Source organism: Dasypus novemcinctus, chromosome 14, assembly GCF_030445035.2.
Source record: "Dasypus novemcinctus isolate mDasNov1 chromosome 14, mDasNov1.1.hap2, whole genome shotgun sequence".
Classification (NCBI taxonomy): Eukaryota; Metazoa; Chordata; class Mammalia; order Cingulata; family Dasypodidae; genus Dasypus; species Dasypus novemcinctus.
Window position 1 is genome coordinate 108,322,826 of NC_080686.1, and position 119,089 is coordinate 108,441,914.

Here is a 119,089-nt window from a genome sequence, read left to right on the forward strand (position 1 = left end):
AAAAGTCTATACTGGAGTGAAATTAGACTAATCCTCTTAATGCTACATATGAGAGTCCTACATAAGAGATAAAAGTTACAGAAAGTTTAAAGTAAAAGAATAGAATAAAAATATACACAGGGAAATTCTAAACAGAAGTCTGCCATATTTGTATTAATGCTCTAAAATATATACTTAAAAAGCTGTCATTACTACGAGGGTCACTACATATTGACATGATATCTATTTCACCAGGATGTTGTGACCATTTGAAGCTGGTATGCACCTAATAAAACATTTTAAAAAGGCACAGGGTCTACACAACCTAAAGAGAACTCGTGGTTTAGGCGAGGAAGGGAGAGGAAGGAAGTGGAGAGACAAAGGGGCGCCTCACTGTCCCCTGGGTAGAACTGAGCCCGCAGCCAAGCGGCGAGGTCACCTTCCTTCCTCAGGTGCGGCACACCTGCGTGAACACAGCTCGGCTCCGGGTGAGGGCAGGTGCGCTACCACCGCGCACCAGGCGGCTCGGCCGTGGGCGGGCCTGACCAGCTCCTCCTGTTCTGCCCTCTCCCGGATGCGCGGTCTCGGGCCATCAGCGACCCTCTCGAGACCGGCTCATCCGTGGAACGGGGCCAACGACACCCTACCCGCGGGCGGCTGGGAACGCAGGGCCTGCCGAGCCTGAGCGCCGCGGCTCCTCCGCCGACTTCTCCGCCCCTCGCCCACGCTGAGGAAGCCGCGGGCTCCCTGACCTGCGTGAATTGGTCTTACAGGCGCGGTAAGCGCGTCATTACCAGCGGGTTCCAGCCACACAGTTCCAAAACCAGCAGCAAGAACAGCAGCCTCCCAAGGCACCTGCGACACCCAGAAGGCACCGCGGTCCTTGTCAAGTTCCGGTTACTTCCTCCCAGAGGACTTCGGGCTTGTAGGGGCGGAGCTAAGAGAACTGTCCATTCTCTATCTCCGCGGATTGAGGGGCGGGGAAATGACCCAATGAGCGTCTCTGCAGAGGTGCCCCAAGGCGGAAATGCGTCACTGCGCTGCACCCGTGGGCGTGGCCCCAGCAGCCTGCTTCTTCCCCCTTGCGTTTATCCCCACGTCCACCGGCCCAGTGGGCAGGCCAGGGTTTGAAAATCTCCCGTGTGTTGGAAACATTAAATGAGTCGCTCATTAAAAGCTTGTTGTTTGTATTTGTGGTATATATTTTGAGATAGTGTTACCAGATATTGTCTAGTTTCTTGGCTATGCTGCAGAAATGAATTTTAAGAGCACGTTGGGTTGGTTAAGCCAGTAATATTTTAAGGTAGGGAGGGAAGAGAAAATAATAGATTATGAGTCCCAGGTACAGAAGAGGCTGAAAAGTGATAAAGCGTGTGCATTTACAGGCTAGAACTTCCCATAGTAGATTATAAATGCCCAGGTTTTACTTGCATGGCCATCATGGCAGGGGAAAAATGGTGAGAGCAGGGCCCAGAAGGTAGGAACAGGCACACGGACCGGCACCAGGACAGGACAAAGGCTGGAGAGCACAAGAGAGAGATTTGGCTTTTGTGCTTGCTTTTTGAGCCATTAATTATTCCACCCCTTTGCTAATGGCACGGGAGGAGTGCCAGCTGTTTGCTGTGTTGATTGGTTACCCCACTCATCAATCCCCCAGGAGGGCCCAATAATAAGGCCCCTGGAGAATATCCGGGGCTTCTGCTGGCTTTCAGAGAACTCATTCTGAATTGGATTTCACAAGAGTCTTCCAGCAGCCATCTTGGGGGAACCAAATGATATGTGGACTTCTTGCCAGGTTCCAGATCCATCTATTGATTCCCTATCTAGCCTGCTTCATTCCCCCCTCAGAGAGTTTACACCTTTATTCTTAAAGGGGTGCTGAAGGACAATGGTCAGTCTCCTGTAGCTACTTCCTGCTGGTTAAGGGCAGTACGCCCTACCTGACAAGGTGTAAAACCCTCCTGCTATTCTATCACTGTTGGAGGAAGATAGATCTGGCATCCTGGGTGAAGCTGGATGAGGTCCCCATATGGCTAACGAGTTGTTAATTTTGGAAGAAATAAACTTGACTAGAATTTTGAGAATATATGATCCGACTAAGAGGGTATTGGACCACAAAAGTAGAAAAGGCCAGGTGCCTGCAAAGGCTGCATTTTTCCAAAGTTGGGGGGAAACAGTGTTTTTCCTTGAGTTATTTTATACTGTTGGTAAACTCTAGAGAGAGACTGCATTAGGCAGTGGGGTTCAGTATAAATTGCCAGTTCCAGTTCCTATGGTAGAGGAGAGAAATGGGAAGAGGCATTGCCCTTTTAGTTAAGCTACAGGAGATGAAAACAGGCAAGACTTTTTAAAGGGGTGTCTTGTTTGCCCTCCCCCTAGCAATAGGCATTTGGGCTAGAGTAAGAGGGAACAGCTGACTTTGACACAGGCACCACTTAGATGTTTCTCTTGAAGAGAGATTTCAGGCTGTCCAATGAGTGGCATTTGTACATCTTGTCAGATGCTTCTGGTGAGCTGGAACTTTCTTGGGCAGCTAGCTTCACTAGAGATAAGTGCACCAAGTTGGAAATCCCTTTAGCTTTAATAGCTGAGGGAGTGATTAAAACCACAGGATAAGATTCCTTCCATTTTGGCTCTAATTGAGAGTGAGGCTTGTTTTCTTGCCAAGTTTTGATCAGAACCTGGTTTCCAGGTCCTGGGTAAGGAAAGGTTGTCCATGAGCCATTTCAAAGGGACTAAGCTGAAGTGGGTCCTAGCCACCTCGTTTGCTGTTTCCCTTCTGGTGGGAAATGCTTAGCCCTGGTCGGATGGCATGTGGGTTTTCCAGTCCTCCCAGGGTATGAGTGGGAAAGGTTCTGGAATAAGGGCTAGGAGGGAGACCTGAGCTAAGCACATTCATGAACTACTTAGAAAATGAAGTTTGCCAGGACTTTTAACATGTTCAATGTCCCTCAGCTTATGATCTAGAATAGAAAAGATATCACCATAATCATCAGGCATATATCTAGAGTAGGAGATAAAGGTACGGTACTTAATAGTAATTAATGCATTACTCAATGCATAAGTTTTCCTTTGAGCTGCAATTGATAGATTTAAATTCCAGGTTTGCAATACCTTACATGTTATCTTTTCATGGAAGCAGCACATAATGTCAATTGTGTTTAAGTTCTACTCACAGTACTATGGTGATCATTGCTCTACATGGTATGTCCCTCACACAGTCAGCAAGTTGCAGCACCATTGACCCTAGAGAGAAGCTGGGAAGGTAGGTTCCAGTATTACACCAGCCTGGTACATAGCACCCTTCAGCATTGTGAAACAGTGCCAGTCCAGAGGCAATATCCATTGTACATTTGGCTATATCAAGCCATTGTTGGCTGCTGCAGGAGTTTGAAACTGCCACATAGTCTCCATCGACTTTAGGAGCACAACCAGAGATGTAGTAGATACCTTTATTGTTTTAGGGGTCAGTGACCAACCTAGCCAATGACTCAAATGGAGAGGCAACCTGCAGTGTATTGAAGGCCTGGTTTGAATGCACAAGAGAGTTTGATAATGTTGAAGTGTATCTCTTGATTTTTATACACTTTTTAAACATTTCCAGTGCAATGTGTAACATAATTTCAGTTATATATAAAGGCATCTATAAATCATCTTAACTCTTAGTTAAAGTAAGTTTTTACTTTAAGGCAAATTAGATATCTTTATTAACAAAGCCACAAAAATTTTATTAGTAACAACTTTATTAAGTTTTCCTGCTTTTCTAGCAGTTGAATCAATTCCACTTGTGATTTATACATTAAATCCACTAGCAAGATAGTATTGACATTTAAAGACTCATTTTTAGGTTACCTTTCACTATTGTCCAATTTGTAACAGGTAAACCCCAAATCTGATTCCCTAGGCACAAGCAAACTGACAAAGCAAACACAGATTAGAACAGAATAGAATTTTACACACTTAGCTTAGGGGAAAACTTGATTTTAGAATCACCTGGATGCAAAGCTCCCAGAGACTGTCCATGGCAGAAACTTTGTGCAGGACCCTCCAGCTCTATTCAAGAAAATCCCTTGGCAGCTGCTAGATACAGAGCTAAAGGATCTAGAGAAGCCCTGCCTCTGAAGAGTCATGAATTGAGGCTGCATTCCATTAGTTACTTCCCACAAGGGGTAAAACCCTGCAAGCCTTTTTTGCTGGAAAGATTGGGGTGTTACAAGGAAATAGGGAGCTAGGAAAGCCAGGAACTCTTTAATTGTAATTGATAGCACATGAGGAGATTCCTTATTTTCTAGGAGTGGTTTAGTAACTGGTCTGAATCTTGATTTCTATTCACACATTATATAGGCACAACTGAGTTTAAACTAATTGAAGTTTGAGGTATTTCCTTATTTCTCTAAGGAGGCATGACATGAGGTTTCTGGGCCTCAGGTCTACCTGTCCTCCCCTTTTACACTGGCTTAACTGGAATCCAGGGTCCTATACAGAGGCTGCTCTCAGCTATACTATGGCCACATGGACTAACAGTAGGCAGAATTTCCTGATCTCTGAGAAGACTCTCCTATGGAGACCATGCCCATTATTCCAGAAAGAATGAAGAAGTGATTTTTAGTCAACTGACCTGGTATCCCAAAGTCAAGTCTGGCTAAAATGTTCATCACTCCAAATAATTTGGAGCTGATGCTTTGTCCCAGTGTACTGAGAATTTAATCCAGAGCTCTGCCGACAGGCATCCCTGTGGCTGACCTAGGTCTTTGGATGTAAGAAATGAAGATTAGTTTAGCTTTCACATAAAAGAAGAAAATATTAATGTAACCTGGCAGCCTACTGCCTCAATCTCCCACTCTGGGTTAAGGAGGAACAAAGGAAACCAGCTTAAGCCAGTCCTATAGCCAGTAAAAAGGATACAAAAGAAAGAGCTAAGCCAATACCAATTCAGCACTAAATTCCATTCCTTATTTGACAAAAGGAGCAGGTAAAAGCTAAATGTGATGTGGGAGGCACTTAATCAAAAACTGGAAAACTTGCATGAGAAAGTTAGACTTCTTGGATAGGCTGTAACCTCTAAAGTATCCAATCTATGGAGAAACAGAGGAAGGGCTTGTGTGCTAGGCTTAGGGGTATAAATTGTGTAATTTTTTTTTTTTATTCAGGCCATGTTTTCTGGTTGTGTACCCTTTCTTGCAAGATTGAGAATAAATTCTTTTCTTCTCCACAATCAGGTGAGCCTTTTATTTCAGATGATTTCTTTCTTACATGGAGATGCATGAAATCCCAAAGTTCAGACCAAAGCTACCAAGCCAAACTAGTGGGAGACATTGAGAACAGTTGCCCAAACCAAATTGCCTGCCGTGAGTTTCAGGGGACATTTGTCTACCCTCTGAATTGAAGGACTCAGGAGTTTCTTGGGGGCTGTTCAGTTTACTGCTCTGGTTCTCAGCACCCCTGATATTTCAGGGTCTGAGACTGACCACACTGTTACCCAAACAGATGTCTCAGGACATTTGGCTGCTTTCTGATTCCAACCACCCCAAGAATCACAGAGCCCCTGCCACTGGGCATTTCCAGGGACATTCTGGACTTGGGAGACAGACCAAATAGATATAGGTTGAAAAGATTTCAGACAGAAGTTGCCAAGCCAAATTGCTCTTTCTTGGATATGGGGCAGAAAGCTTCTTCTTCCTGCTCTTACAAAGGTCTTAAAAGCAGCCCTAGTTTTATGAGTTTATTTTTGAGGAGTTGCCCAGTTAGACCAGCCATCAAAAGGCCGTTATGTGATTAGAGATCAACTGTTCCAGCTAATATGCCTTGGGGCCCTGAGGCAATCGCTTCCTTGCTAGCAAAGGCATTTTCAGTTTTTAAGACATAATAAAGCATTTTACACAAACCTGTAACGAGAAATTCAGTAGTAGGAAGTAGGAAGATAAAAAGTGGGCAAAAGGTTAATTATGAAGATAGCCCTGGCCTGTGACCACCCCCAAGGGGAACTCCCACGGCATCCATTTTGTCCCTGACCGATGCCACCTTCCCACTGCGCCCCAGACCAGGTGGCCGGGTGTGGTTAATGGGAAGGTGGGCCTGCAAAGGTGTGGCCCTGCGGGAGGTGGGGGGAGGCGCCCACAGCTCTGAGTCATTGCCACTGCCACCAAGAGGGCAGGAGAAGGCAATGCCGGCCAGGCCCGAGGGCAGAGCGGAGGGCAGAGCCAGTGGCTGCTAAAAGGGCTTGAAAATGCAGTTTCACAGCACCCAGAGCTTGGCCAGGGAGCCTCTGTCTGGGCAGGGCCCTACTTTGAGTCCCTGTCCTGCACCCCAGCCCTCCCAGCCTGCGTCAAATCTAACAAGCCTGGGTGTGCGGTGCAGATTCAGAGAGTTCCCTGCTGGGGCTCGTAGGTGAACCTGCTTAAAATGGATAACTAGGGAAGCAGATGTGACTCAAGTGATGGGGCTTCTGCCTACCATATGGAGGACCTGGGTTTGATCCCTGGGGCCTCCTGGTGGAAGGGAAAAAGAGAAAATCATGCCAGCCTGAATGGCGAGCCAGTGCTCATGTGGTGAGCTGAATGCCTGCATGGCAAACCAAGTGCCCATGTGAGTGCCCACAATGTAAGCCAAGTGCCCACATGTTGAGCCAAGTGCCTGTATGGTGAGCCAAGTGCCTGAGTAGCGAGCCGAGAGCCCACTTGGTGAGCCAGGCCCATGCAAGTGAGTCACGCAGCAAGATGATAATGCAACAAGAAGGGAGACGAAGGGGAGAGTCAAGGTGAGGCATTGCAGAGGCCAGGAACTGAGGTGGTACAGCCAACAAGGAACCTCTCTCCACATCAGAGGTCCCCAGGATCGAATCCTGGTGAATCTTAGAGGAGAAAGAGAAGACAAAAAGAGAAACAGATACAGAAGATCACACAGCAAATGGACACAGACAGCAAAAACAGCAGGGTGGGGGAAGGGGGGCGGGGAAGGGGGAAATAAATAGATAAAATGGAGAACCAAAGGAAGGCATTAAGTAGGCTGTAGGCCACTGTTTCACTCCCCAATAACCTCCTGGCTGGTTTGCCAAATATGTTACTGATTTTGTCTAGGTTCTTGACTATGCTGCAGAAATTAATTTCAAAAGCATGTCAGCTTAGCTAGGCCAGTAACTTATTACGATAGGGAGGAAAGATAGATCATGGGTCCCAGGTAAAGAGGAAGGGGCTGAAAAGTGATAAAGCAGGCTGATTTACAGACTACAATTCCCCACTATAGGTGATAAGTGCCCACACTTTACTTGTGTGGCCATCATGGCAGGGGAAAAACGGTAAGACCAGGGCACAGAGGGCCAGCACCAGGACAGGCACCTGGACAGGGAGAAGGCAAGAGAGAGCAAGAGAGAGGCTTGGGCTTTGCACTCGCTTTTTGAACCATTAACTATTCTGCCTCTTTGCTAATGGCATGGGAGGGGACCCAGCTGTTTGCTGTGTTGATTGATTACCCCATCCATCAATCCCCCAGGAGAGCCCAATAATAAGGCCCTTGGAGAATATCCAGGGCTCCTCCTGGCTCCTGGAGGAAATCTCATTCTGAATTGGATTTCTCATGAGAGTGTTCCAGCCGCCACCTTGAGGGTACTGAATGACACATGGACTTCTTGCCAGGTTCCAGATCCATCTGTTGATTCCTTACCTTACTACCTGCTTCAATAGAAATGGATATTTTTCTCATTTTAGCACCCTCTTCAAGCTTACATGGAGGTAGCAGCAATATAGGAAGTAGTTGTAGCCAGGGCCTTTTCCCCCCAAAGATCTAAGCCAAGGGAAATCTGGAGAGGATGGAGGGTGGAGGAGAGGCTTCAGAGAAATGTTATTGGCTTGGGATGAAAAGAGGAAGGAAGGAGCTTCCCTAAACTAAGAAAAGTGATTCACCCAAATGCAGTGGAAGAGAAGACCATCTCAAGTCCTTATGAGATTTTGACACGCAGACCCCTTACTGACATTGGCCAAGACAAATGACAATAGTTTGTCATTTAGAAAGTTCATTTAAAAAGGGGTTCCTAACATCAGGAAAACTCCCCATCTATGGCATAAGTCATCTGATGGCACAAATGCTGCAGAGATTGCTGTTGTACGAACAGGAGCGGGGTTAGCCTTCCTTCCTCCCTCCTTCTCTTGAGACCTACACAGATGGGATCCCCTCCATGTGGTATGAACCTGAGTGAATAAGAAGATAATGACTGAATGAAGCTTATCCTACCCCCAGGAGCAGGGCTCAGGCATTCCACAAGACCAGATATATGGTTATGCATATGCAAGGATAGCTTTAGAGGATAGCTCATACTGGCTGCACTTCCTTGTGCATACAGTGACAACTAGACGGAGCATTAATGAAAGGCGGTATACATCCCTGCAGAATGCCATAACAGCAAAAACCAAAAGGTAATTACCAGGGAAGTGGATGTGGCTCAAGTGATAAGGCCTCCACCTACCACATGTGAGGGCCCAGGTCCAATCCCTGGGGCCTCCTGGTGAAAAAGGAAGAAGAGAAAGTGTGCCTGCGTGGTAAACCAGTGCCCACATGGCAAGCCAAGTGCCCATGTGGGAGTCAGCATGGCGAGCTGAGTCCCCACACAAGTGCCCACGTGGAGAGCTGAGTGCCCACATGGTGAGCCAGTGCCTGCACAGGTGAGTCATCCAGGATGATGATGACACAACAAAGAGATGAAGGGGAGGGTCAAGGTGAAGTGCAGCAGTGACCAGGAACTGAGGTGGCACAATTGACAGGGAATGTATCTCCACATCACACGTTCCCAGGATCGAATCCTGGTGACTCCTAGAGGAGAAAGATGAGAAGACAAAAAGAGAAATAGATACAGAAGATCACACAGTGAATGGACACAGACAGCAAAAATAGCAATATCTATTTTTGGAATTCATAACCATATCAAACTGCTACACTCCACCCTCTGAATTCCAAAAAGACATTACAATATTTGAAAAAACCTTAAATTAGTAACAATGCAAGTACTAAATCATATCATAATTAAAAGAAATACAGCTTGTCTTAAGGAAAAGTCCTATCTGCTATAGACCTCTGAAACTTACAAAACAATTTATCTGTTTCCACTACACTAATGGATAAAGGATAAACATTTTCATTACAACAAGGAGAAATTGGGAGGAAAACATGAGTCATGGGTCCTCTACAGTTTAGTAAATCTGCAGGGCATCCTCCATTCAAATTCAGTTTGAAAGTCATTCTTAAGATAATGGTTTCTTCCTTGGTGCCTTATGGTAACCCACACTTTCCACATGCTTACTCAATGGTCATTTTCTTGATTCCACCCTCATCAAGCTTCTGGGTATCAACCAAGCTCCAGAACTCACCCTCCAAGAGTGTTAGGGTGATTGCCATACCTTACCAATCTTTGGGTAGACTCACCCCCCCCCCCCCAGTACAGTAATGTGAGGACAACATCCCCCCTAAACTTTGGCCTATAGGCTCAACCCACTCAGAGCAATGAGTTGACCACATGGTCTTCCCTAACCTTAGGCATACAGGCTCAACTCTCTCAGAGCAATGAGTTGACCAGCTCATGTTCCCTAGTCTGTTGGCAACTGTTCCACACCTCTCAGACCTGTGGGGTGCTGACCTTAACTGCCCTGATCCTTGGGGAATGTGCTCTACACTCTCTGTACCCTGGGGTGGCAAAACTCTCCCAAAACATTGAATGGGGACATCCACCCTCTTCAACTGCTGGTGCTAGCTCACCCTCTCTGTACACATGGGTGGGGTTCCTCTCTTGGCCCAAGGTGATGTCCTAATTCCAGATCTCAGCTTCCATGGTTCTCCTCTTAAAGTTGTTTCTCCTTCAATCTCTCCTTTCCCTGTCCCTTTTAGTCCAAGCTGACAGTGGTTTTGTTCATACAGCTCTCTCAAAAATCTTGTTTGAGCATGTAAGAAGTAGGGGTCCAAGCCATCAGACAGTAAGACTGTCCAGAAGTCTTTCTGAGATAACTGCATCTTCAATCCTGATTTACAATTTTCAAGTTTGGTTAAGTCCTCCAATTAGGCACTTTCATCTGGGAGCTTGATTTTGAGAGGCAGGGAATTTCCAGAATTAGTTTGTTTTCTTTGTGCCTGACAGTTCAGTCCTCAGTATATCTCTCTCATCTATCATTTTGCTATAAGCTGCAAGCAGAAGCCAAATTGCATTCTCTGGACTTACTTTGGAAATTTCTTCAGCTAAATGCCCAGCCTCGCCATTTTCAAATTCTGCCTTCCATAAAACACCAGGAGTTAATCTTGCTAAGTTCTCTGCAACTTTTTTTTAAAAAAAGATTTATTTACTAATTTATTTCTCTCCTTCCCCCCCTCCCCGGTTATCTGTTCTGTGTCTGTTTGCTGCGTATTCTTTGTCCACTTCTGTTGTTGTCAGTGGCATGGGAATCTGTGTTTCTTTTTGCTGCATCATCTTGTTGTGTCATTTCTCCGTGTGGGCGGCACCATTCCTAGGCAGGCTGCACTTTCTTTGGCGCTGGGCGGCTCTCCTTATGGAATGCACTCCTTGCGCGTGGGGCTCCCCTACACGGGGGACACCCCTGTGTGGCACGGCACTCCTTGCGTGCATCAGCACTGCACATGGGCCAGCTGCACATGGGTCAGGGAGGCCCGGGGCTTGAACCGTGGACCTCCCATGTGGTAGACAGATGCCCTAACCACTGGGCCAAGTCTGCCACCATTCTCTGCAACTTTAAAACATGGATCACCTTTCCTCCAGTTTCCAGTAACAGTTTCATCATTTACTTCTAAGGCAACATAAAAAGTCTCTTTAGTATCTATATTGCTATCAACAGTCTCCTCAAAGCGATCTAGGCCTTTTCCATCAAGCACCTCACAATTCCTCCAAAAAATACCCTTTATCCATTTATAAAACCATTCCAGCATTTTGGTAATTGCAAAAGCACTTCCCCACTCCTCAATACCAAATTCTGTATTAGTCAGCCAAAGGGGTGCTGATGCAAAATACCAGAAATTGGTTGGTTTTTATTAAGGGCATTTGTTTGGGGTAGGAGCTTACAGATACCAGGCCATAAAGCATAAGTTACTTCCCTCAACAAAGACTATTTTCACATTGGAGTAAGATGGCTGCCGATGTGTGTAAGGGTTCAGATTTCCTGGGTACCTACTTTTCAGGGTCTTGCTTCTCTCTCAGGGTTCCTCTCTTCCCAGGGCTTGCTTCTGTTTCATCTGTGAGCTTACTTCCTGGGGTTGCAGCTTAAGACTTCAGCATCAATCTTCAACATCAAAACTCCAACATCAAAAATCAACTCTGTCCTTTGCCACATCTTTTATCTGTGAATCCCCACCCCCATGCCCTAATGACATGGCCCAATCAAAGCCCTAATCATAACTTAATCATGCCCAGGTACAGACCAGATTACAAACATAATCCAATATCTATTTTTTGGAATTCAAAACCATATAAAACTGCTACAAAACTTAAGAGGTACATTCAAGAGACTTTGTGCAGAAATAATCTACAGCAGTGGTCTGTTGCCGCCTTTCTCCACCCCTCCTCCCCTTCCAGCTCCCGCCGTCCTTCCCGCCAGTCCCGCCCATATTGCCAACCCACAATCTGCCCTCTTCCCCAGTAACTGCTTACCTCAGGTCTATCCATCAGCTTCAGCCTGTCCACAGCCGCCCCTTAGCCAACCCTCCCTTCATCACGCCCCTCCCTCTACCCAACCCTACATAGCTAAGTGTACTTCCGTAATAAAGCAGACCTGTTCTTGCACTCAAGCGGTCTCCGTGGTTTTTCCTCAACCGCGCGTCCCCCACGCCTGGAGAACCGGTGCTCCATCTTGGAGCACCCCCCGCCGGCTGCCTGGCAGGAGCAAGCCCCCCCGACTCTTGGGCCTGAGCGAGGACGAAACCCTCACACTCAGCTACAGTGGTCCTTGAGCCTTCTGGTATCAGGACCCCTTAAAATGCCCTTAAAAATTATTGTGAAACCAAGAATCCTTTTTTTTTTTAAGATTTATTTATTTCTCTCCCCTTCCCCCCTTCTCACTCCGGTTGTCTGTTCTCTGTGTCTTTTTGCTGCATCTTCTTTGTCTGATTCTGTTGTTGTCAGCAGCACAGAAATCTGTGCTTCTTTTTGTTGCATCATCTTGTTGTGTCAGCTCTCCATGTGTGCGGTGCCATTCCTGGGCAGGCTGCACTTTCTTTCATGCTTGGCAGCTCTCCTTATGGGGTGCACTCCTTGTACGTGGGACTCCCCTATGCGGGGACACCCATGTGGCACAACACTCCTTGCGCGCATCAGCACTGCGCATGGGCCAGCTCCACATGGGTCAAGGAGGCCCAGGGTTTGAACCATGGACCTCCCATGTGGTACATGGACGCCCTAACCACTGGGCCAAGTCCATCGCCAAGAGTCCTATTTTAATTATAAATTTTTATCATGTTAAAAATTAAACCTGAAATTTAAAAAAAATCTTGTAGCTATCATCATTAAGTCTGATGAAAAATTAGAGATGTCTTTGCAGTTTGTCAGTTAGGACCATGGAGAGAGCAATGTGGAAATATGTAACTCCTGTATATTGAGGATTGCATGCTCAGGCAGAAACGAAGGCAGCAGCCTGGCATGTGTTCTTGAGCCTCAGTTAGTGGATGCTGACAGTCTAATGAAACCTCTTCAGATTACTGCTACCCTCTGGGGTCTTCAGACCCCTAATTACCATGATGTCACTCAATTCATGTGTGTGGTACATGAGCTGGGATGGGACTAAATATCTCATAGTCAAAGTGTGCATGGCAGGATGAAATTTTAAAATACAATTATTCTCAATCCTGTCCTGCAAGAATCAGCTGTGATGACTGGAGAGACCAAAAGATGTAGAAGTGAGAGAAAGGTGCCATGGAAGAGGGGCAGAAGATTATGAATGAGAGAAAAGAAATAGTAATTCAGGAGGAGGTTACCAGATAGAATAGGCTGAAAAGCTCCTATAAAGAAAAAACAAGAAAAGCAAACATTCCTTCACGGCATTGCTGGAATTTTCCCTAGGTTCTTGGCTAAGCTACATAAAATGAAATTCAAGAACAAGCCAGGTTAGTTAGGCCAATAATTTCTTAAGGAAGGGAAGAGAAACAGGAGTAAATAATAGATTAAGGGTCCCAGGTAGAGAGGAATGGGCTGAAAAGAGATAAAGAGGGCTGATTTACAGACTGTAATTCCCCATTACAGATTACAAATGCCCAGGTTTACCTGTGTGCTACCCCAGGTAGGGGGAAGAAAGCAAGAACACGGGTCGTTTGGCCTTTGCACTTATTCTTGTTGTTGCATCATCTTGCTGCATCAGCTCTCCATGTGGGTAGGCTGCATTCCTGCTCGGGCTGCACTCCTTAAGCAGGGGGCACCCCTGCTCAGGCTGACACTCCTGTGTATGGCAGCACTCCATGTGGGCCAGCTTCCCACACAGGCCAGGAGGCCCTCAGTTTTGAATACTGGACCTCCCATATGGTAGGAAGAAGTTCCATCAATTGAGCCACATCCAGTTCCTATGCACTTGCTTTTTGAACCATTAATTATTCTACCCCTTTGCTAATGGCAGGGGAGGAGTCCTAGCTGTTTGCAGTTTTGATTACCCCACCCACCTATTCCTTGGGAGGGCCTGATGATAAGGTCCCTAGAGAATATCCGGGGCTTCTCCTGACTTCTGGAGGAAATCTCGTCCTGAAAAGATCTCCCAAGTTCTTCCAGGAGCCATCTTGTGGGGTATTGATGCCACATGTTCAGTGGTGACTGTTTCTGCCACAGCTATTGATTCCTAATTCAGCCTGCCTCAATGGTAAAAGTGATGTTTTAACAAGTGAAAAAAAATGCTTTCCAAATGAACACATGCTTGCATCTCCAAGGAGAAAAGTGAAACTCAGCTCATTATCTGAGGTACAACTGTAGTGATAAGAAATATATGTGTGTTGGTATGCATATGGCATATATACATAAATAGATCTTATAAACACCATATATATCTACATGCCATTACTGCTGAGATCTGCTCAGTGATAGGTTGGCTCAAAGGGAATGCAATGCAGAACTTTATGAAATAAAAGGACAGAAAGAGAGACACAAGAGAGGAGATAAAGATGGGACCAGGAGGGAAACGGACTTTGGCCCAGTGGTTAGGGCGTCCGTCTACCACATGGGAGGTCCGCGGTTCAAGCCCCGGGCCTCCTTGACCCGTGTGGAGCTGGCCCATGTGCAGTGCTGATGCGCGCAAGGAGTGCCCTGTGGGAAACAAAGGCATGTTGTTTCCATGGAAGCAAGTTACTTCCTTGACCACTGAGTCAAGCTGTCCCTCATGATTATCGGTGCGGAGCACAATCTTGGCTGGGTCAGCACACCTGCAGGCAGAACAATACATATAGAACAGAACAATCTGGGCAACAGGATTTATGAGTATAGTTACTGATTCTTACAATAATAGTTCCAGTAAAGTTTGTTGGGTGTTCATCAATCATTAGTTAATATGGCATGAGGTAAGGGTAATAGGTAACTCGATTTTGTGCTGAATATCACGTAGGTTAGGGGTATATATACTAGCCCCCAAACTCAATAAACTTGTCTGATGAGCTTGAGAAATCAATGCTCTCAGATCCCCTGAACCCAATCTTTCTTTGTCTTTCATTCCCGATACCTCGGGTCGCCGAACAAGACTCCGACAGTGCCCTGCCACGCAAGGGTGTCCCCCGCGTAGGGGAGCCCCACGCGCAAGGAGTGCACCCGTAAGGAGAGCCACCCAGCATGAAAGAAAGTGCAGCCTGCCCAGGAATGGCGCCACCCACACTTCCCGTGCCGCTGACGACAACAGAAGCGGACAAAGAAACAAGATGCAGCAAATAGACACAGAGAACAGACAACCGGGGGGGGGGGGGGGGAATTAAATAAATAAATAAATCTTTAAAAAAAAAAAAAAATGGGACCAGGGGACTCACAGCTCCTGGAACTGAGAGCCTCAACCCTAGTTTCCACATTGTATTTATTGGCAACTACTAAGCAGCTGTTTGCTATCAGAACTGCAACATCATCTACAATAATAGGGAACAACTGCAACATCTACAATAAGAAACATGTCATACAAAGTTCAAATACAATTTAAACTTTTTCTCACATTTCCCCTTTTGTTTTTGCTAAGTCTATGCAAATGACATTTTACTGATTAACAAACTTCCCTGCATGATATTTTCACTTTTAGGTTTGAACAATACTTATTAAATTTTTTCTCAATACATTCAATCCCAGGATTGTTCAAACTTAAAACAAGAGATTTATATATACATTCAACAAGGTACATTTATATATCACAATTCAGCAAATCACTTAAATACACAATATGCTAAAGTCCTGATTAGTATTCAAGCATTTTATACATAATCCATAACTGCCATAGATCATACAACAACAAACAATAAGACTTCCAAGCAGGAGACATTCAATGAATGGACTTTCACTTGTCATGGGCTTAATGCTCCCAGCCAGCAAGGCTGTACAGGCCGGTACTCATAAAGAACCGTCTCACTTTCTCCAGTTTGCATAGTGCTCCCAGCATCTTCACTGGGCCTGGGCCACATCCGACTCACAGGCTAAGTCAATAGTCACCTTCTCCCTCTTTTTTTTTTTTTAATTTTTTTTTTAAAGCTGCCTGCTGGAGGCCCTCCTACTCCCATGAAGGACCTTTCCTAGTTAATACATCTCAGTGAGGGTTAAAGATTTTTAGCATTCCAACAATATTACACATTCTATTAACATGAGAAAACATTGAACTTCATCAGTTACAGCAGAGTATAGTTTTGTCTTACCCAACCAAACAATATTTAATAATTTGATAGAGTAGCAGGGACCTTACAGCTTGTCCCAATTGTTGGCCTATTCCAGGCCCTTAAAATACCATTGTCTCTGATGTTTCTTAGTAGGGTCACTGCCACAGGTTTCTTCTCTGCAGCCAGATTCATTGCCATCAGGCCAGGGCAGAAAAGTCTTGGGTAAAAACTGCAAAAGTCCATTGTTGACCTTTTCACAGTTTTTGCACTTTTTGTATTATTCATTCAGGTTTGTTTCACTTTAACAAAACACATTATCTCACTGAATGCTACCAAAATACTTTTACTTTTTTTAAAGATTTACTTTTAAAAATTTATTTCTCTCCCCTTCCCCCCACCCCAGTTGTCTGTTCTCTGTGTCCACTTGCTGCATGTTATTCTTTTTCTCTACTTCTGTTGTTGTCAGTGGCATGGGAATCTGTGTTTCTTTTTGTTGCGTCATCTTGCTGCATCAGCTCTCCATGTGTGTGGCGCGACTCCTGGGCAGGCTGCACTTTCTTTCACACTGGGCGGCTCTCCTTATGGAGTGCACTCCTTGCGTGTGGGGCTCCCCTACGTGGGGGACACCCCTGCGTGGCAGGGCACTCCTTGCACGCATCAGCACTTGCATGGGCCAGCTGCACACGGGTCAAGGAGGCCTGGGGTTTGAACCGTGGACCTCCCATGTGGTAAACAGATGCCCTATCCACTGGGCCAAGTCTGCTTCCCCACAATACTTTTACAACTTGCTATATGCATACTAATTCTGTCCCACATATCTCTACATTAAACATTTTATTTTAGGACAAAATACACCTTATAACATTTCATTAGCATTCCCATAAACTTTTTACCTTTTTCAATATTTGCTTAACTTTTACATCTTTCATTTTATCCCATGAAGAAAAACAAATTAATTTCAATTTAAGGAAGAACTATTTTTTATAAAGAGACATATTAATTCTGATTATTTTAATTTTTTTAAAGATTTATTTCTCTCCCCTTCTCCCCCCACCCCGGTTGTCTGTTCTCTGTATTTGCTGTGTCTTCTTTGTCTGCTTCTGTTGTCAGCGGCACGGGTATCTGTGTTTCTTTTTGTTGTGTCATCTTGTGCGTTAGCTCTCCGTGTGTGCAGTGCCATTCCTGGGCAGGCTGCACTTTCTTTCATGCTGGTCGGCTCTCCTTACGGGGCGCATTCCTTGCACGTGGGGCTCCCCTATGTGGGGAAAACCCCTGCGTGGCAGGGCACTCCTTGCACGCATCAGCACTGCGCATGGGCCAGCTGCACACGGGTCAAGGAGGCCCGGGGTTTGAACCGCAGACCTCCCATGTGGTAGACAGATGCCCTAACCACTGGGCCGAGTCTGCCACCTCTGATTAATATTTTAAACGTAGGTAATAATATAAGTGCTTATTTAATTTTTTGGCCATTTGAATAGAGCACTTTCAGAACCTTTTATCAAAGTATATCACCATCCGGAGGTATCAAAATATACATTGACAATTCTTTCTCTTTTTCTTTCCTTTTTCTCTTTCCTTCTTCCTTTTTCTTTTTTCCTTCCTTTTTCTTTTTTTCATTTTTCTCTTTTTCCCTTTCTTTCTTCCATTTTCCTTTCTCTTTCTTGAACAATCACACACACTGAAACAATTACAACACACACTGACATTAAACAAACACAAAAGCAGTTCCAAATCTATTAATCTAGAATTTCTTCATTGCTTCCTTTTATAATTCGACATTTCTTTTCCAGTTTTCCCCCTCTCAATTTCCTTCTTAATCTCTTTCTGTCCCCAAGCCACACTTGCTTTATGATGCCATTCTTGAACAAGTTCTGTAGTTTAGATACTTTGATGTAAAGCCATTCTAGTCTTCGGAATGAGACCCAGCCGTGTGGTTCCCAGCGTCTGTCTCTCCACCTGCACAACCGGAGGTTCTGGGTTCCACAGGAACTTTCGTCGTCTCTTGGCGTTCATGGTATGGCTTTATCCCTGGGCTGGTACCCACACAGGACGTTCTCTGTCTCCTGGGGAAATACAAGCAAACTCTCAAGGACTGTGAAGGCTTTCTGAACCACTCGTGGCTCTGCGCCGTCACAACCACTTCAGTTTCACTCAATGCAATCCTTCTTCCCTTCAAGTCCCTGCTCGCGTGCCAGTTGCTGAGCTTCCCTTCATGCCCCACGTTGGGTGCCAGTTGCTGAGATCAGCTCAGCAACAGGTTGACTCGAAGGGAATGCAATGCAGAACTTTATGAAATAAAAGGACAGAGAGACACAAGATAGGAGATAAAGATGGGACCAGAGGACTCACCGATTCTGGACTGAGAGCCTCAAGCCTAGTTTTCCACATCATATTTATTGGAAACTACTGAGCAGCTGTTTGCTATCAGAACTGCAACATCATTTACAATAATAGGGAACAACTGCAACATCTACAATAAGGAACACATCATACAAAATTCAAATACAATTCAAGCACTTTTTCTCATAATTTATAAAATAAACCAAGTAGTAGTGGAAATGTAGGAAGGCCCAGCAAAGGGTGCAGGGATCCAGAGGGGTGGGGTGGGGGTGTCCTTGGCTCCTCCTCCTTCCCTGTCCCCTCCCCCAAACTCTGGAAACCCAGAGTGGCAAGAATACTTTTCTGAGTATTTATGACAGTGTCTCCCTTGCTAAAGAAGGAAGTGAGCACAAAAGCGCTCATCTCTATTAGGTGCATTAGCATGGAAGGACCCAGGTTTGGAAAAGTCCCTGGGATGTGGGGGAATGGTTTGGTGATGAAAATGACAGAGCATACCATTACGAAGTTGCACTTCAGGTACAGCCATGATAGGCTCATCACAAATAGCATCTCAGCATTCTGCAGAACAGTCTGTATCCCACCCTCTGACCTCAACACCCAGCCCTTCCCACTTAGGTCCTCCACTGGCCAGTTAGTCCTGGCGTCCAGTTCTGTGGGCCGTGCACTCTCCTTGTCCACCAGCCACCTCCGCTGCTCACGTCTTCCTTCTCCATGGCACACTTCCTGATCTGTCTCTCAACCAACTTTACAAATGTCACAGCTTGTACTCCTTTCCCCATTTTTGCCTGGCAAAATCCCACTTTCTGTCTCTTCAAGACCAGCTTTCTTGCCTGTCTTATTGGCTAAATCACACAATCTTGGGATATTTCTCCACCATAAACCGATGGTCAACTCCAAACCTGCAGGGACTCAGTCCCTCATGAATTAATTCCATGTAAATTCTTAAGTGTCTTTTTGGTAGTTACAACACATCAGTGTAGAGGACGGGCTAGAAGTTGAATTTCATATAATTTTCGCAGGTCATGGAATTTATGCTTCTTTGTACTTTTTTTCAGCCGCTCAACAATGTAAAAACTCCTCTAAGGCTGGGTGCTGTGGAGACGCAGGCAGAAAGGACCGGCCGGCGGGCTGTAGCCAGACCCCGCGGCCGCACGCGGCTTCCAGGGCCCGCCCGCACCCTTGACACACGTGGTCCAGGTTCCCGCCGCCTCCTCACCCCAGGCGCGGGATCCCACGACCCGGGACCCCCAGCAGGCCCCGGGACCCCGGGCCCTCCCCGCTCCGGGGCTGTCAGCCAGCAGGCGCCCCCGTCCGGCTTCCTCGGCCCGCTGGGCACGCGGCCTCTGCGGCCGCTCCACCTTTCACCCAGCGGCCACCCGGCTCGACCCTCCTCCTCGGGCCCCGCCCGGCCTCCTCACGGGGCACGGGACGTCTCCCGCCGCGCCAGCGCCACAGCCCGGGGCTCGAAGCTACGCGCGGCCCCAGGCTCACCTGCGAATCCCCGGATGCCCTCTCGGCCAAGGGGGCCGGGCGAGCCGGACGCGCGGACTTCCCGGAAGGCCCGCCCTGACTTCCGGCTTGCGGGCCCGCCCCGCCAGGGCCAGCGCAGCCACTCTAGGCGGCAGGTGGTTGGGGCAACTCGGTGGTTCCACGCAGGTGCCTGTGGCTCTGGCCTGCGGTCAGAGTGGCTCCATGTGTCAAACAAGGAGACAAGGAAATGGTAATAACTGGCAGGGGAAGCATAGAGAGGTTGAGAGGTGATGAGTGTTTTGTTGATTTTTAAAATTATTATTGGAAAAATGAAAATGCTCTAATAACAATTGAAGCGATTGTGCAACTAGGATTATACCAATACCATTGATTGTACACTTTGGATGCATTTATGCTTTATTAATATGTATCACTAAAACTGATTTGTTTAAAGTATATATATAGGAATAGAAGGAAGCTTTCTCAAGTAGTGAGGTGCATTTGCGAAAAACCCACAGCTAGCACTGCACTCAATGGTGAAAGACTAAGAGCTTTCCTGCTGAGCTCGGGGACAGGACGAAGATGCCCACTCTCTCCACAGTTATTTAAAAATGTGCTTGAAGTTCTAACTAGAGCATTTAGGCAAGAAAAAAAAAGGCACCAAAACAGAAAGGAAGAAGCGCAGCCCCTGGCTGCCCTGTGGAGGACAGGTGTCCGGGCCAGGTGCTCCCGGCGGTGCGCAGTGGTCGCTTCTCTAGCCTGGCAGCCAGTGCTCTCCCGGTGCCTGGAGCGGGAGCTGAGTGCTACTGAGGATGGAACATACACGAAGATTGCTCTCCCAAACCTGGCAATAATGATCTTGCCCCAGCTCTGCCTTCCCTTTGGTCTCATCCCATCCCTGCCTACGGAACCACAGGCAGCCCTGCCTTCCCTGCTGCCCCAGAGTGCTGCGATCAGCTCAGCGACAGGTGGGCTCGAAGGGGAGGCGACACAGAACTGACAGAAATAAAAGGACAGAGAGAGACACACACAAGAGGGGAGATAAAAATGGGACCAGGGGACTCACAGCTTCTGGAACTAAGAGCCTCGACCCTAGTTTCCACATCGTATTTATTAGGAAACTACCAAGCAGCTGTTTGCTATTAGAACTGCAACATCATCTACAATAATAGGGAACAACTGCAACATCTACAATAGAACAGGTGTAACATTTACAATAAGGAACAGGTAAGCCGGTCTCCCACGACACCAGAGCCTGGCGCACAGGGAGCGGGAAGGGAGCAGGCGGTCGCCTGCCTCTCTCCACTAAGGATGAGCCGGGGGTGGGGGGCAGTGCTCATCGCCCCAGCCTCCACTGGGAATGGAAGGGAGCCTGGGGGCAGGCAGAGGCTGTGCTCCACCCAAGTGTCCAGGGCCACTGCTTGTTATCCTTCAGAACTCAGGGCCCGGAGACTCCCATTGTTAGAGTATGTCAAATCTCTTGTGTCTTCTTGTTCCCGGGGCCGAGAGGGGAGTGTCTGAAGGGATGCCTGTGTAACCCCCGCACTCCACGCCACGGCTGGGCGCGTTCAGTATCACGGAGCTGGAGGAAGGCCTGGTAGGTCCACTCCTGAGGCATGTTCTTTAGTGGGTTTTCAGATTTTTTTTTTTTGAGGAGGTACCAGTCATTGAACCCAGGACCTCTACATGTGGCACGTCTGCTCCCCAGATTCTTGGACTTTTCAGAAGCCCCTGGCTGCTTGTCGTGCTTCTTGTGTTTGTATTTACAGGGTGGCTTTCAGGCAGACAGACGGGGGAAACTGACATGACGGCGCTTGCTGCGCCCAGCCCCGCCCAGGCCTCCGTGGCAGCTGGAAGCCAGAGCAGCCTTCAGGAGGAGCTCAAGGGGCGCGCGTGGCTGAGCGCCTGCTTCCCCTGGGGTCCTGGGGTCGATCCCCCGCACTGAAGTGACTGTGGTAGTTTGCTATTGTTTATGAATTCCAAAAATAGATTTTGGGTTATGTTTGTGACCTGTCTATCCCTCTGGGAATATTAGATTATATTGGGTTCAGAGGTTTCACTTTCACTTGATTAAACAATGATGAGGGCTTTGATTGGGCCACGTCAGTAGGATATTCCAGCCACCTTGGTGGGTGGGAACTGGCAGAGAGCAGGGTTTGGAGTTTTAATGCTGGGGCCTGGGAAGTGAGCACACAAAGGAGCAGAGGGAAGGCCCGATGAGACACTCGGAGGCCCCAGGAAGAGAGACAGGCCGTTTGCCTGAGTGTCTACAGCTGGCCTTATGGAGGGAGCAGCGCTGCTGAGCCTGGAGAGAGACGAGTCCCGGGGAGAGAGGAGCCAGGAAGCCTGAGCCCTGGCAGATGTCGCCAGGCGGTGGCAGCAGACCTTGGTGAGGGACGTAACTTGCACTTTATGGCTTGGTAGCTCCCACCCCAAATAAATAAATAAAAGCCAACCGATCCCTGGTACTTTGCACCAGCGCCCTGCGGCTGACTAATGCACTGGCCTCTTCTTTTCTCCCTGCCCCAGTTCCTGAGAGACTCTAAACTCCCCCAAACACAGAAGAGATGGAAGAAAACCCCCTCATTATTGAAGACACAAATATACTTTCAAGACTGATTTTGCTATGATTGAGAAACAAAGCATCCTCTCCAGAGGATTTGGAGAGGGAGGAGTGTTGGAGAAAAGGGGGCGCTCACTGGGACATGGAGACTGATAATAGGCAGAAAGTTTATTGGAAAGCTCTCCCAGTGGAGGGGGTCTGAAGAAAAGACTTCAGCTCCCCTTCTGGAAAGGAGGGGTTTGAATTTATGCAGTATATTCCTAGGCGGGGAAATGATAGTCAGTGGGAGGAGGCTGAAGGTCCAAGTGAGGTGCAGGGCCAAATAGGAAACCCTAGAGGTGAAAATTTCCCTTGTGTGGCTAGAGGCTGGTGGGTTGGAGAGTTTTGTTTTCTTGGAATGCTGGAGGAGCAGGTGTTGCTTAGACCTGCAGGGAGTGAAGGTCTCTATCTCCCCCTTTTAAAAAAAAAAAAAAAAAAAAAGTAGGAATTATCTTCTTTAAAAAAGATTTATTTATTTATTTCCCCCTCTTCCCCTCCTCCTGCCTGGCTGTTTTTGCTGTCTGTGTCGTCTTCTCATTTTCTCTCCTCCAGGATTCACCGGGATTCAATCCTGGAGACCTCTGATGTGGAGAGAGGTTCCCTGTCAGTTGTGCCACCTCAGTTCCTGGTCTCTGCTGCACTTCACCTTGACTCTCCCCTTGTCTTTCTTTTGATGTGTCATCATCATGCTGCGTGACTCACTTGTGCGGGGCGCTGGCTCACCATGCGCACACTCACACGGGCACTCATGTGCGTCCTGGCTCACAACGCAGACGCTGGCTCACCACACAGGCACTTGCGCAGGCACTGGCTTGCCATGTGGGCTCGCTTTCTCTTCTTCTTTTTCACCAGGAGGCCCCAGGGATTGAACCCAGGTCCTCCCATATGGTGGGCGGAAGCTCTATCACTTGAGCCACATCTGCTTCCCTCTATCTCCCTTTACTCTGTTTACATGTGATTTCTTTGTTCAGCCTTTAGGGGAAGTGCTGTGCTTTCAGACCCGTAGACTATGGGGGTGGTTTGTCTTTCCTCAATGCTTGCAGGGGGAACTGAGTCACAGCTTGTTAATTATTGCAAACCTAGCGAGGGGGAACCTCTGACATTCCTGTGTGTGTGTGTATATATCTATATATCTATATCTATATCTATATCTATATCTGTATATATGTTGGAGTCCTGGGTATAGGGTGTATGGTACTGGGCAGGATGGAGGGTGAGGGGATTTGGGGCATCAGCTAGATCTGGCTACTTCCTGCTGTCAAGGGGCAGAGAAGAGTTCCCTTCTGTCCCGTCCGGTGGGCTCTGGTTCCAGGCCCCGCAGGGGTTGATGCTGATTGTCACGCATCAGGAAGATGCCATCCATGTATTTCTGGGTCGTTGATTGTACGATTCAGTGTATGAATCAGGAAAGGAGCTATCAGAGAGAGGAGCAAAAAGAAAAAGAGCAGTACTATCATTAATAGTGTTATAATGGGTACAAAGATCGCTTTTTTTAAAGTTTTATTTATTTATTTCTCTCCCCTTCCCCCCTTCTCACTCTGGTTGTCTGTTCTGTGTCTGTTTGCTGCGTCCTGTTTCTTTGTCCGCTTCTGTTGTCGTCAGCGGCATGGGAAGTGTGGGTGGCGCCATTCCTGGGCAGGCTGCACTTTCTTTCACGCTGGGCGGCTCTCCTTACGGGGCGCACTCCTTGCACGTGGGGCTCCCCTATGCGGGGGACACCCCTGCGTGGCACGGCACTCCTTGCGCGCATCAGCACTGCGCATGGGCCAGCTCCACACGGGTCAAGGAGGCCCGGGGTTTGAACCGCGGACCTCCCATGTGGTAGACGGACGCCCTAACCACTGGGCCAAGTCCACCGCCCAAAGATTGATTTTAAGGGTGAAGAAAAATAAGTGGGGAGTGAGGATAGCTGCGTGTGATTTCCATAGTTATTGTCAGGTTCCTTCCTGCCGTTGAGGGCGAGGGGGTTCCCTGCATCCCTGCAGTGGAGTTGAAGCGCTAGCAGCTGGCACCGAAGTTCCCGCCTTAGGAGGTCGTCGTTCATGCAGTTCGGGTGGGGTTCTGGACTGCTGTTTGAATGAACTGCGTTACATCTTGGGGAGTGTACGGTTCTGCTGATATTAAAAGAGGGTGGCTATGGGAAGTAACTCTGAGATCCAGGGCTAAGATAATGAGGAACACCAATCAGACATAGTGTCAGTAGCTAGCTTATTAATATAACTTATTTGATGGGCCATATGCTGTGAAGTTTGAGTGACATTAAAATTAGTTAGGGATGAGAAGAGTTTACATTGACCTTTAGCAGGAATAAGAAGCTTCAGATTGTTAACTGTGGTTTTGTAACAATGTTTGGGTGGGTTTTGTTTTTCATGGACTTACGGTTTTCACTCAGTAAGGCTGCATAGTATGGCTAAAATGACTTTATTTTTTTTCTCTTTGTATAGTTTGAGGCATAGGCAACAACAAATTATTAGTACTTTTCATTTTGGGCTGTAGGGTGGCTGGCATTTTATGTAGGTATTTACATTCTTAGGCAGCAGAGAGTAGTTGGCTGGTTACAGGTTTCGTTGCAGTGTCTGTAGGAGTGGAAGCACACCTTGTCTCTTCTGGGAGCGGGAGGGGCTGATGTGCAGTTGTCGGGCAAGCATGACGGATGCTTGTGGGGGATACCTGTGAGCTGCGGGCGAGCAGCAGGCAGCTGGAGGAGCTGCGGGGCTCAGTAGCCTCGACGCCCGTTCTTACTGTGCAGCCTCTGCTGCTGCTCGTTTCAGTGGTAAGACTCTGCCTCTTTGCGAGGTATTTGCTTGAACAGCCTCGAGACAGGTGTTAGAGGAGTTGGCAGGGATATGATAGACAGTTACCTGTTGCTGCTGGCAGGCATATCAGGTGTATTTCCATAGATTTCTTCACAGAGGGTGGTTTACACGAGTTTTTCTATCTTGTTTTTTTGTGTGTCTGCAATCTACATTTAGATAGAGGGGGCAGTTTTCAGAGTGATCAGACACTAATGGGTTAAGCCTTTTACTTGCAACAGGGCATGGTGCGCTGCACACAGTTGTTGTTTTTATTATTAAGGGGCTGTGATGTTCGGCTGTTGTGTCAACTCCGCCAGGTAACTGTGCCCAGCTGTTGGGTCATGCGAGCACTGGGCTAACTGTAATACAAGGGCATTGGTGGACTTTAGTCACCATTGACTTTACTGCGGTGGTGAATCATTGACAGCTGGTTAGTTACAGCAATCAGGGAGACTGCCATCAGCGGTGAGTGATCTTTATCCAGTCATTTGAATGCCTTAGAAGGGGAAGTGATTCCAGCACTGAGAGAATTTCCCAGCTCGTCTTTGGACAGCCAGCGTCTCCCAGAGCTCGTCAAGAACCTTCACTGGACTTTCATCGGGGCCCCTGGCTGCACCTGCCTGCGGAGCCTGGACCTGTGCCTCCCCACGGCTGCGTGAGAGACTCTGATAAACCCCTTACTATCGACAGATATCTCGTTTGATGCTGTTTCCCTAGAGAGCCTGACTAATACGGGGGCTATATTGCAATTTGGTTCCTTTTACAATTTGATTACAACACAGAGGGTATTTGTTTAGGGTGTCACCTCTGCCACAGGCTTTACTTAAAGCTTCTGTTGATGCCAGCTGCCTTTAATTTACAAGGTAAGTTAGAGCTCACCCCCCACTGCTTAAGCGTGTGCCAATGCCGTCTCTGCTTTTCTTTTTTTTAAAGCAGCCTGCTGGAGAGTCTCTTATCTCCATGAACAGCTTTTCCGGGTTAGCACACCATGGCTTTAATGTTCCAGCCAAATGAGGAGTGAAGGGTTTTAGTGTCCAACAATGTCACAAACTCTGTTAATGTGAGAGAACGTTGTGCTTCATCAATCACAGCAGAAAGGAATAATTTTTGTTTTACCCGACTAAACAACATTTGACAGAGCAGCTTGGACTTAACAGCTTGTCCCCAAATAACAAAACAAAGCAAAAACAAAACAAAAAACAAGCAAACAAAACAGCTCGCCCCAATTGTTTACCCATTTCAAATTTTTAAGATAAGATACTATTGTTTCTGTTACTTCTTTTAATTCTATAAAAAGAATCACTGGTCAACACAATATTATTAATATAATAAAATAGGGTTATAGCTACAGGTTTTTCACATACTCAGATTTTTGTCACCAGGCCAGGATAAACTGTTGGGTCACGCACACAGCCTTGGGAAAGCACTGCACGTCCATCACTGCCTTTTTCACATGAAGGTGAGTGCAGGCTGGCTTCGTTTGCCAAAGGAGATACTAGAGAAAGCTTTAGCAAGTTTCAAAACAAAGTGATAGCGACATAACTGGATATTAATTTTTGTAATAAACAATATTTAGGGTTGCTGCATATGGCAGTGGTGTTGCCTTAATTTATGATAGCTTACTGTAGTATATCACCCTGTGGCGGCTTTCAATGTGAGCTGGAAAAGAATGAGTTAAAGCCTCTGCTCTGTGGCAGCTTTCAGTGTAAATCAGATGAGCATGAGTTACAGCATGTGCTTTTTGATTTTTGGACAGGTTGTTTTTGTGATGCATACCATTTTTAATAATTAAAACCATGATTAACATTATATTTTTATCTAATATTGTGCCAGAACATTGTTAAATTTTCAGAAAGTTTATACAGTCTTTAAATATTTATATGAACTTTTTACTCATACAACTTTAATTAACAGAGGGTTAAAGAACCCCTTTTAATTTTATAGCACTTTCTAAACACTTTTCATTTAACTTACAGCATATCAAATGAACTCAACTATTCATATTTTAAGGTGAAATAAATCTTTTGAAATAATTTGAAATAAAAGATACTTTTCAGGATTTGATTTTGAGACAGCAAAATGTTAAAAGTTGTTAGGTTTGACATTGTTTCTTTAAAAGTGGTAAGACTTGTTTTTCTTAAACAGCCAAGGACATGATAAGGTTAAAGTATGAGAAGCTATTTTGATAAAAGAGACTTTTTAAAAGAAGATTTATTTGGGAAGCGGCTGTGGCTCAGTCTGTTGGGCTCCCATCTACCATATCGGTGGCCCTGGGTCACGTGCTGGGGCCTCCTAGTGAAGGAGAGCTGGTTCTCGCCACGCAGTGAGCTGATGACGCACACCGTGCAGCGAGCTCGCACAGCAGGATGACACAACAAAGGGAGACAAGCAGACACAGAAGAATATGCAGCAAATGGACACAGAGAGGAAATGGCAAACAAGCCAAAGGGGGGGATAAGTAAATGAAAATAAATATATAAATCTTTAAAAAAATTTTTTTTAAAGATTTATTTCTTTAAATAAAAACAGCCCTGCTGTTGTTGCTGTATGTGTCCATTCGCCATGTGATCTTCTGTATCTGTTTCTCTTTTTGTCTTCTCATTTTTTCTTTTCTAGGATTCAGAGGGATTCAATCCTGGAGACCCCTGATGTGGAGAGAGGTTCCCTGTCAGATGCGCCACCTCAGCTCCTGGTCTCTGCTGCACTTCACCTTGACTCTCCCCTTGTCTCTCTCTTGTTGCATCATCATCTTGCTGCGTGACTCACTTGCGTGGGCTCTGGCTCACTGCATAGGCGCTCACACAGGCACTGGCTCACCACACAGGCACACTGTCTCTTCTTTTTCACCAGGAGGCCCCAGGGATCAAACCCGGGTCCTCCCATATGGTAGGCTGAAGCTCTATCACCTGAGCTTCCCAAAAAAGACTTTTTTGTGCACTGTTAGTCAGGAGAAAAACTGTTTGTAAACTTTTGCTAAAACAGACCAACAATTTAAGAAACTTGGTCATTTAACAGAGAAAGAAAAAATTTTTAGCTTTGCATCGGTATACTATTTGATACTATAGCTTTTAAAACTATGGATAGCCCCAATAAATCTTATTCAACTTTAACCACAAAAATTCCTTTCCTGCACACCTTCTGCACTTTTTGTATTCATTCAGGTTTTGTCCCACATTTTATTCTTTTTTAATAATCAGTCTTTTTATCTTAGGACAAAATTACTTTCTTTTTCCTTAATTCAAAGAAAATAACACATTCTGTATACCTTCCATATTTAAGTTGCTAAAACAACTTTGGAATCTGTTTCAAAGCAAACTTCTTATAGCATACAATTACCATTAAAATTAAACAAATGTGTCAGATTAATGATTTCATTGAAACATTTGACTTATAATTCTTACTCTTTTGGTATGACTGTTTCTAAGTTTTTTATTTCACTTTTCTGATTTTACTGCTTTTAAGATTTTTCTGGAATCAGTGTTGTCTGTAATATGCAAGCTTGTTCTTGGAAATATTTTAATTAGTAATCAGCAACCAGTCAGGAATATTTAAGCAGTATAAATGCAGTTAAGCTTAATTTAGCAGTTTAGATAGACATTTAACACATATATTTTGGATTATTACTTTTTCAGAGTACACTTAGATTTAAAGTTCAGGAGTAAGCTGAAGGCTTACTTCTAAGAGGAGAGGAATTGTAGGTTTGACACTTTGCAGGGCATCCAGAGGGACAGGATATTGGGGTTTGAATGGGATGTGGGCAGGATTTTTGAGTAGAACTGTAACTGGTTTGTGATGGGCAGCAATGATAGGAATTTTAGTATTTTAGATTTTCAAATTGACATTGTGGTGGAAAAAGGGGAACAGAGGAGGGAGTGAGTGGGTGCGTGGGAGGCTTCTTAGTGGGTACAGTGAGAGAGAGCTGTGAAAGTATTTATTGACCTTCACTGTTGAGATGGAGTGAGTTAAGAGTTTAGAGACTTTGGGAAGGACAGGGTAAGTGGTTTTTGCATTAATGAGAATGAAGTGGCTTACCCGCCACCTTCAGCGTTGCCTGAGGTTCTGCTCTCGAGACGGGCATGGGCACCTGCGCGTGTTCTGGGAACCCTTAATCATCTCTTGCCAGTTCCAGGAGGTCTGGGAGGTTGAAGCTGGGGGTGGGTCTGACTCGGTAACTGATGTCCTTTTGCCTTGAGAGGCCTGGGGACAGCTGGACTTGCAGTGGATTTCTTGCCTGCACAGGGGGCACGCTCTCAGAGGAGGTTGTGGGTTTGGGCACTGCTTGGCTCAGTGCCAAGGCCTCTTGCCTCTGAAGCAGGGCCCTACTGGGCTTTTTGTACTTGCTTGGAATCGAGTGTCTGTTGGGAACTCTGGAAGGTGGAGGATTTACAGCTAGGTTTTTTTGGGGGGACTGCCATGGCTCTGACAGGGCTGTTGGCAGCATTTTGTTGATTGGGCTGCAAGCCAAAAACATTCTTTTTCTTCTGGGGATGGACAGGTGGAAAGAATGATGTAGAGCTTTTCAGAGAAAGGTCCTAGCCAGGTCTCTGCAGGCTTAAATCTGAGAGTGAGAAAGGAACGTGCCGCTGACTATTCCTTCAGCGCCTGCTGCTTCCCGGAGGGGTAAGAGGAGCTGGCGTCTGTGTGGACATCGGGGCCTGTGGCTGATGGAGGTGGAGGGCTGCGGTGCAGGAGGAGGGGGAGGCAGCGCCCCGAGCGTGTATGAGGAGGGGAGAAGGGAAGGGGAGAGGGCAGCGGTGACAAATGGGCGGAGGAGGAAGGGGTGCAGGGTGAGCTGAGCAGAAATCCCGGAGGATCGTATGGAGGAGGTGGGGGGCGTGATCTGTTCTTTACCAGCCTGCTCCTGGGGGAGCCAGCGGCTTGTCTTCAGGGCCCGCCGGTGATGGCCTGGCCTGAGCAGGGGCGCTCCGCCCCGGGCGGGGGTCTCCACTGTCCCCCTCAGCCCCTCCTGCCCGGGGTGGCCGCTGAAGGCCGCCCCCGCCTCTCGGCGTCAATGGAGAGCCCTTCCCGGCCTCGGCACCACGCGGGGCAGGGGCTCTCGGAGCCCGCGCGTGGGTTTCCCCGGCAGGCGCGGCCGCAGGGGCCTGGGAGAGCTGCGCGGGGCGCGCACGCGGGGCCAGGCGCGAGGGGCGCGCGCCGCGTGCGCCCTGGAGAGGTGGGCGCCCCCGCCTCGTGTTCTGCCCGCAGAGGGGCCAGTGCCGGAGTCTGGGGGAGACAGGGAAGGCGTGGGGGGGGCCTGGGCTGTCTTCAGGGCTCTGCCGGATCCCCCCTCCCCGCCGCGCACGCCTGTCCCCCGGGGCCCCCAAGCTGCCCGGGGCCTGGGACTCCACGGTGGGCTAGGCAGAGACGGGCTGGAGGGGGAGTGTCGCCGGCGGTCCTCTCGGTCCTCGGCTACTTGTATAAATGAATTTAGGAACGTGCCCCTTTAGTTTACAGGGAAACGAAAGGAGAGAAGCGGGAGCCCGGCAGCTCGCGGGCGCGGGCGCGTCGGCGGGGCCGGCGGGGAGGAGGAGGCCGAGGCCCCTCGGGCTCCGCTTGCTTTTAGACCGTCAGTTTCTCTCCCACCTGCTCATGACGGGGCGCGGGTCCCGCTGCGCTGTCGGTTGATTGCCCCGCCCCTCAGCGGGGGTCGTGAGGCGCCCGAGGGTCCCCGGGGCTTTCCTCCACCCTGGGCGTCGGGGAGAGCGCCCGCGGGGCTCCCGCGCCTGCCGGGGGTCTCTTTCAGAGGAGTCCAGGGGGTCCGCGGGCGCGTGGCCCACGGCGGGGGTTTCTGCCGCGTCCCGGGTTCCTCTCTTCGTCCCCCAAACCGGCCCGCCCCGGAGGAGGCCGCCTTTCCTGGGAGACCCCCCCCCCCCGGGGCTCTCAGGGGGCTCCAGGCTGGGAGCAGGAGGCGGGAGCGGGGCTGGGGCTGGGGGCTGCGGGGGTGCCCCGGGAGCAGGCCTTCCGGAAGCGGAGCCGGGACCCCAGGCCACAGGTCGGCATCGAGCAGGGCCTCCGCCGGTGCGCGCGTCGCCCCAAGGCTCATCAGAGACCCCCGCGCGGCCAGGCCGCCGGGCTCGCAGGGCCGGAAGTTAGGGGGCCAAGGACTTGTCAAGGAGGCAGGGAAGGGCGAGGGAGCCCCGGTTCTGCCCTCCTGAGTCTCCTCGCAGCAAGCCGAGACCCGGCCCTGGTCACGCCCTCGGAGCACCTAGACCTGCCCTGGGGCTCCCCGCGAGGACAGACGGGATTGAAACCCGGGCAGCTAGCCTGGCCTCGAGCTGGGCCGCTCGTTTCCTCCTGCTTCTGTGGAGGACGTTCATGGCATACGGTGTCCACACCGCCCGGTGCCCACACCATCCGGTGTCCACACCACCCGATGCCCACACCACCCGGTGTCCACACCACCCGGTGCCCACACCATCTAATGTCCACACCGCCCGATGCCCACACCATCCAGTGTCCACACCATCTGATAAGCATACCATCTAATGTCCACACCACATGATATGCACACCATCTGATGTCCACACGACCCTATGTCCACACCACCCAGTGTCCACACCACCCGATGTCCACACTGATTGGTGTCCACACCACATGATGTCCACACCGCCCTGTGTCCATACCACCTGATGGCCCCACCATCCAGTGTCCACAACACCCAGTGTCCACACCATCTGATATGCACACCACCCGGTGTCCACACCACCCAGTGTCTGCTCGACCCGAGGTCCACAGCACCCATGCCTGCACCATCCCATGTCGATGCCGTGGGCACACGCCGTAACGTGGTACCTTGGAAACCCTGTTCTCTCCCCCAGGGGAGAAGAAAGGATCTTTTTGACTGAAACTAACCTGTCTGTCCTCAGGTGCGGCGCCCCAGAGCTGCTCCCCGCGCTCCCTGTGGTAGAAACGACCCTGCCAGTCCTCTCGGGCACAGGGCTGCCAGAGGTCAGGGCGGCTCACCCACCCGGCTCAGTGTATTTCTCCTTATAACCCTCTCAGAAAAAATTTTTTTCTTTATTAGAGAAATGGGGTTAACAGAACAATCACACACAAAATACAGGATTCCCCTACACTATTTTTCTTTTATTAACACCCTGCACTGGTGTGGAACACTCATTAGAATTGATGAGAGCACATTTTTATAACTGTACTATTAAGTATAGTCCATGGTTTAATTTAGGGTTCACTGTTTGTTGTGTAGTTCATGGACTTTTAAAAAAGTTTTTATTCTGTTACCATATATACAACCCAACAATTTCCCCTTTATCACGTTCATATATATATATATATATATATATATAAAATATATTTTAGTGCAGTTAATTACGTTTAGTGTTATGCTACCTTCACCATCACCCATCACCAAAACATTTCCATGTCTCCACATAGGAACCCTGTACATTTTAAACCTTAACTACCCATACCTTGGTAACCTACAGTCTAGATTCTGACTCTGTGAGTTTGCGTATTCTAATTTTTTCAAGTCAGTGAACTCATACAATATCCTTTTGTGTCTGGAAGATTTCACTCAACGTGTCTTTAAGGTCCATCCATGTTGTCACTTGTATCAGGACTTCGTTCCTTTTTATGGCTGCATAATATTCCATTGTGGCGAATGTCTGCTCAAGCCCCTGCTTTCGGGTCTTTTGTGTATACACCTGGAAGTGGGATCACCAGGTTATGTGGAAATTCTATACTTATCTTTCGGAGGAAACACCAAACTCTCCTCCACAGTGGCTGCACCATTTTTCATTGCCACCAGCAATGACTGAGTGTTCCTATTTCTCCACCTCCTATCCAACACTTATTTTCTCTTTTTCTTTAACAACAGCCTTTCTAATGGCCATGAAATGGTATATCATTGTGGTTATGATTTGCGTTGTCCTGATGGCTAATGATGTTGAACATCTTTTCATGTGCTTTCTAGACATTTGTGTATATTCTTTGGAGAGATGTCTATTCAAGTCCTTTGCCCTGTTTTTAACTGATTTGTCTTTTTAAGTTGAAGGCCTTTTTCAGATAAGTGGTTTCCAAATATTTTCTTCTCATTTTACTTTAGATAAAATCCTTTGAGGCACAACATTTTTTTAATTTGATGAGGTCCCATATATCTATTTTTTTCTTTTACTGCTTGTGCTTTGGGTGTAAAGTCTAAGAAACTGTTGCCTAACACAAGGTCCTAAAGATGCTTTCCAATATTTTCAGAAAAAATTTTCCACGTACCCCCAGTAGGTTTATTTTTTATCTACTTTATAATATTCATATATAGAACAGTTGAAAATATTATGTAGGTTGTAAAATATGGATGAATAGTAGAATCTCTAAGGGAATAAGTAATGTGAGACAAAACATTTTAAAATTGTATTTCTTTTTATTTTAAAATGGACATAAATATTTTCCTTCACAAAATATTATGATTAAATGATACAGAGAAAAATGTCAACATTATTAATATTTGGATGAGAGGAATATGATTGAAAATAAAAATAATAAAATAAATAAAAAAGAAAAGAAACATCTTGAAATAATTTCAAAGAAATAAACAGTTGCAAAAATAAAGAGAACTCCAACGTATCCCAACCCCCAGAAACTGAGAACCACCAATTTTACCATTTTGCCAACTTTGCTGTCTGTCTTCTGAACATTTGAAAGCAGGTTACACATATCAAAATCCTTGAACACATAATACTTCTATGTATATTTCTTATGAACAAGGATATTTACTTGTATAATCGTCTTAAGTGCGGTTATAAGTTCAAGACTTCAATTTAACACTAGTATAAAGCTTATATTCTACATTCAAATTTTTCTTATGTCCCAATAATGTCTCTTTAAAATCTTTGTAAATTGATTTATATTTACATTTTATATAAATGGAATCATACAATATGTTACACAATATATTTAGTTCATAGTAATGCAATCATGCATTATTTGTTCGTGTCCAGCTTGCTTCACTCAATATAACGTCCTCCAGGTTCATCCATGTTGTCATATGTTTTACAACTTCATTTCTTCTTACAGTTGCATAATCTTCCACTGTGTGAATAGACCACACTTTATTCATTTATTGTGGGAGGAAGGGCGCCCGGCTTGCCACAGTAGCAAACAGTGCAGCAAGAGGTGACACCGCCTCTGCCCACCGGGCCTAGATAAGGTGACCACGCCTGACTAGGCCTTTGCTGCTAGCGGCTGGCCGGCACCACCCTCCCCCCTTTTTTTTTTTTTTTAATATTTATTTATTATTATTTTTAATTACATTAAAAAAATATATGAGGTCCCATTCAACCCCACCGCCCCCGCCCCCCACTCCCCCCACAGCAACACTCTCTCCCATCATCATGACACATCCATTGCACCTGGTAAGTTCATCTCTGAGCATCACTGCACCCCATAGTCAATGGTCCACATCATAGCCCAGACTCTCTCACGTTCCATCCAGTGGGCCCTGGGGGGATCTACAGTGTCCCGTAATTGTCCGTGAAGCACTATCCAGGACAACTCCACGTCCCGAAAACGCCTCCACATCTCATCTCTTCCTCCCATTCCCCACACCCAGCAGCCCCCATGGCTACCGTTCCCACACACATTCCACATTTTCTCTGTGGACATTGGATTGGTTGTGTCCATTGCACACCTATGTCAAGTGAGGGCTTAGACTGCACATGGGTACTGGATGTACTCCTCCCGCTTCTAGTTGTAGACACTCTAGGCTCCATGTTGTGGTGGTTGACCTTCTTCAACTCCATGTTAGCTGAGTGGAGTAAGTCCAATAAGTCAAAGTGTAGGAGCTGAAGTCTGTTGAGGCTCTGGGCCTGGGTGTCATATTATCAGTCCAGAGACTCAAATCCCCTACATATATCTTAAACCCAGCACCAACTACAATTCCAATAAAGTAGCATGCAAGTCTTGTGAAAAGAGATCCCCTCTGAGTCCATTTCCATCACGCAGAAACACCAGCTCCAAAGAAGGGCCATCTGTCATGGCAGTGAACCCCTTCTGCCATGACCATAGAACCCGTGGGTCTCTTTATCCCTCAAAAGAACCAATACCTGGGGTTGTATCTACCTTATCTGTCTCTTAGACTCTGTTCAGTTGTACATAGGGCTATTCCTTCTGACAACCTCCAGACTCTTTTTTAGAGACTCACAGCCTTATAATCTCATTTCTCCTTTCCATTTCCCCCTTACATTAGGTTTTTCCCGCCTAGCCCAACATCCGGCCAGCTCTCACTCCCCCTTTCCCCTCCCCTATTCCAAACCTCTCCGCCAGCCCTCTGCCTAGCAACCGCTTACAATCACCTATCAGGAAGCAGTACCCGCCCGCACCTATCAAATCCCTCCACGCAGTCCCTAACCCTATAAAGCTGTGTCCCCTTCCGCAATAAACCAGACTTGCGCACAGACCTGGTCTCCGCGGCTTTCTTCCTCCCCTTGCCGCGCGTCCTCCACGCCTGAGAGCCCCTCTGAGGCTGTCTGCCGCAGCCTCAGACGCCGCTGCGGTCTAGCCTGACCCCTCCAGACCCCCCGTCAGCGTCCGGGTTAAACAAACCCCAGCCGCAATTTATCTTTTGATGGACATCTGGGTTGTTTCCAACTTTGGGCGATTGTGAGTAATGTCACTATGAACATCTCTGTGCACATGTCTGTCCGTGTCACTGCTCTCAGTTCTGGGTATACACCCAGTAGTGGTACTGCAGGGTCACATGGCATGTCTATATATTCAACTTCTTTAGGGACTGCCAAACCATCCTCCACAGTGGCTGCACCATTCTGCATTCCCACCAACAGCGAATAAGTGTTCCTCTCTCTCCACATCCTCTCCAACACTTGTGGTTCTCTGTCTTTTTAATAGTGGCCATTCTGATAGGTATGACATGATATCTCATTGTAGTTTTGATTTGCATTTCCTAATCATGAGTGATGTTAAACATTTTTTTCATGTGTTTTTTTGCCAATCATATTTCTTCTTTGGACAAATATCTACTCATGTCTTTTGCCCATTTTTAAATTGGGTTGTTTGTCTCTTTATTGTTGAGTTGTAACATCTCTTTATATATCATGGATATTAAACCTTTATTGGATTGATTTCCAAATATTTTCTTTCAGTCAGTCAGTGAACTTTACACCCTTTTGACTAAGTCCTGTGAGATGCAAAAGTGTTTAATTTTGAGGAGGTACCATTTATCTATTTTTCCTTAGTTGCCCATGCATTGGATATAAGATCCAAGAAATCACCACCTACCACAAGGTCTTTATTTTTATTTATTTATTTTTTAAAAGATTTATTTATTTAAATCCCCCTCCCTCCCCCGGTTGTCTGTTCTCTGTGTCTATTTGCTGCGTCTTGTTTCTTTGTCTGCTTCTGTTGGCATCAGCGGCATGGGAAGTCTGGGCGGCGCTATTCCTGGGCAGGCTGCACTTTCTTTCGCGCTGGGCGGCTCTCCTTACGGGTGCACTCCTTGCGCGTGGGGCTCCCCTACGCGGGGGACACCCCTGCATGGCAGGGCAGTCCTTGCATGCATCAGCACTGTGCATGGGCCAGCTCCACACGGGTCAAGGAGGCCCGGGGTTTGAACTGGGGACCTCCCATGTGCTAGACGGACGCCCCAACCACTGGGCCAAGTCCGTTTTCCCTACCACAAGGTCTTTAAGATGTTTCCCTACATTTCTTCTAGTAGTTTTATGGTCTTGACATTTATAATTAGGTCTTTGATCCATTTTGAGGTGATTCTTGTATAGGCTTGTCAAAAAACATTTGGCTGTAGAGGTGAGGGTTTATTTATGCACTCTTGGTTCTATTCCACTGATTGATGTGTCTGTCTTTATGCCAGGACCATTCTGTTTTGACCACTGCAGCTTTGTAATATGTTTCAAGGTCAGGCAGTGAAATTCCTCCCATGTTGCTCTTCTTTTTTAGAATGCTTTTGGCTATTCGGGTGCACTTACCCTTCCAAATGAATTTGGCAATTGCCTTTTCTATTTCTGTAAAGTAAGCTGTTGGAATTTTGATTGGTATTGTACTGAATCTATAAATCAGTTTGAGTAGGACTGACATTTTCATGATATTTAGTCTTCCAGTCCATGAGCATGGAATGTCTTTCTATTTGTTTAGGTCTTCACTGATTCCTTTTAGCATTGTTTTGTAGCTTGCTGCATATAGGTCCTGTACTTCTTTGGTTAAATTGATTCCTAGGTATTTGAGTCTTTTTGTTGCTATTGTAAATGGAATTTTCCCCTGAATTCCTCCTCAGATTGTTCAATACTAGTGTACAGAAACATTATAGATTTTTGCTTGTTGATCTTGTATCCTGCCATTTTGCCAAGCTTATTTATGAGCTCAAGTAGCTTTGTCTTAGACATTTCAGAATTTCCCAAATATAGGATCGTGTCATCAGTAAATAGAGTTTTACTTCCTCTTTTCATATTTGGATCCTTTATTTGTCTAATTGCCCTAGCTAGAACTTCTGGTACAATATTGAATAACAATGGTGACAGTGGGCATCCTTGTCTTATTCTTGATCTTAGAGGGAAAGCATTCAACCTTTCCCCTATGAGTACGATGTTGGCTGTGGGTTTTTCATATAGGCCTTTTATCAGTTTGAGGAATGTTCCTTTATTCCCTTCTTTTGAAGTGCTTTTATCAAGAAAGGATGCTCGATTTTGTCAAATGCCTTTTCTGTGTCAATTGAGATTATCATGTGGATTTTTTTCCCTTCAATTTGTTAATGTGGTGTGTTATGTTGATTGATTTTCTTATGTTGAATCAGCCTTGCATACCAGGAATAAATCCCACTTGGTAGTGATGTATAAGTCTTTTGATTTGCTGTTGAATTCATTTGCAATTTTGTTCAGAATTTTTGTATCTATATTCATTAGAGAGATTGGTCTGTAATTTTCTTTTCTTATAGTATGTTTATCTGGCTTTTGTATTAGGGTGATGATGTCTTCATAAAAGTTTTGGGTTATTTTCCCTCTCTTCAATTTTTTGGAAGAGTTTAAACAGGATTGGTGTTAATTCTTTTTAAAATGCTTAGTAGCACTCACCTGTGAAGTCATCTGGTCCTGGACTTTTCCTTGCTGGGAGATTTTTGACGGTGCCTTCAATCTCTAAATGTGATTGTTTTGTTAAATTCTTGTATTTCTTGTAGCATCAGTGTAGGTTGTTTGTGCATTTCTAGGAATTTGTCCCTTTCATCTAGGTTGTCTAGTTTGTTGGTATGCAGTTTCTCATCAAAGGACCAGCTTTTGGTTTTGTTGATTTTCTGTATTATTTTTTTCTCAATTTCATTTATTTCTGCTCTAATCTTTATTATTTTCTTTTCCTCTGCTTGCTTTGGGATTGGTTTGCTGTTCTTTTTCTAGTTTCTCCTGTTCTTCAGTTAAAATTTTGAAATTGGCTCTTTCTTCTTTTTTAATATGGGCACTTAGGGGTATAAATTTCCCTCTCAAGATTGTCTTTGCTGTATCCATAAGTTTTGATAAGTTGTGTTCTCATTTTCATTTGTCTCACTATATTAACTTGCACGTTCTTCTTTGACCCACTGATTATTTAGGAGTGTGTTGTTTAGCCTCCACACATTTTTGAATTTACCTCTTACCATCACATTTCTTTTCCTGTGCCCCTCTCTCTTCTGGGCAGTGTCCAGCCTTTGACCGGTGTCCTAAACCATAAAAGATTTTTTTTTCAGGCCCTTTCAACCTGTCCTCTATTTTTCTCCCAAAAATGTCTTTTTGAGCCTCCCCCCCCCCCAATTGTTAGATCCCTATGGTATCATGTATTGCATTTAATTGTCATTATCTCCATCTTTTTAAAAAATACTGTGGAAACATACACAACATAAACCTTCCCATCCCAGACCCACCAAGCCACCCTTCCGTGGGATTCATCACATTCATGACGTCACAGCCCCCTCCCCCCCAGTCATTCTAGAACTTTCCCTTCACCCAAACAGAAACCCTTCACCCATTTTACATGAACTCCCCACTGCCCCTGCCCCCAACCCTGTCGATCTGCACCCTGCTTCCTGGCTCTGAGTGTGAATACTCTCCAGTATTTTCTCTATAGGTACCTGGGGGTTAAATTTAACATCCTAAGTCTATACAAATCTTGTTTGCTTTGATACTGTTTTCGTTTGCCAAAGGGCTGTCAGTGCAAAGTACCAAAAATCTGTTGGCTTTATAATGAGGATTTATTTGGGGTAAAATTTTATAGTTCCAAGGTCATTTAAAAACAGTTCAAAGAGTATTATATAAAGTTAAATGCATATAATCCAATCATTTTGACAAAAGCAAACACCCCTGCAGCCCCACCCCTGGCTAAGTATAACCGCCTCTTCACAGTCATCCTAGAGCATTCCCTTCCTAACGAATTCTCACTTCACCCCCTCCTTATCATACGTCCTTTTATGTTTTCATTTATTTTACCATGGATTCCATTTCCCTGCTCTAAAACTTGTTATAAACTATAACATGCAAGTCACTCTTCCTTTTTAAAAAAGATTTATGCCCTCCCCCCCACATTGTTTTGCACTCATTGTCTGCTCTGTGTCTGCTTGTCTTCTTTTAGGAAGCACCTGGAACTGAACCCCAGACCTCCTGTGTGGGAGGCAGGTGCCCAATCCCTTGAGCCATATCGCCCCCCTGCTTGTTCTCTCGTTGTGTCTCCTCATTGCATCAGCTCATTGCATCAGCTCACCATGCCAGCCTGTTACACTAGCCCATTGTCAGCTCACTGTCTCGCTCATCTTCTTTAGAAGGCACTGGGAACTGAACCCAGGACCTCCCATGTGGGAGGTAGATGCTCAACTGCTCAAGCCACACCTGCTCCCCAGTTATTTTTTTTAAGGCTGTTTTAAAAATTAATGTTTTGAGATTCATCTATGTTGTTGGGTATAAAATATGAGTAATATCTTAAATTTTGAGTAATATAATGTTTATAAATATTTCCCCACAGTTTACCCATTTTCCTTTATGGACCTCTGCTTTTCAGTTAGTGTGATCAGAGCAGCTACGTCCAGTTTCTTCTGGCTCTACCAGTCCTCTCGGGTGTGTAATGACTACTAGATTCACTGAGTCACAGATGCACTGATTCGTAGGAAAGGTGGGTGAGGTGATGGGTTTTTAACAGTTTTTGTTTTTATTTTAAGATATTGCTCACCTTTTCACAAAATGTTGTAACATTTGTCAGCAAACATTGTAAATAAAATGCATGAGAAATTAGGTTGAGCAAATGATGGTTTCTAATGCTTTAATCTTCTCCTTTCCTGGGCCATTGCTTCCTGTTTCTTTATGTTTAATAATCTTTTGTTGAAACCTGGACACTATGATAGTTTAATGTGCTGTTGCTGGAATTTAGTCTCTGAGACATCTGTTCCTTATGTTTGAATATAACTGGTGTTATGACAGAGCTTTCCTTGAATTCTGGGAGCTAACAAAAAGAAATAAAAGAAGGGAAAAAGGAAAAAACCTTTGACAGTGTTTGCAGATTTCCCCGAGTCAGTGCTTCAGGGCTTATCCATATAATGATTTTAGAGAACGGCTTCAGGCCAAAGCCATGGGCCAACCCGTCCCTTCCGCACAGGCATCTTGTCATGGCCATACACACGTGGCCCTAGGAATTCTCCCTTTTACATGGAAGTGGTTTCCCCATGGTCCACAGCCAGCGTTCCCCTGCCCGGCTGCCACCTGACTGCTCTCCCGCAGCATTTGGTGAACTGCCTCCCCCACCAGGGCAGGTCCCTCAGGCCACCACCATCAGACTGGGTCAGGCGCACCTGCACCCAGTGCGTGCTCAAGGGCTACTCTGCCCCCCAGAGCGGCACTGGCAGAGCGGGCTGACTCGGAGCTGGACTGGCGAGGGGTGGGAGAGGCTAGCCAGGGCACCAGGAAATACTACTGCCTTTGTATATAGAGTTTTGGTGAGGTATGTCATTCATGCGTGAACATACGCGGGGGACACCCGAGTGGCAGGACACTCCTTGCGCGCATCAGCACTGCACATGGGCCAGCTCCACACGGGTCAAGGAGGCCCAGGGTTTGAACCGTGGACCTCCCATGTGGTAAACGGACGCCCTAATCACTGGGCCAAGTGTGCCGCCTCATTACTTGATTTTGATGGAAGTCAAATATACATAGATCAAAATGTAGGAAGAGAAATGCTTGCTGTGTTTACTAAGTCATAGCACTATTTTTATTATCCAGATCACCAACTATGTGTTTTATTTACATGTTGCTAGGAAATTAGCAGTTTTTCTGTGGCAAACAGTTGTTCTTGTAAATTGATTTAAAGATAGTGCCTTTTATTATTTTTAAAATGTGTTCAAAGCTTATTGTAACCCTTCATTTAGCATATTTTAAAAATTTGGTTAGATGTCAAGTGCTCATGGATCTTTCTCCAGGATAGACCATATGTTGGGACACAAAGCAGATCTCAGTAAATTCAACAAAATTGAAATTATACAAAGCACTTTCTCTGATCATAATGAAGTAAAGCTGGAAATCAACAAGCGGCAAATAAAGGAAAAATTCACATATATATGGAGATTAAACAACACACTCTTAAATAATCAGTGGGTCAAAGAAGAAATTTCAAGAGAAATCAAATATCTCTAGACGAATGACAATGAGAATACAACATATCAGAACCTATAGCATGCTGCAAAGGCAGTGTTGAGAATTTATAGCCCTCAATGCTCACACTAAAAAAGAAGAAAGCTAAAATCAATGACCTAACTACACAGCTGGAGGAACTAGAAAAAGAACAGCAAACTAATCCTAAAGCAAGTAGAAGGAATGAAATAAACAAAGATCAGAGCAGAAATAAATGAAATTGAGAACAAAAAAACAATAGAGAAAATTAACAAAACCAAAAGTTGGTTCTTCAAGAAGATTTAACAAAATTGACAAACCCTTAGCTAGGCTGATTAAGAAAAGATAGAAGATGCAAATAAATGAAATAAAAAATGAAAAAGGGACCCTTACTACTGACCCCACAGAAATAAGGGAGATCATAAGAGGATACTATGAACAACTTTATGCTAAAAAACTAGACAATGTAGATGAAATGGAAAAATTCCTAGGGATGTACAAACAACCTACACTGACCCTAGAAGAAATAGAAGACCTCAACAAGCCAATCACAAGTAAAGAGATTGAAACAGTCATCACACAGCTCCCCAAAATGAAAAGGCCAGGACCAGACGGTTTCACAGGTGAGTTCTACCAAACATTCAAATAAGATTTAATACCAATCTTACTCAAGCTCTTCCAAAACATTCAACAAGAAGGAACGCTACCAAGCACTTTCTATGAAGACAATGTGACCCTAATACCAAAGCCAGATAAAGATATTACAAAAAAAATAACAGACCCATTTCTTTAATGAATAGATGCAAAAATCCTCAATAAAATACTTGCTAATCAAATCCTAGAACACATTAAAAGAATTATCCATCATAACCAAGTGGGTTTTATACCAGGCATGCAAGGCAGATTCAACACAAGAAAATCAATCAGCATAATACACCACATTAATAAATCAAAGAAGAAAAATCACATGATCTTATCAATTGATGCAGAAAAGGCATTTGACAAAATACGGCATCCTTTCTTGATAAAAAATACTACAAAAAATAGGAATTGAAGGAAACTGTCTCAACATGATAAAGGCCATATATGAAAAACCCACAGCTAACATTGTACTCAATGGTGAAAGACTAAAAGCTTTCCCTCTGAGATCAGGGACAAGACAGGGCTGCCCACTGTCACCACTGTTGTTCATATAGCGCTAGAGGCTCTAGCTGGAGCAATCAGGCAAGAAAAAGAAATAAAAGGCATCCAAATTGGAAAGGAAGATTTAAAACTTTCATTATTCACAGATATGATTGTATATCTAGAAAATCCTGAAAAATCTACAACGAAGCTGCTAGAGCTAATAACTGATTTCAGTAGAGTGTCAGGATACAAGATCAATACACAAAAATCAGTGCTGTTACTATACACTAATAATGCACAACCTGAGGAGGAAGTCAGGAAAAAAATTCCATTTACAATAGCAACTAAAATAATCAAATATTTAGGAATAAACAAAACCAAGGATGCAAAGCACTTGTATTCAGAAAACTATAATGTATTGCTAAAAGAAATTTTAAAAAGACCTAAATAATTGGAAGAATGTTCCATGCTCATAGACTGGAAGACTAAATATCATTAAGATGTCAATTCTACCCAAATTGCTGTAGAGATTCAATGCAATCCCAATAAAAATTCTACCAGTTTTTTAAGCAAATGGAAAACACAATTATCAAATTTATCTGGAAGAGTAAAAGGCCCCAAATAGCCAGAAATATCTTAAAAAGGAAAAGTGAAGTTGGAGGACTCTCACTTCCAGATTTTAAATCATATTACCTAGATACAATGATAAAAACAGCATGGTATTGGCATAAAGAAAGACACATAGACCAATGGAACTGAACTGATGGTTCAGAAGCAGACTCTCACATCTATGGCCAAGTGATTTTTGACAAGCCTCTCAAGCCCTCCAAGTTGGGGCAGAACAGTTTATTCAACAAATGGTGTTGGGAGAACTGGATATCCACAGCCAAAAGAAAGAAAGAAGACCCCTTCCTCACACCTTATGCAAAAATTAGCTCAAAATAGATCAAAGACCTAAATATAAAAGGAAGTGCAATAAAGCTCCTAGAAGAAAATGTAGGGAAACAACTTCAAGACCTGGTGGTAGGTGGTGAATTCTTAAACCTTACACCAAAAGCACGAGCAACAAAAGAAAACATGGATAAATGGGACCTCCTCAAACTTAAAGATTTCTGTGACTAAAAGGACTTCATCAAGATGGTTAAAAGGCAGCCCAGTCGATGGGAGAAAATATTAGGAAACTACTTATCCAATAAGGGTTTGATTTCCACTCTATATAAAGAGATCATCCAACCCAACAATAAAAGAGCAAGCAATCCAATTTAAAAATGGGCAAAAGATTTAAATAGACATTTCTCCAAAGAGGAAATACAAATGGCCAAAAAGCACATGAAAAAAATGTTCCATATCACTAGCTATTAGGGAAATGCAAATTAAAACAACAATGAGATATCATCTAACACCACATAGAATGGCCATTGTTTAAAAAACAGACAGCAGTAAGTGCTGGAAAGGATGTGGAGAAATAGGAACACTCCTTCACTGTTGGTGGGAGTGTAAAATGGTGCAGCCTCTGTGGAAGACAGTTTGGCAGTTCCTCAGGAAGCTAAATATAGAACTGTCATAGGATCCAGCAATTCCTCTACTAGGAATATATCCAGAAGAACTGAAAATTATGACATGAACAGACATCTGCACACTGATGTTCATAGCTGCATTGTTCACAATTGCTAAAAGATGGAAACAACCCAAGTGTCCATCCACCAATGAATGGATAAACAAAATGTGGTATACACGTACAATGGAATACTATGCTGCAATAAGAAGAAACAAAATTGGGACATGTGATAACATGGATGAGTCTCTTTTTGTTTGTCTAAAGGTTTATTTTTTTTTATTTCCCCTACCCCCCCGCCATTGTCTGCTGTGTCAACTTGCTGTGTGTTCTTCTGTGCCTTCTTGCACCCTCGGTGGCACTGGGAAACTGCATCTCCTTTTTGTTGTTGTTGTGTGGCTCTTTTTTGTTACATCATCTTGCTGTGTCAGCTCTCCACGTGTGCTGCACCACTCCTGGGTGGGCTGTGCTTTTTTTTTTTTCACACAGGGCGGCTCTCCTTGCAGGGTGCACTCCTTGTGTGAGGGGCACCCCCACACAGGGGCGCCCCTGCATGGCATTGGACTCCCTGCACGCAGCAGCTCTGTGTGTGGGTCAGCTCACCACAGGGGTCAGGAGGGCCTGGGGATCGAACACTGGACCCTCCCATATGATAGATGGAGGCTCTATCAGCTGAGCCACGTCTGCTTCCCAGGATGAGTCTTGAAGACACTGTACTAAGCTAAGCAAGCCAGACACAAAAGGACAAATATTGCATGGTCTCATTAATATGAACTAAATACAAATAATAAACAAACACAAGAAATTAAAACCTAGGGTATAGGTTATAAGGAGATAAGAGGAGGCTTGAGAAGAACTACAGATGTTTAATGTATGTAGAAGTTTTAATGAACTTGACTGTAAAAGCTTGGAGATGGATAGAGTTGATAGTAACACATTATAGTGTGTAACAACTGGTTTATAAATGGGATTGTGACTGAAAAAGGTAGTCTGGGGAGGTAAATGTCAATAGAAAGAAAGCTAGAGAATAATCTAGGGACTGAATAATACAGTGAACCCAGAGGTGATTGAGAATTGTGGTTAAGGGTGCAAATGCAAGAGTGTCCTTCTGTGAGCTAGAGCAGATGTACATCACTATTGCAGGGTGATGGGAATATGGAGAAACTACAAGTGGTGTGACCTACAGACTGTGGTTAACAGCAATACTAAATATTCTTGCAATCAATGGAGAGCTGTACTGTGTTGATAATGGAGGTGTATGGAAAAAGTGTGCCAAATGTATGCTGTGGACCATGATTGGTGGTAATCTGTAACAAATGCTCCACCAGGGTGTGGAGTTGTACAGGAAATCTACACATCTGTCTGATTGTTTTGCAAGTTCACAATATCTGTAACAAAAATACATTTAAAAAAAATAGTATGGGTTGGGGGAAAAATACACCAAATGTAAGATAAGGACTATAGTTGGTAGTAATATTTTGATGTTCTTGCATAGTTTGTAACAAATGTTTCACACCAATGCAAAGAGTTGGTGGAGGGGTGATGTATGAGACCCCTGTGTGATGCTATGTATGTTTATTTCGTAAGTTCACAATCTTTACTATACACTTATTGTTTATGTGTGTTCATGTATGAATGATATACTTCAATAAAAAAAGACTTAGTTAGATGAATTTCATTTAGTTTTTTTTTAACACGCAGAAACATGAGAGGCTTAAGGTGACACACATAGTTTCCATCAACAAAATCACATAATGATGGAAATATTCCCCAATACCCAAAAGCCCCTTCTATAGCAGAGGAATATTTTGGAATGTTAGTTCTTTATCCCTTCTTGTTAAAGCATCACTTTTACTTTGAAGGAACTCTTTGCACTTATTTTTTGTGTTTTATTTTATAGGAGTGTACCAGCCTATTACTGCCAACTATTTTCATTTCTTAAAATTGCTTCAGTTTCTTTAAGTTGGATAAGCCTTAAGTACTTTGTGATGAAAAACATAATGGAAGAAAATCCATACATTCAATTTCAAGTAATCTCCTTCATAATTTTTACTTTTTAAAAGCAAACTTCTTGACTGAACTGATTAGTTGGCTGTTGCTTCCACAGCCAAAGGAGGCTGGAAGAAGAGTTCCTCCTAACAGCTCCTGCTGTTCTCCCAGGCTGACTTCCTGCATACTTGATCATTGCATGATACACATTAACTTCGGGCAGTGTTTCCCAGCGAGAATCTTTCCAGTCACTGTTCCATTTTGTAAGGATTAAAACTAGAGAATGTAACGTGTATGTCCATCTAACTGATCACATATAAACTGCACATGGAGAGGGAGTTCTGTCAGGCTCCCTGCAGGCGAGTGTAGACCGGGAGAGCCATCCTGGGCGAGGGGGCGTCTGGCAGAGAGGCTGAGGGATGGCGCCAGGGTCAGTCTACACGCCAGATGACCAAATCTCCCCTACGCTCTGGCTTAGTTTTTAGACAACAATCAATATAAATTGGATTCCCAACGTTTTCTCAGACACCCTTGCATTTGAACATAAATATTTCTCTGCAATTGACAACTGATGAATTAAACTATGGTGCACCTGCAATATAAAATGAGGTCCATCTATATGAACCGACATGGAGAGGTTTCTAAGACCTGAATTATGTTAAAATATCAAAGTGCCAAATAATGCTTTTTGATAAAATAATGCTTACATAAAAACATAGAATAAATTACATATAAAGATAAATAAAATTTCTGAAGTGTTAGCAAAATCTTAACAGTAGTCCCCTCCTGGGAAGGGACTGGAACTGGGAAATCATCCCCTAAAGATCAAGGAGGGGCTTTTTTTGTTAATTGATTGAATTTTTAATATTTTAACATAGTTTTAAATCAGTGTCAATAAATTTATGAAGACCTTGTATAATTATAAAAACATTCTAAAAACACTCTTTACTGTTCATTCCCAAAGAAACACTCATCACGGTGTCTCCTCCCTTGCATTCTTTTCTTTCTCCAAACCCAGCACCTTCTCTCTCGTAGCCTCCTTCTGACTTCTTGCTATTTCTTTTCTCTCATTAATATTTTGCCTTTTCCCCCATGAAACCATCATTTTCCTTCTCTCTTTCTCCCATTCTGCATCTTTTGGTCTCTAGAATTCACCAGAGGGAGCAGATTCTCTTTTAGAGGATGGGATTGAAAGAATAATTATACTTTAACTTCTGTCATGCATGATTTGAATAGCAAATATTTACTCACATTCCCAGCTAGTATACCACACATGCAAAATGAGTAACACCATAACAGTTCTGCCATTCCCATTCTGAAGGCTGTCTTTTCACTTTTTTGTAATGCAGCGATGTACAATTGTTTTTCAATTTTGATGAAAACATGCACCCATAAATAAAACAATAACAAAAATAAAACAAAATGAAATAAAACATGCCCCTAGAATTTCTTCTAGGAGTTTTAAGGTTTTACCTTTTAAATTTAGGTCTTATAACCATTTTAAATTTCTTTAGGAGGTACTGGGGATTGAACTCAGGACCTTGTAGATGGGAAGTAGGTACTCAACCACTGAGTTACATCTGCTCTCCAGTGAGTTTTTTCATTTGTTTTTAAGAAGTCCTGGGGATTAAATCTGGGACCTCATACATGGGAAGCAGGTGCTCAACCACTGGGCTACATCCACTCCCCTGTTGGGAGCTTTCTCATTAATGATCTATTTGTTCTAGGACTATTCACATTTTCTATTTCTTCATGAGTCAGTTTTACTAATTTGGGTGTTTCTAGGAATGTGTGCATTTCATCTATTTCATCTAGACTATCTAATTTGTTGGATACAACAGTTGTATTCCCTTATAACCCTTTTTTGTTTCTGTAACGTCTGTAGTAATTCTGATTCTAATAACTTGAGTCTTCTCTAACACTATAGTGATGAGTCCTTAAGTATTTTTTTAAAGATTTATTTATTTCTCTCCCCTTCCACCCCCGCCCCAGTTGTCTGTTCTCTATTTGCTGTGTCTTCTTTGTCTGCTTCTGTTGTCAGTGGCATGGGAATCTGTGTTTCTTTTTGTTGCGTCATCTTGTTGTGTCAGCGCTCCATGTGTGTGGCACCATTCCTGGGCAGGCTGCATTTTCTTTCGCGCTGGGTGGCTCTCCTTATGGGGTGCACTCCTTGCGCGTGGGGCTCCCCTACGTGGGGGACACCCCTGTGTGGCATGGCACTTCTTGCATGCATCAGCACTGCGCATGTGCCAGCTCCACATGGGTCAAGGAGGCCCGGGGTTTGAACCGCGGACCTCCCATGTGGTAGACAGACGCCCTAACCACTGGGCCAAGTCTGCCACCCCATATTATATTTTATGTATTTCCATTCCTTAGTAGTATTTATTTTTGATGCTCAAATTGTTGAATTTTTAGCCAACAGGAGCTCTTCATTTCACTACCCTGCCCTTCCGACAGGACCTCCTGACAGGGCTCTGAGAGCTTCTTTGTTTTCTGGCACAACAAGACGTCCCAGACTCATTTTTATATTTCCTTCCCCAATTCTCACAAGGAGCCCTACTTCCTTTGAATGGGAATTTTTGGAGATCCAAGCTTAAAGTCTCCCAAGGGGATTTGTGCTTGTTTCTGCCAGGGGTCTAGGACCACTACCCACTCAGAACCATTTTAGACTAATCTTTCAGCTTGGGGGGGGGAGTTGTATAGGGGGAGGTGGGGGAATCAGGGCGCAGAGGCCACAAGCATGGCAGGGGGACACGGCCAGGGTCTCCACCGATTTTCTCTGTGTGGGGTGACTTTATTCCTTGTTTACCCATCTAAGGTCCTACCCTTGACAGATGGAGCTTCCCCTCCATGGGGCCACAGGACTGGGCGTGACCTGCAGCCCAGGCGCGCGCCTTCCCTGCTCATCTCCAAGGCCCCCTCACCTTCCCCCTGGGTCACCAGCCCTGTCCATGAGCGGCACCCGGGGCTTCCCAGTCGGGCCAGGTCCCTCCAGACAGGACAGGCTGACGCTCCCCGAGTGTCCTACCCGGTCCCGGTCCAGCTCCCCAGCCGCGCCCCTCACTCTCCGCGCGCCCTGAGCCCCTCCACGCCCTCCTGAGTCCCTGCAGCCAGCCCTCCGGCCTCGCGGGAACTCAGGCTGTCCTGACCGTAAGGGTCCGCGGCCGCTCCAGCCACCGAGCACCTCGCCGGGTGGCCTCACCCCCCTGCGCCCGGGCGCAGCGGCCAAAGCTCCTTCCACCTTGGAAAAGTCCTTCCCACAGCTCGCCACTGCCCATGGGATGAACCCCTACCCCCCGGGCAGGCACGCACGGTGCACGGGGCCGCAAGCCGCGCGGGGGTGGATTTTATTAGCTGGCGTGAACACTCGAGGCAGGGCGAGGCGACGGGGCACGTGGGCCTGGGGTCGGGCGCGGCCACCCGGGCCGCTATCGGGGTCTGTGACCGAACTTTAGAGAGCATTTTCTGCACGCTCGATTTCCTCTTTCGGTCACTGTAAGGTAGGAGAACGTCCTTGCTCTAGGGAAATGCACACGTAAGTATTTAGGGGTAAAGGGGCAAGTGTCGCCAACCTAACCCCAGATGGTTCTGGAAAATGCACATATAGATACACAGAAAAAGGAACGGGGCAAAACATAAACTTTTGGATAAGTCGGGGTAAATGGTATATGGGGTTCCTCGTGTTACTGGTATCTTTTCTCTAAATTGGAAATTATATCAAAATTTAAAAGAACTACAGGGGAAAAAAGATTTTAAAAACCTGTGGTGGTCCCCACGCCCTGGGAACAAAGCTCGCGCCCTTCCCCCAGACCCCACTGCGGGCTCCGCCACCAGCCCCGCGCCTCCCTCCCCGCACGTGCCGCCTGTCCGCGCCTGCGGTGCCTGTCTCTGCCACGACTGTCAGCTCCCACGGGCGGGTCCCCGTGTCGCCGGCTTCTCCTGCCGCGGCGGCACGTGGCAGGAAGCAGTAATCAGGGGTGGCGGATGCCGAACCGCGGCAGGGGAGGGGGCGTCAAGCTCCTCGCCACGTGGAAACGGGCCTGAACGCGCGGCCCCGCTGGGGGCTGGAAATGCGGGGGCCGGGGCCAGGCAGGGCGGGCTCTCACCTTTATTTCACTGCAGTCACCGCCGGCGCCCCGCGCACGCGGCCTCCCGCCCCGCCCGCGCCCCCGCCGTCCTCCCGGGAGCTTCAGGCTCTCTCGGAGGCGGCCCCTGCGCCGGCGCCGGCGTCCAGGGTCTCCTTCCGCCGCGGAGTGGCCAGAGCCCCACGCCGGGGGACACCCGAGGGGGGCTCGGGGCGGATCGCCTCCAAGTGGCCGGCGTCGTGGGAGGCCACACGCAGCGAGGACCGCGAGGCGCCCCTGTATTCGCGCGCCCGGGCCAGGGACGGGACCCGCGAGCCCGCGTGCGAATGGGCCCTCGAGCCCGCCCGCGAGGAGACGCGCGACACGACCACGGAGCCGGTGCCGGACGGGACCAGCGACGGGTCCCGGGAGCCCGCGTGGGACGGGACCAACGACGGGTCCCGGGAGCCCGCGTGGGACGCGACCAACGACGGGTCCCGGGAGCCCGCGTGGGACGCGACCAACGACGGGTCCCGGGAGCCCGCGTGGAACGGGACCAACGACGGGTCCCGGGAGCCTGCGCGGGGTGACACCAGCGACGCGGGTCGTGATCCCGCTTGGGACGGGGCCACCGACGGGGCCCGGGAGTCCGCGCGGGGCAGGACGAAAGACGGGACGCGGGAGCCGGAGCGCAGCGGGTCTGCGGAGGCCGTGGACGAGCTCGGGCGCGAGGGGGGCCGGAGGGCGGCGGGCGGCGGCTCCCACAGCGGCGGGCCCCCGGGGCCGCGGCGCAGCCAGCCGTGCACGCGGGCCAGGTCCCGCGTGTCCTCGTGCTCGCGCCGCAGCTGCTCGCGCTGCTCCAGCAGCTGGCGCCGCGTGTCGTGCAGCACCTGGGCTCGGCGCAGCAGCCGCAGCAGCTCCTGCCGCAGCCGCGCGTTGTCCGCCCTGACGGCCTGCGTGTGCGCCACGAGCGCGCGCGCCGCCTCCCGCTCCGCGCGCCGCGCCAGGGACTGCACGCGCTGGCGCGCCTCGCGCTCGAAGGCCGCCTTGTCCTCCAGGAAGCGCCGCTTGGCGCGGTGCAGCAGCTGCGTGTGCTCCACGCGCATGTGCAGGAGCTCGCGCTCCAGGGCCCGGATCCGCGCCAGCTGCTCCAGCTGCAACTCCTGCGGGGCGCGCGCGGGTCAGCGCGGGCGGGGCGGGGCGCGCGGGGCGGCGTGGGCGCGGGGCGGTGTGGACGCGGGGCGGGGCGCGCGGGGAGGCGTGGGCGCGGGTCGGTGTGGGCGCGGGGCGGGGCGGGGCGCGCGCGCACTGGCCTTGTAGGGCTGCAGCTCCTGCACCTGGCGCGTCATCTGCGCCGCGCGCGCCTCCATCTCCAGCAGCTGCGCGCGCACGCCCTCCTCGCGGCCCCGGTAGAGCGCCTCCAGCTCGGCCCGCTGCCATTGCGCCTGCGCCAGATCCACGCGGTTCTGCTCCTCCAGCCGCACGAGGGCGCTGGCGCAGCGCTGCGCGCGCGTGCTCACGTAGCTGGCGTAGAGGCGGTTCTCCTCGCGCAGGCGCAGCGCCTCGCCGTCCAGGAAGGCGTTCTCCCGCAGCACCGTGTCCACGTGCTTCTCGCAGGCGTCCAGCTGCTCCGAGAGCAGCGCGTTCTCGCGCTGCAGGTACTGCGCGCGCTCCGTCGGCAGCGGCTCCGCGCCCTCGCCCGCCGCGCCCGGCCGCCGCCCCGCGCTGGGCCCGCGCTTCTTCCTGGGCGCCATGACGCGGGGCCCGGGGCGCCTCCCGAGGGCTCTAGGCCCCTGGGCCCGGCGGGCGGCGCGTTCTCGGAGCCCCGAGGTTTGGGAGAAGCAGAACCAGCGTCAGAGGGTGGCGGGGGTCGGGGCAGCGTCTCCCACCTGTGCCTCTCGGCTCCTCGCAGACCTTGGCCTGCCTTCGGGGCGCGCCCACCACTAACGTTGACTCAGCGGGCACAGTCTCTATGGAGACAGAACTCGGCCGCCCGCCCCCTTCCCCATCCCGTCGCTCGGGCAACGGCCGGACCCCGCTCCACTCCCGCGCGCACCCCCGGAGTCGGGGCCTGGGTTTGCGCCCCGCACAGCTAGGCCCCGAGACCCGCCCGACTTCGGATTCCAGAGGACAAAGCCGGACTTGCTCCTGACTAACCCAAACCCTAACTGCTCCCCACCTGTCCGAGGGCCAGAGACTAGGGCCCTTCGCTTTCTGTCCCTCAGTTGGGTCTTAGTCCTGGCTGCCCCCCAGGAGGTGGGGAGGCGTCGCCCGCTTCCTTGCCTCCAGCCTTGAGCGAGTGCTCCGGCATCCCCAGGTGTCAACTCTCACCTTGTCAGCTGCCCCGAGAGTCTCGGCGTTCCAGGGCCCCTGTGTTCCTCTGAAGCATTCTGTGCATCCTTGAGCTCCTTCCCAGGCGTGCATAAAAATGGGGGTTCCCGACGGGTACTGAGTGCGCCCAGATGTCATCCGCTAGCCTGGTCGCCGGCCAGTGTGTTCCTCTCGGGGGGTCGGGGCCACGGCGCTTGGGACCTGCGCAACTTACCCTACAGATTCGGGACTGCCCCGAGGGGAGCGAACCGTCAGGGACTTGCCCTTGGAAACAGAAAAAGACAAACCCCTCAATTCAATCTAAGGTACTGGCGGCGCTTAGAGGGCTGAGGAGCCGGCATGCTGGGGGTCCAGCGCCCCCGTCGTGTGAGACGCCTCTCGGACACACGCCCAGTCTGCACTTGGGTCTTGTTCAGCCGAGTTTCTGTCCAGTTTGTCTGTTTGCTGGACTCTGGACAAGTTCAGGCAGGGCTGACTTGTAATGTGGGGTGGGAACACGGCTTAGGAAAGGACCTTTGTGAGGTGTGTATGTGTGTTTTGTGTGTGTAAGGGATGCCCAGGCAGGTGGTGCTTCAGTCCCATCATGCCCCAAAGGTGCCATGGAGTCTCCTAAATTAGGAACACAGCATTTTGAACCTCCTTGTAAAAAATGTATTTAAGAAGTAAAAATAAAATATAAACATGGAAACAATGCAGAAAGTCCATCTGTTTTAACATTTAAAATGTTAAACATCGAACTATAAATTCCTAAAACTGCAACTAGGTGTTGGTTTTAAAATACTTTTACTGTGAAACTGCGTCCTAACTTCTTACATTAAACTGGGGAAAGACCAAGTAGAATCAGGGAAAAATAAGTTGCTCTCGCCCCCACAGTGGGCACTCTGCTGAGCCTATTCGGGGCATTTTCTTCCGGTCACTCACACGAGGGACCCCCGTCCTGGCCTCTCTGCCTCGCCTCCCCCAGGGCCCACCTGGGAAACTGAGGCCAGGTGAGGTGGAGAACTTCGCACGTGGGTCCCTGCACCCTCCCCTGCCCCCGCCAGGCTCCTGTGCTGCACACGGATGCTGCGCGACTTTCCGGGCGTCCTTGGCCTTTAAATATTTGCAGCGAGGAAGGCGGACATGGCTCAACTGATAGAGCATCCACCTACCATATGGAGGGTCCAGGGTTCGATCCCCCGGGCCTCCTGATCCATGTGGTAAGCTGGCCCATGCGCAGTGCTGCAGCACACAGGAGTGCCATGCCATGCCAGGTGCCCCAGCATAGGGGTGGCCCACGCACAAGGACTGCACCCCGCAAGGAGCAATGCCCTGTGTGAAAAAAGCACAGCCCGCCCAGGAGTGGTGCCACACACAGAGAGCTGACACAGCAAGATGACGCAACAAAAACAGAGAAAATAAACAAAAATAAATAATAAGTAAATGTTTGCTGCAAGGTGAGGGATTTGGGGGGGCAGAGGATTTTACTGTTAAGTCGCCCCAGCCTCCGGGGTTGCTCAGTGATTTCAAAGCTCAGAAGTGCTTCCTTCCAGGAAAGGTTTGGTGAGAGTTTCGCTCTCCTCTTCCTCCAGTTCCGTGGAGGCTTGCTTCTCCCAGCGCCGCCTGCAATACCGAGGCCCACAGTGCGGGAGCTGCCCGGACGCCCCAGGGGCAGTGGGTCCATCCACCCTTTGCACCCGTCCCTCACGGCCCCGCCCCTCGCGGCCCCGGCCCGGCCGGGCACTGGAGCTGTAACTGGCCTCTGGCCCATGAGGGGATGAGGCGGGAGAGGTAGGCGCCTCCTCCCCTGCCCGGGCTCTCCCTGCGCTGCAGGCCTGGGGCGCACAGGCGACTCCAGGGACAGCCCCCTCTTCCGGGAAGAGCAGGTGCCTGGCCAGTTGGCCGCACCCCCACCCTGCCACCTCTTGTGTACTGGTCGGGGAGGGTCTCAGGTGTCCGAGGAGGTCCCGCTGCCGCGGGGGAGACAGAACACACCTCCGAGCCGCCCGGATCAAAGCCAGGCGTTACAGGGGACACTTCTGCCCGCCCTGGGGGCCCACCCCCCAACGTGAGTGGGATGGTGGTCTCTGTCCTCCCAGCCCCGTGCAGGGAGGGTCACTCACCTGGTGCAGGTGCTGAGCCAGAAAGGGCCTGAGAGGAAGGGGGTGCTGTCTGCCATCCTCTGCCGAGGCCCGCTGCCCCCCCCGCCCCCCGCCTCTGCTCGGGGCCCTCTATGCTGCGGGGAAGGGTGCTGCAGCACAGGGCCTTCTCCTGGGACACCGTGTGTTCAGCCGGCCGCCCCTCTGTGCCCACCTTGCTGTCCCTTCTACCCCATTCTAGAATTTAGGTTGAGCTCCTCCTGGGTTGGGCTGGCCCCAGGCCAAGCACTCAGAAGCCTCTGCCCCCATTTCACAGATGGGGAAACTGAGGCACAGAGTGGCTCCTCCAGGGCCCCTGGCAGCACCGAGCTGAGACAGCGTCTTGCCGTGGCCTCTCCCCATCCCTGCCCCTGTGCACGTCCTGGGCCGAGGGGCAGAGCCCACTGCCCTCGCTGAATCCCAGCCCACGGCAGCCGGTGCCCACTACCTCCCACCCACCAAGGCCACCTAGACTGGTGGAGTCAGTGTTCGAGTGATGCTGGCCCTGGGCAGGAGCAGGGTCCCCCGGGGGGAGCCAGAGAAGGGGTCTGGGGGGGGGCGGAAGAGAATGTAGGGTCCAGGCCAGTACCTCGCCCTTGCACCAGAAGCGCGGCGCTGAGGGCCATCACCAGGGCAGGGGCACGACGGGCACGAGGGTCAGCAGGGCCCAGCAGAGCCCGCCTATCCAGTGTGTCCTCTGGCTGGGGTCCAGGCCTGCAGCCCCCAGGCCGGGCTGTTGTCGGGGCTGCGGGCGACCCCAGCCCCCCCCCGTTGCCCACACCCCACCTCGTGCGGGGCCGGCAGGCCCGCTCCACCCCCTCCCGCCCAAGCTGGCCCCTGCCCCAGGGGGCCCCCTCCGCCGCCAGGTACCTCTGAACCTGTACCAGATCCACACGAGGCTCACAGTCACCCCCAGGTGGAAGGCCACGGCCGCGGCCACGGCGAGTGTCAGCTCCCACAGCCACGGCGGGCCCCGCCGGCAGCGCTCTGGACCAACACGCGCGCACTGTCGCACCGGGAGGAACCCCGCTGCGGGCCCACCCTCCCGGGTGAGAGGGCGCGGCCCGAGCCGGGGGAGCCGCGGGGGCTGAGGGGCACCGGCCGGGCGGCCCCGTGCTGGCTGCCCACCCGCCCCTGGGGAGGGTCACCCAGGCCTGGTCTGCTGCGGGGCCAGTGCGGCCTTCGCATGGTGGCCTCCTGGAACAGGAGCGCAGGGCCCGGGGGGGTGTCCCCTCGGCTCCCCCGAGGGTGCAGGGCAGGGCGGGCTGAGGCTGGGTCAAGTCCAGAGGGCTTGTGTGGAGTGCCCGCCCCCCAGGGGTGCCCCCTACCCTTGTTTGTGAGGAAGATGATGAGGAACAGAAGGACCCCCAGAGTCCAGAGCCCCCCATAGGCCGCAACGGCGATGCCCACGGCCAGCTCCATGCTCCCGCTCTCGGATGCCTCTGAGATAGGGGCCCATGAGAGCGTACCCGGCCCCTCCTTGGGGACCCTCAGATCCGAGGCGCCTGACCTGGGAGCCCACGCCACGTCCACAGGGGCCTTCCCAGGAGGGGCGGGGGCCTGGGGTACCTGCGTCCATCGCCCACGCTGGGAGCAGGTGAGAGGAGAGGACAGTGCTGGAGATCCAGGTGCTGAAGGAGCCCCCTAGGTCCACTCCAGCAGGGCTGCGGGGAGGCGTGCATGAGCAGGACAGGCTGTGGGCTACGGCTGGGACAGGGCAGCAGCACCGGCTCAGACTGCGACCCTGATGGGAGGGCGGGGCTGTGCCCCCAGCCCCACACATGGACTGTGACATGGACAGTGGGGTCAAGGCCCCTACCCAAGGTAGGGGAGGGGCCGGCCACACATGTGGACTGGCACCACTGGGGCAGTGGGGAAACGGTGTGAGTCTGGCCTCCGGGGATTCCCGGAACCTGGCGATGAGGGAGCAGGCCCCGGCTGCGGTTTCAGCCTGGGGTAGATGCCCAGACATACCCTGGAGCACAGAGGTCGGTGCCCCCCATGTCCACTCCCTCTCGATCTGGGTCTCCTTGGTTATGCCTCTGCAAACCATCCGGATTTTCTCGTGGATTGGCTGTAAGTTAAATACACTCTTTTTTATTTAATGTGTGGTAAATGGGTGTTGCTAATATGCTCAAAATGAAGCTGAAGATTAAAACTGCATGCAGAGGAGTTCCGGGAAGATGGCATCGGAGGAGGAAGGCAGGGCTCAACTCTCTCACAAAAACAACAGAGGAAAGGCCAAAAACTGTCTGATGGACCAGCTTTGGGGCTCCGCACGCCAGGACAGTGCCGTGCAGCCCCCGGAGGGCAAGGGACAGAGAGATGAAGAACCTGAAACGACACCGTGCGTTGAGACCCCCAGGGTGGCTGGGGAAGGCACCCGTCCCCCACCCTCAAGGCGCGCAGCCTGGATAAGAGCCATGGCCCACGGCGGCCAACTGAACGGATGTCTTCTGCCCCGCACGAGGGAGGGCATGGCGGAGGGCAGTCAGTGGCCAGGAGAGCCCATTTGAATCTCTGCTCTGGCCAGACCAGAAACAAGGGAAGCGGAGGTTGAGTTACCTCTGAGGAAAGATTTGCCAATGAGCACGATCTGCTGGCAGGTGAGAAACTGCAAAAGAAAACTACTTTTAGTTCTCTCTTTCCTGGGAGAAAGTCCCTGACCCATTTTGATAACCTAAACCGGGCAATTTGAAAGAATAAGTTGGACCAAAAATGGAAGAAGAGCCGTGAAAAATAAAACAATAAAAGAAAACACCAGGCAAGAGAGGGACCTTGACCATTGGAGTAAATTCACCGACATATTCAGTTGCCTAGACAGCAGCAAAATTACAAGCCATACTAAAACAGGAAGCAATGGCCCAGCCAAAGGAACAAACCAATTATCTTGATGAGATGCAGGATTTAAGACAGCCAGTCAATGATAATACCTTAAATCTCCTAAATCAATTCGACAAATTGGAGGAAAATATGACTAAAGAGATAAGGGGTATTAAGAAGACACCGGGTGAGCATAAAAACAATTCGAAGGAAGCGGATGTGGCTCAAGTGATTGGGCTTCTGCCTACTAAATGGGAGGACCCAGGTTCAATTTCTGGGGCCTCCTGGTAAAGAGCATGCCCACATGGCAAGCCGGTGCCCGTGCGAGTGCCCACACGGCGAGCCACTGCCCACACGGCGAGCCACTGCCCATGCAGCAAGCCAAGTGCCCCTGTGGGAGCCAAGTGCCCCTGTGGGAGCCAGTGCTTGTGCAAGTGAGTCACGCAGCAAGATGATGACGCAACAAAAGAGACGAAGGAGAGAGTCAAGGTGAAGCACAGAGAGACCAGGAACTGAGGTGGCGCAATTGACAGGGAACCTCTCTCCACGTCAGAGATCCCCAGGATCGAATCCTGGTGAATCCTAGAGGAGAAAGACCAAAAGAGAAAACAAAAAGAGAAATAGATACAGAACATCACACAGTGAATGGACACAGAAAAAAACAGCACAGTGGGGGAGGAGGAAGGGGAGGGGAAGAGAAAAAAAACAATTTGAAAGCCTGCAAAAAAGTAGCAAAGCTTATGGGAATGAAAGACATGGTGGATGAGATTAAAAATACATGTACATACTATGTACAGCAGGGGAAACAAACATAGATTGAGAGTTGAAGAATTTTCTTGCCTTTCCAGTTATCATTACTAATGAAATAATGAAAATGCTCTAATAACGATTGAAGTGGGAAGTGGATGTGGCTCAAGTGGTTGGGCTTCTGTCTACCATCTGGGAGGACCCGGGTTCGCTCCCCAGGGCTTCCTGGTAAATGTGCCTGTGCGGCGAGCCAGGCCTGCGCCGCGAGCCTTGCAGCAAGACGATGACCTAACAAAAGAGGGACGAAGGGAGAGTCAGGGCAAGGCACAACAGAAACCAGGAACTGAGGTGGCGCAGGTGACAGGGAACCTCTCTGCACATCAGAGGTCCCCAGGATCGAATCCCAGTGAATCCTAAAGGAGAAAACAAGAAGACAAAAAGAAACAGACACAGAAGATCACACAGCAAATGGACACAGAGAGCAAAAACAGTGGGGGGGGAGGGGAGAGGAAGAAAACGATTGAAGTGATGAATGCACAGCTCTGTGATTATACCAGATACCATGGATTGTACACTTTGGACGCATTGTATGCTTTATTAATATGTATCAATAAAATTGATTTGTTTTAAAAATACATTAGAGGCACTTAACAGCTGATAAGAATTGATCAAAGGCAGAATTATGATACTGAGGACAGAACATCTAAACTTGAAAAGACAAGAGAACAGAAAGAGAAAATAATGGGGGGAAAATGGAACAGGGACTCAGGGAATTGAATGACAATGCAAAATGCACAAACATGTATTAACGGTATCCCAGAAGGAGAAGAGAATGGAAAAGGGGCAGAAAGAATATTTAAGAAAATAATGACTGAGCATTTTCCATCCCTTATGAAAGACATAAATATTAATATCCTAGAAGGACAGCACACCCCAAACAGAATAAATCCGAATAGACCTACTCAAGACACCCACTCTCCAGAACAACAAATATCAGAGATGAAGAGAATTCTGAAAGCAGCAAGAGAAAAGCAAAGCATGACATACAAGGGACACTCAATAAGATTAAGTGCCAACCTCTCATCAGAAACCATGGAGACTTTGAATGTAACGTTTTTTGTGATCTGTGTATCGTCAAAAAAATACAATTAAAAAATTGATGGGTGTGGGGTTTGGGGAGTGGAGTCTATGGGAAACTCATGTTTTGTTTTGTTTTTTTTAAGATTTTTTATTTTTAATTATTTCTCTCCCCTTCTCCCCTGTGGCCTGCTCTCTGTGTCCATTCACTGTGTGTTCTTCTGTGTCCCCTTGCATTATTTTCATGTGGGAATCTGTGTCACTTTTTGTTGCTGTTGCATCATCTTGCTGTGTCAGCTCTCCATGTGTGCAGCACCATTCCCGGGCAGGCTGTGCTTTTTCATGTGGGGCGGCTCTCCTTGAGGGGTGCACTCCTTGCATGTGGGACTCCCCTACACAGGGGACACCCCTGCATGGCACAGCACTCCCTGCATGCATCAGCACTGCACATGGGCCAGCTCACCACATGGGTCAGGAGGCCCTGGGTATCGAACCCTGGACCCTCCATATAGTAGGCAGACACTCTATCAGTGGAACCACAACCTTTTCCTTCTTATGTTTTATACTTTTTTATTTTTTTAAAGATTTATTTATTTATTTACTTTTTCTCCCTTTCCCCCCCCCCCCCGGTTGTCCGTTCTCTGTGTCTATCTGCTGCATGTTCTTCTTTGTCTGCTTCTGTTGTTGTCAGCGGCATGGGAATCTGTTTCTTTTTGGCTGCGTCATTTGTTGTGTCAGCTCTCCGTGTGTGCAGCATCATTCTTAGGCAGGCTGCACGTTCTTTCGTGCTGGGCGGCTCTCCTTACGGGGCGCACTCCTTGCGCGTGGGGCTCCCCTACGCGGGGGACACCCCTGCGTGGCAGGGCACTCCTTGCACGCATCAGCACTGCGCATGGGCCAGCTCCACACGGGTCAAGGAGGCCCGGGGTTTGAATCGTGGACCTCCCATGTGGTAGATGGACGCCCTAACCACTGGGCCAAGTCCGCTTCCCCCTCTTATGTTTTTTAATGTAACATTTTGTGTGATCTATTAATTTTTTTAAAAGATAATTTAAAATAAAGTAAAATAAAATAGTGGGGAAAAAAAAAAGAAACCATGGAGGCAAGAAGGAAGTGGTATGATGTATTGAAGGTACTGAAAGAAAAACTACCAGCCAGAATTCTGTATTTGGCAAAACCGTCCTTCAAAAATGAGGGTGAGTTCAAAGTCTTCACAGACAAACAGAACTGAGAGAGAATTTTACCAAAAGACCAGAATTACAAGAGATATTGAAGGAAGTGCTGCAGCCTGAAAGGAAAAAATAAGGGCGAGAAACTTAGAGTGTAGAAATGAAGATTATTAGTAAGGGTAACTTAGTAAAGAGACAGACAATAGAAAGATAGGACAACAGAGAGCCAAAGGATAAAATGGATGAGTCAGTGGTGCTGTCACAGTATTAATATTAAACGTTAATGTACTGATCTCCCCAATCAAAAGACAGAGACTGACAGAATGGATAAATAACGTGAGCCATCTCTATGTTGTCCACAAGAGACTCACCTCAGACATAAGGACACAACCAGGTTGAAGGTGAAAGGTTGGAAAAGGATATTCCATGCAAATAGCAACCAAAAAAAAAAAAAAAGACAAAATAGACTTTAAGTGCAAAACTATCATAAAGGATGAAGAAGGTCATTTATATTAATAAGAGGGGCAATACACGAAGTGGAAGTAACTATAATAAATATTTATGCACCTAAGCTGGACAATCTATGATATATGAGGCACACACTAGACAAACTGGAGAAATAGACGTCTTTACAATAAAAGTTGGAGACTTCAATACACCACTCTCAGCATTGGATAGAACATCTGGACAGAGGCTAGAGAAACAGAGCTTGAATAATATGATAAATGAACTAGAATGAGCAGACATCTATGGAGAATTGTACCCCAAAACAGCAGGATATACATTCTTTTCAAGTGCTCATGGATCCTTCTCCAGGATAGACCATATACTGGGTCACAGGACAAGTATCAATACATTTAAAAAGATTGAAATTATACAAAACACTTTCCCTGATCATAAAGGAATGAAGCTGGAAATCAAGGGAAAATTCATAATGATATGGAGATTAAACAATATACTCTTAAACAATCAGTGGGTCAAAGAAATTACAAGAGAATTCAGTAAATACCTTGATATGAATGAAAATGAGAACACAACATATCAAAACCTATGAGTTATGGCAAAGGTAGTGCAGAGAGGGAAATTTATAGCCGTCAATGCTTACATTTTAAAAGAAGAAAGAGCTAAAATCGAAGACTTAACTGCACACCTGGAGAAACTAGAAAGAGAACAGCAAACTTATCCCAAACCAAGCTGAAGAAAAATAATGACGATCAGAGCAGAAATAAATGAAGTTGAGAACAACAAAACTATAGAATCAACCAAACCAGAAATTGACTCTTCAAGAAGATCAACAAAATCAACAAACTCTTAGCTAGACTGCCAGAGAAAAAAGAGAGAAGACACAAATAAATAAAATCCAAAACAAGAGGGGGAACACTACCACTGACCCTGCAGAAATAAGAGAGGTCATAAGAGGATACTATGAACAACTTTTTTTTTTTTTACTGGTATAATTTTATTGAAAAAAACAGAAACAGAACAAAACAACCTTTGCATTTGGGGAAGGGGATTATTTGACAATTTTGAAAAGGAAGAGCAATTGTGTCAAGAAACAAATTATTGGAACATAAACTTGGATTCAACAGTTGCAGCAAACCCACAACTAAGCACAGGTAATCCCGGTCAAAGTGATGGTTCCAGGGTCATGTTTTCCTACTGGTTAATGTTTAATGTCAGGTATTTCATATTGACGTAAATCACAAATAAATCCTGCAGAAATGATATTGATAAGAACAAATGTTATGAAAAGCAAACTACTGATGTGAACAATATCTTCCAGAATGCACATTTCATATGTAGACTTTATGTATGAAACTAAGTCAAAGTTAGAAGCGTCGTGTTGTCTCAAGCGAGGCAGACTGAAGCTGACTTTGAGCTTCAAGGCTTTTAGTAACCCTAGGCTTAAGTGAAAATAAAAATAAAAATAATGGAAGTTAACTACTTCATGACAATGATTGTAGCTGAGTTTTTAACCAAATATGTAACAAAATGCTAAAACAGCTACATGCTTGCCTGCCAGACACATAGGCGTCAAGCACAGATGCAGTTTTCTTGCTTTTCCACCAGTGGAACCGCCGTGGGAAAACACTTGTGGGGAAACCAACCAGCCCGCGCAGCTCCCGACCGCACGAAGCCGGGCCCAGGTCCTCGTCGCGCAGCCCGGCGGCCCGTCCTGCGCGTGGCCGGGAGGCGCTGCCCAAGGCCTCGGACGGCTGGTCCCCCTCGTGGGGGCTGCGGGTGATGGCCGGGGAGGCGCCCTGCGTATAGATGACCAGCTCGCCAGCGGCTCGGCTGCGCCCGCGGCCCCACGTCCAGGGCGGCTCAGCCTGCAGCGCCTCCAGCCCCGCGGGCGCGAACACGCGGGGTGCGTGCTGCGCCCCCGGGGGCAGCTCCATCACGACGCAGTGCGTGGCGCCCTCGGGGAAGGGGCCGGGGGAGCCCTGGACCATGGCCTGCACCAGCTCTTCGGTGACGGTGATCTGCGAGATCTCCCCCTCGGAGACCACCAGGTCCACGCGCTCCCCCGGCACGGCAGGCCGGGAGCGCCGCCTCCTGCATGAGCGTGTGGGTGCCCTCTCCGGCCACCACGCGCACGGTGCCCTCCTTGTTGACGATGCCTGCGTGACACCCTCCTTGAGCGGCTGGTCGGCTGCGGCCGGGTCACGCATGGGGAGCTGCAGCACGCCCTGCACCACCTTCTTAGAGGCCACCTGCGTGGCGATGACCGCGGAGGGACAGGCCACCTGGGTCAGCACGGCCAGGGGCGCCACCTCTGCCGAGCCCTCCTGGACATCTGCGAACAGGTGGGCCTCAGGGGCCTCGGGGCCAGCGGGCACCTGGGGGCCCCCTCACGGGCCGCTGGAGCAGCACCTGGGGCTGAGCCTGCTCTTCTCCTCGGGCCCTGTCCTGCCCACCTCCCCTAACTCAGAGCCCGCGCACAGCAGCGCGTCCAGGGCAGACGAGGAGTCGCGCGGAGGCAGCCCCACCTCCGAGAGGCCCAGCACCTCCTGTTTGGTCACCTGCTGCCTCACGGCGCCGGGCTCGTCGTCGTTCCTGTCCACCAAGCCGCCCACCACGACCACCTGGGTGGCCCCGGCGGCCAGCTGCTCCGGGAGGAGCGGCCCGGTCCCCCGCCGCCGGCGCTGGGCCCGCCCTGGCTGGTGGAGACGACCTGGCCGTCTTCCATGATGTGCACCACCCTCGCCACCTGGCCGGCCATGGCCAGCGTCCACAGCATGGCGGCCGCCATCTCCTCCACGAGGTCTCGAGGGCCAGCTCCCCTCGTAGCCCTGGATGATGACGATCTGCTGCACCTGCTCGGCAGGCGGGGCGGCCACTGGCTGGCCCGGGGGCACTGGCCCTTGGCGGCGGCTCCTCGGCCAGGGCAGCCACGGTGAAGGGGCTGTCGGTCTCCACGGAGGCTCCTCCTTGGCCCCGCGGCCGGTGCTCGTAGGACCTGGAGACGGTGCCAGCATCAAGTGAGCTAGATCAGGGTTCTCGACATCAGGTTGGTGTTCCTTCACGCGGTTTCGGAATTCCACAGGGACGCTTGTCCCATAGTCACATTTGGGGCAGTCGTACCTCTTGACTCCTTCCTGTTTGCCGGTGTGTAAAATGTGTTTGTGGATATTTCCAGCACAGTTTGCTCTGTAGTCGCACCAGGGACATGTTGGGTTTTTCTCCAGTATGCACGCGTTTATGCCGAGTCAGATGGGACTGCGTCGCGGAGGCCAAGTCACGCTCGTCACACTTGAGAGGATTTTCTCCTGGCCTGCCGCCGGTGCCGGGTGAGGCCTGCCGGGTCCCGCCAGCGCAGCCGCAGAGGTCACACGGGAGGGACTGCTCGACTGCGTGGGTCTGTACTGGTCTTTCATGGCCGAGGCGGGGAGGAGTGAGTAGTGGCACGGGGGCCATGAACATGAAATGGCTTTTCTCCCGTGTGCAGTTTCCTGTGGTTGTTTAGGGCCCACTTCTCCATGAAACTTCTGTCACATAAATGGCATGTAAATTTCCTTTCTTTTGGGGTGCCAACTCCATGTGTCCCTAGCAGATGAGTATTCAAGTGCTTCTTCAGTACAAAAGCAACCCTTCACCTTCATCCTCTCCCATCCTCCGTTCATGAACTCCGATTTCTTGCAGCGTTTCTCTCTAGCGATGACAGGTTAAGTGAGCCGGAGCCCTTGCTGTTCCTGTTTGCCGACAGAATCGCTCCTGCGCTCCCCTCTGACTGTGAACAACTGAATGCCAAAAAACTAGACAACGTAGATGAGATGGACACATTCCTAGAGACACACAAGCACGCTGACCCTAGAAGAAACCAAAAACCTCAGCAAACCACTAATAGTAAAGAGATTGAAACAGTCATTAAAAACCTCCCAAAGATGAGAAGCCCAGGACCAGATGGCCTCACGGGTGAATTTACTGAGCATTTAAAGGCCATCTAATACCAGTCCTGCTCAAGCTCTTCAAAAAAATTGAACAGGAAAGAATGCTACCAATCTCATTCTATGAAACCAACATTGCTCTAATAGCAAAACCAGATAAAGATACTATGAAAAAGGAAAATTACAGACCAATATTTCTAGTGACTATAGATGCAAAAGTGTTTAACAAAATACTTGCTAACCGAATCCAAAAGAGTATTCAAAGAATTGTACACCACGATCAAGTGGGCTTCATCTCAGTTACACAAGGGTGGCTCAACACAAGAAAGTCAATTACTGTCATAAACCACATTAATAAATTGAAGAAAGATCATATGGTCATCTCAACTGACACAGAAAAGGGATTTGACAAAATATAGAATCTTTTCTTGATAAAAACATTCCAAAAGATAGGACTAGAAGGAAGCTTCCTCAACATGGTAGAGTATATATATGAAAAACCCACAGCTAACATTGCACTCAGTGGAGAAAGAGTGAACGCCGTCTGTGGAGATCAGGAACAAGACAAGGATGCCCTCTTTTATTATAGTTGTTCAATATGTGCTAGAGGTTCCGGCTAGAGCAATTACGTTAAATAAAGAAATAAACAGCAGTCGGACTTGGCCCAGTGGTGAGGGCGTCCGTCAGCCACATGTGAGGTCCACAGTTCAGACCCCGGGCCTCCTTGACCCATGTGGAGCTGGCCCATGTGCAGTGCTGATGCGCGCAAGGAGTGCCCTGCCACGCAGGGGTGTCCCCCACGTAGGGGAGCCCCACGCGCAAGGAGTGCACCCCGTAAGGAGAGCCGCCCAGCATGAAAGAAAGTGCAGCCTGCCCAAGAATGGCGCCGCACACACGGAGAGCTGACACAAGATGACACAACAAAAAGAAACACAGATTCCCATGCCGCTGACAACAACAGAAGTGGATAAAGAAGACGACACAGCAAATAGACACAGAGAACAGACAACCGGGGCGGGGGTGGGGAGGAAAGGGAGAGAAATAAATAAATCTTTAAAAAAAAAATTTACGAAGAAAACATTAAAAAGAAAGAAAGAAAGAAAAGGCACTCAAATAATAAAGGAAGAAGTAAAACTTTTGCTTTTCACTGATGGTAATGATCCTATACCTGGGAAGTATTGAAAAATTGACATCAAAGCTACTAGAACTAATTGATGAGTTCAGCAAAGTGGTGGGGTTGTAGGTTAATATGCAAAAATCAGTAGCATTCCTACACACTACTGATAAGTAATCTGAGTAGGAAATCAGAAAAAAAGTCCATTCATAATAGTGAATAAAACAATCAAATATTAAGGAATAAACTTAACCAAGGACATAAAGGACCTGTATTCAGAAAACTACAAAACATTCCTAAAAGAAACTGAAGGCTTATATGGGGGGACATTTCGTGTTCGTGGATCATAAGACTAAATATTGTTAAGATGTCAATTCTACCCAAACTGATTTACGGATTCAACACAATCCCAATAAAAATCACAACAGCCTCTTTAGCAGAAATGGAAAAGTCAATTATCAAATTTATTTGGAAGTGTAAGGGGCACCAAATACCAAAAGTGTCTTTAAAAAGAGCAAAGTTGGAGGACTCATAATTCCTGACTTTAAAGCTTATTATCTAGCTACAGTGGTGAAAACAATGACAACAAAAAACCCAAAACATAACAAAACGAAAACAAAAAAAACTCCATCATTGGACCTGGCATAAAGATAGACAGATTGAAAATGGAACCAAATTGAGAACTCAGAAATAGACCCTCACATCTACAGTCAAGTGATTTTTGACAAGGCTGTCAAGCCACCAAGCTGGGCCAGAAGAGTCTAGTCAACAAATGGTGCTGGGAGAACTGGATACCCACATCCAAAAGAAAGAGCTCCCTTCTCTCATACTTTCACAAAAATTAACTCAAAATGCTTCAATGACCTAAATTCATAACAGCTACAGCCATAAGATCCTAGAAGAAAATGTAGGTAAACATCTTCACGATCTTGTGGCTTGTGGTAGTTTCTTAAACCTTACACCTAAAGCACAAGCAACAAAAGAAAAAATAGATAAACGGGACCTCCTCTAAATTAAACACTTTTGTTCCCCAAAAGACTTTGTCAAGATGGGAGAAAATATTTGGAAACCACATATACAATAAGGGCTTGATATCCATATTATATAAAGAGATCATACAACTCAATGACAAAAAGACAAGCAACCCAATTTAAAAGTGGGCGAAAGACTTGGATAGGCATTTCTCCAACGAGTAAATATACGGAAGTGGACGTGGCTCAACTGATAGAGCATCCAACTACTATATGGAGGGTCCAGGTTCCATACCCAGGGCCTCCTGACCCATGTGGTGAGCTGGCCCATGCACAGTGCTTCTGCGCACAAGGAGTGCCATGCCATGCAGGGGCATCCCCACGTAGGGGTGCCCCACGTGCAAGGAGTGCACCCCACAAGGAGATCCACCCCACATGAAAAAAGCTAAGCCTGCCCAGGAGTGGTGCCACATGCACAGAGAGCTGACACAGCAAGATGATGCAACAAAAAAGAGACGCAGATTCCCAGTGCCGCCGGATAATACAAGCGCAGACAACAGGGGGGAGGGGAGAGAAATAAATAAAATAAATCTCAAAAAAAAAAAAGAGAGCAAATATAAACGGCCAAAAAGCACATGAAAACATGCTCAACACCACTAGTTATTAGGGAAATGCAGATCAAAACTACAATCAGATACCATTTCACACTTTATAGAATGGCCAGTATTACAACAAACAAACAAAAGCAGAGAACTCCAAGTGCTGGAGAGGATGTGGAGAAACAGGAGCACTCCTTCACTGTTGCTGGAACGTAGAATGGGGCAGCCTCTGGAGAACAGATAGCAGCACCTCAAGGAGGTGAATATTCAACTCCATGGAGTCAGATTCTGTTTAATTTTTATTTATTTATTTATTTATTTATGTCTTTATTCATTTTTTTAATATTACATTAAAAAATATATGAGGTCCCCATATACCCCCACCCCCCTCACACCACTCCTCCCCCCATAGCAACATTCTCCTCCATCATCATGAGACATTCATTGCATATGGTGAATACATCTCTGAGCATCGCTGCACCTCATGGTCAATGGTCCACATCATAGCCCACATTCTCCCACGTTCCATCCAGTGGGCCATGGGAGGACCTACAATGTCCGGTAATTGTCCCTGCAGCATCACCCAGGACAACTCCAAGTCCTGAAAACTCCTCCACATCTCATCTCTTCCTCCCATTCCCCATACCCAGCAGCCACTGTTGAACGAGGGAGGCTCGTTGGGGTAAGGACGACGGAGGTAAACTCACTCCAGAGACGGGTTCATGACGCACATCTGCTTTATTCAGGAAGTTGCAGTGTTTATATAGCAGCTTGGCTTATGGGGCAGAGCTGATAGGTGGAGGGTTTACGGGAGGAAAGTGAGGTGGGGCTAGAGACATTTGGTTCAGTGCCGGTGCACCATCTTTTGGGTGTGCCCAAAAGCGTGTGGACTAGAGAGCGTGCTCATTTAGTCACTTGCAAAACAGCCAGGCTGAATGTCTCTGCCACTCTACCTACAAGCCACCATGGCCACTTTCTCCACACCAATTTTCTTCGATTACTAATCACAATAGTTCATGAATAGAATATCAGTAAGTCCACTCTAATCCATATTCTATTCCTCCATCCTATGGACCTTGGATTGGTTGTGTCCATTCCACATCTATGTCAAGAGGGGGTTTAGATTCCACCCCTTAGATTTAGATGGATGCTGGATGCAATCCTCCTGCTTTCAGTTGTAGGCACTATTGGCTCCATGGTGTGGTGGTTGACCTTCTTCAATTCCATGTTAGCTGAGTGGGGTAAGTCCAATAAACCAGAGTGTAGGAGCTGAAGTCTGTTGAGGCTCAGGGCCTGGCTATCATATGGTCAGTCCAGAGATTCAGATCCCCTGGGTATATATTAAACCCCAGCACCAACTACAATTCTGGTAAAGTAACAAGAAAGGCTTGTGAAAAGAGGTCACATCTGAGTCCAGCTCCATCACACAGAAACACCAACTCCAAAGATGGGCCCACTGACATGGCACTGAACTCCATCTGCCATGACTATAAAACCTGTGGGTCTCTGTAGCCCTCAGAAGAACCAATACCTGGGGTTGTATTTACTTTATCTGTCTCTGGGACTCTGCTCAGGTGTGCATAAGGGCAACCCCTCTGATAATCTCCCAGCTCTTTTTTAGAGACTCATAGCCACGTAAACTCATTTGTCCTTTCCATTTTCCCCTTGATTTAGGTCAAAAAGCATTTTTAACTCCTGTTATTATATGTAGACAGAGATATTCTGCTGGTCCGAGTTGAACCTTTTATTCAAGGTCATTTTCTAGCTACATCATCAACTGGTACTTGGTAGTAATCCCTTGGTGCCAGGGAGGCTCATCCCCGGGAGTCATGTCCCACGCTGGGGGGAAGGCAATGAATTTACATACTGAGTTTGGCTTCGAGACTGGCCACATTTGAGCAACACGGAGGCTCTCAGGAGGTAACTCTTAAGCACACTGCTGCTCTAGGCCTTGTTCTCGTTTCAGGTGCACAGGCTCACAAACATAGTCATTAGTATCAGGGGCTCATTGTTGGACCTTCATTCTTTTTTGGTCTTTGCCATTGCACTTGGGGGATTGTTGCTGTTCCTTTAGGGACTGTGATAGAGCGCCCCTGGCTAGGAACACAGCACTCCCTCAGTTGTTGTTTTTAATTGTTTCCACTATGAAAATATCCAAACATTTTTATGTACCCTGGATATATGCCCTGTAGAACTCCCTGCCAACCATGTGTCACCTGTCAATAACATGCCACACCAGTATTCCTCCACTGCCATTGTTGAACCTTTCTATGATCCAAAACTTCCTGAAAAGTGAAGCCCAATATATTGCCAGGTTCCCTTAATAGTAAAATGGAATATAGCGATGAGTTTAAAGGTTAGATATAGAATACATATTAATTTGGAAAAATTCTACATCCTATCCTTTTCTTTTCTTTTTTCTAATTATTAAGCTAATCTCACAAGAGTTTTAGATCACAGTAATTCATATACACAATATACAGTACTCCCACATATCCAACATAAAACCTTTTCTCTTCCACAGCAATAATCTTTTAACATATTTATACCATATTTACTGAAACTGATGTATAGATATTGAGACAATAGCTTTCAAACAAGGTAACATTTGTGTTTACATTGTGATTTATATTTTAGACTATACAATTTTCTAAATTTTTAGTTATCTTATGTTTTACATTATGATTTACATTTTAGCCTATAAGCCCCTATATATTTTTGGTGTAATTTTACATGTCTTATATCCATCCTTGCTTACTCTTGTGAAACACTTCTATTGCCCGCACAGCTACATTGGTTCCATCTATTCAATACCTATTTCCCCCTCCCCTCAGGGCCCACAGTGACAGTCAATCTTCATTTCTTGAAGAGCCATGTTCAGAGATACTTGCAACAGTGTTGAGGGTCTGACTTGCTCAACTGCCCTAATGCCCTGGGGGCCACCATTTCTCTTGAGAAATACAGTGCCCTCTATTTGATGGCCTCAGTCCTCCCCAGTATGTGGGTATACCTTCACTCTCATTATATGGGTCTCTACCCAATGATATAACCCACTTTGGCAAAATGAGCATTCACATATTCCCTAGGAGTCTGTCCTGCGTCAGATTATCCCCTTTGAGTATCTTAAACAAGTAACTTTCCTAAGTATATTTTGAAAAGGTTTTCTCAGCATTATACTCTCAACCAACACCTGACAATCTCCTATGTTCGTATGTTGCCCCACCCTCCCCCCAATTTCTTGGGCAATATTACCTATCTGTTTAATTTTTTGAGGTTTGTTTTATGGTCCAGAATATGGTTTATCTTTGTGAATGTTTCATATACACTTGGAGAGAATGCTGTTATTGTACTGTTGTTGTGTGGATCATTCTACTAATGTTCTCTAGGTCAAGCTGGATGGTAGCATCGTCCAGGTCTACTACATCTTTATGTTCTGCTTATGCATTATATCAATTATTGAGAGAGGATTGTTAAAATCCGTGGCTATAATTGTGGGTTTGATTATTTCTCTTCTCAGTTCTATCATTTTTGCTTTATTTTGAAATTTTGTTATTAGGTATATACACTCGTCAGGATTATAATATCTTCTTGATGAATTGACACTTATATATATATATATTTCACAGACTTTATACTGAAAGAAGTCACATACAAAAGGACGTGCTATATGATTACATTTACGTGATGTCCCATATAACTACAGAAATCAGATCAGTGGTTACCTAGGCAAAGGTAGGGAATTTACTGCAAAGAAGGATAATGAATTCTCTGGTATGACGGTAATGTGCTAAATCAATGGTCAGCTTTTTCTGTAAAGGACCAGATAGAAAACATTTTAGGCTTTGTGAGTCAAACCATCTCTGTAGCAACTATTTACCTCTGCCATTGGAGCACGAAAGCAGCCATGGGCAGTGTGTAAATAAATGAATATGGCTGTGTTCCAACAAAACTTTGTGGATATTGAAATTTGAATTTCATGTACATTTCATGTGTCATGCAATATTCTTCTTCTTTTGATATATTGTTTTTAACCATGCAAAAAATTTAAAAAACATTCCTAACTTTCAGGTCTGACAAAAACAGGTGGCCTGTGAGCCATAGTTTACAGAGTCCTGTCCTCACTCTTAACTGAAGTGGTGGTTGCATGGGTATATAATTTATAAAATTGATCTTACTATACTCTTTAAATCTTTGTATTCATTTTATACTTAATTTTAAATATAATGTACACTTAAGAAAAGATTCACAGTTTCCATAAGATAAAAAATATCTATTAAATTAGGTATATCTGTTAAAATGCCTGTTAAAACAGGCCAGCACTTCAGGATAGAGAGAAGGTTTCCCTCTGGATTCCAGATGAGGTGGCATAAGGTGGCTGCCCTGTAGTCACTGGTGAACTGGCAGGTTTTGCCTGACCTACTGAGTGTTGAACGTTTTACGTCTGAATTTGACTAGCTCTTGCCAGGCAGATCTCTTAAGTTCCATATTCTACCTCCCCATTCCCTAAATTAATTGGGCACTTTTTCATCCTTTCACTTTTTTTTTTTTATCTTGAGTTAGATTCACATATTTTAAGCATGACCACTCCCCCCTACACATTCATACAAAAAAGACTGGAAAGAAATAGACCAAAATGTTAACAGTGGTTCCTTCAGGGTGTGGAGATGTTGGAAAACTTAGACATTCTTCTCTACTCATGTTTTCCAAATTTCTTATTGTGATCACAGCAGTTGCATTGCTTGCAAAGGGGAAAATTTTTTTAAATGGATTTAGGTCAAGGACTTGGCCCAGTGGTTAGGGTGTCCGTCTACCACATGGGAGGTCCACGGTTCAAACCCCGGGCCTCCTTGACCCGTGTGGAGCTGGCCCATGTGCAGCGCTGATGCGCACAAGGAGTGCCGTGCCACGCAGGGGTGTCCCCCGCGTAGGGGAGCCCCACATGCAAGGAGTGTGCCCCATAAGGAGAGCCGCCCAGCACGAAAGAAAGTGCAGCCGGCCTAAGAATGGCACCGCACACACGGAGAGCTGACACAACAAGATGACTCAACAAAAAGACACAGATTCCTGTGCTGCTGACAACAACAGAAGCGGACAAAGAAGACGCAGCAAATAGACACAGAATAGACAACCAGGGCGGGGGGTGGGGGGAGGAAGGGGAGAGAAATAAATAAATCTTAAAAAAAAAAAGGATTTAGGTCAGAGTTTTCCGAACCCTAGCTTCACATATGATTGTTTTGTTTTGTTTTGTTTTTGAGTTTAACCTTCAAACTTTAATAAAAATGGGAAGATAGGTCCAAAGAAGAAAAATAAAATAGGGGTGATAACAAACATTAAAATTGCTAGAGAAACAACTTAACTTTTAGGAATTAAACCTAAGAAATTAACTAAAAATGAATGCAATTTTTTAGCTACAAGACCATTTGTAGTAAAAATGTTTAAAAATGTGAAAAAATTGAAAACAATCTATTGCTCAAAATAAATCAGATCTTAAGTAAATATCCATACATTTGATAGCCACTTAAAAATATGACATAGAAATATAAACAGGGAATTATGTTCAACAATATAGCTATTGAAACAATTAGATTATAATATATAGTAAAATTTAATTTTATAAATCTGCATATGTACAAATATGCATAGAAGAATTTACACTTTTAATACAAAGAAATGTTCCTCTTTATCTCTGGTCAGCTTTAGCATCTTGAAGTCTACTTTGTAACAAGTAATGAAGCTCTCTGATGATTAGTCTTTGCATGGTATATCTTTTTCCCATCTTTTAAGTGTTAACATATATATGTTTTTATAAAGTGCCTTTCTTATAGATCACACACTTGGATTTTGCTTTTTAAAAATAAAGTCTTATCATTTCTGCCTTTTAATTGGAGTATTTAGATCATTTACATTTAATGTAATTATTTATACGATTGGGTTTACATCTACCACCTTGCTATTTGTTTTTTTTATTTGTCCCATCTGTTCCTTGTTCCTTTTCTCCCTTTTTATGCCTTCTTTTGGATTATTCTTTTTTTTTTAGTATTCCATTTTACCTAGATTATGTTTTTTTTGGCTATATTTCTTTGTTTATGTATATTTACTTTTATTTAAGATATAGTATTGTATTTTTAACTTATCACTGTGTCTTCAAATAATAATACTTCACATATAATGGAAGAACTTAAAACAGTATATTTCCATTTTCCCCCATGATATTTTGTGCTCTTTTTATCATACATTTTACTTATACATATTATGACCCCACAATATATTATAATTTCAATTTTAAAAATCAGTGCTTAAAGAAATTTAATAAATGAGAAAAAGTGTCTTTTATATTTAGCTACCAATTTACCATTCCCAGGACTCTTCGTTTCTTCATGTCAGTCCAAGTTTTCATCCAGAAGAAATTCTTGTAATATTTTCTATGGTGCAGGTCTGCTGGTGATAGATCCTCCTAGCTTTTGTTTTTCAGAAGATGTCTTTATTTTTCCTTCATTTTTGAAGAATTTTTTCCCTGGATATATAACTCTAGGTTGACAGGGTTGGGATATTTTTTCCTTTCAGCTCAATGATGATGTCATTCCTTTGTCTTCTGGCTTCAAATATTTTTCTGACAAGAACTGTGCAGTCATGCTTATTTCTATCCCTCTGTATGTAAAATTTACTCTGGTTGCTTTTGATATTTTCTCTTTATCACCGTTTCTTAGCAATTTAAATATTTGGTGCTTATTCTGGCCTTCTTTGTGTTTATCCTGCTTGACTTGATTTAAGTTCTTGGATCTGTGAGTAATGTATTTTCCTTCACATTTGCAAAAATTCAAGCTGTTTGCATTCTCAAATATGTTTTTCTCCTCCACCACTCCTTTGTGAATCCAATTACACATATACTATATGTTCTACTGTTCCACAGGTAATTGAATCGTTTTCTTCTCTTTTATTTCACTGTGGATAGTTTCTATTGCTCTGTTTCCAAATTTATTGATCATCTCTTCTTTAATATCTGGTCTGCTGTTAAACCTAGCCAATGAATTTTTCATTTAATATATTTTATTTTTCAGCTTTAGAAACTTCATTTGGCCCCTTTTTTGGTAGTTTACCTCCGTACAATCTCATTATATGCATGTGTTGCTTTAAATCTAAAGTCTGCTAATTTCTTTATCTTTGTCATTTATGGGTCTGTTTCTAAGAACTGATTTTTCTCCTGGTTATGGCTCCCATTTTCCTGCCTTTCCACAAGCCCTGTAATTTTTTCCCCTCTCCCCCCCCCCCCCCCCCGCCCCGGTTGTCTGCTCTCTGTGTCCATTCACTTTGTGTTCTTCCGTGACCGCTTCTATCCTTATCAGCAGCACTGGGAATCTGTGTATCTTTTTGTTGTGTCATCTTGTGTCAGCTCTCTGTGTTTGGCGCCATTCTTGGGCAGGCTGCACTTTCTTTCGCGCTGGGCACTCTATTTGTGTGTGAGGCACTCTATTTGTGTGTGGGGCACACTCCTTGCGTGTAGAGCTCCCCTACGCAGGGACACGACTGCGTGGCACGGCACTCCTTGTGCGCATCAGCACTGCGCATGGGCCAGCTCCACACGGGTCAAGGAGGCCGGGGTTTGAACCGTGGATCTTCCATGTGGTAGATGGATGCCCTAACCACTGGGCCAAGTCTGCTTCCCAACCCCTGGAACTTTTTATTGGTTGCTGGAAATTGTGAATTTTACACCAGAGTGCTTAGATCTTGCTGCTTTCCTTAAAAGGGTATTGAATTTTGTCTTGGCAAGCAGTTATTTTTGCATCATCTTTTTCCTTTCCAGGTTTGTTTTCAATGCTTATGAGCAGTCTTCACTCTGGAGCTCATCTTGTCACTAAGACGTGGCATGACTGGGGACTCCTCCTGCATGCTCGGCTACTCAGCAAGCCTCTCCTGGCTTTCTCCCGCTCCCCCAGTGTGACCTCTGGAAATTGTTCAGCTCCCAGTTATTCTTTGTTTGGTCTTGTGAGAATTTCCCTACTCTTCCATGAAGAACACATTCAAAAAGACCCTTTTGTTTTCTCAGAGATCACTGTCTCGCACTGCCTATTGCCCAATATCTGAAAACGGTTGTTTCGCATATTTTGTCCATTGCAGGAGGACAGTCCAATACAGTTACTCCTTCACGGCTGGAAGTAGACGTCCCTCATTCCTTTTGATCTTTTTTACTTTTTTACTCCTCCCACTCCAACTTTATTGACTTATAACTGATATGCCATAAAGGGCACATATTTAAAGTATACAATTTGGGAAGCATATTTGGCTCAAAAGATAGAGCGTCCGCCTACCACATGGGAGGTCCAGGGTTCAAGCCCAGGGCCTCCTGACCTGTGTGATGAGCTGGCCCACGCGCAGGGCTGATGCGTGCAAGGAGTGTCGTGCCATGCAGGCGTGTCCCCCGCATAGGGGAGCCCCATGCGCAAGGAGTGTGCCCTGCAAGTAGAGCTGCCCTACGTGAAAAAAAGCACAGACTTCCCAGGAGTGGCACCACACACACAGAGCTGACGCAGCAAGATGACACAACAAAGAGAGACAGATTCCTGGTGCTGCTGACAAGAATGCAAGCAGACTCAGAAGAACACAGCTAATGGACACAGAGCAGACAACAGCGGTGGAAGGGGAGAGAAACAAATCTTTAAAAAAAGGTAGAAAGTGTACAATTTTAACAGTTTTGACATACGTATATTCTGCTGAAACCATCACCAGACCTGAACCTTTCCACCAGCTCCAAAAGTTTTCTAATACCACTTGCAACCCATCTCTCTCTGTATCCCATCCTCAGGCCACCACTGATCTGCCTTCTCTCACGATAGAGTAGTTGGCATTTTCTAAAATTTTATCTAAGAGGAATCAAACAGTATATCTTTTCAGGACACAGCTGGCTTCTTAATCAGCATAAGATTTTGAGAGTCATCTCTATTGTCGAATCCTATCAGTAGTTGGATTCTTTTCATTGCTGAGTAGTATTGCATTGCATGGATATACCACAATTTATTCATTCACTTGTTTCAAATGTCGGGAACAAGATTTGAGTCATTTCCAATTGGGAGCTATTACAAATAAAGCTGCTGTGAGGATTCAGGCACAATTCTTTGTATGCTTTCACTTCCCGGGTGAAAACCTGGGCGTGGAATGGCTGGGTGTTTTGCATTTGTTGAGTTGGGTTTCAAATTTGGGTCCAAGTGGAGGTCAGGTGTGACAAAAGGGGACCCGAGGCCGTCATGCGTAGCTTGTTCCTCGCCCAGAGGAAGCAGGGGTACCACCAGGGGTGTCGGGAAGTGCGATCAGCTGGGGGGCTTACCAGGGGGCGAGGAGTGCCCAGGCAGAGCGGGGGGACGGGGGCTGCTGCCTTCACTGTGTCCGGGGTCGAGGTCAGCGGGCTCACGGAGCCATGCGGCCGGCCTCTGGCAGGCGTCCGGCCGTGGCTGCTGGTCTCGCCTTCTCACCCCCTCGGAGCCCTTCGCGTGGGTGGGTCACTGGTGAACGCTGGCCTCTCCTCAGGCTCCAAGGCCCTTCCACAAGCCCTTGCAGACTCTCCATGAAGGAAGAGTGGACCACCTGGAGCTGCGGACAGCGGCTGCACCACGGCTGAACGGAGCCACGCAAATGGGGGTTTTATTTTGTATATCTTTAGTATAAGATACTTTTCTAGTAATTCATTTTATTGTGTTTTACCAAATTATTGATCAGAAACAGATAGAAAAGCGGTGAAAACCACAACACTGGTCCGCAGAGAGCCTGGCCCCAGCCCCCGAGTGCCGGCGCCAGGGCCCCCGGAGCCCTTCTGTGCTGCGGCCACGCGCGGTGACAGCGCCCCCGACGCCCCCGCCGCGGCGGCTGTCGCCTCTCCTGAACTCCAGGTCATCAGCTGCGTCCCAGGACCCCACTTGGAAGGCTACTTGGCCTCGTAAACGTCCAGCGCCCACATCTCGGACTCTCCTGCGTCCCAGCCCGGCTTCCAGCCCCGGCTCTCACACCCCAGCCCTGGGGGCGGCCAGAACCCCCGCAGCCCCCGCTCCCCGGGTGGCAGACACGCTCCTCTCCGTCTCCCCCGGCCTCCCCGCCTCCAGCCGCCCCTCCGACGCCCTCCCTCCAGCGCCCAAAGGCCCGTGCTCCCACTCCCACGCCCCCCCCGGGCCTCGCTCCCCCCACGGCCCGCGCGTGGCCCCCGGGGCCCGGCCGCGCGCTCTCAGCAGCAGCTCTCGCCAGCTCAGCCGCCGTCCAGCCCCCCGCGGCCGCCCCCGGGGGCCCGGCTGCGCTCCCGCCTCCCGCCCTGCAAGTCCACGGCGACCCCCGAGCCCGGGTCCCCTGGCGGGCTCAGACCCGCCGCCCGGAACGGAGGGCGCCGTCGGCGAGCGGCACCCCGAACCTCAGGGCCGCGCTCGAGGCACCAAGGCGGGGCGCCCAGGCACCCCGCGCGGCGGCGCGGACGGCGGGAGCGGGGCCCGGGCAGGGGCCGGCAGGAGGGGCGTCCCGGGCGGGGCGGGGCGGGAGGGCCGGGGCGGGGCGTGCGCAGGCCCCGCCCCCGCAGGCCCCGCCCCCGCAGGCCCCGCCCCCGAAGGCCACGCCCCCGCGCAGGCGCAGGACGCGCCGCTGCCGTCGGTTCCCAGGACGACGCGCTCCAACAGCTCCGCGCCCCGGGCGCTTCCGCAGGCCGCGGGATGTGCGCGGCCGAGGTGGACCCCCACGTCGCCCAGCGCTACCTGCTCAAGAGGCGGCTCGGGAAGGGGGTGAGCCCGGGGTGCCGGGCCCGGGCGGGGGCGCAGCCGCCTGGGGAGGGCGCGGCTGCCCGCGTCCAGGCGGCGGCGGGGGCGGGGGCCTGGGGCCGGGCGCCGCCGAGGGCTGTCCCGGCGGTCACTGGCGGATGACCCCTGCGCCCACGTGCCGCCGCCCCCGCCGCCTGGAGGTGAGGCCTTGGGCCGGCCCGAAGGCCCCCACGCCTGGTGCCCCCACGGGTCACGGGGCTCTAGCGGCGACGCCCCCAGGGAGCTTGCCAGGGGTCCTCGGCCGGCTCAGGCCGGAGCGAGCCTGGCGCTGCCCCCACCCGTCCCCGTTCCCCGCGACGTGCTCCGGGGAGGCCGGCCCACCCCGCTTTGGTGCCTGCGGGGGGCCGCGGGCAGGGCGTGAGCCCAGATGGGGGGTGCGTGGTGAGTGGGGGCCGGCGTCGTGTGCGAGCTCATGCGTATTTGTGCGTGAGCACGCGGGGTTCTGAGTTTGTGTGCGTGCGTGAGGGAGTGTGTGTGTGTCATTCGGTGGCAGGGGTGGGCACGGGCTGCAGGTGCAAGGGCCCGAGGCAAGGACCTGCGTGACTGCTGGACACAGAGTTGCCTGTGATGGGAGGAGTGAATTAGGGGAGAGGACCCGACAGATCGGCCGGGAGGGGTCTGAGCTGGCCGAGCTGGGGAAGGCGAGCACAGTGGTTCTTACTCCAGGCGACACTCAGCTGCTGGTGCCACCTGGGGGGCAGGTGGGGGAGGGGCAGGTGCGATTGGGACGCGAAGGCTGGCCAAGAGAACACTGTGGGGTGATTGCCAGGGCGCAGACCAGGCCCAGGCGGTCGCGAGTGGTCAGATTCTGGATACATTAGAAGGTGGAGCCAAGAGGATTGGCCAGTGGCCTGGATAAGGGGGTGGGGGTGAGATGGGGGCCTGGGCTGCTGGACAGCTGCAAGGGTGAGAGGCCGTCCCTCGAGCCGGGGCTTCAGATCCTGCCCCCGGCCCCTCTCGGCCTCCCGAGGACCCAGCCTGGACCCACCTGCCCCACCTCCAGCCCTCCTGGCACCCACTGCTGCTCTGGAAGGTGCCGGGTCCCGGACAGCAGGCTGGGCCTCTGCCCCGAGCAGGAAGGAGGCAGCCGGGGAGGGCTGGGCAGGGCGGCCCAGCAAGCAGCGCCTCTTGCCCAGGCCTACGGCATCGTGTGGAAGGCGGTGGACAGGAGGACCGGGGAGGTGGTGGCCATCAAGAAAATCTTCGATGCATTCCGGGATCAGACCGATGCCCAGGTGAGGGGGGCAGCCCGGGGGGCTGGGGTGTCACGGCTGCCTGGAGCCCCGGGCGAGCCCCGGCCAGTCGCAGCAGTGGTTTTGGGAATTTCTCAGCATGGGGTCCTGCCCACCTCCCCACTCGTGACCTGCCACCCTCTGGTGCCACAGGGCGACGGGCTGTTTGGGTGGTGGGACTCGGTCCCTCTGGCTCCCCTGAGGACGGGGGCTTCCCTGTAGCTCAGCCCCCTGCCTGTGTTTCTCTCTCACTCCAGAGAACGTTCCGGGAAATCATGCTGCTCCAGGTGAGTGAGGCGCCATCCCGCCTGCCTCCCCCGGGGTGGACCTGTGCAGCAGCTCCCCACTCTTCCCCAGGAGTTTGGGGGCCACCCCAACATCATCCGCCTCCTGGATGTGCTCCGGGCAGCCAACGACAGGGACATTTACCTGGTGTTTGAGTCAATGGGTGAGTGAGCCCCGACCTGCCACAGCACCCTCCTTGCCCTGGCCTTGGGGGCGCCCAGTGACCCCTTATCTGACCTTCACCAGACCTGTAGCTGCAGCTTTCCCTTTTCCACTCATTTCTACTCGACGAGAGCTACGCAAAACGTAATCTCAAAATACCCTAACCACTCCATTGCCGAAAGAAAAAGCAGCAAGTGGGGCTGAGAAGCAGGCGCTGCTGGGCAGGGGGCACCCAGGGGCCATCGGGGATGCAGGCAGGGGCGGGCGGGGTGGCTCGCCTGGCCCGGGAGGGGTGGCTCGCCTGGCCCGGGAGGGGCTGACTGCATGCCCCCCCCCCGCCCCCAGACACCGACCTGAACGCCGTCATCCGCAAGGGCAGGTTGCTGCAGGACGTGCACAAGCGCTACGTCCTCTACCAGCTCCTGCGGGCCACCAGCTTCCTCCACTCCGGAAACGTGGTCCACCGCGACCAGAAGGTGTGGCCCCGCCCGCCCGGCCCGCGGCCCCCTGCAGTGCCCACCAGCCCTCAGCCCCGCCTCCCCTCCCCAGCCGGCCAATGTCCTCCTGGACGCCAACTGCGTGGTGAAGCTGTGCGACTTCGGCCTCGCCCGGTCCCTGAGCCAGCTCCCCGCGGGGCCCGAGGGCCAGGCCCTGACCGAGTACGTGGCCACGCGCTGGTACCGGGCTCCAGAGGTGCTGCTCTCCTCACGCCGGTAACCGCGAGAGCCCCGGTGCCCTCCACCCTGCAGGCACCCCCTGGCCTGCCTCTCAGGGCCGCCCGGCCACTGTCCCTGTGCCTCCCACCCAGGTACAGCCCCGGGGTGGACATGTGGAGCCTGGGCTGCATCCTGGGGGAGATGCTGCGGGGGAGCCCCCTGTTCCCGGGCACGTCCACCCTCCACCAGCTGGAGCTGATCCTGGACACCATCCCACCGCCGTCCGAGGAGGGTCAGTGTGCGGGAAGGGTCCCTACCACCATGGCCCCTCACTGGGCCCCGGGAGCACACAGGGACCAGAGCACGCAGCTGTGGGGAGACAGCGCCCAGTGGACAGGGATGGGCAGGGGGAGAAGGACAGAGAGGGCACGGGACCGGGGGATGGGGCGGGGAGGGGAGGTGGGGAGGAGGGACAGGCCGGTCCGGCAGACGGAGGGGGACGCCTGGGGGCCGCAGGCAGGGCAGGCCCGTGGATGGAGGCCAGCCGAGGGGCTGCTGGTGGTCCCGGGGACAGCTGCTCAGGGCTGCCCAGGTAGCCATGGGGGCCACCAGGGCCGACCACGGAGGGCCCGGCGGGTTCGGACGAGGGCGCCAGGCCTGCGGAGGGCCGTGAGGCGGGCCAGGGCAAGGCAAGGCCCTGCGCGTGGGTCTCGGGAAGCCCCTGCCCCAGAGCTGGGCAGGTGGGCTTGGGGAGCTGAGGCAGGGGTGGGGAGGGTGGGGATGGGCGGGGGGCCAGAGCCTGAGGGCCCATGGAGGGTGCCTGTGGGGGGCACGTGGGGGGCCAAGCATCAGGGATTCGAGTCTGGCTGCCGGCACCCTTCAGAGAGGTCACTCCGTGGGGCAGAGGCGGCCACCCCCCAGTCCTCCACGCGACCGCGCTGCGGCTCACGGCGCCTCTGCCCCTCCGCAGAGCTTCTGGCTCTCCACTCAGGCTACAGCGCCGCCGTCCTGCCCCACGTGGGTGCCCGGTGAGTGGGGGCGCTTGCCAGCAGGCCACCCCCGCGCTGTGCTGGAGCTCCGGGGCGCCCACGGTGCCCAGGTGGAGGGAGGGGAGGCCCAGCTTGCTGGGACTGGCCGGGAGGAGCCAGGGCCTGGGGAGGCCGGCGGGGGGCTAGGGCAGGCCCATGAGGCAGGAAAGCGGGGCGGGTCCGGCCGGGAGGGCCGGTGGCCCCAGGACTGAAGGCTGAGTCCTTGGGCCACAGACGGGGATGGGAGAGGGGGGCGGCCCTGGCGAGGGGAAGACGCCCCGCCGCCCACAGGCCGCGGCAGTCGCTGGAAGCGCTCCTGCCCCCGGACACGCCCCCGGAGGCCCTGGACCTCCTCCGGCGGCTCCTGGTGTTTGCCCCGGACAGGCGGCTCAGCGCAGCCCAGGCCCTGCAGCACCCCTACGTGCAGAGGTGGGGCGGGGCGCGCCTCGAGCGGGCCAGACCGCGGGGGGCGCGGCCACGAGGGCGAGCCCCGCCCCCCGCGAGCGTGCGGCGTCCAGAGCTGGGCCCGCCGCGAAGCCCCGGCCACCGGCCCCCCACAGGTTCCACTGTCCGGCGCGCGAGTGGACCCTGGAGGCGGCGGTGCAGCTGCCCCTGCACGAGGGACAACAGCTCTCGGCCCCCGAGTATCGCAACCACCTCTACCAGGTGCCCAGCCCCCGACCCCGGCCCTTCCCCGTCCACACTCGCCCGCTGCTCCCGGCTGCGCAGAACCCGCGGTGCCGCGCCCCCCTGAGCCGCTCTCTCCTCCCACAGATGATTCTGGAGCGGAGAGGGAACGGCCGCGCGCAGAGAGAGCAGGGCCCCGGGGGCGGCCCCCCGCGGGGCGGGCCCCGCGCCTCCCGGCCCCCCGCGCACCCACTCAAGCCCGGAGCCCTGCCCCAGCTGCCTTCGGGGGTGCCCGCTCAGAACCCCGAGCCCAGGCCGCGGAGCAGCCTGGGCCGTGACGCGGCGCGCGGTGCGTGACTTCGACCACACCACTCTGAGGGGGGCCCCTGCGCCGTCCCCCACGGGGCCACCCGCCGCTGACCCCGGGCTTGGTGTCCGCACCCCGCAGAGGCCCCCGTCGGAGACAAGAACATTCCCAGGCAGAAGTCGGCGCCCCCCGCCCGGCCTCCGCCCGCAGGCCCCGGGAGGGGCGAAGCGGACCCCCGGACGGCAGAAGAGGCGCCCTTGGCGCCGCGCTGGGTGGGTCCCCGCCCCCACCCCCCACCCCCCACCCCCACCCCGGGCCCGTGGCTGCGGTCAGGCAGTGACCCCGCGCTGCCCCTTCCCAGGCAAAGCCCAGCGCGCGGGGCGCGGTCCCTTCCCTGGCCTCGCAGGCCGCGGCCGAGGCGCTCAACCAGGTCCTGATCCGCAGGGGCCTCCCCCGGGCTCGCGGGGCGACCGCGGCCGGCGCGCTGAGGGTGAGCCCCCGCCCCTCGCCCCCACCCCCCCACCCCGGGTTCGCTCCCCTCCGACCCACCCCTTGGCTCTTCCCAGAGTGGAGGGTGAGCTCCCGCCCCGCCCGTCCCCCCCCCTGGGTTCGCGCCCCTCCGACCCTCCCTTGGGCTCTGGCTCCAGGTCCCGCACCTGCTTCCCCAGGGGGTCCCCCCGGCCCCCCGGCCTGGTCGCAGAATGTTCACCGCCTCAGCCACACAGGGGGCCCCGAAGGCCTCACTCGGGGGCTACTCCCAAGCCTACGGGACCATCTACCGCTCCGTGCTGGGCCGCCTGCCCCTGCCCCCAGGCCCCCGGGCCTGAGCCCCACTTGTGTCCCAAATCCAGCCCCAGCCACTGTCAGTCCCCTCCCCAGCCCTTCTCCTCCGCAGCCCCCTTGCCTGGTGACATTAACATTTTCGGGGGCTACGTGAAGCCCTCCCCGCAACCAGCCCAGTTACTTTCTCCAATAAAGCCGGCCGCCCAGCCTCAGTGCCCATCTTTCCGCCTCCACGAGGGGCGCCCTCCTCAGGTGCCCCTGCCCCTCCCGCCCCGGTCCTGCGTGCCGCTGTCCCTGTGGGCTGCGGCCCAGCTTCCGTCCTTTGCCCACAGGCAGCCCGGCAGCTGCTGCCACTAGATGTAGCCCTGGAGGTGGCCGCGCGCACCCAGCGCCTGGGGGCAAGCCACTATGGGGCTGTTGGCGAGGAAAAGGGGGGGATGGCGGAGCTGCCAGCCCCCCGGCAGCACCTGGCCCGTGCTCCCCCAGCTGGGGGCTTGTGGGGCTCAGGGCCCCTTCTGTGGCCCCCAGCAAAGGGCTGAAGCAGGCCGGGTGGGTGGGGCTGAGGGGCCTTGGGGGTCCCCTGGGCCGCCCCACTCTGTGGCTGGCCCCGGGCCTGGGCTGCGGGAGGCAGGGTGCGGGGCGTGCACCCGGCCGCTGTCCAGCAGGTGAGGGTGGGGCCTGGACTGATGGTGGCCCTGACGGTGACCGCGAGGAGCACTGCAGACGCCAAGGAAACCTGGAGGGCAGGGGGCGGCCAGGCTGCATCTCTGCCCGTCGGGGAGCTGTGAGGAGGGTATTGGTGTGCTGAGTTCCAAGAGCCCGAGGCAGAGCTGGTGTCACAGGAAATAACCGAGGGAGGGGCGACAGCCTGGCACCCAGGGCGCAGTCTTCCAAAAGGGCTGGCGCAGCGGCCAGGCTGGGGACCAGGTCCTCCATGAGTGCCCCGGGCTGGGCTGGAGGGAGCGCGCGCAGCCCTCTAAGAGGCTGGAAGGTGGAGAGGGCGGAGGAAGGCGCTGGCAGTGGCTGTGGAAGGACACCAGGGGAAGGATTTGCAGAGAAAATTAATCTGGGAAGCTCAGGTTAAAGGTCACACACACAGCACCAGGTTAACTGAGTGCCCGAACGCGGGATCGTGGAGCCTTTGGTGGAGTGATTTATAAACCCCCAAACGTGCAGTCATGTCTTCAAGATGTGGGGAGACGCAGGCAGAGGCGCCGGGTGTTGGGCGCTGCAGACCACGCACTGGCCTCCCCTGCGGGCTGCTTCCCCTCCCGTGGGCTTCCCCTGGCAATGTGCTCATGCTGCCCCCACTCAGACAGATTCACTGACCGGCCATCAAGGCCAGGCACCTGGTCCCCGGTGCCATCTCCACCTGGGCGGTGGCTTTGCTGGGACCGCTGCCCACCGGCAGCTTTGTGCCCCTTGCCCTCCCCGCCTGCAGTCAGAACTGCTCCTCTGTTCACCGCCTTGATGATTTTAAGTCCTTTCCTTGCGGTTTCTTATATTTAAAGTATTTGGAAAAGGATAGTGAAATAGATTCAGCAGCACTAATTCCCCAACGCTACACTCCACAGTGGCCGCTTCATAAGAAACACTCGGTACCAAAATATGTCGTTCCGAATCAATTAAAATTACCCTCCAGAGATTAAAAGAAATACAAAGTAGGAGGGGAGACTCAGTGTCAGCACTCGAATGACAAAGGTGAAAGGAAGAGAAGCAGGTGGAGTCAGGGCTGCCAGAGGCCCGCAGAGCAGGGACCACTGCAGCAGCTGCAGCCCAGAGGGCCTGCGGAGTGCAGCCCGATGTGTGACCGGATGTGCCTCCCAGGTGTGGGGCCGGGCATCACCCCAGGGGCATCCTGGCGTGTGGGAGTGGCCTGCACACCTGGAGCTGTGGGTGCAGGGGCCGCTCCACGAGGCTGGGCAGTGCGTGGTACGTGTAGACCAGCTTTCCTGTGCCAAGCCCGGCGCCCAGCCCTTGCCCCTCGCAGCCCTCCCCGACCACCCGAGAGGCATCCTTTGGGTCTGGGTCCACTCATCCTCCCATCTGCCTGCAGCCGGCCTTTCCCTCCCCACAGCCAAAGGCCAAGCCTTGGAGAAAGGGGCTAGGAGGGGGGCAGCCAGGCGTGAGGGTCCAGGCGGGCAGGGAAGCGAGCCACCAGCAGTGGAGAAGGAGGTGGAGAGAGGGCCCGAGGGGCAGGGGCTGGACAGCCCGATGTGGCAGAGCCAGGCCTTGAGGGGAACAGAAACCTGAGAACAGAAGCCCTGAGACCAGAGGCCCAGAGCGAGCCCTGAGCACCCTAGGTGGAGGCGGATGGCGCAGAGGGACGTGGGGAAGAGGGCACGGGGCAGTGCTCGGCCGGCCCCGGCAGGGCGGGGAGCGCACTCCGGCGCGGGGGCGGGGCGGGGAGCGCACTCCTGCGCGGGGGCGGGGCGGGGAGCCCACTCCGGCGCGGGGGCAGGGCGGGGAGCCCACTCCGGCGCGGGGGCAGGGTGGGGAGTGCACTCCGGCGCGGGGGCAGGGGTCCCCTGCCCGCAGGGCGCCCTGGGGGCGCGACGCGGTGCCTCACTTCTTGCCCCTGAGCGTGCCCAGGATCTTGGGCATGAACTTGCCCACCTTGCTGTCCCTGGTGTCCTCGGCCGCGCCCTCCCCCGCCCCGGGGCCGCTGCCCTCCCCTTTGTTGCAGAAGACCTCGAAGCGGCTGTAGACGCGCTTCTCCTTGCGCATGCTCTCCATGCGGCGCAGCAGGCAGTCCCGCTCCTCGGTGCTGGCGGGCAGCGTGCGGCTCAGGCGGCCCTGCATCCCCAGGCCGTCCGAGCGGAAGATGGCCGAGCACTTGTCCTTCTCGGACATGTCGGGCGTCAGGCCGCCGGCGGCTGGCGGGCGGCCGAGCTCGGGGCTGGCGTGGGCGGCGGCGGGGACCCCGCGGTGCTTCTGGCCGTGGCCGCTGATCTGCTCCAGGATGGCCTTCGTGTCGTCCCGCAGGTTGCTGCTGTAGAGCGCGTTGGCCGTGGCCGAGGCCACGCGTGCCCGCGAGCCCCACTCCTCTCCCGCAGCAGCCTCGGTGCTGTCGCCGCGGCCCAGCGACGGCCGCCGCGGGCTCTCGGGCTGCCCGTTCTCCTGCGGCACGGGGCAGCCGCCCTCGTCCTCCGGCCGCCGCTCGCCGCGGGGGCTCAGCAGCTGCCGGAGGCGCAGGGAGCCTTTGCGCAAGACCTCCATGGGGCCGCCCGCCGCCTCCTCCGCGGGCCCGGTCTTCGGGGACTCCCCGGGGAAGACGAGGGTGAGGCTGCCCTTGCGCTCGGGCACGGGGGGCCCCGGGCTGCCCCTGCGCTCCGGGTGGGCGGGGCTGGGGCTCCCCTTCTGCTCCGGGAGCCCGGGGCTCGGGCTGCCCCTCCGCCCGGGAAGCCCGGCTGTGGGGCTGCCCCTGCGCTCCGCGTGGGCGGGGCCGGGGCTGCCCTTGGGCTCAGGCTGGGGCGCCTCGGGCGGGGGGCTGCCGCGCCCGGGTGGGGAGGCCGCGCCCCCCTGCGCGGCGAGGAAGCGCGAGGGCAGGCGGTCGGCGCCGCCGCGGCCCAGCGTGTCGAGCAGGTGCGTGGCGGTGAGCGTGGCGCCTCCCGGCTGCTGCTGGGCCTCCTGGTGCAGCCGCTGCGCGAACGACTCGCGCAGGTCGAGCAGGCAGCTCTCGAGGCTGCGGCGCTCCCCTCCCGCGCCACCGGGCGCCGCCGCCTCCTCGCGCCACGCCTGGGCCACGACCGCCCTGCGGTGGCTGGTGACAGCGCCCTCCGCGCCCGCGGGGTCGCGGGCCGGGCCCTTGTACTTCTCCAGGAGCTCGGCCACCTTGGTGGAGGCGGAGCGCACGGCCTGGCCGCCGGGGCCCAGCGTCTCGCTGACCGTCTGCTCCTTGTGCAGCAGCTGCACCTTCTCGGCGGCGCCCGCCCCGGCCCCGCCGGCGCCCTCGGCCTGCGCCGCGCTGAAGATGAGCGAGGAGCGCAGGCGCGAGCTGCGCTGCACCAGCGGGTTCGGGCGCGGGCGGAGCGGGTCCGGCTTGGCCAGGCCCGCCTCCTCGGGGCCCTCGCGCTCCGAGCCGTCGCCGCCCGAGCCGGGCCCGGGGCCCTTGGCGGGGAAGGCCGCGGGGCTGCGGAAGGACAAGGGCAGCAGCTCCCCGGCGGCGGCCCGCGCCCCGGGGCCCAGCACGTCGTCCTCGTAGGCCTCCGCCTCCATGGGCGCCGGCAGCCCCTCATGGCCCCCGTCCTCGCCGTGGTAGCCACTCAGGTAGGAGGTGAGGCGCCAGTGCCGCAGCCCGGCCCGCCCCTCGGGCCCGGCCCTGGGCTCGGGCTCGGCCTCCGGCGCCGCCTCCAGGCCGGCCCGCGCTGCCGCCTGGCACGGGAAGCGCAGGCCCAGGTTGGGGCGCTGCGGGCCGCCGGGCTCCAGGCCGAGGGGGCCGGGCCCGAAGGCGGGGTCCGAGCCGTGGCGCACCTCGCGGGACGCGCTGGAAGGGACGTAGTCCAGCCGCAGGTGCGCGTCGGCGCCCAGCTCGGGGAAGCGCGGCCCGCCGCCCAGCGCTGCGTCCTCGGGTGGGCCGAAGCCGGGGCGGCCCGCGCGCAGCTTCTCGAACAGGCCCTGCGGGCGCGCGGGCGCGAGCTGCGGGTCCCACTGGTAGTGCTGCTGGTAGACCTGGTCGCGCTGGAAGTGGCTGGTCTGGAAGCGCAGGTCGTCGCCGTGGCTGAGGAAGGTCTGGCGCGACACCTGCCGCGCGGCCGCGAAGTTCTCCACGGCACCCGCGCCGTCGGCCGCGGTGTAGCAGTGCCGCTTCAAGGCGTCCAGCTCCAGGTGCCGCGCCTGGAAGAGGCCGCGCGGGCCCCCCGGCTCCCCGCCCGGCCCCGCCTCGACGTCCAGCCGCCGGGACAGCGGCCGCAGCCCCCCGTGCGGCTCCAGGGCGCCCCCGGGCACGCGCGGCTGCTCCTCCCGGCGGAAGGCCGACAGGAAGTGGCGGTCGGGGTCGAGGAACGACGGGAAGCCCAAGCCCTCTTCGCGGGGCGGCTGGAACAGGAGGTGCGCTCGCTTGGCGAAGGAGAAGGGGGTGGGCGCCCCGAGCCCCGGGCCGCCCATGCCCACGAGGGGCCCCGCACCCCCGTAGGGAGCCAGGGCGTAGGTGTCCGTGCGGGCCAGCGCCCCGGCCGCGGGCACCAGCGGCTCCGACTGGGCAAAGAGGATGCGGAACTCCTCGTCGAAACTGGAGACCAGCTCGCCCTGGAACACGTGGGCCAGGCTGCGGTGGATCTTCTCGAAGGACCACATGAAGCTGCGGGAGGGGGAGGGAAGGAGGGCGGGCGGAAAGGGGGGGGCAAGGGGTGCGGAGGGGGCTCAGCAGATGGCCAGTGACCGCGGCGGCCAGGGCCCTGCAGGAACCCAGGTGGGGCAGGACGGGGGGTCCCGGAGGGGTGGGGGTCCGCGTGGGCGGGGCGCACACACCTGTAGCTCCCGCTCATCACGGCCACGCAGTCCACCAGCAGGAACTTCTCCTTCACGTGGCCCTTGAAGGACTTCCCCGTGCGGCAGTAGTAGGTGGGGCCGGCCACTGTGCGCACGCGCAGGAACTAGGAGGGCGGGAGTCAGGCCTCCACCAGGGCCCCCCACCCCCAGCCGCCCGGGCGGTCACTCACATCCACCAGGTGCAGGTTGACGCGGCACTTCTCCGCCATGTCCAGGAAGTGCTGCGCGTTCATCTCGTCCAGCAGGACGTAGACGGGAACGCGGCGCGCGGCCACCTCGAGCAGCTCGCCGAGCAGGTCCACGTCGGTGAACATGTCCATCACCACGGCCACCACCTGCGGGGGGCGGGTCAGGGACCGAGGGCACGCTCTCCAGCCGCACCTGCACCGCCCAGGGGGCCCTCAGGGCACCCCACACTGACCCAGCCACCGGCTCCCCCCAGGGGAGGCAGGCACAGCGGGGCCTTGGTGGGAGGGGCCACAGGGTGAGGGGGTACGGGGCTGCCGGCAGGTTGGTGGCCCACAAGGGGGCCTCGGTGGGAGCAGAAGGGGGAGAGCTGCTCTGCAGCTGGGGTGTGGGGGGAAGGGGCTGGCCAGTGGCGCTCCTGCAACCCGCTGAGTGCTGACCCCAGGCCCCGGGCGGGGAGCCACTGTCCTGGAGCCGCAGGCTCAGCTGCCAGTGGTTAAAGGGCTCCCTTGGCTTTGGGGACCGCTTGGCAGGGGGTTAGGAGCCCTCCACTGGGCCAGGCGAGAATTCCTGGCAACACCAGTCCAGCTAGGAGGGTGTCCAGCCAGCCCACAGCCCCTGGAGCTCCTGGGTACCTGGGCACCTGCCACAACCGGGGATTTGCAAAGCACACAGCCACTGCCTAAAGGCCTGGGCACCCCTGGCCCCGCCCCCACCCCTCTGCCCTTGCACTTCCACTCATGCCTCGAGGCCCAAGCAGGCCGCCCTTCCCCTCGGCGGGCACCTGCTGGGCGGAGCGGATCATCCTGCGAGCCTCCTCCTTGATGCTGGGGCTGTCGGGGGGCGGCGGCTGCACCAGCGTGGTGACCTCGGTGCCCGGGAAGCCGTAGATCAGGGGCCAGCCCAGGTCGAGCTCGGGCACGGCCTGGTCGGAGTTCACGGGCCAGTAGGTGCCAGAGGAGCCGTCCATGTCCACGTCAGGGGGGCTGCCGTCGGGGTGCTCCCGGGCAGCGTGCTGCGGGGGCTGCAGGTGGCGGCTCACGTGCTCCAGCTCCTCGGGGCACAGGAAGGCGGGGGCCCCCTCGGACGCCAGGAAGCGGCTGTAGGCCTCTGGCCCGCCCTCGGCCAGCGCGTCCACTGCCAGGCGGTAGTACTCTTTGTAATGAGGTGGCAGGTACCCGGGGGCCAGCGGGTTGTCCCCCTGTGAGGAGCTCTGGGAGCGACGGGCCATGTTGGGGCTGGGGACCTGGGGAGGGGGTGGGGAGACGTTACTGGGGCAGGGGTCTGCCCAGCAGAGCCGGGCTCAGAGGGCAGCCTCCAGGCCTGCCAGGCCCCCAGGCCCTGCCCTCCGCTAGCTGGGCCCCGTGAGGACTTTGGCATCCTGAGCTTTTGCTTTGGTCCTTCCCTCATAAACACGGAAACTTCCATTTCATCGCTGTCGGCATAAAGACAGATCTCACCCAGGCCAGGTTCCCTATTGTGACTGTGCTCATTTCCTTCCTTCTGATTTTAAGACACCCTGATTTTAAGGCCCCTGGTACTGCGCCTGCTGGACAAGTCAGCTCTGCCCCCACTGCCCGGAGACCCGCGGCAAGTCCCTTTGCCTCCCAGCGTGTGAACGCGCGTGATCGCGTACCTGGGACGGGGTTTGCTGAGGACGTAGGGTTTGTGGCTGCCGCATCTGGGGGGCCACAGCCTTGGCACTGGCCCACGCCCACCTCTGGCCATACCTCCTCCCCATCCTGGGCCCTTTAGGCCTCCGAAGCCAGGGCCCTCACTTGGTCAGTCAGGGACCCTCGATGCCTTCCCAGGGCCACCCCTCTCTTGCCACCGTCCCGTGCTGATAAAACCTCAGGGCCACACATGCCACCGCCCAACACCTGGGCGGCCCTCGCCCTCCACCCAGCCTCGTCCCCACAGGGCGGCAGCTTCTCTCCAAGCCTTCCGGCTCCCGCCTGTCCACACTCGCTCCTGCCCCAGCTCTACACCACCCTCCGTGTCCCCTGCTCGCTCCACACCTGCTCTCCAAAGGGCCTGGTCTCTCCAGGAAGCCCTCCGAGCCAGCTGGGGGCCCCTCTGGGCTGCCAGCGTCCACCTGCACGGACCACCCCGACCGCGCGGTTCTGGCGGCTGCTTTGCGTCGGGTTGGGAAAGTGGCGACGCCCCGGGGCCTGTCCTCCCCTCGCTTCCCTGGGGGTACTCCTGTGTGTCTGACTCCCACCCTGCCAGGACGCTTCTGGGTCCAGGTTATGGGGGAGGCTGACCGCTGTGGCTGACTGAGGCTGGACACGTGTCCTGGCCGTGCCGGGATCAGCACGTGGCGGGGGGTCCCGTGGGCACTAAGGCTGTGTCTGAAGGCAGGGGGCCTGGAGCCCAGCGGTACCGGGTTGTCCATTTACCGCTGTCCGGTCTGGCTGTAGTGGGGCCTCAGCGTCTGACCACACGGGCGGGGGCACCGTGACCAAGTCCTGTCTCTAGAGCAGGGGGTCTTAACCTCTTTTGCTCCACGGACCCCTCACCGAGGCTGCACTATGCTGTGTGCTATTTAATCAACGCGTCACACCCGCACCAACGGGTCCCATGAGAACATCTTCTAGAACTTCAACGAAGCTCACGCAGCCCTACTCTAGAGGAAGTTTCACCGGAAGGCCTGCTGCCGTCCGATTACAGTGAGGGGACAAACTGTCCAGGCCGTGTGGGCAGGGGGCTCCCCACAGCGGGCGGGGGCACGGGGGGCACTGCCCGACCTCACGGCGGGGCCCCCTTTCCAGCAACCCCGCTCCTCCACCTCGTTCCCCCTCCTGGGTCCTCAGGCTGGGACCGTGGAGTCGGCGCAGCTGGGGAGCCCCCCGGTGCCCCCTCCGGACACTGCCTCCCGAGGCCAGCGCCCAAGCGAGGGAGGGGCCCGATCCCTCCCCTCCAGTGACTCAGCAGGAAGCCGCTCCTCTGCCACTGACCTCTGACCTCCGACCTCTGACCAACAGCGGACAAAACCTCCGGCCGGCCTGGCCCCCAGTGGGCTCTCACCTGGCCTTCCAGGACCCCGCGAGGCCGCCCACTGGAGGGCAGGAAGCGCCGTCTAGAGGCAGGGCTGGGGCCGGGGCTGGGGCACTGCATCCTGCCCCCCAGAGCGGCCCCAAGTGCGTGGAGGCATCAGGCCCCGCCAGGTGCCAGCGAGGTGGGGTACGCGGCTCGGGCTCACGCACCGGAAGACCCGGGAGCTGTGGTTTGGGGGGCGCTCCCGGCGGGGATCAGGGGGTTAGCGGACCCCAGGAAGATAGCGGCCGGTGCGGTCGAGGGGCCGCTGCTCGCCCCGGCTTCCACGCGGAGCCCCGGGCCCTGGGAGGCGCCCTGGGACGGGGTCCGCCGCCGGTTCCCACGAGGCCGCCAGGTCTGGTTCCAAAGAGGCCGCCGGGGCGCGGGCGAGCCCCGACAGCACCTTCTCCCTCCCCACCCCCACGCCCCGCTTCCCTGGGCCGGCGTCGGGCGCGGCGCCCCCGTCCACACCCGCGCACGCGGCGCCCCCGGGCCGCGCAGCCTCGGGCCCCGCACCCTGCGGGAGTCCCGCGCCCTCCCGCCCGCTGGCTCTCCCTCCGCGACACGCGTGCCGGCCCTGCCCCGCGCCCCCGCCGCCCGCTCCCGGCCGCGCCGCCCAGGCCCAGGTGCGGGCGGGCCGGCGGCCAGGTGGGGCCGGGGCAGGGGCCGGGGCCGGGGGCCCTACCTGGCCAGGTGCGCGGGGTCTCGGACAAGGGCAGCAGCAGCCGACCGCCGCGCAGCGGCCCTCGCGGTCCGGTCGGTCCGGCAGCCACTCCCTGGCGCGGCCCGCCCGGCCTGATTCACCGCCCGCCCCGGCCCCGCCCGCCGCTCCCGCCGCCTGCCTGCCCGGGCAGCACCTGGGGGCGGGGCGGCCCCACCCGCATTCCTCCCGCGGCCGCCCGCCCGCGCCCCGCGCCGCCCCGGCCCGCGCGCCCCGGCCCCCGGCCCCGGCCAGGCCCGCGCCCCGGCCCCCGCGCCCCCGGCGCCGCCCCCCGGCGCCGCGCCCAGGACCCCGGGCCCCCCGGCGCCCATGCTGCGCGCGGGAGGCCGGGCGACCCCTGACCCTCGCCCCGGAAGTCGGGGTGAGTCGGAAGTGCTTGCTCGGTCGCTAGGAGACGGGCGGCCGGCGCGAGGGGCGGGGCTTCTGGCGGCGTCGGCGCGGTAGGGAGGCAGGTGAGGCAGGTGAGGCTGCGGCGGCGGCGCCGAGCGGCGGATGGGGCCGGGCCGGTCCCCGCGCGCACAGGGACGCCCCCGCACCCCCGACGCGCCCACGCAGAGAGGACCGAGCGCGCACGGACACGGGGCCGCGCACCGACGGCACACTGGGGCCGCCCCCACGAGCCCTCGCGTGGCCAGGGGACCCGGCCCGCCCACGGAGCCCTGCACAGGGACACCCCCCCCCCAGCTCGCACAGGAAGCCTTCAGCTGCCGGTTCCCAGAGTCCCCCAAGCACCTCAGGTCCTCCCTTAGGGGCCCTCACCCCCTTAGTTCCCGCCCTGCCTGAGCCATCTGTCCAGGCACCGCCCACCTGGCCCCCTGCCCACCCTTGCCGGCTTCAGCCACCTGCCGCAGGCTTCAGCCACCTCCTGCCCGTTGGCTGACGCCTTCCTCCTTGCCGCCATGGCCGGTTCCCTCTGCTTTGGGGTGGGTCTCAGTTTCCTTAGCTCAAGCCCCAGGCAGCACCCACTGGCAGGGTGCTGGGAGCCAGTGCCCAGGCAGCTCTGGGGGAGGTGGCCCTGACCCCGCCTGGGCCCGCGGCCTCCCGGGAACAGACACGGGCTTGGCCGTGTGGACTGGGCAGCCCTGGCAGTCCGTGCCGAGGCAGGGGCTGGGGTGGCTCTGGGTGGGGGGCCAGGTGCCTCTCCTGTGTCCTGAGGGAGGGACAGAGGCACAGGGCCCCACAGGGGGCTCGACTCCCAGATTTGTGCCCGAGAGCGCCTTCCGGCTGGGAGCCCAGGGGTTCAGGGAGTTGGTGGCACGCACAGTCCCTGGGGGTGGGCAGGCAGGAGGGGGCCCTGGGACCCCACGCCCGCTAGCCCGCCCTCTGCCACTCTGAGCTCCTCCCTGGACCTCCCACCCCTCAGGAGGATGAGCCCGAAGAAGGGGGTGCCCCCAGTGGCAGCAGGGACGTTGCAGAAGCCGCTCCCGAAGCCGAGAACTGCTGCTGGTGAGTGCACCCCAACTCCCAGGGCGCCCCTGTCCAAACCCTGACCTGTGACACCCCTGATGTGACTAACACAGGCCACCCCCTCTGAGGAGACCCTTCCCTCTGAGAGGGGCCTTGGGGGGAATTTGTGAGTTGGACTTGGGTGCGGTAGACCCAGTATTTATTTAGACATCAATTCCAGACTCTGATCCTGGAGGCTGGGCTGGGGGCCGGGGCTCAGCGCAGAGGAGCACAGCTTTGAACACACGGTGATGGGAAGGGGACAGAGGCCGGGGGATGCTGGTCTGGGCTGAATGTGTGTCCTCAAACAGAGCAGGGCTTGAATTCATGTTGGGCCTTCTCAGCTAAACGTGTGGTCCACTCTGACTCTCTGTTCCAACCAAGCCGTCCCACGCTTTTGCCTGCCTGCTGCTGCTCCCTTAGGATGTCCTCCCCGCCCGCACTTCCAGGCTGAACCGCGACGGCTGGCCTTGGGGGGTCAGCCCTGCTGGTCAGGAAAGAGACCTTCTCCCATGCCCACCAACCCTCCTAGCTGATGCCCCTCCTGCTCACCGCCCCCAGTTATCACTCCCCTTCTCGGAGACACATTCATGTCAGGGCATTCGTCCGGTGGTCGGCTGGGCTGTGCCTGCCTTCGGGCCGCAGCTCTGGGGCCCTCCAGGCTCAGGCCTGTACCCTGCCCCAGGGCCTGAACTCCAGGGGGCAGCCAGGTCACAGGCTGGCAGGTAGCTGGGGACTCTGTTCCTTCTTCCCTGCCAAGCTGGGGTGGACCCCAGCTCCCCAAAATAGACCCAGCCGCGTCTGAGGGCGCAGCCCTCCTGGAACGAGGAAAATGGGCACCAGCACAGCGTGCTGCTTCCGCGACCGCGGGCGGCGGGGCCCACGCACGCCAGTAAACGGGGCAGGCGGAGCAGGAAGCCGGCCTGGAAGCCGCCGCCTGGCCTGACCCCTCCGCCCTGGCCGGGGACACCTGTCTCGGCAGGGACACTGGGCTCCCTTGGTGCCCTCCACGCGCCAAGGCCCGTACCAGCCCTGACCGATGTCCCGTGCGGCAGGAACCAGCCTCGCCGGCAGGGGTGAGAGGCAGGGGTGAGAACGGGCTGCAGACGGCCCTGCGGTCAGCCCACCCCAGCGCGCAGTCCACCAGCACGCTCAGGGTGTGGCCGCCACGCCCCCTTGGCCTGCGGAGTCCCTCTTCCCTGCCCAAGCCCCTTGCCCACCTGCACGCCCCCACCCCCAGGCCTTACCTGGCCATGGGCCTGCAGCCCCTCGAGGCCCTCGCTGCGAAGCTGCTCCAGGGCCACGGCCAGCTCCAGCCCCTCCACGCGCACCCAGGCCTGCTCCTCCTGTAGCTGCTTCAGCCACAGCTGCTCCTCCTGCCACAGCTGCTCCCGCCACAGCTGCTCCTCCTGCCACAGCTGCATCTGCAGCTGGACCTGCCGCCGGCGGTCCTCCAGCAGCAGCTGCTCCTGAGCCAGGCACAGCTGGACCTCCTGGAGCCTGAGCAGTTCGGGGCCCAGGCCCGGTGTGGGGGACCCCTCCCCGTAGCCCTCCATGTCCGCAGCGGGGACTAGCGCTAGCTCGGACCCCGAAGCAGCAGCCGGCACTGGCCTCGTGGCTGCCTGTGGCTGCTCTGGCCTGGCTGCCCCTGGGTGTCCCTGGGGAGCTGGCTGAGTGCCAGTCACGTGCCTGGCAGGGCCCACCCCCACCTGCTCCCCAGGGCCCCCCGCGGTGGGAGGGGGGGCCTGCGCCTCCGGGCCCTGCTGCCCGGCTTCCCGCTTGGCCCTGCCCGCCCTCCTGGCCCGGGGCTTGCGAGACCGACCGCGTTTCCCAGACATGGCCCCGGCTCCGGCCCCTCTCCAGCAGGCGCTGCTCCCGGGGCCCGCGGCAGGGGACCGCCACGCGCTCAGGCCGGCTGCGCGGGCATCCTGGGCGCCCCTGCACGGCCCCTCGGCCCGCTCCCCCGTAGCGCCGCAGCTCCGGGCTCTGCTCTGCCTCAGCCCTCCCGGGGCCCCACTCGGCGGGGCCGGGCCACGCCGGGCGTTTATAGGGCCTCCGCAGCGCGGTGGCTCGCCCGGGCCGCGGAGGCTGACTAACGCGCTGACACAGGGCGGCGCGACTTTACGGCCACGGGCCGCATTGGCCAGCCTGGGAGGGAGACCCGGGGAAGCCGGAGGCGGCCGCTCTCGGCAGCCAGGCCCGATGGGTGTCGGGGACTTGTCTGCTCCTGCCCGGCCGGGCGCCCGGCCCCCACCTCCCCGCCCGCCCCTGCTCGCGGGAAACTCAAACTCCAGGCCCAGCCCCCCGCCGACCCTGGGCACCCCAGCCCTCCCTGAGCACCCTCAGTCTTCCCGACCAGGCCCTCCCATCCGAGCGCTGGGCCCTGCGGCCCGGACGAGGCTCCTGCTGCAGCCGCACTGCGGGCTGGGGGGAGGGACTGGCCTCAGAAGGCCCCTGGGCACTTCGGGGACTGAGACAGGAAGAGACCAGCCTGCCCCCCCCAAAACCAAGCCTGGTTAGGGGGCACTTGCCCCCTCGCGGGCAGGCTGCCCTGCCAGCCACTGAGACCAGGGCCCGGGGAGCCCTGGCTCCCCAGGCACTGACCTGGGGTGGACACAGGGCCTGCCTGAGGCGCTGGCTGCGGTGGGGCCTCCCGCACGGGAGCGGGGCTCCCCATAGCCCCCTCCCCAGCCCCGCGTTTCCCCAGCCCGGGGGCCGCTGACTCACACCCACGCCCAGGGCCCAGAACCCGGCCGACTGGTTTGCCTTCCCAGCACCCATCCCCACCCCACCCATCTGCTTGGCCCTTGCCCCCACAGGCTGGAGGGAGCCCTGGGCTGGACAGGGCGAGTCCCGGGGCGTGGGCCGGGGGGCCCAGGGGCCCCCTTGGAGTAGCAGAGGCTGGGGCCCAGGGCTGGGGGCCCAGGCAGGGGGTGCGCCTCCTGGCGCCCTCCCGCGCCGGCCGGGGAGCTGGTGTCTGCGGCCGGAGGACGCCGCTTGCCGCTCGTTAAAGCTCCGCGTGTGGGCGCTCGGGAGGAGGCGAGGGTGGGGAGCCGCCGACAGCCGGGCGCAGCCGCGCAGCCCTGCCCGGGCGCCCCTCCCCAGGGAAGCCCGGCGGACGGCCGGCCCCCCGGGGGAGACCCCGCGCCCGCTCGGCTCTCCGGGGCGGCGGAGGCCCCCTGCGTCCCGACACCGAGGGCGTGCGAGCCCGTTCCTCACGCGCGGGCGGGCCCCGCTCGCTCTCCGGCCCCCAGGCCCGCCGCGGAGACCCTCGCGCTCTGGGCCGCCCTTCCGCGCCCCCCCCCCACCGTGGGCTCCGCTCGGCGGGCGCGCCCCCTCGTGGCAGCAGCGGGAGCCGGCGTGGGGGGGGGGCGTCGGGGCGGGGCGGGTCTGGGGGGCGGGTCCTCCGTCCGTCGTGCGCCCCGTCGGCCCTGCACCTGCCGCGAGGCCGCGCGGCTCCCGGGGGCCTAGGGCGCAGCAGCCGCAGAGGGCGCTGAGCTCCCCACCCGGGCCCCGCGGGCCCGCGCCCACCCTCGTCCTGCGCGGAGCACCCCTGCCCCGGCCGCCTGGCCTGCTCGGCCGCCGCGCTCTCGAGGAACCGGCTGCGGCCGCGTTCTCAGACGTGGCAGGCCCGGCCTCCGCAGGCGCACCGTCCCCTGCCACCTCAGGGGTCCTGCCCCAGACCTGCGGGCCCTTGTCCACTGCTCCCCCGTCAAAACGACCAAGGTCCCTGTGTGACTTCCTTGGGGCTGCTGTGACAACGACCCCAAAGCTTAGAGGCGCGCACCGGTTACCTTACGGCTCCGTAAGAGGCAGGTCCCACCAGGGTTTTGCGGGCTGAAGTCCAGATGTCAGCGAGTCTGTGCTCTTTCCTGGGGGCTGGAGGGGTGGACACGCCGTTCCCCGGCCCCTCCTGCTTCTAAGGCGCCGCCTTCTTCAGCTTGTGGCTCTTCCCCCATCTCCAAAGCGCCGATGACTCACCTTTCCCACCTGCTGCGTCAGTGCCCCCTGACCTCCCGGACCCTGTGGTTACAAAAGGCCTGGACAACCCAGGATTGGCTCCCTGTTTCAAGGTCAAGGTTTTGGGAATAGGACATGGACATCTTTGGGGGCTGGGGGTTGGCTGCTGTGACAAACACAACAGCAGGTGGGCCTGAGCATGTATCGTTTCTTGGTTTTGAAGGCTGGAAGTCCAGAACCAAGATGTGAGCCCCGCTGTCACTGGTGACAGTGTCTTCAGGGCTCGCCCGCACAGGAGCACCAGTTAACGCTTGAGTGTGTCTTTTGTGGGGGGCACGATTCAAGTCCCACCAGCCTCAGGCCCTAGCACACTGTTACGACAGGAAGCCAGAGGGCAGCCACAGCTCGAGGGGGGTCCGGGGGCCGTGCTGCTCTCCGCCACGCGAAGGTACTGCCCGTGGTCCCCATGCCGTGGCGTTGAGAAGAGAGCATGTGCCACCTCGGCAGCCGAGCACCAAGGCCAGAGGTGGTCTCTGCTCCGGTAAAGACGCCGCTTCCAGCGCAAGAACCCCGATGGGCTCTCCCGCCTGTTCAAGGTCCCTGGAGTCCAAAATGGATCGCGCCTGCCGAGGCTGGACAGGCGACTCGAGGGGACCCCGCCCCTGCCCCTCAGTTCTCGGATGGTGGGGTTCACCCGCAGCTCCTCCGGACGGCGCCCTTTCCGCTCGACTCGCCCTGGTGGGAGTGGGCGGCTCCGTGGGCTCCTCGCCCCGCGAGCCCGTGTGCGCGTTCTGCCGGCGGCCACGCCTGCCTGTCCCAACACGCGGGCAGGTCCGCAGACCCCGGGCCCTTGGAGACCGACCAAGCACAGCTGCGCCCGGCGCGTTGCCTGCCCTCCAGGGCCGGGCCTCAGGGTCAGCTGAGACAGCTGACCTAACAGCCCCCAGAAAGTCTGGGTGTCCCCTTCCCCCGGCGCACTGCACCCGGACAAGTGCCCCACCCCAAGGAGGGCCTGGGAGAGTACTTCCCGTGGGGGCCCTGCTGGCGTTGCGGGTCTCCCCCGCCAGCTGAGGCCTGAGAGCCTTTGGTCTGGATCTGGAAATGGGGTGAGAGACTGTGGGGGCTGATGTCCGATTTCTAACCGCCGGAGCACGATGTATCACGATGGCACAAGCCGAGCAGCACCTGACCGATGGCCCACCTTCCTCACCGTGGGAACACTGTCCCCGTGGGCCAAGGCTCCGGGCGGCCACTCCGGCTTGCTGCCCCGATGCTCCTTAGGCCACCTGGCCTCTGGCCATTCTGGGCACCTCCTGACCTTCTAACTCACGTTGTCCCCAGCGATGGGAGGGAAATCCATGGTGCGGCCGAGCTCCCAGCGCCAGCTTGTCCCTCTGACCTCCGATTGCCCTCTAGCCCAGCAAATTTGCGATTTCTAGTCATCTAAGTGATATACAACTTTTGTCCGTATGTGCCTGACTTATTTCACCGAGCATCACATTTCACTGAGACTCGTTTGTGTTGCAGTGTGTCTCAGAACTTCATTCTTTGTTATGGCTGCACAATATTCCATTATGGGCAGGTACCACATTTTGTTTATTCGTTCATTTGCTGATGCACGCTTGGGGAGATCCCAGCTTTTGGCCGTGGTGGACACTGGTGTGCAAATATCTATTGGAGACCCTGTTTTCACTCTCTCGGTGTCTACTAGCAGTGCAAGTGTGGGTCGTATTTAACTTTCTGAGGAACTGCCAAACTGCTTCCACAGCAGCTGTACCATTTTACGCCCCCACCAACCATGCACCGGAGTTCCAATTGCACCGCATCCTTCTTTTGGATTTTTTAATTTATACAGTCATCTGTGAATAAAGACAACTTTGTTTCCTTTTCGTCATTATATCTTTTATTTTTTCTTGCTTATTGGCTAGGACCTCTAATGCATTGCTGAAAAGCAGTGGCCTCTGGTTCCTGATCTCAAAGATTATGCTCTTCACCAGTGTGTTTGTTAAGTCTGGAGGTGATTACTTCTTATCGGACTAAGGAGGTTCCCTAAGAATGATTTTTACCAAATGCTTTTTCTACTTCAATTAGGATTATCGTGTAATTGTTTTCTTATTTAATTGAAGCGGGGCCATGCTGTGATCAACGACCCGCGGTCTCCAGTCTCAGTGCGCAGCATGACGGTGGCCGGCTCGTGCTGCCAGTCGGGTGCCTGGGGCGTGCCCATGCTGCCTGCTCGTCCATCCCGGGACCGACGTCGGTGGAAGGCGGTCTCTGCGCCAGAAGGCCTGCTTTGTTTACAGTTGGCCTCACGGCTGTAGGGTCCCACCCAAAGCCTTCAAGCGCGTTCCGAATGACGGGGTTTGCTGAGCCCTGCACTGGCCAAAGGCTGCTCCGGGGCTGGCCTCCCACTGAACGGGCAGCCACCTCCGGGCGAGACGCCAGCCAGGGCCAGCACCCGTCCCGCACGTTCCTGTGCGTGGCCCCATCTGTCTTTGCTCCTTTAGTGTCTTTCCAGCACTTTCAGGCACAGGAGTGAGACATGCCCCCACAAAAGGCATGCTCAGGCCCCCCGGCCCTGGGGGCGGGAGCCCGTCGGTGGACGGGGCCCAAACGAACCGGGGCTGGGCACTGACCCAGTGTGGCTGCTGTCCTCCTAAGCCCAGGAGACTGGACGAAGGAGAGGCCGCGGGAGCAGCCAGGAGCTGGACGTCGCCAGAACCCGGATAGAAAGGAGAAGCCACCGCCGTGTGCGTCGCTACGTGGCAGGGCAGTGAAGGTCCAGGGCCGCGGGCAGCCAGCCCCAGATGCCTCGGTCTTCACGGAGAAAGCGTCTCCTGGCCTCAAAACTCGGAGCCAATGAATTCCTGTTGTTTAAGCCAAACCATTGGGTAGTATTTGTTTTAGCAACTGGGAAACTAAAACACATTTTTTTTCTTTAACTTTTTTATTTTATTAATAGTGACATCCATATAACCTAAAATTTCCCCTTTTAACCACATTCAGACATATAATTGAGGAGTGTTAATTATGTTCACAATGTTGTGCTACCCCATTACCAAAATGTCTCCATCACACCAGACAAATTCTGTACCAATTGAGCATCAACTCCCACTCCTCAGCCCCACCCTGGCCCTGTGTTCCAGTCTCTGACTCTCTGAATTTGCTTATTCGAGTTATTTCATAGCAGTGAGGTCGTTCACTGTTTGTCCTCGTGTCTTGCTTGTTTCACTGTACGTGATGTTGTCAAGGTTAATCCATGCTGCTGCCCGAGTCAGCACTTCGCTTCTTTTTGTGGCTGCTGTGGCATTGCGTGGATGACAGTCCAGCGCACGTGCATACCAGGTTATCTACTTATCCCTTGCGGACGGGATTCATTCCGCCTGTGGCTGTGGTGAGTAATGCTGTGGTGACCCTGGTGGACGCGCTCCTGCCCAAGGCCCGGCCTCTCTCCTTTGGGTTTATACTAGCAGTGGATGCCGAGTCACCTGTAGCTCTACGTTGAACTCCGGGAGCTCTGCCAAAGTGTTCTCCGCAGCACCTGCACCGTTTACCTTCCACCAACAAGGCGTGAGGGTCCCGTTTCTCCACAGCCTCGCTAACGCTTGTCATGCTCCGTTCTTTAAGTAATAGCCATCCCTGTGGGTGTGAAGTGGTATCTCATTATAGTTGTTTTTTTAAGATTTATTTATTTATCCTCCCCCCCTCCCCCTGTTGTCTGCTCTGTGTCCATTCGCTGTGTGTTCTTCTGTGTCCACTTATATTCACATTGGGCGGCTCTGGGAACCGATCCTGGGACCTTCCAGAGTGGGCGAGAGGTGACCATTCTCTTGCGCCACCTCAGCTCCCTGGTCTGTTGTGTCTCTTATTGTCTCTACTCTGTGTCTCTTTATGTTGCGTATTTTTGCTACACCAGCTCTCTGCATGGGCCAGCTCGCCACGTGGGCCAGTACTCCTGCGCGGGGCAGCACTCATGGGCGAGCTCGCCACACGGGCCAGCTCGCCTGCACCAGGGGGCCCTGGGCATCGAACCCTGGACCTCCCATATGATAGACGGGAGCCCACCTGCTTGAGGCACACCCCTTTCCCTTGTATTCTATGGTCTGTATGTCTATCCTTATGCCAGGACCACACTGTTTTCAGTACTGTGGCTTTAGAGTAAGTTCTGAAATCAGGAAGTGAGACCTCCAACTTTGTTCTTTTTTTTCCTTCAAGATTGTTTTGGTTTATTGGCACCCCTTGCAATTCCACATGAATTTGAAGATTACCTTTTCCATTTCTGCAAAAACGCCTGCTGGAATTTTTATAGGGATTGCATTGAATTTGTAGCTTGCTATTTGACAATATCAACATCTTAACAATATTAAGTTTTCCAATCTATAAACCTGAGTTCTTTCCATTTATTTAGGTCTCCTCTAATTTTTTCAGCAACTTTTATAGTTTTCTGTGTACAAGTCTTTCACCTCCTTGGTTAAATTTATTTCTAGGTATATTATTCTTTTAGATGCTATTGTAAATGAAATTGTCTTCTTAATTTCCTTTTCATATTGTTCATTACAGCTGTATGGGCACCAGACTGCCTTCTCTTTGTCTATCTTATATCCTGCAAACCTTTTGAAGGTATTAGTTCTAGAAACTTTTTTCTGGATTCTATGGGTTTTTCTATAGATAAGATCATGGCATCTGCAAATAGGGATAATTTGACTTCTTCCTTCCCAATTTGGATGCCTTTTTATTTAATCCTCTTGCCTAATTGCTCTGGCTAGGACTCTCAGTGTAAAGTTGAATAACATTGGTGAGTCAATGGAATAGTGTGCAGCTGTAAGAAGAAATGAAGTTGTGAAGCATATGACAGCACGGATGAACCTGGAGGACGTTATGTTGAGTGAAGCAAGCCAGACACAAAAGGACAATAATGTATAATTGCGCTACTATGAACTAAATTATGTAACATATTGTATGATTCCATTTATATAAAATGTAAATATAAATCAATTTATTACAATGGAATTAGATTAGTGGTTATGTAAGGCTGGGGAGGACATGCTAAGAGGTGTGGAGTTTTTTCTTTTTGGAGTAATCAAATGGTTGTAAAAATTTTTGTGGTGATGTAAGCACAACAGTGTGAGTACAGTATACACTTACACACTTTGAATAGGTCATATGGTATGTGAATATATCTCAATAAAACTGCTGAATAAATAAGTAAATAATTGTGCAAGAATAGCCTGAAATAGCAGCTATGTACAGCAGGGGAAACAGAGATTGAGAGGTGAAGAATTTTGTTTATTTTTTTGCCTGCTTTTTAAAATTATTATTGAAATAATGAAAATGCTCTAACGTTTGAAGTGATGAATGCACAACCTTGTAATGATACCAAATACCATTGATTGTACACTTTGGATGAATTGTATGCTTTATTAATATGTACCAATAAAACTGATTTCTTAAAAAAGCAACAGTGGTGACAGCGGTCATCCTTGTCTTGTTTCTGGAGGAAAGCTTTCAGTCTTTCACCACTGCGTACGATACGTGCTGTGGGTTTTTCATAAATGCTCTGTATCATGTTGAAAAAGTTCCCTTCTATTCCTGGTTTTCTTAGGGTTTTTATCATGAAAGGATGTTGCATTTTGCCAAATGCCTTTTCTGTGTCAATTGAGATGATCATGTGGTTTTTTCCCCTCATTCTATTAATGTGGTGTATTACATTGATGGATTTTCTTATGTTGAACCTCGTAGCAGTTTGATATTATTTATGAATTCCAAAAAAGAAGGATTATATTTATAAACTGGTCTGTTCCTCTGGGTGTGATTCCCTTGATGGTATTAGACTCAGCCGAGATGCCTTTGATTGAATTATGTTAAGAGCAGGACCTTGATTTGACCACATCAGCAGGGTGTGATTCGGGGATGAGTCCCCATCGCCTTGGTGGGCTATGTAAATGGACACTCACTCAAGAAGACACACAGGAAGAGAGAGAGCTCCATAAACACATCAGAGGAGAGAGATTTGATCCTGCAGCCTGGAAGAGAGATGAGCCATTCACCTGGTAGTTTGTAGCCTACAGGTGAAATGAGAAGAATCTGGGACCACTGAGCCTTAAGAGAAAGAAGGAAGAAGAGACCAGGCAGAGATGTCAACTATCTTGCTTCAACACTGATTTTGATGGGAAACCAATCTTGAGTTGGACTCTTTAAGGCCTTGTAACTGTGAGCTTTTACCCCAAATAAATACCCTTTATAAAGCCAACAGAGTTCTGGTACTTTGCATCAGCTCCCCTTTGGCCGACTGATACAAACTTTCCTTGCATTCCGGGAATACATCCCACTTGGGCATGGTGTGTAACACTTTTAACATACAGTTGGATTCAGTTTAGCAGTACTGTGTTGAAGATTTTTGCGTCTATAGAAGGGAGGTTGGTCTGTAACTTTCTTTTTTTGTGATATATTTATCTGGCTTTGGTGTCAAGGTAATGCTGGCCTCATAGAAGAATTAGGAAGTAATCCCTCCTCTTCAATTTTTGGAAGAGTTTGAGAAGGACTGGTATTAAATATTCTTTAAATGTTTGGTAGAATCAGCAGTGAGTCACCTGTAGATAGCATGTAGATGGGTCGTGCTTTTTCATCCAATATGCCAATCCTTGCCTTTTAACAGGGGAGTTTAATCCATTGACATTTAAGGTAATAACTAGGGAATGAAGATTAGATTTACTTCTGCCATTTATCTATTTGTTTTCTGCATGTCTTGTATGTTTTGTTGTTCTTTAATGACTACATTTTACTGCCTATTTTTGTATTTGGTTGCTTTTTTATAGTGTACCATTTTGATTCCCTTTTTCCTTTCCTCTATTTTTAGTTATTTTTTTAGTGGTTATCTATGTAATACAATGAACATCTTAAACTATTAACAACCTAGATCGACTAGTACCAACCTAGTTTCAATAGTATAGAACTCTCTACTCCTATATATCTCCATTCCTCCCCTTTATATAGTTATTGGCTCAGATTACATCTTTATACATTGTATGTCCATTAACAGATTTAAAATGTTACTTTACATGTTTTCCTGTTAAGTCATTTGGGGGGGGGAAGCATTACAAACCAGAAGTACAATAATACAAGATTTTATATTTACCTCTGTATGTAGTTACCTTTACTAATGTTCTTTATTTCTCTTATTGCTTTTTTATTTATTTATTATTATTATTTTTAATTACAATAAAAAAAAATATATGAGGTCCCATTCAACCCCACCGCCCCCGCCCCCCACTCCCCCCACAGCAACACTCTCTCCCATCATCGTGATACATCCATTGCACCTGGTAAGTTCATCTCTGAGCATCACTGCACCCCATAGTCAATGGTCCACATCATAGCCCAGACTCTCTCACGTTCCATCCAGTGGGCCCTGGGGGGATCTACAGTGTCCCGTAATTGTCCATGAAGCACTATCCAGGACAACTCCACGTCCTGAAAACGCCTCCACATCTCATCTCTTCCTCCCGTTCCCCACACCCAGCAGCCCCCATGGCTACCGTTCCCACACCCATTCCACATTTTCTCTGTGGACATTGGATTGGTTGTGACCATTGCACACCTATGTCAAGTGAGGGCTTAGATTGCACATGGGTACTGGATGCACTCTTCCTGCTTCTAGTTGTAGACACTCTAGGCTCCATGTTGTGGTGGTTGACCTTCTTCAACTCCATGTTAGCTGAGTGGAGTAAGTCCAATAAGTCAAAGTGTAGGAGCTGAAGTCTGTTGAGGCTCTGGGCCTGGGTGTCATATTATCAGTCCAGAGATTCAAATCCCCTACATATATCTTAAACCCAGCACCAACTACAATTCCAATAAAGTAGCATGCAAGTCTTGTGAAAAGAGATCCCCTCTGAGTCCATTTCCATCACGCAGAAACACCAGCTCCAAAGAAGGGCCATCTGTCATGGCAGTGAACCCCTTCTGCCATGACCATAGAACCCGTGGGTCTCTTTATCCCTCAAAAGAACCAATACCTGGGGTTGTATCTACCTTATCTGTCTCTTAGACTCTGTTCAGTTGTACATAGGGGTATTCCTTCTGACAACCTCCAGACTCTTTTTTAGAGACTCACAGCCTTATAATCTCATTTCTCCTTTCCATTTCCCCCTTACATTAGGTCAAACCGCTTCCCGAAGTCATGTTATTATATGTAGACAGGTATATTCTGCTGTTCCACATTGAATCTTTAATTCAAGGTCATTTTCTAGTTGCTTCTTCAGCTGGTATGTGGTAGTGATCCCTCGGTGCCAGGGAGGCTCATCCCCGGGTGTCGTGTCCCACGCTGGGGGGATCTTATTGCTTTGAGTTGCTGTCTAGTGACCTTTTATTTCAGCCTCAAGGACTCCCTTTTGCATTTTTTGTAGGGCAGGAATGGTAATGAACTCTGTCAGCTCTTATTTATTTGTAAATGTCTTAATTTCTCCTTCATTTTTGGAAGACAATTTTGCTGGCTATAGAATTCTTGGTTGACTGTTTTATCTTTAAGGACTTTAAATATGCCATCCCACTGCCTTGCCGCTTTCACAATCAAGTCTTTTTCTTTGTCCTTTGACAGTTTCACTCTAATGTGTCTTGGTGTAGATCTCTTAGTGTCTGTCCTGCTTGGCGTTCATTGTCCTGGATGTATTTACTCACGTCTTGCACAGATTGGGGACGTTTTCAGCAGTTATTTCTTCAAATACTTTTTCTGTTCCTCCAGTGATGCATATCTTGGTGTATCTGATAGTGTCCCACAGGTCCCTCAGGCTCCGTTCATGTTTCTCGCGAGGGTCGAGGCGGGCAGGCTAGAATGGAGCTCAGCTCCTGCGGGGCCTGGGGCTCCCCCCCACCCCTGAGTGCCGTGGGCGGGACTTGCCCACGTGTGGCCCCTGCAGGACTGGCCTCCAGGGGAGGCTTCTGGGGGGCTTCCCTGCTTGTGGCCCCCCTTCTCGCCCTTCCTAGGGTGCCTACCAAATTCTTCAGCCCCCCTGTTGGTAAAACGTGGGCCAGGCTGGGCGGGTGGTTAGGGGCTCCCTGCGCAGACCTGGCCCCTGCCCCCCCAGCGCCCTGCTGGTGCACACGTGGGCTAGCCACACTTGTGGACGTGGAGCGTGGGTGTGGGCTGTGCACCAGCTGGAGCCTTTGCCTGGCGGCCTGGGACATTCCCCCTGGACATCGAGCTGCTGGCGGAGCTCTGCGCCAGCCCCAACAGCAAGGTGGGGCCCTGCGGCTGGTGGAGGCCCCGTGACCGCGCGGGGGCTGTGTGCAGGGAGGAGGGGGTGCACACGACTGCGCCCTCTCCCCACCCCAGAGCCGTGCAAGGAGGACCAGGCGGCCACGCTTATCCAGTGTGCCTTCCGGCAGCACGTGGCCAGGAAGGAGCGGGAGCGGCGCCAGCAGGCGCGCCAGGAGTACCTGGAGCAGATGGAGAAGCTGCAGCGGGAGGTGAGGGCAGGGCCTGGGGCCAGTGGGGGCTGGGGGGGTCAGAAGGAAACGGGTGATGTCGGGAGTGGGAGCAGAAGCTCAGGGGAGGGGTCACGACCTCAGAGTTGGGGGAGCCCTCAGGGCCTGGGCGGGGGCCTGGGGGAGGCCGTGAAAGACGCGGGCAGCGGGTCCCCAGGGGGCGTGAGCGCCGCTGCCCGCCCCCCCGGGCCCGGCCTCAGGGACTCGCGGGCGCAGGCCTTCCTGGCCCTGGTGCGCCGGGAGCAGGAGGAGGCTCGGCGCCAGCGCGAGGAGGAGGAGGCGGCGCAGAGGAGGCGCCTGGAGGAGCAGCAGCGGCGCCGGCGCCTGCTGGAGGCCGCGTTCGACGGCCACGTGGGCGAAATCCAGGCGGTGCTCCAGGAGGTCAGCCCGGCGGGGCGCGGGGCGGGGGGCGCGGGGCCGGGGGCGCGGTGCGGGGAACGGGGCCGGGGGGCGCGGAGGACGCGGAGGGCGCGGGGCCGGGAGGGGTCAGGGGGTGCGGGGCTGGGAGGGGGCACGGGGCCGGGGACACGGTGCGGGGCGCGGGGCCGGGGGCGCGGGGTCCAGGGGCTGACGGCCGCGCCGGCGCGCAGGCGGAGGAGCTGCTGACCCGCGAGGGCGTGGGCCACGACGAGGGCGGCCGGGCGCGGCGGCTGCAGAGGCGCGTGGCCCTGGTGGAGTGCGAGGACAGCCACGGGAACACGCCGCTGTCCGAGGCCGCGGCGGGCGGGCAGCCCCTGGCCATCCAGCTGCTGGCCGAGCTCGGCGCCAGCCCCAACAGCAAGGTGGGCGCCGCCGCCCGCGCTCCCGGGGGCGTCCAGGGCGCGGCGGCTCAGGGCCCCTCCCGCAGGGCGCCTTCGGGCGCACGCCGCTGTTCCGGGCGGCCTTCGGGGGCCACCTGCAGGCCGTGCAGCTGCTGCTGGAGCTGGGAGCCGACCCGCGCGTCTCCGACGACGACGGGAACACCCCCGCGCAGGTGCGCCCCGAGCCCCGCCGCGCGGCCGCCCCCGAGGCCCTCCCTGAGCCCGCGTGGCCCCGGCGGGCACCCCGCGCCTTTCCGCTTTCCCAGGCTCCCCGCGCCCCCCGCCCCGAATCCCCAGCCGACCTTGGGGATCCCGGCGCCCCTCAGGCTTGGCCGCCGTCGGGGGCGTCAGCGCAGCGGGGTCCCTCCCTCCCTCTCCCTCTTGTTTCTCTGGAAAACGGGGCTGTCAAGTGACATCTGCACACCCCCTGCCAGGCTGCTCCGGCCCCACCCGGGACGGCTGTGCCGGGCTTTTCTGGGCGTCCTGGGGGGGGGGAGACAACAGCGTCTGGACACACCCGGGGGTGCAGTGGGGACGGGGCTGGGGGCGCCCATGGGCACCGAAAGGCCACCACACAAATCTCCTTTACGTCAGCTGACTTTGAGCCGCAGTGCCTCTCCCATCTCAGTCCCTGACCCCCCAGGACCCACGTGGCCGCCTGGAAAGTGTGGGCCACCTGCCCCAGCCCCAGCTTTGGCCCCAGGGGTCAGGGGCCTTGCCCAGCAGGGGACCCCGGGCCTGCCCACCCTCAGGCCCCCCTCTGGGGACCCTGCCTCAGGGCCCTGCCTCCTCCAGACCCAAGGGGTCTTCAGAGACCCAGGAGCCCCTGGCTGCAGGTGCCCCCTCCAGGGGACAAGGCCTGCCCCCTGCGCAGAAGGGGCGGGCGAGGCCGGGACCCCGGGGTAGCCCTCCTGCTGCACCAGCCCTGGGACAGACGCGCCAGCCAGCGAGGGGCAGAGGCGGGGCGGCCTTCTGGACGGGCGGTGAGGGGCTGGGGGTGCTGCAGGAGCGTGCGGGTGAGGAGCCCGGAACATTCCAGAAAGAGTGCCCTGGTGATATCTGCTTCTGGCCTGTGGAGGTCAGAGGTCGGAGAGCAGGGCCATGAAGAGCCAGTGGGCGCCGTTTTGGGTGTGTGGAAGTCCTTCACAAAGGAAATGTGAAAAGATCCCTTTTCCCGCGGAGGCAGCCTGCCTTACCGAGAATCCAGGTTTTGGCAGCAGTCTGGCGTTTGAAGCTGTGTGGCTGTGGGCAAGTTGCTTAACCTCTCTGAGTCTTGGTTTCTTCTCTGAAAAGCCGGGACAGTAGTAACAACCTTGAAGTACTGTGATAACAGTGAGAATTAATGTGTGTAAATGCCTGACCAGGGCAGTCACCCAGAACGGGGAGGGCCCGTGTGCTGCGAGGTGACGACGGCGTCACAGCGGCGGGGAAATGGACAGGGCTGAGCTGACCAGGGGTTTATCCCTCTCGCCATGAATCCCTTTAAAATGACCAAGTAACACAGCGAAGGAGAGACGGAAAGGGGAAAGCCCGCTGCCATCACGGCTGGAAACCTGTGCGGGCGGCAGCTCGCCATGGGCCGGGGAGGACTGAGCACGCAGGGCGGGCGGGCTGGGGGGGGGGGGCGGGGAGCAGCCTGCAGGGCTGAGCACACGTGTCCTCGCTCCCCTGCGGAGAGGCACGGCGCAGGCGAGGCCTCCGTCCACGGAACAATGTGGGAAGAGACGGACAGAGGACAGCCCACTCAGCCGTCGGGAGCCCCGGGGTCCAAGCCAGCGGTGGGGCCCCAACAGCTCAGACACCAGAGGCACCGAGCACCTTGGAAAGCAGGGGCGGGCATGGGGCCCAGGCTCCTGCGCGGAAGCAAGCTGCTTCCCCACCCAGCGAGGCCTGGAATTCACGCTCCGGGGATTCGAACTGAAAGGATCAGGTAGAGCTCCGATCGAGAGTGGGGGTGGGCTGAAGTGTCAGGGCCCATCCTCAGCCTCGAGACCTCCCTCCCCCTTGGCTCTTCTGGATAAAGTCACCAATCCAGAAAGACCTACCCTTATGGGCATTTGGGGTTCTCTCAATGAAAGGGGCTGTCTCCATCACTCCACTGCGGCCCCCTCCCTGGAGAGCCACCAGGTGCCAGCCACCCAACAAAACCACTAAGCAGCACAGACGTGTTCCGTCCACCAGCACGCAGGCAAAAAGAACCTAGAGGGAGAAGAGAACATAGAGAAGATAAAACCTAAATATCTTCAGAGAGATAAGAGCAGATTTTATATCCCAGAAACAAGAACAGGAGGCTATAAGGAAAGAACAACCATCAACCAAATGGAACAAACCAAAGACTAGAGCTTTGGAAATGAAAAATATGATGGAAGTTAAAAGTTCAATAGGAGGCTTGGATGCTTAGGTTTAGGAAATCTCTCAGAAAGTGGAGCAGCAACCACCAAAACAAAAGGACAATGGGTAGCAATACATTTTTAAAAACTAGATTTCTCAGGCTAGTGGTCCAACATAAAAATAAAAGTAGTTTCAGAAAGGGGGAACAGAGAAAAATGGCAGGGAAAAAGCTAATAACAAAATTGTTGAAGAAAGTTTCCCAGAGCTGGAGAACATGAGTTTCCAAGTTGTAGGAGCACATGAGTGCCCAAAAAAATGAGTGCAGAGAGATTCACAGCAGTGAATCCCCAGGTAGCTGCAGAACGCAGGCTGTGCTGCTCGGCCCCCAGGGGGCTCAGCACAAAATGAGCAGTGGAGGCGGGCTCGACTGTCGCTGCCTTCCCAGCAGCAGCCCTGGAGAACGGGCTGGAATGGCGCAATCTGTGCGTCCAGTATTTTGAGGATAACACTTTCCGGCTAAACTGCCAATCAGGTGTGAAGATAAAATGGAGATATGCAGACATGCAAAATTTCAAGCAAAGTTTTTCTCCTTTGCAGCCTTTCTTAGGAAACAACAAAAGGATGAGGAAGAAAACCATAAAATGAAAATATGGGGTTCAGAAAACAGGGGGCCCAGCACCAGAGAGAGGCAAAGGGGTCTGTGGGGAACAGTGACCAGGAGCTCAGGGGGCAGCCAGCCTGCTGACCAGGGCAGCCAGCCAGCACTGGGAGTGCTCGTGTGCTGTGTTGCAGAATAAGAAAAACTATTAACTCCCTGTGAAACAAAAAGTTGTACAAGAAGGAAATGGACTCAAAATAAATATACATGGCTCAGCTATGACTAACGCTTTCCTAGTCACAATAAGGTGAACACACAATGTCAGTTTAGCCCAAAATTAAGGCATAACTTCTGAATTTCATCAAATCTATGATACCATCAATTATGAGATTTCACCACTGTTTTATATTTTATTAAAAAGGAAAAATCTGTCAGGTTACTACAAAGTGATTTCTTTTTATACGTGCACAATTCCGTGGCTCTTGGTAAGTTTATAAAGCTGTGCCACCCTCCCGAGACCAGTTTTAGAGCATTTTCATCACCCCAGAAGCATCCTTCAGACCCGTTTGCAGTCAGTTCCCCGTCCCACCCCAGCCGAGGCAGCCGTCAATCTTTTCCTGTCTCTGTAGACGGGTCTTTTCTGGACATTTCATATATGTGAAGTCACACATGATGTAATCTTTTTCCTCTGCCTTTTTTTCACTGAGCATGTTTTTGAGGTTTGTCCATGCTGAAGCACGTGCCAGTAGACTGTTCTTTTTATTGCTGAATGGTATTCCATTGTACGGCTAGACCACATTCTGTGTATCCATTCATCAACTGATGGGCATTTGGGTTGTTTCTAACTTGGGGCAATTATGAATATTGCTGCTATGAATATTTATAGGTGAGTGCTTGTGTGGACACATTTTCATTTCTCTTGTGTAGGTAAGTAGGAGTGGAATTGCTGGGTTGTGCAGGAATTTTATGTTTGACTTTTTAATAAACAGCCAAGCTGTTTTCAAAATGACTATATTGTTTTACATTCCCCTAAGCAATATACGAAGGTTCTAATTTCTCCACATCCTCTTCCACTCTGCTTATTGTTTGTCTTTTGATGTAAGCCATTCTACTGGGTATAAAATTGTATCTCATTGTGGTCTTAATTTGCATTTCCTTAATGACTGATGACATTGAACATCTTTTCATGTATTTTTGGCCATTTGTCTATCTTCTCTGGTGAAATGTCTATTCAGATCTTTTGCCTGTTTTTTTAATGAGGTGGTTTTCCTTATTATTGAGTTGTAAGAGTTCTGTATATGTTCTAGATACGAGTTTGTTTATCAGATATATGATTTGTAAATATTCTCCTGTCAAATGTCTTTATGTCTTTTTCTTTTTTTTTTTTAAGGAGGTACTGGGGATTGAACCCAGGACCTCATACATGGGCAGGAGGCACCCAACCGCTGAGCTACACCTGCTCCCCTTAATGGTATATTTTGCCCCTTCATGGTATATTTTGAAGCATAAACATTTATTATTGATGAAATCGGATTTATTATTTTTTTCCGCTTTATGAGTCATAATTTTGGTTCAGATCTAAGAACTCTTTGCCTAACTCTATTCTAGGTCTGTTTCATTTCCATATAAATTAATTGAAGAATGTGAGTGACAGGAACCAGAGGGTGGGGATCTTTGTACTATTCTTGCAACCTTCTATAAGTTGAAAATTATTTCAGAATAAAGTTTTAAATAAGTAAAACATGAACTATTGCCTTTGTAATTTCAATTAATATATATTTCAATTCCAGAACTTGTTTTATTTTATTTTTTAATAGATCCCAGGTCTCTTGTGAAATTCTAGATATTGTCATTTATTTTCTTGAATATATTGTCTATGGGTATTTTAAAATCTGGGTCACCTAGGAGTCTAATTGCACAGGGTAAATAATAAACTTGACCTTAATGAACATATATAGAACCCTGATTTCAGCAACTGGAAAATATATTTTTCCCCCAAGTACATGCAGAACATTCACCAAAATTGACCACATGCTGAGAAATAAACCTCATATGACATTTCAAAGGGTTGCAATCATAGACTATATTCTCTAACTTTAGTTGAGTAAAGTTAGAAATACCAAAAAGATAATAAGAGATTTCCAGGAAGATGGCATCAGAGTAGGGTGGCAGGGCTCAACTCTCTCACAAAAAACAATGGAGGAAGAGCAAAAAGCTCTGCTTTGGGGAACTGCAGACCAGGGGAGTGCTGCTCGTTGTTCAGGAGGGTGAGGGACAGAAGGAGGAAGAAGCTGAAAGGAAAACCCTGAGCTACTGGCCCCGCGGCTGGGAACGCACCCATCCCAAACCTTCAAGGCGTGCAGCCTGGGTAAAATGTGTGGGTCACTGCAGCTGACCTAGAGGGGAATGGACGTTTTCCTCTCTGGGAAGAGGGAGGGTGCAGCGGAAGGTGGAGAGTGGTTTCTTTTTAGTGAATTTGGCGAGCAAAGCCTGCTTTATATCTGTGCTCTGGCCGGACCACAATCACTGGCTAGTTGAGGCTGAAAGACACACTCTGGGGAAAGATTGGCTGAAGAGCGCCGTCTGCTGGCAGTCCAGGAAACTGCAAGGAGAAAAAAAGCTTTTGGGAACCTCCCACCCCCAGGCTCTCCTGAATCTGGTTTCCTCCCCATTCGTAGGTTCCTGGACCGTTTTGATAACTTAAGCTGGGCAATCTCAGAGATTTAGAATAAGTTGAACCAAAAATCAAAGAAGAGCTGTGAAACAAAACCACTAGCAAGAGGAAGAAATTGTCCAACAGGGTAAATTCACCAACATAATCAGATGCCTACACGTCAGCATAAAATTACAAGCCATGCTGGAAAATAGGAAGACATGGCCCAGGCAAAGGATCAAACAAAAAATCCTGGTGAGGCGTAGGATTTAAGACAACTAACCAATGGTGTTCACACAAATCTCCTAAATTAAGGAGTTGAAGGAAAATGGATAAAGGATATTGAGGAGACACTGTGCGAACATAAAGAACAATCTGAAAGCCTGCAAAGAAAAGTAACAGAGATTATGGGAATGAAAGACACAATGGATGAGATTAACCATACATTAGAGGCATGTAATAGCAGATTTGAACTGAGGGAGGACAGAATTAGTGAATCAGAGGACTGACAATCTGAACTTGAAAAGAGAACAGAAAAGAGAAAAGAATGGGAAAAAATGGAGCAGGATCTAAGGGAACTGAATGACAATGTGAAATGCACGAAAATATGTTATTGGTGTCCCAGAAAGAGAAGAAAATGGAAAAGGGGCAGAAAGAATGTTTGAGGAAATAATGACCAAAAACTTCCCAACTCTTCTGAAGGACATGAAAATCACCACCAAAGAAGAACCACACACCCCAAATAGAATGAATCGGAATAGACCTACTCTAAGACACCTATTGTTCAGAATGTGAAATACCAAAGATAAAGAAAGGATGCATCCCACACAAGGGAACCTCAAGAAGACTAAGTGCTGGGCTCCTTCTGAGCCCCTGGCGGTAAGAGGCCTCCATGCAGTGAAGGTTCTGAAGGAGAAAAACCGCCAGCCAAGAATTCCATGTCTTGCAAAACTGCCCTCCAAAAATGAGGGTGAGTTAAAAGTCTTCACAGACAAACAAAACCTGAGTGAGTTTCTACCAGAAGACCAGATTTACAAGAGGTACTAGAGGGAGTGGGGCAACCTAACATGAAAAGACAAGGGCAGGAGACATGAAGAGAAGTATAGAAATGAAGATTATTAGTAAGGGTAACTAAAAGGGTAAAAAAATGGACAATAGTAAGATATAACAAGGGAAAGCCGAAGGATAAAGTGGATGAAGCATGTAATGGCTTTACAGTAATAAAACTCAACATTAATAGACTGAGCTCCCCAATCAAAAAACCTAGGCTGTCAGAATGAATAAAAAAATATGAGCCATCTGTATGCTGTCTACAAGAGACTCACCTCGGACATGAGGACACAAGCTGAAAATGAAAGGATGGAAAAAGATATTCCATGCAAATAGTAATCAAGAAAGATCTGGAGTAACAACAAAACTAATATCAGACAAAATAGATTTTAAATGCAAAACTATTGTAAGAGATGAAGAAGGTCATTATCAATGAACAAAAGGGACAGCTAATGGAAGAAACAGCAGTCATAAATGTTTATGCAGCTAACCTGGGTGCCCCAAAATTCACAAGGCACACATTGGCAAAACTGAAGGGAGACAGGATCATTAGCTTATGTCTCTCTCTTGTAGACACCGCTGAGGAAGCATCGTAGAAGTCTTTCCTCCTGGTGCCATCATGTCTAAGTCGGAGTCTCCTAAAGAGCCTGAACAGCAGTGGAAGCTCTTCATTGAAGGGTTGAGCTTTGAAACAACTGATGGGAGTCTGAGGAACCATTTTGAGCAATGGAGCACACTCATGGACTGTGTGGCAATGAGAAATCCACACACCAAGTGCTCCAAGGGCTTTTGTCACGTCTGCCACTATGGAGGAAGTGGACGCAGGCATGAAAGCAAGGTCACACAAGATGGATGAAAGAGATGCAGAACCAAAGAGGGATGTCTCAAGAGAAGATGCCCAAAGACCAGGTGCCGACTCAACTGTGAAAAAGAGCTTTGTTGGTGGCATTAAAGAAGACACTGAAGAGGCGGCGGACTTGGCCCAGTGGATAGGGCGTCCGTCTACCACATGGGAGGTCCGCAGTTCAAACCCCCGGCCTCCCTGACCCATGTGGAGCTGGCGCATGCTCAGTGCTGATGTGCGCAAGGAGTGCCCTGCCATGCAGGGGTGTTCCAGCATAGGGGAGCCCCACACGCAAGGAGTGCACCCCATAAGGAGAGCCGCCCAATGTGAAAGAAAGTGCAGCCTGCCCAGGAATGGTGCCACACACATGGAGAGCTGACACAGCAAGATGACGCAACAAAAAGAAACACAGATTCTAAACATGCCGCTGACAACAAGAGAAGTGGACAAAGAAGAAGACACAGCAAAATAGACACAGAACAGACAACCGGGGGGGAGGGGAGGAGAGAGACATAAATAAATAAATAAATCTTAAAAAAAAAGAAGACACTGAAGAGCACCACCTAAGAGATTATTTTGTGTGATCTATGTATCTTTTTTTTTTAAAGACAATTAAATAAAAATAAATAAATAAATAGATTATTTTTGACCAGTTTGGGAAAATTGAAGTAACTGAAATCATGAGGCAACGGCAAGAAGAGAAGCTTTGCTTTTATAAACTTTGATGACCAGACTCTGTGGGTAGGATTGTCATCCAGAAATACCCTACTGTGACTGACCACAACTGTGAAGTGAGGAGAGCCCTGCCTAAGCAAGAGATGGCCAGTGCTGCATCCAGCCAAGAGGGTGACGTGGTCAGGGAGCTCTGGTGGTGGCTGTGGAGGTGGCTTTGATGGGATGGTAACTTTGGTCGTGGAGGAAACCTCGGTGGTCATTGTGGCTTTGGTGGCAGCCGAGGTGGTGGATATGGGCAGTGGGGATGGCTCTAATGGCTTTGGTAATGATGAAAGCAATTTTGGAGGGGGCAGAAGCTATGGCGACTGAAGCAATTGCAACAGTCTTCAAATTTTGAACCCATGAAGGGAAGAAACTCTGGAGGCAGAAGCTCTGGCCTTTATGGAGGTGGAGGTCAACAATTTGCCAAACCACAAATTCAGGGTGGCTTTGGGGGAAGCGAATTTGGCTCAATGGATAGAGCATCCGCCTACCACATGGGAGGTCCACGGTTCAAACCCTGGGCCTCCTGAACCGTGTGGAGCTGGCCCACGCGCAGTGCTGATGCGTGCAAGGAGTGCTGTGCCACACAGGGGTGTCCCCCGCATAGGGGAGCCCCACGTGCAAGGAGTGCGCCTCGCAAGGAGAGCCACCCCACGCGAAAAAGCGCAGCCTGCCCAGGAATGACACCGCACACACAGAGAGCTGACACAACAAGATGACGCAACAAAAAGAGACACAGATTCCTGGGCCGCTGACAAGAATATAAGCAGACACAGAAGAATACACGGTGAATGGACACACAGAGCAGTCAACTGGGGGAGGGGGGGAGGGGGGAGGGGGGAGGGGGAGGGAGGGGGAAGGGGAGAGAAACTTAAAAAATAAAAAAATCTAAAAAAAAAAACAGGTGGTTTTGGCAGTTCCAGCAGCAGCTACAGCAGTGGCAGAAGGTTATTTTATTTTATTTTTTAAATTTATCCCTCCCCCAGAGGTTTTAATTACTGTAAGGAAACAAAGCTTAGCAGGAGAGGAGAGCCAGAGAAATGACAGGAAAGCTACAGGCTACAACAGATTTGTGCTCAGCCAAGCACAGTGGTGGCAGAGCCTAGCTGCTACAGAGAAGGATGTTTTAGACAATACTCATGCGTATGGGCAAAAAACACACGAGGACGGTATTTGTGGCTAGTTGTGTAACAGGTTATTTTAGTTTCTGTTCTGTGGAAGTGTAAAGCATTCCAACAAAGGATTTTAATGTATATATTTTTTTGCACCCATGCTGTTGATTGCTAAGTGTAATAGTCTGATCATGGTCCTGAATATGTATCTTTTTTTTTTAAGATTTATTTATTTAATTTTTTAAAAAAAGATTTATTCATTTATTTAATTCCCCCCCCCCCCGGTTGTCTGTTCTCTGTGTCTTTTTGCTGCGTCTTGTTTCTTTGTCCGCTTCTGTTGTTGTCATCGGCACGGGAAGTGTGGGCGGCGCCATTCCTGGGCAGGCTGCGCTTTCTTTCGCGCTGGGCAGCTCTCCTTACGGGTGCACTCCTTGTGCGTGGGGCTCCCCTACGCGGGGGACACCCCTGCATGGTGCAGCACTCCTTGCGCGCATCAGCACTGTGCATGCGCCAGCTCCACACCAGTCAAGGAGGCCCGGGGTTTGAACCGTGGACCTACCATGTGGTAGACGGACGCCCTAACCACTGGGCCAAGTCCGTTTCCTTAAGATTTATTTTTATTTCTCTCCCTCCCTGCCCTGTTCACCCTGTTGTCTGCTCTCTGTGTCCATTCGCTGTGTGTTCTTCTGTGTCTGCTTGCATTCTCACTAGGCGGCTCCAGGAACCGATCCTGGGACCTTCTGGAGTGGGAGAGAGGCGATCACTCTCTTGCGCCACCTCAGCTCCCTGTTCTGCTGTGTCTTCTTGTTTTCTCTCCTCTGTGTCTCTTGTTGCATCATGTTGCTGTGCCAGCTCTCAGCATTGGCTGGCACTCCTGCACAGGGCAGCATTCCTGTGTGGGGTGGCATTCCGTGTGGGCCAGCACTCTGTGTGGGCCAGCTCATTGCGTGGCCAGCTTGCCCTCACCAGGAGGCCCTGGGCATCGAACCCTGGACCTCCTATATGGTAGATGGGAGCCCAATTGGTTGAGCCACATCTGTTTCCCTATATGTGTCTTTAATTTTTTAAAAAATGAAGGGAGAAATGGACATCTCTACACTGATAGTTGGAGACTTCAATACACCACTCTCAGCATTGGCTAGAACATCTGGACAGGATA

General features: G+C 52.1%; 3 protein-coding genes, 3 long non-coding RNA genes and 1 pseudogene across 17 annotated transcripts; 3 read left to right on the plus strand and 4 right to left on the minus strand.

The window, feature by feature from the left end:
- Positions 1 to 14,913: 14,913 nt before the first annotated feature.
- LOC131273329 (uncharacterized) lies at positions 14,914 to 19,681 on the minus strand. Its single transcript, XR_009180538.2, has 2 exons — positions 19,606 to 19,681; positions 14,914 to 17,837 (listed from the first exon to the last, which is right to left on the minus strand). It is a non-coding gene; the product is annotated as an uncharacterized lncRNA (long non-coding RNA).
- Positions 19,682 to 24,804: 5,123 nt separating this feature from the next.
- LOC131273330 (uncharacterized) lies at positions 24,805 to 28,341 on the plus strand. 2 transcript variants are annotated; one of them, XR_009180540.2, is made up of 3 exons: positions 24,805 to 24,959; positions 25,483 to 25,844; positions 27,598 to 28,341. It is a non-coding gene; the product is annotated as an uncharacterized lncRNA (long non-coding RNA). The 2 variants fall into 2 exon arrangements; XR_009180539.2 differs by lacking the exon at positions 24,805 to 24,959 and having other exon boundaries at positions 24,966 to 25,844.
- A 21,995-nt stretch (positions 28,342 to 50,336) lies between these two features.
- On the minus strand, positions 50,337 to 53,765 carry CCDC166 (coiled-coil domain containing 166). Its single transcript, XM_004454799.4, has 2 exons — positions 51,620 to 53,765; positions 50,337 to 51,469 (listed from the first exon to the last, which is right to left on the minus strand). Exons 1-2 carry the CDS (start codon positions 52,058 to 52,060, stop codon positions 50,432 to 50,434), a joined length of 1,479 nt encoding a protein of 492 aa, XP_004454856.2. The 5' UTR covers positions 52,061 to 53,765; the 3' UTR covers positions 50,337 to 50,431.
- A 1,457-nt stretch (positions 53,766 to 55,222) lies between these two features.
- Positions 55,223 to 77,588, minus strand: LOC101424129 (zinc finger protein 407-like; annotated as a pseudogene).
- A 648-nt stretch (positions 77,589 to 78,236) lies between these two features.
- Positions 78,237 to 83,715, plus strand: MAPK15 (mitogen-activated protein kinase 15). 8 transcript variants are annotated; one of them, XM_058276137.2, is made up of 14 exons: positions 78,237 to 78,390; positions 79,563 to 79,661; positions 79,916 to 79,945; positions 80,016 to 80,106; positions 80,451 to 80,581; positions 80,655 to 80,818; positions 80,914 to 81,053; positions 81,732 to 81,789; positions 82,024 to 82,218; positions 82,350 to 82,455; positions 82,564 to 82,765; positions 82,865 to 82,995; positions 83,085 to 83,213; positions 83,371 to 83,715. In XM_058276137.2, exons 1-14 carry the CDS (start codon positions 78,322 to 78,324, stop codon positions 83,548 to 83,550), a joined length of 1,725 nt encoding a protein of 574 aa, XP_058132120.1. In that variant the 5' UTR covers positions 78,237 to 78,321; the 3' UTR covers positions 83,551 to 83,715. The 8 variants fall into 8 exon arrangements, with proteins under 8 accessions (XP_058132120.1, XP_071064178.1, XP_071064175.1 ...); XM_071208077.1 differs by having other exon boundaries at positions 83,392 to 83,715; XM_071208074.1 differs by having other exon boundaries at positions 83,168 to 83,213.
- Positions 83,716 to 85,115: 1,400 nt separating this feature from the next.
- Positions 85,116 to 96,238, minus strand: FAM83H (family with sequence similarity 83 member H). 3 transcript variants are annotated; one of them, XM_058276141.2, is made up of 5 exons: positions 95,633 to 96,238; positions 89,967 to 90,428; positions 89,167 to 89,331; positions 88,976 to 89,100; positions 85,116 to 88,805 (listed from the first exon to the last, which is right to left on the minus strand). In XM_058276141.2, the coding sequence occupies exons 1-5, from the start codon at positions 96,221 to 96,223 to the stop codon at positions 86,072 to 86,074; spliced, it is 4,077 nt and encodes a 1,358-aa protein (XP_058132124.1). In that variant the 5' UTR covers positions 96,224 to 96,238; the 3' UTR covers positions 85,116 to 86,071. The 3 variants fall into 3 exon arrangements, with proteins under 3 accessions (XP_058132124.1, XP_058132126.1, XP_058132125.1); XM_058276143.2 differs by lacking the exon at positions 95,633 to 96,238 and adding an exon at positions 92,904 to 93,057; XM_058276142.2 differs by lacking the exon at positions 95,633 to 96,238 and adding an exon at positions 90,819 to 92,877.
- LOC105745796 (uncharacterized) lies at positions 93,348 to 103,804 on the plus strand. 2 transcript variants are annotated; one of them, XR_001118409.3, is made up of 3 exons: positions 93,348 to 93,400; positions 94,303 to 94,385; positions 100,472 to 103,804. It is a non-coding gene; the product is annotated as an uncharacterized lncRNA (long non-coding RNA). The 2 variants fall into 2 exon arrangements; XR_001118408.3 differs by lacking the exon at positions 93,348 to 93,400 and adding an exon at positions 93,683 to 93,862.
- The last annotated feature ends 15,285 nt before the right edge of the window (positions 103,805 to 119,089 follow it).

What these genes read in the sequence shown, in the direction of transcription:
- CCDC166 (XM_004454799.4), bottom strand. Translation starts at nt 52,060, where the DNA reads ATGGCGCCCAGGAAGAAGCGCGGGCCCAGCGCGGGGCGGCGGCCGGGC. An exon ending in AGGAGCTGCAGCCCTACAAG is followed by an intron (nt 51,470 to 51,619) that starts GCCAGTGCGCGC and finishes CGCGCCCCGCAG; the next exon opens with GAGTTGCAGCTGGAGCAGCT.
- MAPK15 (XM_071208074.1), top strand. Translation starts at nt 78,322, where the DNA reads ATGTGCGCGGCCGAGGTGGACCCCCACGTCGCCCAGCGCTACCTGCTC. An exon ending in GGGAAATCATGCTGCTCCAG is followed by an intron (nt 79,946 to 80,015) that starts GTGAGTGAGGCG and finishes ACTCTTCCCCAG; the next exon opens with GAGTTTGGGGGCCACCCCAA. An exon ending in GTGCTGCTCTCCTCACGCCG is followed by an intron (nt 80,819 to 80,913) that starts GTAACCGCGAGA and finishes CCTCCCACCCAG; the next exon opens with GTACAGCCCCGGGGTGGACA.
- FAM83H (XM_058276141.2), bottom strand. Translation starts at nt 96,223, where the DNA reads ATGTCTGGGAAACGCGGTCGGTCTCGCAAGCCCCGGGCCAGGAGGGCG. An exon ending in TGATCCGCTCCGCCCAGCAG is followed by an intron (nt 89,332 to 89,966) that starts GTGCCCGCCGAG and finishes CGCCCCCCGCAG; the next exon opens with GTGGTGGCCGTGGTGATGGA. An exon ending in GTGATGAGCGGGAGCTACAG is followed by an intron (nt 88,806 to 88,975) that starts GTGTGTGCGCCC and finishes CCCCTCCCGCAG; the next exon opens with CTTCATGTGGTCCTTCGAGA.